This window comes from Laccaria bicolor, genomic scaffold (assembly GCF_000143565.1).
Source record: "Laccaria bicolor S238N-H82 LACBIscaffold_52 genomic scaffold, whole genome shotgun sequence".
In the NCBI taxonomy this organism is placed as follows: Eukaryota; Fungi; Basidiomycota; class Agaricomycetes; order Agaricales; family Hydnangiaceae; genus Laccaria; species Laccaria bicolor.
In genome coordinates, this window is record NW_001889923.1 from 1 (window position 1) to 132,505 (window position 132,505).

The 132,505-nt window shown below is 47.7% G+C and overlaps 36 protein-coding genes across 36 annotated transcripts; 23 read left to right on the plus strand and 13 right to left on the minus strand.

Annotated features, from left to right (window-relative positions):
- Nucleotides 1-5,892: 5,892 nt before the first annotated feature.
- On the plus strand, nucleotides 5,893-6,423 carry LACBIDRAFT_312405 (uncharacterized protein; the record flags this gene model as incomplete). The annotated part of the gene is made up of 1 exon (XM_001888115.1): nucleotides 5,893-6,423. One exon carries the CDS (start codon nucleotides 5,893-5,895, stop codon nucleotides 6,421-6,423), a length of 531 nt encoding a protein of 176 aa, XP_001888150.1.
- Nucleotides 6,424-7,864: 1,441 nt separating this feature from the next.
- LACBIDRAFT_333492 (uncharacterized protein) lies at nucleotides 7,865-9,813 on the plus strand (the record flags this gene model as incomplete). The annotated part of the gene is made up of 7 exons (XM_001888116.1): nucleotides 7,865-8,026; nucleotides 8,110-8,194; nucleotides 8,262-8,280; nucleotides 8,340-8,465; nucleotides 8,526-8,736; nucleotides 8,789-9,442; nucleotides 9,523-9,813. 7 exons carry the CDS (start codon nucleotides 7,865-7,867, stop codon nucleotides 9,811-9,813), a joined length of 1,548 nt encoding a protein of 515 aa, XP_001888151.1.
- Nucleotides 9,814-10,108: 295 nt separating this feature from the next.
- Nucleotides 10,109-11,320, minus strand: LACBIDRAFT_333493 (uncharacterized protein; the record flags this gene model as incomplete). Its single annotated transcript, XM_001888172.1, has 7 exons — nucleotides 10,109-10,143; nucleotides 10,169-10,175; nucleotides 10,202-10,444; nucleotides 10,749-10,793; nucleotides 10,865-11,066; nucleotides 11,127-11,249; nucleotides 11,316-11,320. The coding sequence occupies 7 exons, from the start codon at nucleotides 11,318-11,320 to the stop codon at nucleotides 10,109-10,111; spliced, it is 660 nt and encodes a 219-aa protein (XP_001888207.1).
- Nucleotides 11,321-12,603: 1,283 nt separating this feature from the next.
- LACBIDRAFT_333494 (uncharacterized protein) lies at nucleotides 12,604-14,553 on the minus strand (the record flags this gene model as incomplete). Its single annotated transcript, XM_001888173.1, has 8 exons — nucleotides 12,604-12,798; nucleotides 12,942-13,163; nucleotides 13,222-13,590; nucleotides 13,715-13,847; nucleotides 13,900-14,015; nucleotides 14,068-14,317; nucleotides 14,374-14,483; nucleotides 14,530-14,553. 8 exons carry the CDS (start codon nucleotides 14,551-14,553, stop codon nucleotides 12,604-12,606), a joined length of 1,419 nt encoding a protein of 472 aa, XP_001888208.1.
- A 5,704-nt stretch (nucleotides 14,554-20,257) lies between these two features.
- Nucleotides 20,258-21,342, minus strand: LACBIDRAFT_312412 (uncharacterized protein; the record flags this gene model as incomplete). Its single annotated transcript, XM_001888174.1, has 5 exons — nucleotides 20,258-20,323; nucleotides 20,383-20,474; nucleotides 20,525-20,649; nucleotides 20,712-21,066; nucleotides 21,117-21,342. The coding sequence occupies 5 exons, from the start codon at nucleotides 21,340-21,342 to the stop codon at nucleotides 20,258-20,260; spliced, it is 864 nt and encodes a 287-aa protein (XP_001888209.1).
- A 2,524-nt stretch (nucleotides 21,343-23,866) lies between these two features.
- On the plus strand, nucleotides 23,867-26,760 carry LACBIDRAFT_333496 (uncharacterized protein; the record flags this gene model as incomplete). The annotated part of the gene is made up of 5 exons (XM_001888117.1): nucleotides 23,867-24,326; nucleotides 24,551-24,764; nucleotides 24,843-24,931; nucleotides 24,980-26,118; nucleotides 26,251-26,760. 5 exons carry the CDS (start codon nucleotides 23,867-23,869, stop codon nucleotides 26,758-26,760), a joined length of 2,412 nt encoding a protein of 803 aa, XP_001888152.1.
- A 2,423-nt stretch (nucleotides 26,761-29,183) lies between these two features.
- On the minus strand, nucleotides 29,184-31,067 carry LACBIDRAFT_333497 (uncharacterized protein; the record flags this gene model as incomplete). The annotated part of the gene is made up of 8 exons (XM_001888175.1): nucleotides 29,184-29,187; nucleotides 29,330-29,352; nucleotides 29,487-29,573; nucleotides 30,158-30,326; nucleotides 30,348-30,411; nucleotides 30,666-30,749; nucleotides 30,796-30,862; nucleotides 31,002-31,067. The coding sequence occupies 8 exons, from the start codon at nucleotides 31,065-31,067 to the stop codon at nucleotides 29,184-29,186; spliced, it is 564 nt and encodes a 187-aa protein (XP_001888210.1).
- A 269-nt stretch (nucleotides 31,068-31,336) lies between these two features.
- LACBIDRAFT_312416 (uncharacterized protein) lies at nucleotides 31,337-32,937 on the minus strand (the record flags this gene model as incomplete). Its single annotated transcript, XM_001888176.1, has 5 exons — nucleotides 31,337-32,135; nucleotides 32,186-32,247; nucleotides 32,302-32,533; nucleotides 32,596-32,748; nucleotides 32,804-32,937. The coding sequence occupies 5 exons, from the start codon at nucleotides 32,935-32,937 to the stop codon at nucleotides 31,337-31,339; spliced, it is 1,380 nt and encodes a 459-aa protein (XP_001888211.1).
- Nucleotides 32,938-33,019: 82 nt separating this feature from the next.
- On the plus strand, nucleotides 33,020-35,177 carry LACBIDRAFT_186248 (uncharacterized protein). Its single transcript, XM_001888118.1, has 11 exons — nucleotides 33,020-33,310; nucleotides 33,358-33,367; nucleotides 33,420-33,498; nucleotides 33,549-33,648; nucleotides 33,701-33,814; nucleotides 33,870-34,261; nucleotides 34,321-34,530; nucleotides 34,587-34,675; nucleotides 34,736-34,818; nucleotides 34,937-34,978; nucleotides 35,110-35,177. The coding sequence occupies exons 1-11, from the start codon at nucleotides 33,067-33,069 to the stop codon at nucleotides 35,124-35,126; spliced, it is 1,380 nt and encodes a 459-aa protein (XP_001888153.1). The 5' UTR covers nucleotides 33,020-33,066; the 3' UTR covers nucleotides 35,127-35,177.
- Nucleotides 35,178-38,023: 2,846 nt separating this feature from the next.
- LACBIDRAFT_333500 (uncharacterized protein) lies at nucleotides 38,024-39,315 on the plus strand (the record flags this gene model as incomplete). Its single annotated transcript, XM_001888119.1, has 8 exons — nucleotides 38,024-38,041; nucleotides 38,159-38,174; nucleotides 38,229-38,280; nucleotides 38,335-38,717; nucleotides 38,814-38,947; nucleotides 39,005-39,050; nucleotides 39,101-39,204; nucleotides 39,280-39,315. The coding sequence occupies 8 exons, from the start codon at nucleotides 38,024-38,026 to the stop codon at nucleotides 39,313-39,315; spliced, it is 789 nt and encodes a 262-aa protein (XP_001888154.1).
- Nucleotides 39,316-43,112: 3,797 nt separating this feature from the next.
- LACBIDRAFT_312419 (uncharacterized protein) lies at nucleotides 43,113-45,425 on the plus strand (the record flags this gene model as incomplete). Its single annotated transcript, XM_001888120.1, has 4 exons — nucleotides 43,113-43,748; nucleotides 43,826-44,076; nucleotides 44,131-44,833; nucleotides 44,925-45,425. The coding sequence occupies 4 exons, from the start codon at nucleotides 43,113-43,115 to the stop codon at nucleotides 45,423-45,425; spliced, it is 2,091 nt and encodes a 696-aa protein (XP_001888155.1).
- Nucleotides 45,426-46,923: 1,498 nt separating this feature from the next.
- LACBIDRAFT_312420 (uncharacterized protein) lies at nucleotides 46,924-47,190 on the plus strand (the record flags this gene model as incomplete). Its single annotated transcript, XM_001888121.1, has 1 exon — nucleotides 46,924-47,190. Exon 1 carries the CDS (start codon nucleotides 46,993-46,995, stop codon nucleotides 47,188-47,190), a length of 198 nt encoding a protein of 65 aa, XP_001888156.1. The 5' UTR covers nucleotides 46,924-46,992.
- Nucleotides 47,191-47,864: 674 nt separating this feature from the next.
- On the plus strand, nucleotides 47,865-49,222 carry ECH-1 (enoyl-CoA hydratase; the record flags this gene model as incomplete). The annotated part of the gene is made up of 8 exons (XM_001888122.1): nucleotides 47,865-48,034; nucleotides 48,088-48,165; nucleotides 48,228-48,466; nucleotides 48,533-48,567; nucleotides 48,626-48,693; nucleotides 48,826-49,027; nucleotides 49,100-49,123; nucleotides 49,184-49,222. The coding sequence occupies 8 exons, from the start codon at nucleotides 47,865-47,867 to the stop codon at nucleotides 49,220-49,222; spliced, it is 855 nt and encodes a 284-aa protein (XP_001888157.1).
- Nucleotides 49,223-53,860: 4,638 nt separating this feature from the next.
- LACBIDRAFT_147820 (uncharacterized protein) lies at nucleotides 53,861-54,676 on the plus strand (the record flags this gene model as incomplete). The annotated part of the gene is made up of 4 exons (XM_001888123.1): nucleotides 53,861-54,026; nucleotides 54,086-54,345; nucleotides 54,404-54,487; nucleotides 54,542-54,676. Coding segments are annotated over 4 exons (645 nt in total), but the record flags the coding sequence as incomplete, so codon positions are not given.
- Nucleotides 54,677-55,001: 325 nt separating this feature from the next.
- On the plus strand, nucleotides 55,002-56,257 carry LACBIDRAFT_312424 (uncharacterized protein). The gene is made up of 5 exons (XM_001888124.1): nucleotides 55,002-55,071; nucleotides 55,145-55,255; nucleotides 55,308-55,424; nucleotides 55,483-55,647; nucleotides 55,703-56,257. The coding sequence occupies exons 1-5, from the start codon at nucleotides 55,055-55,057 to the stop codon at nucleotides 55,893-55,895; spliced, it is 603 nt and encodes a 200-aa protein (XP_001888159.1). The 5' UTR covers nucleotides 55,002-55,054; the 3' UTR covers nucleotides 55,896-56,257.
- A 5,118-nt stretch (nucleotides 56,258-61,375) lies between these two features.
- Nucleotides 61,376-64,464, plus strand: LbGrx1 (glutaredoxin; the record flags this gene model as incomplete). The annotated part of the gene is made up of 4 exons (XM_001888125.1): nucleotides 61,376-61,491; nucleotides 64,179-64,264; nucleotides 64,330-64,347; nucleotides 64,397-64,464. Coding segments are annotated over 4 exons (288 nt in total), but the record flags the coding sequence as incomplete, so codon positions are not given.
- A 294-nt stretch (nucleotides 64,465-64,758) lies between these two features.
- On the plus strand, nucleotides 64,759-65,768 carry LACBIDRAFT_175162 (uncharacterized protein). Its single transcript, XM_001888126.1, has 3 exons — nucleotides 64,759-64,922; nucleotides 65,059-65,166; nucleotides 65,618-65,768. Exons 1-3 carry the CDS (start codon nucleotides 64,797-64,799, stop codon nucleotides 65,669-65,671), a joined length of 288 nt encoding a protein of 95 aa, XP_001888161.1. The 5' UTR covers nucleotides 64,759-64,796; the 3' UTR covers nucleotides 65,672-65,768.
- Nucleotides 65,769-67,547: 1,779 nt separating this feature from the next.
- Nucleotides 67,548-68,447, minus strand: LACBIDRAFT_191920 (uncharacterized protein; the record flags this gene model as incomplete). The annotated part of the gene is made up of 5 exons (XM_001888177.1): nucleotides 67,548-67,769; nucleotides 67,818-68,022; nucleotides 68,075-68,224; nucleotides 68,282-68,367; nucleotides 68,420-68,447. The coding sequence occupies 5 exons, from the start codon at nucleotides 68,445-68,447 to the stop codon at nucleotides 67,633-67,635; spliced, it is 606 nt and encodes a 201-aa protein (XP_001888212.1). The 3' UTR covers nucleotides 67,548-67,632.
- A 342-nt stretch (nucleotides 68,448-68,789) lies between these two features.
- On the plus strand, nucleotides 68,790-69,606 carry LACBIDRAFT_312429 (uncharacterized protein; the record flags this gene model as incomplete). The annotated part of the gene is made up of 2 exons (XM_001888127.1): nucleotides 68,790-69,339; nucleotides 69,455-69,606. The coding sequence occupies 2 exons, from the start codon at nucleotides 68,790-68,792 to the stop codon at nucleotides 69,604-69,606; spliced, it is 702 nt and encodes a 233-aa protein (XP_001888162.1).
- A 527-nt stretch (nucleotides 69,607-70,133) lies between these two features.
- Nucleotides 70,134-72,021, minus strand: LACBIDRAFT_333509 (uncharacterized protein; the record flags this gene model as incomplete). Its single annotated transcript, XM_001888178.1, has 5 exons — nucleotides 70,134-70,339; nucleotides 70,433-70,883; nucleotides 70,926-71,587; nucleotides 71,633-71,794; nucleotides 71,928-72,021. 5 exons carry the CDS (start codon nucleotides 72,019-72,021, stop codon nucleotides 70,134-70,136), a joined length of 1,575 nt encoding a protein of 524 aa, XP_001888213.1.
- Nucleotides 72,022-72,472: 451 nt separating this feature from the next.
- Nucleotides 72,473-72,827, plus strand: LACBIDRAFT_312430 (uncharacterized protein; the record flags this gene model as incomplete). Its single annotated transcript, XM_001888128.1, has 2 exons — nucleotides 72,473-72,537; nucleotides 72,599-72,827. The coding sequence occupies 2 exons, from the start codon at nucleotides 72,473-72,475 to the stop codon at nucleotides 72,825-72,827; spliced, it is 294 nt and encodes a 97-aa protein (XP_001888163.1).
- A 2,167-nt stretch (nucleotides 72,828-74,994) lies between these two features.
- Nucleotides 74,995-77,962, plus strand: LACBIDRAFT_312431 (uncharacterized protein; the record flags this gene model as incomplete). The annotated part of the gene is made up of 12 exons (XM_001888129.1): nucleotides 74,995-75,073; nucleotides 75,136-75,257; nucleotides 75,311-75,529; nucleotides 75,578-75,657; nucleotides 75,708-75,781; nucleotides 75,836-76,026; nucleotides 76,078-76,166; nucleotides 76,214-76,326; nucleotides 76,379-77,130; nucleotides 77,185-77,396; nucleotides 77,452-77,624; nucleotides 77,700-77,962. 12 exons carry the CDS (start codon nucleotides 74,995-74,997, stop codon nucleotides 77,960-77,962), a joined length of 2,367 nt encoding a protein of 788 aa, XP_001888164.1.
- A 523-nt stretch (nucleotides 77,963-78,485) lies between these two features.
- LACBIDRAFT_312432 (uncharacterized protein) lies at nucleotides 78,486-79,959 on the plus strand (the record flags this gene model as incomplete). The annotated part of the gene is made up of 5 exons (XM_001888130.1): nucleotides 78,486-78,553; nucleotides 78,613-78,733; nucleotides 78,782-79,226; nucleotides 79,277-79,668; nucleotides 79,729-79,959. The coding sequence occupies 5 exons, from the start codon at nucleotides 78,486-78,488 to the stop codon at nucleotides 79,957-79,959; spliced, it is 1,257 nt and encodes a 418-aa protein (XP_001888165.1).
- Nucleotides 79,960-81,608: 1,649 nt separating this feature from the next.
- LACBIDRAFT_312433 (uncharacterized protein) lies at nucleotides 81,609-84,113 on the minus strand (the record flags this gene model as incomplete). The annotated part of the gene is made up of 8 exons (XM_001888179.1): nucleotides 81,609-82,519; nucleotides 82,825-82,987; nucleotides 83,049-83,054; nucleotides 83,129-83,201; nucleotides 83,266-83,304; nucleotides 83,371-83,898; nucleotides 83,953-83,999; nucleotides 84,057-84,113. The coding sequence occupies 8 exons, from the start codon at nucleotides 84,111-84,113 to the stop codon at nucleotides 81,609-81,611; spliced, it is 1,824 nt and encodes a 607-aa protein (XP_001888214.1).
- A 483-nt stretch (nucleotides 84,114-84,596) lies between these two features.
- On the plus strand, nucleotides 84,597-85,742 carry LACBIDRAFT_333512 (uncharacterized protein; the record flags this gene model as incomplete). Its single annotated transcript, XM_001888131.1, has 6 exons — nucleotides 84,597-84,662; nucleotides 84,701-84,937; nucleotides 84,993-85,026; nucleotides 85,113-85,178; nucleotides 85,484-85,551; nucleotides 85,644-85,742. 6 exons carry the CDS (start codon nucleotides 84,597-84,599, stop codon nucleotides 85,740-85,742), a joined length of 570 nt encoding a protein of 189 aa, XP_001888166.1.
- A 3,300-nt stretch (nucleotides 85,743-89,042) lies between these two features.
- LACBIDRAFT_333513 (uncharacterized protein) lies at nucleotides 89,043-91,080 on the plus strand (the record flags this gene model as incomplete). The annotated part of the gene is made up of 2 exons (XM_001888132.1): nucleotides 89,043-89,149; nucleotides 89,205-91,080. 2 exons carry the CDS (start codon nucleotides 89,043-89,045, stop codon nucleotides 91,078-91,080), a joined length of 1,983 nt encoding a protein of 660 aa, XP_001888167.1.
- A 1,865-nt stretch (nucleotides 91,081-92,945) lies between these two features.
- Nucleotides 92,946-94,945, plus strand: LACBIDRAFT_333514 (uncharacterized protein; the record flags this gene model as incomplete). The annotated part of the gene is made up of 2 exons (XM_001888133.1): nucleotides 92,946-93,040; nucleotides 93,100-94,945. 2 exons carry the CDS (start codon nucleotides 92,946-92,948, stop codon nucleotides 94,943-94,945), a joined length of 1,941 nt encoding a protein of 646 aa, XP_001888168.1.
- LACBIDRAFT_312435 (uncharacterized protein) lies at nucleotides 94,943-95,520 on the minus strand (the record flags this gene model as incomplete). Its single annotated transcript, XM_001888180.1, has 3 exons — nucleotides 94,943-95,135; nucleotides 95,190-95,231; nucleotides 95,281-95,520. The coding sequence occupies one exon, from the start codon at nucleotides 95,518-95,520 to the stop codon at nucleotides 95,323-95,325; it is 198 nt and encodes a 65-aa protein (XP_001888215.1). The 3' UTR covers nucleotides 94,943-95,135; nucleotides 95,190-95,231; nucleotides 95,281-95,322.
- Nucleotides 95,521-111,670: 16,150 nt separating this feature from the next.
- LACBIDRAFT_312439 (uncharacterized protein) lies at nucleotides 111,671-114,520 on the minus strand (the record flags this gene model as incomplete). Its single annotated transcript, XM_001888181.1, has 11 exons — nucleotides 111,671-111,782; nucleotides 111,837-112,016; nucleotides 112,102-112,310; nucleotides 112,372-113,132; nucleotides 113,187-113,302; nucleotides 113,363-113,451; nucleotides 113,506-113,672; nucleotides 113,726-113,799; nucleotides 113,851-113,924; nucleotides 113,981-114,178; nucleotides 114,239-114,520. 11 exons carry the CDS (start codon nucleotides 114,518-114,520, stop codon nucleotides 111,671-111,673), a joined length of 2,262 nt encoding a protein of 753 aa, XP_001888216.1.
- Nucleotides 114,521-115,166: 646 nt separating this feature from the next.
- Nucleotides 115,167-117,320, minus strand: LACBIDRAFT_333518 (uncharacterized protein; the record flags this gene model as incomplete). The annotated part of the gene is made up of 7 exons (XM_001888182.1): nucleotides 115,167-115,234; nucleotides 115,371-115,436; nucleotides 115,528-115,534; nucleotides 115,556-115,945; nucleotides 116,267-116,554; nucleotides 116,589-116,659; nucleotides 116,849-117,320. The coding sequence occupies 7 exons, from the start codon at nucleotides 117,318-117,320 to the stop codon at nucleotides 115,167-115,169; spliced, it is 1,362 nt and encodes a 453-aa protein (XP_001888217.1).
- Nucleotides 117,321-122,433: 5,113 nt separating this feature from the next.
- LACBIDRAFT_333519 (uncharacterized protein) lies at nucleotides 122,434-124,464 on the minus strand (the record flags this gene model as incomplete). Its single annotated transcript, XM_001888183.1, has 3 exons — nucleotides 122,434-123,437; nucleotides 123,500-124,293; nucleotides 124,352-124,464. 3 exons carry the CDS (start codon nucleotides 124,462-124,464, stop codon nucleotides 122,434-122,436), a joined length of 1,911 nt encoding a protein of 636 aa, XP_001888218.1.
- Nucleotides 124,465-125,602: 1,138 nt separating this feature from the next.
- On the plus strand, nucleotides 125,603-126,184 carry LACBIDRAFT_312441 (uncharacterized protein). Its single transcript, XM_001888134.1, has 2 exons — nucleotides 125,603-125,857; nucleotides 125,920-126,184. The coding sequence occupies exons 1-2, from the start codon at nucleotides 125,627-125,629 to the stop codon at nucleotides 126,088-126,090; spliced, it is 402 nt and encodes a 133-aa protein (XP_001888169.1). The 5' UTR covers nucleotides 125,603-125,626; the 3' UTR covers nucleotides 126,091-126,184.
- Nucleotides 126,185-127,386: 1,202 nt separating this feature from the next.
- On the plus strand, nucleotides 127,387-127,899 carry LACBIDRAFT_312443 (uncharacterized protein; the record flags this gene model as incomplete). The annotated part of the gene is made up of 3 exons (XM_001888135.1): nucleotides 127,387-127,491; nucleotides 127,548-127,693; nucleotides 127,746-127,899. The coding sequence occupies 3 exons, from the start codon at nucleotides 127,387-127,389 to the stop codon at nucleotides 127,897-127,899; spliced, it is 405 nt and encodes a 134-aa protein (XP_001888170.1).
- Nucleotides 127,900-128,257: 358 nt separating this feature from the next.
- Nucleotides 128,258-129,321, plus strand: LACBIDRAFT_312444 (uncharacterized protein; the record flags this gene model as incomplete). The annotated part of the gene is made up of 4 exons (XM_001888136.1): nucleotides 128,258-128,410; nucleotides 128,459-128,630; nucleotides 128,676-128,951; nucleotides 129,089-129,321. The coding sequence occupies 4 exons, from the start codon at nucleotides 128,258-128,260 to the stop codon at nucleotides 129,319-129,321; spliced, it is 834 nt and encodes a 277-aa protein (XP_001888171.1).
- Nucleotides 129,322-129,385: 64 nt separating this feature from the next.
- On the minus strand, nucleotides 129,386-130,822 carry LACBIDRAFT_333521 (uncharacterized protein; the record flags this gene model as incomplete). Its single annotated transcript, XM_001888184.1, has 5 exons — nucleotides 129,386-129,746; nucleotides 129,798-129,980; nucleotides 130,029-130,349; nucleotides 130,482-130,695; nucleotides 130,720-130,822. The coding sequence occupies 5 exons, from the start codon at nucleotides 130,820-130,822 to the stop codon at nucleotides 129,386-129,388; spliced, it is 1,182 nt and encodes a 393-aa protein (XP_001888219.1).
- Nucleotides 130,823-131,477: 655 nt separating this feature from the next.
- Nucleotides 131,478-131,896, plus strand: LACBIDRAFT_333522 (uncharacterized protein; the record flags this gene model as incomplete). The annotated part of the gene is made up of 3 exons (XM_001888137.1): nucleotides 131,478-131,520; nucleotides 131,574-131,664; nucleotides 131,716-131,896. The coding sequence occupies 3 exons, from the start codon at nucleotides 131,478-131,480 to the stop codon at nucleotides 131,894-131,896; spliced, it is 315 nt and encodes a 104-aa protein (XP_001888172.1).
- Between the last annotated feature and the right edge of the window lie 609 nt (nucleotides 131,897-132,505).

The window sequence follows — 132,505 nt, forward strand, 5'->3', positions numbered from 1 at the left end:
CAAGAGGGCTTTGCACTTATGGTTCTTGATTTTTCCTGAGACTGAGGAGGGAATTCGCATTCAGCCCGGTTTTCTGGACAACCCTGACTACGAGGAACACATCATGACTGCACGTCGCAAGGTGAGTCGTCGACTACTAGTTTCTGCCTGTTGCTTATTCGTCGCTTCCAGCTCTTCAAGGGGAGGTTGTGTTGGTCGGCTTCCCTCTTTCCGAGGCACGAACAAGAAGATATCCCCTTTGAAGCATTGTATGGACCTGGAAGGGAAGTGACATGGGTGAGGGAGATGAATCTCGCCATTCAGAAGATTATGAGCACTATGCCTACGCCGACATGGGCCGACGAGACTTTCCAAAAGATTGAGAGGTTGGTTGCTGGTCTGGAGGTTGAGAGGTTGGGTGCTGGTCTGTCCTAAGCCCCTTGTGCTGTAGTAATTCATCATGTACTTTCTTGTTCTTCTCATTTTGAAATTGTAAACGACTTCGCCCTTGTCTAATCTTAGATGTCTTCCTACTCTGAGGGAAAATCACGTGCATGTGCATTCTTTCGTTGGTGATCAGTAGTCGTGGGAGAAGGTAGTCTCCTGTCCTACCTATCGTCGTCAATGGCCAGAGGCAAGGGCAAACCGAAAAACTATGCTGTGGTCCGCCATCGCCAGGCCGACTTATCTCTTGGCCACTCACGCATCACTCATATCTCTGACAACGGCCTTCGGATCCTTCAAACCCCTTTATCCCCTCAGAAGAGGTCGTCGTCATCCACTCACCGCCTCCCAGAACCCGACTTCAGTGAAGCTTCGAGTACGAGGGGTTCGAGGAACAGGTGGTCATAGATCCCAAGGTACTGACTGTTGCAGCCAAGGTTGCGGCAAAACAGTATCCAACTTCAGTAAGTGACTTAGAAAACTGTGATCGCAATCTTACAAATGCTGCGATAGGATGCCCCTTTACAAGAGTGGGCTGGGAGGAATAGAGATGACCCTGGCTACCGAGAGGAGTATCTTCGGGAGTTTATCAGGCTCGAAGGACAGGGGGGACCTCGGTGCCATTCGTGCATGTCGTGTTCCTCTGACCAGGGTCTCTATCGGTGTGAGGACTGTCTGGGCCCTCTAGCTGAATGCATGACTTGCTGCCTCAAATGGCATCGTCATCTTCCACTGCATATAATCAAGGTTCGTCTATTTGTTCCAATTCAATCTAGTTGTCTGACTTTTCCTAGAAATGGAACGGCGCCTGTTATGACAAGACGTCGCTCAAAGACCTTGGCCTCCGGGTTCAGCTGGGCCATCCAGTGAACATGCCCTGCGTACTTCCTCAACCTGGCCACAAGGATTTCACGGTCATTCATACAAATGGTCTCCACTGGGTCGCAGTCGACTTCTGTGGGTGCGAACACCGTGTCAGCAACCGCCTGCAACTACTTCGGAGTGAATGGTTTCCCGCGACAGTTCACCAACCGCAGACCTGTGCCACATTCCGCGTGCTGGAGGTCTTCCACACGATCACTTTGGCAGGTAAACTCTCTGCGCACGAGTTTTACAAAGGCTTGGAGTACATGACGGACAACACGGAGTTGAACATCCCCAAGGTTTGTCTCCCTTCTTTGTCTCTTCACTCATCTGATCCTCTTTTATGAAGACATGATATAAATCGCTAATGCGGATAGTCCGAATGTTCCGCCATCTCAAATTGATGAAACGTGCAGGGCGGGGGAACATCGCTGGAGGACTCCTCTTGACGGGCGCCAGTGATCTTGCACTCGGTTGTCCGGCTTGTCCCTTACCTGGCGTAAACCTGCCGGATAACTGGCAAGAAGTTGACGTGGAATGGAAGTGAGTATTATGACTTTGGGGTACTTTACGGAATCTTAAGGTGTATAGGTTTTTGTATCTACTGATCATTGTGATGGACGCAAACTTTCGCTTAAAAATCTTCCTATTTCCCCGCAGATCAACCATACTGCGAACATATCCTCAAGTATGCAAGTCAGAAGGATGTAAGTCTTTGTTGCACCTCTGAAGAATGTTTAACCTAGAAAATTTGTAGATCAGCACATGCAGCGGGTTCAAGACCTTGGCACATGCCGAAACCAAATTCTCTGCTGGATTGCGCTCCACCGGAGTCAGCATGGCTCTCTGCGCTCGTCATGAGATCATTCGGGGAGGTGGGGTGGCCGATCTCCAAAAAGGCGAGAGGTAAGTTGTTCAACTGCAACGGAGACCAACATTTAACTAACCCACCTTGAAAAGGTATTGCAATATGGATTATATATTGCTTTCGGCACTGGCACTGCTCCTCGTCGCCTCCGTCTTCATTTCGTACGACATCGCATGTCAGTTTAAGCTCAAATTTGAAGAATGGGCGGCAAAGCTTCCCTCGGAAATCCAGCTTCCTCCCAATGTCGACTGCGATTGGGACATTCCTAAATGCCATTGTCCGATGCACAAGGTGTCGTGTCAGGCTCCTCACTCGTTGAACTTCAAGATGGGCGTTGGTCGGACAGACGGCGAGGGAATTGAGAGGAGCTGGTCAGAATTGAATCGCGTGGCTAACAGTACCAAAGAGATGGGCCTGGGTTTGCGTCACGACACCCTCGATGATCACATAGGTCATCATAATTTTAGAAAGTATGTCGGACTTGGTGAGTCACGCCTCCTCTTCGCTGGTTGCTCAATTGAACTGAACCTCGTTCAGGACGGTCTCTCCATTCACAGCTTATCCTGGCGATGGCGGAGCAAAAGCGGCAAAAGCAAATTTTCGATGACTTCACGGCTTCACTCACCTCCGAGGTCGAGGAATTGTGGACGACCAGGATATTGGAGTGGGAAAAGGATCCAAAGAAACCGAACCCTTACGTGGCTATTGTGAGCCGTGAGTGCATTTTGTTCATCGATGCCATAACACCTGCTTAATTTTCGTACTTAGATGCTTCTCAGGATGAAGTGAAGAAGTGGCTCCTTCAAGAGGAAATTGCTGCGGTGAAAGCAGGCATCCCTCAGCTACACGTCACAGGTCCAACGGCATTCATCTCACTTGGGTTGTTGGTGGAAGAAAATCAGTAAGCAATGATTTACTTGTTTGTGATGCTCGTTACTGACAGGTAGTATCTAGGCGGAGAATCCGCTGGGACTCACGGCACCCAAATTCCCTTACAACAAGTCAAGATAACGAAATTCAACACCGACGGTTGCTTCTACTTCGCCAGTTAAAACATTTCCATAACCTACAAGCTGTTTACATGCCGGCGGCATCTTTAATGCTGTCACAGCAGGAGGAAGGCCAACGGGAGGCAGAGTCCAGTGAGGCAGAGGTCAATGATATGCATTCTGGGACTGATGTCGAGCATGAGCCGTTGTGGCTCCCGTCCTCCCTTCCCGAAAACCATCAAAAACACAACTGCGACAAAAATCTCATCATGATCGAGTCGAGTCTCCGTCGAGCCCAGTGCGAGGATACCTTGGACAAGATCCGCAGCCTTCAACGTGGCCGTCTCTCCTTTATCAGCTTCCGCAACCGCAACATCTGGCATCAGAACCCAAATACACGGGCTCAAGACACTCTCAACCGTTTGGAAGAAAAGTCGAAGGCCCTCGCCGTAAAATATAGGATGGCCCGAGCGGCATTATTTGAACTTGTGGGCCCTGGCGATTGGGAAAATCAGCTCCGAGAGTTAAACCACGGAGACCTGACGACACCTGATGGGCATGAGATCAACATTGACGATCCAGATCATCTGTTCAGAGCAGACGGGCGAGCACTTTCAAAGAAGAAACGGGCGAATATCAAGAAGGGCCTGGGTCAAGGCAAAAAGGTCGTGTCGTGGATATGGACCATGGCACAGTCCATTGTGAGCGGCAGTGAGGATGATTTGCATGAGGGTAAGTCTTTTGCCCTTACCTGTGATCAAACTGAGATACATGTACAACCGTCATGGTCGAATGGGCAAAAGCGCGTGCAAGGCATCTACGATGGTGGGAGGAGGTGTGTTTGTTGAAGGAGGAGATGAGACGTGTGTGGCAGAGCCTGGAGTGGAAGGCGGCGTGGTGGGAGGAGCGACAGCTGGGGTGGGAGGGGCTGGATGATGCTGGACAGGAGGGCATCCAGGCGTATGCAGTCAGGCAGGCCAATATGCAGCGTGCACTTCATGCTCGATTTTGCCGTTTGTGGGACAAGCCCATGATGCCGTTGGTTAGCCAGGATGATAGTGGGGAGGTGCCCTCATTTATCTTAGACCCTGTACTTGAGGAGCTGGTGGAGGAGGACGAGGGGTAGCAATATACCACTTTTTGCTGCATCGGGAATCTTGGGTGAGAGCGTATTTGCACGTATTTACCAGCAGCGGCAATTTGTGAATGTCATCCAAATTGAACATGTTCAATCCATCCTCTTGTGACATATTGACATGGAGGAAAGTGTCAGATTCATTGGAAATATATTGTGAGATTTGTTTAAAATGTTCTCCCCTGCTTCATTCTACGTGAAACATAGTCAGGATGGTGAAACATGGTTGCCCATCAGAAATACATGATTTATTATTTGGTTCTGTTAGGATCAGAGATCACAAAACCAGAATATGAAACAGGAATGACGGAGTGCTGTCAATATCACACATATATAGTATATCAATAAATATGTACCCATATAACATCAACAATACCTCTTCCCACCCACCCTACAGCAAGCTGTGCATTAATCCACATCCAGACCAAGTGGTCAGATGCGCTCCCTATGGAAATGAATAAAGTGCATCCTTCCAGTTTATAAGGCATAGGACTACAGCCAAGGGTGGGTGGGCGTCGTTCATGGGCGGTGGACATCGTTTTCGTGGGCAGGGACGTCGTTTGCAGTCGCTGGACGTCCGTGGGTGGTCGTTTTCGTGGGCACTGGTCGTCATTGGTGTGGGGTCGTTGACGTTGGTGGGCGCTCGTTTTCGTCGGTGGATGACCGATGTCGTCGTTCGCCGTCTGGTTGCCACGTCGCGACGTGGCACCTGTGGTTTGTGTTAAAAAGGAGAGTGGGTGGGGTGGTTGTTCCCACTTACCTGGGCTGGGCCCTCGTCACGCATCGTCAGCGTCGTCGTCGTCATCGTTGTCGATGTCGCAGGCGGTCATGGTTTGAAACGGTGGTGGTGGTTGGTGATGGTGGTGGTAGGAAGGAAGGAACGACGTGGCAATGCTTCAGCCACAGCTGTCACGTTTGACGCGGCACGTGCCTAAAAGCGGTATATACATACCTTTAGTTTCTCATATAATAATGCCTTCATGGCTCAGTTGGCTTGAGCGCTGCTTACATTCATGAGGTCAAGAGTTCAATTCCTCAAGATGTAAAAAAATTATTTTACTTAAATATAGTAAGGACACTGTATTCTAATGGTATAATAGTCATTAATTCCTTCCATGGAATCCATATGGACTGCTCCATGGAATACATGTGGATATGCCTGCATTCCATATGGAATCTGATGGAATCCATATGGAATGGTGTTGGAGTCCATATGGAATTAATCATTCCATGACCATTCCAGCATCATTCCATATGGAATCCATGATGTCCAGGGAATCAGAAACTGGCTGTGTCCTCAACCAACATTGATTCCATGGATTCCATATGGAATTCTTCATGGATTCCACATGGATTCCATATGGATTATACCGGGGAAGGTAAAGACCTCCAAATCCCCACAATTACTATGATACCAAGCAGTTCAATTCTCTGATTCTTTTGATCATACCAGAACTTTACCTCAATCCATTATCTGATGCTGCTTCTTTTATTGGATACTTCACCTCTTTATTGTGACAGACACACCCTTCCGTTTTCGATCCAAGGAGGAAATTGCAGTCAGGACCACCATTCCTCCTGCACCTGTTGTCCCACAGCCACCTTGCATATTGATGATGATGACCCCAACCACCATTGCTAAGGGCCCACTCAAATCCATGTCTCCTCCAACCAGTGGCCTGGGATCAACGACCACACTAACCACTGTTATTAAGGGGCCACTAACCACTTTGACAACCACCCCAGGGCCACTAACCGCTTTGACAGCCACCCCATCCACTTCTACAGCCACCCCATCCGCTTCTACAGCCACCCCATCTGCTTCTACAGCCACCCCATCCACTTCAACAGCCACCCCATCACCTCCAACAGTGACATTGGTGACTGCCACCCCAGCCATTGTGAAGGGGCTGTCTGAACCTGCAACTGATGCATCTACTCTTCCACCACCCATCATCCCACCTCTAACTGCTTCGGAAACCACCACCCCAGCAAACATTATGAGGAGGCCATCCAATACAACACAAGGAACAGTTGAGGGACCATCTGATTCACGACAAAAAACCATTTCAGATGCTCTACAGAAGAGTGTGCAGGAAAATGAAAGCCAAAACACGTGCAAAGAAATCAGACACACTTTCTGAGCCATGGACTAGCAGCCGGAAACGCAAGCAACCAGAACCAGAACCAGACCTGAAAAAGCCAGAAGAGCCACTCACGATGAAGAAGAGGAAGACGAAGTAAGCATCTCACTTACATTTGCATTGTCCCTTTCAATAATTCCCTATCCAGGGGTAGTTGGTTTTGGCACAACCCAACTACCAACAGCTATTTTGACCAGGACAACAATCCTGTTGACAAGAATGGTCATCATCTCAACGGTAATTAAATAGATACCTCTGACCACTTTAAACAGCAGTTAACGCTTTTAGTATTGATTTAAATTCTCTTCCAATATCTATGCACTTAAACACAGATCACCTTGCTTGTCAAGGTCTCCCAAGGTCATAAATACCAAATAGGTACAAACAAACTACCCAGCGGCCATGGGGGTCTTTTCTTGCATATCGCACACACAAGTGGGCAAGCATGAACAAACAAACTTCCTACACACGAGCGAGCAAACCAGTGCAAACAACTGGTCTTTTCAAAACATAATATTGTTGTCTCTTTCTTAGTGCCAGCTCCAATGTTTACATACATCTTTCCAGTTAACCAGCTCTTGAACACTGTTTCCTTTGTTATGAAAAAAGTCACATTGTATTGGTGCAAAGCAGTGTATTTGTCAGCAAGCAAGGTGCCTGCTGCTAAGTGTCAGCCTCTAGTTAAATAGACCTCTCATGTATCTAAAACTTCATGACAATTTAAATAGCTCTCTTGGGTTTCGGTTATGTACTCAAAGCTTTGACCACCATTTAATTAGACTGTTTAGATAGTGCCTACTGATAGTGAGTTTTCATTTAAATTGTTATTTAAATCAAATAGCCCTAAGCATACCCATGGTCCATTATTTAATTGGAAACCATGACGATTTTTTACTCCTAACCATTGATGCACTCAGAGGCATAGACAGGATTAACCTTTTAACAGTTGTCGCATGTCCATGCAAATTCACTGATACCACAGTGGTGGTTGTGCAGGTGGACAGGGGAGGTTGAGGGGAGGAGAGTCGACATGACGGTGCCAAGGAACATTGGTTTTTGAGAAAGTATTGCATTGTGTGGTGTTCAAAAAAACATAAGGAGGATGAGATGGCCAAGCAACAGAAAAAAGGCATAGGGGTGGTTGACACAACATGGATTCAAGGTTGGAGGGGTTTATATAGAGTATATAATAGAAAGAATTACCAGAGTGGCAATAGTAATGTAACCAATGGAAAATGCCAGGCAACACCAGGTCAAAAAGGAAAAGGAGAATGGTGTGGACAATAGAAGATTTGAAAAGGTTGAAGCATGCTTCTCTCAAGAGAAAGACATTCCAGTCACACCATCATGACCCTGGACTGTCCCTTTCCCATCTTTCCTGCGCCCTGGATCGTCTCCCTGCACACAGCCTTGTCCCTCTTTCGGTTCACGATTGCTGATCATGCCGTTTCACATTTCACCACTTAGTGCCCTCTTCCTCCCTGGCCTCCACCACTGCATTTACGAGTTTGCCGCTCAGCTGGTGCATGTGGCTACTCGTCATGTTGCGAACATGTTCCTTCCTGTCCTCGTGCTTGTCTTTGAGCTTGGGAAGGTCTCCCAAGTCCTGCTCTGCCTCTATCTCTGCCTCTTGATCATCCCCGATCTCCAGCTCCTCCTCTGCATCATGATCGCCAATGTGATCAGGATGGTCTTGGACATGATGGAGGTGTCTTAGCAAGAGTCTTGTGCCCCTCTCCTTCCCCTCCGCGTCGCTCAGATCCACCAGCAGGTGAGCGCAATGAACAAAGAACAACAGCTTCCCTTTCCTGGATCGTTGGGCCCTGACGGAACTTGAGACATATGGTATCTAACACTGTAAGTACATGCAGTGCATTCGCACTGCAAAGAAACAAAATGTCTGATTTAAACTGCAGGGACGGCCAACCCAAGTCCACTCTCAAGGAGTGGTGCCACAAGTTCAAACTCCCTGTATCCAGAAATGTCCCACAATTGATCGACAGGCTTCATGAATACAGCAGGGATGATGAGAAATGGAAAAGGTGAGCTCAATGGGATGTCCCTCACTTAGCTGTCTCTAACCTTTGCTCCACATCTTTCAGCCTCAGCCCAGTCAAGATGCACTCCCACAAAGGCCCCAGGCCCAATGCAAAATCTCAGTGGTACCAGAAGCAGTCCCAAATTCGACAGGCAGCATTGTTCAAGAGTGATCCAGCTGTCCCTCCCTCTCAGGCTCTCATCATACATGCCTTGCCTATAGAGCAGTCAAGGGATCTTCAGATGGCTCAACAAGTGGCAATGGTAATCCCTTGGGTAAGTCCCCACCATTTCAACACCACAATGTAGCTTGACAATGAAACTTCAGGCCAAAAATTATGTTAAGCACCTTCCATACAAACCATGCCAGCCAGATGTGGTTCCTCCTTCCTCCTGCCCACGATTGAGTATGTCTGGGGGGAGCAGTATGTCTGTCCAATCCCCTTCTTCCCCAGGCATCTCTGCCCCTGCCACATCTGTCAGTGTGTATCCATCCCTGGCCCTCCCTTCCACATCATTCAGCAGCTTTGACATGCGCACTCCCTCAAGTGATGTTTGGGAGCCCTCTGATACCGACATGCAGCCCCCCTCTAACCTGCTCACTCAAGACATGAGTGTCACAGCTGCACCCAGTGGAGGGAACCTCATGGAAGCGGGTTCTTTCACAATATTCCCGCTGTTGCTTGCCCTTTCCTTGGTAGTATCTGGTGCCCGATCTGTTGAAACTCAATCCTTGACCCTCACTAGTGGCACGGTGCTCATATTCACTGCAGACGACATTCCAGAGCTGGCCTACATCAGAATCAACAAGGACATCCCTCTTCTGGCTTCAATGTGGGATGACTCCTCGTCTGCTTGGAGCGGAGTCTCTGTCACCACCATCCAAGGTCATTATGTCGCACTCAAATTCTGGCCCAAGCTCTACCGGTACTGGAAGCCTGCAGCTTGGAAGGCGAAGAAGGGCGAATGGTTTAAGTGGAAGGTAAGCTGAACTTTTGTGTTGGGCTTTCATATACCAAGCTTACACAACACTTGAAGACAGTTGCTCAGTGATACCTTCAGGGAACCCGTGAGGAGTTCAAATTGGCCTTTACAGTCAACGGCAAACTGCAGTCATACATGGCCATTGAAAAGGCAATCACTCAAGCTCGTGTTGCTGACGATCAGGCAGTTGCTGCAAAAGCACGTATGGAGTATGGGGTGGACTTTAACCAAGTTTTTTTGTATTGGCGAACCCATGATGGTGCCAAGATCATCATGAGCAAGGACTCGACTATCACTCATCACTACCGTCACCTCTGGGGAGAGCTCCAGCAGGATGAAGAGGGGGATTTCGATGAGGATCTTGAATAACTTGTTGATATTTAATTTACATTTACATACTCTTGTTCCTTCCACAACCTTTAATACAAGTTTTGATCTAGGCTTAACCATTGGGTTGAAGAAGTCTTCCTGTCCCTCTGTGGGGACATCATTCCATGACATCAAATATTTGACGATTGTCATGTGTGTGAAGTCGGTGCTCCACCCACCCCATTCACAAATGCAACGGATTGTCCAGTGCCTCTCTGATGAAAGGTATTGACAGCCTCCTTGCTGGAATGAGTGAGTACCATATGGAGAGGGATCAACACCAATGTTGATTAAATTATTCCTGAAGCATTCCAGGAATTTCTCTGTGCTCTGCAACAAGGCCAAAATGACTAACTATGGAGCTATAAAAAGTATATGTTGCACATACCATGGAGATGCACTGATTTTGGAGGATTTGCTCGTGTTTATTCATTTTAGGGAAAAGAGGGCCTCGCTTAATCTTGGAGTATGCAAGCCACTCTGCAAGTGCTGTTACTGGACACAAGTGCCACTCTGCTTCGGAGAGTTGGTGCCAAAAAAATGGCTTGATGTCTGTATATGATGATTCGATTATTAGTTCAGCTAGACATTGAATGAAATAATTTCCTTGCCTCCATTCTGAGCAATTTTTCTAAATGGCAGTGTAAGTTTGATACACGTATTGGACTTGAACTCAATATCATGCACTTGAATTTTTAACACCTCATCAAATCGGAGAAGACAGAGGAATGAGATTGTGTATGCAAATTGCAACAGTCATCGGGTTTGACCACCACACCAATCCTCAGTTGCCTCCGATTTTTTGTGGGAAGCCGTCTTGCGGATTTTCCAATTTTCCTTGCGGTGATTGAAGTGGTGCAGATCATAAAGCATTTTCTGGCAGTGCAAATCATGAGTACCAATGCAGGTAATGACTCAGTCTCCAGTGAACACACAGATGCGATTGCCTGTGCACTTGTTGCTGTTTCTCCTGCTTGGACCTGATAAAATGGATTAGAATTTCTAATAGTTCTGGAAGTTCATACATCACTTTTCTTCTGTGAAGGCTAACCATATAACTTGAAATGGCAACAGACACAGAGGGGTTCCCAACCATTTTTCCTGTGGAATCCTTATGCCAAGGAAGTGTACCAAGTCCATGGATACGCCCAAAGACATAGGTCATTGCTGCCCACATCTTCTGGGCATGTGCATATGTTGATCGCTCTTGATTTACATCTTTCTCTGAGCCATCCAGGTTGACTGAATCACATCTGGTATCCATTGTCAAGTTGGTAACTCAATATATAAAAGTGCCAATCAATATTGCTTACTGATGCATAATCCAGGTGGTTATATAAAGCGGTGCATTCTCATGTGGCATTGCACTGAAGAATGGATCGCTAGCTTCAATGAGTCCCTTGCCCACCAAGAAGGCATGGCACTGGACTTTTAGCCTAGTGACAGAACAAAAAATGGTATCTACACCTTGAGACACATAGCTGAGCTAGAACTATACTCACCTCATGTATTCATTGTCAGTAGTGTTCGCAGGTCCAGTTCAGTCTGGTTTTTTGCCCCGAAAACGCGCAACCGTGGACCGCAACCGGTCCAGGACTGACCCAGATATTGAGGGAACCGAACCGGACCACCTAGGACCGGTCTTTTGCGGTCCATGGACCGTGTTCAAACCGATTCAGACCGGTCTTTTTGCGTAAAATTTGTCATACCAATATAAACCATTTGTATCTCAATTATTATTACTCTAAAAAATAAACTGGTTATATATCATAGTAAAACATATAAATACCCATCATTCCACCAATTCTTAAGAAATTTAATGAAGGTTTGACATAGCTATGACTGAAACCGAATTACATCTCCTAAAGACTTGGGCAAAATGTAATGTGGCAACTGTAAATTATTTGATGCATACCATATATTGATAGATGGTGAGTATATTTTCATAGTTAAAATGTCAATATCCAAAATTTTAATCAAGCAAAATGATGAAAGTTTGAGTGAGTTAGAATTAAAGTCATTCTGGTACAAGTTGCACAAACAAGTATTTGTGCCAAAATGGATTTGGTTATATCTTTCTCAGTTCTTAACCATTTTTGATGAACCAAAAACCCAATTAAAGGTAAAAAAACGTGGTTACAAGGCTATGTAACGCACGTGACCGTTTAACCGGTTGCAACCGATTTAAACCGGTCTTTGAACGGTTTTAACAGATTTTTGAAATGAGGCAACCAGCAACCGGACCAACCCCAAATTTGGGCAACTGCAACCGAAAAAAAGACCGGACCATGGTCTGGTTCAGTTCGGTCCACCGGTTTTTTTCGGTCCCATGGACTGGACCTTTAAACACTAATTGTCAGTGCCCTCTGTAACCCCCTTTGAGGCTTGTAAAACCATCTCCTGTAGCTTTGCAAATGATGGACTTGGTTTGCTTGATGAACTGAGATTTTTGTCTTCGCCTGGCATGTCTAGATGTGTGGTTGGAAAGATTAAGTCTTTCTCTCCCTCCAGATCATCCTGAGCTTCCTGCTCCTCGACGCTGTCAGACTCTGGAGGGGCGACAAAGCGCTGCACCCCAGCAAATGCAGGGAGTGTGATCTTAAAAGACATGATAGAGAAATGGGTTAGACAGACTTGCCTGTGTATATATATCTGTGATGGAATAGGAGGGATTTGAGATGGAGGCCCACAAACAATTTTAAATAGAGTACACAAAGGGACTAATGCATACGATGAGTTACATAGATGGCGGTTGTACAGGCAGAAACGGGAAAGAAAGATCTGTATCAATTAATCTAAAGTAAGATCAATGACTTCACCATCGAAGAGGTGGCGACAATTAGGAACACCAGATGGTGCATCATCATCCACTGTGAGGTCGAGATAATCAAGGATAACTGGCTGAGGCTGGGGAGAGCTGAATCCCCCTGCAAAATCCTCCTCTTCAACTTTAAGAAGAGGCTCTGGCTCTACGTACTTCGGGATCTGGAGTTGAGGTTCAATACAAAAGAAGAGATTGTTATAGAGAGAAAACATACATTGTTTGACTTATTATGTTCAGTGGATGATAGCTTTTCCTGGCAGAGAGAAGGGAGCACAAGCTTGATGATGGCAGCAGGAATTCACACCATCATCTTTTTGGCCCTTATATCAGCATGGTTCAGAAGTTTCGACCTAGCTTCGTTAACAAGACCTTGCTCTAAAAACTTGATATCAAAGAAAGGAACTGGCAATGCAAGAGTGCCTTGGCTGGCGCAGTTGATGCGGAGGAAAGAGGAAAGGCATGGGAGGTCATCCACAACCACTCCATGAACCACATGATCAACAAGTTCAAGGAGGGGACTCTTTACCTGCAGGCAGAGAAATTCTGAGTAAAAGCAGTGGAGAAACAAAAAGAGAGACACAAACTTTTAGAAGGCGACAAAGGCAAAGGCCCAGCCACATGTGTGTCTGAAATTTCTCCATGATCTCATCAGGAGACCAAGAGAATGAGCGCTCCGCAAGTGATGCCATTTCGGCAAGGTCAGGCTCACGGTGGACCCATGCTGAGAACAGAGGGAGTGGCCGACCACCGGCCCATGATGTGATGGGCTGGGTGTACTTGAGAATGACAGATGGCTGTGGAAAGTCAGAGTGAACCACATTGGCGAGAGTGGGGCACTGGCACTTTAAAAAGCCTTGCACATTCGAAGACAACTCATCCCGAAGTTGTTGGCGCCATGGGACTAAAAAAGTTGCCAAATCTTCCTCAGAAGAATCCTTGGTGGCCCCCAGAAGCTAGTCACCCAGGGTAGTTCGTGCAAGGCCATGTGCTACAGCTTTGCCGCAGCCTGCTAGCCCAATCTGTAAATGGCATATTCAATGTGGTTGCTAGAATAGGGTATCTCAAAATAAAACCAACCTTATCATAATCCCCTCCACAAAGGATAGCAATTAAGAGCATCCCACCCTGTGTTAAACGAACACTGGCTATGGTTTGAATGCCTTCTGATGTGTAAAGCTTCACATCATCCTTATTTTTCTTGATGTTCCAACTAAAATGGGACCATGAGCGAGCAATCGGATAGGCAGAGGATTAGAACTCACTTGCGCATCACACAAGTAGCGCCAAAAATCAAGGCATCACTATCATCAGTGACGACAATGTCGATGATGCCCAACTTGTTGAGCAAGGCCAGCTCTGCCTTGGCTTTGCCGGGAGCCTATTTGCCCATGGTTAGTCTTCTGAGGACAGAGAAGGCACTATTTACTTACAATATGAGTGCTGAATCCAAACGCTTTGGCAAATTCTCTGAACCACTTTGCAAGCCAATGTTCTCTCGGTCTAACATGCTTTCTGTGCTTCATTGAAGGCCATTCACTACCATCGAAAACAAAGACAACGCTGACGGATTGATTGAGGAAGCGATTGAGCTTGTGGAAAAGAGTCCAGAGCTCTGGGTTTTTGCCTGTTTGGGAATGGCGAGGATGGTGGAAGACAGCTTGAGTTTGGTGTAACCAGATGCTACCAAGCCACATCAGTTTTATAGCAGGGCCATGCAGAGTGGGCAGCAGACAGACCTTGCATCAACCCCAAGCATGATAGTACGATGACCATTCCCATTCTTCTTGAATCCCTCACTTAGGGTCAGCTGCGAGAGGGATCGTACTTGATGAGCTGGCTGCACAATCTAGGATCAGGTCAGCCAACATTCCCCATTTTTACACATGACACACCTCCCAAAGATGAGAAATGCCCATAACTTTCAATGGCTCAAATATTGAGGGAGAGGGTAGTTCAGAAGAAAAACACAGTGAGACACTGGTCTACCATGCAGCGCCATCCTCAAAAGCAGAGTCTGCGAAAGGGGCAAATAAGTGGGGATACTGGAAATAACACTGCTCAGTGGCGTTGTTGGAGTGTTTGGAGTATTGCCACAAGAAAGAGGTACATGGCATTGGGGAGCGTGGTTGGCAGAAGGAGAGGACGTTGAGGGGGCATCAGAAGGAGGAGCCGAGCCGGCAAGAGCGAGTGAGGGGGTAAAGAGATAATTTGTGTTTGGTTGTTGGAGGGTTTGGCGCACTGGGTTTGCTGATATTGTACCAGTGGCTTACCCGATAGGCAGGAATCTGTCTAGAAGGACACAATCAAAGTGCATTGCAAAAGGTTTGGTGATTGTCAGCTGGCTGCAGCTGATAGCCCCCCACAATACTGTGACGTATATTGTGGGGGGATACACTGTCCACCAAATAAGGGGGATGTGCAGCATGAAGCAACGATGTTAGGATAAGACCGTTAGTGGTAGCTCAGACGGTTACACGTAGTGGTAAACGACTGTATTGTCAATCTCTACCTGTTAGGATAAGACCGTTAGTGGTAGCTAAGGTAGAGATAGTAAGTAAAGTATCGGAAGATATATAAGTAAAAGAATACACACCTCAGACGGTTACACGTAGTGGTAAACGACTGAGGTGCGAGGTACGGAAGTAGCGAGAAAATTGTAAGTACGGAAGTAAATGAAGGAGTTGGTAAATAGAGATAAAGAGCGTACGTAGCGTAGGGTTCTAATCCTCAACACTCCCCCTGAAACCGTAGCTCCTAAATATCGATGTATTCCATTCCCATAAGTTTGATGAGGTATTCCAGCGTTGGTCGAGAAAGTGATTTTGTAAAGATATCAGCGACGTTTTGAGTTGTATCAATCGGGACAACGATGATGTCTTCAAGGTTGACGGCCTCACGGATCCAGTGGGTCTTGACATCGACGTGCTTTATTTTGGTATGACCTCCAAAGTTTTTGGTGAGAGCGACGGCGGCGTCGTTATCGCAGTAGACGGTGATGGGGAGATCGAAGAATTGGTCAACTTCGAAGAACCAAGCACTTATCCATTTTGCTTGTTTCCCAGCCTCGAAAATGCCCACATATTCAGCTTCTCCAGTCGAGGTGCTGACACACCTTTGAGTTTTTGCTTTCCAGCTAACTGGGCCTCCAGAGGATATAAAAACGAACCCAGCAGATGATTTTCGGCTGTCGGATTCATCCGCATAGGAAGAGTCGGAATAGCCGAAGGGTTTGATAACCCCGTCCTTTCGGTATGTGATAACGAGGTTGCTGGTTGTTTTCAGGTAAGCGAGGAGGTGTTGAACAAGCTTCCAATGCATAGGGCGAGGATCAGATGCGTAGCGCATCAGTACCATGACAGAGAATGCGATGTCGGGCTGTGTACCATTCGCAACGTGGTTTAGCATCCCTAATGCGCTTCTATAATCCTTATCGCGCATGAATTCGGAGTCGTGAGGAGGGATGGGCATAGGCTGAGATTCGACGAGGGTAACGCCCGGAGGGAGAGGGGTATACTTTGGATTAGCGTTCTCCATTCCGAATGTAACTAAAGCCTTCGTGATAAGCGGTTTTTGATGGATAGATATGTCGCCAGAGGCATGGTTTACGATCGACATGCCAAGTACTTTGTTAGGAGTGCCTAAATCGGTGATTTCGAATTTTGCCGCGAGTTCTCATTTTGCTCGATCCATTGCGTCAACTGAAGAAGATCCTGCAGATACGTCATCGGTGTAAGTCGACGAGATGGTATACCCTTCAGTAGTATGTTGAATGCGTATGCAAGGGTCTGCTCGAGACTGGCGGTGACCGAGTTCGGTGAATGTTTTGTTGAGTAGACGAAACCAGTTGTTGGCGCCGTCCATGGTGCCGTATATAGTAAAGTTCATGATAAGAACAGTGTCGATATTGGGGATTTTGTAATGATTTTCGAAGCCCTGGGGAATTTCGAGGTAATTGGTTCCCTGGGGTTTGGAGTTAAGGTACGCCCCAACGAAGTCGATAAGCCAAAAATGGAGCTTCAAACTCGCAATGAGCGCAAACAACATTCGGACTGATTCGTACCTGGCCACTGCGGCAAAGGACTCATAGTAATTCTCCCCAAGCCTCTGAGAAAAACCTTTTACTACCCCACGGGCACGACGTCTAATGAGGCTCCCTAGGCCATCGACCTTCAAGTCATAGACCCACTTTCCTTTGATGGTTTTTACACCAGGGGGATGAGGAACTGCCGTTACGACGCCACGCTCATCCCATTGAGCAATTTCTCTCTCCATGGCTGGGAACCATAGATGACGTCGGGACAAATTGAACGCGTCGTCAAATGTCACCGGGACGAATCGATTTTGTGGTTCCGGGGGGAATTCGGCATTTAGCGCGGTGTGTGTGGAGTCGTCATCTTCATCAGGATCTTCCAAAATTGGAATTGAAGCGTCATCGTCAGTTTCAGCTGGTGGAGGGTTATTTTTCGCAGCAATTCTTGCTGATTGACGTGATGCAGGGGGATAGACAATTCTGGGACGTGTTTGAGGATGGTTGAGAGTATCCGGAATGATTGGGTTGCCAGGAACAGCGGGGACTGTGATAGGTTTTTCAGTGACTATGGGTTCTACAAGGAAGTCGTAGTCAGTATCGCCGTTGTCCTGGTGGAAGTACTCCCGCTCAGTCGTGAGGGTACGGTGTCCAAGACCTTCCTCAAATTTGACGTTTCGGGAACGGATGATTTGGCCGGTCTCCGGGATCAAGATCCTGTAAACGCCTCAGCCCTCAATTCCGATCAATCTGCCCTTTTGCCCCCGTGCGGCTAATTTGCTTCCGCCCTTCTCAAAGGGGATGTGCACATATGCGATACAACCCCAGACCCTTATGTGTCCCACATCTTGTCTCTTTCCTGTCCATCCCTCTTCAGGGATCACACCTGGGTGTCGACTGGACGGCAACCTATTCTCCACATAATCCGCGAATGCCCATGCCTCGGCCCACCATTTTGCCGACAATCCAGCGTCCAAGAGCATGATTCGTACGGCGCCAGTCGTCACTCCAATAGAGCGTTCCGCAGTACCATTCGAGGAGGAGGAATAGGGGGGGGTTGGTAGCATGATGAGTCCAGTCTCACGAAAGTATTCGGCCCATAGCTTGCCTTTGAATTCCGGTGCGTTATCGACTCTGATGAAAACCATTAGCTTTTCAGTGACCTTTTCACTTTCGCTTCGATAGGTTTTCAAGGCAGTTAAGGTTGTCTCGTCTTGGCGGTTGGCGAGGAAGAATGTTTTACGGTGAGCGGATCCACTATCATGGAATTTCATTCCGTATAACGATCCACCATGAGATTTGACACGAGATGGCCCCCAGATGTCGATGTTGGTGAGTCTTAAGATCCTATTTTTGATTTGGACATCGTCGTCATATGGTCGACGTTTCTGATTCCCCAAGATACAGTCTTCACATTGTCCAATAGCGTCCTCAGAAGTAACTTCGAGGCCGTCAACAAGCTTTAATGCTTGTTTCACACGAGTGACTCCGAAATGAGCGAATCGGCGATGCCAGGTAGCGAGGTCAGTAGGACTCCGAAGGGATTGGGCTGTGAGGGCAGTCGGTATAGCCAGTGAGAAGGATCCATTGACAAGGTACAGTCCATTCTTCAGGATTCCATCAAAGATCTCTGATTTCCCTTTGTAGAAACGAACTCTCTGGTCTCCGAACACAGCATGCCACCCAGCAATGTCCATTTTGCTAATTGACAAGAGATTGGCGGTGATGTCAGGTGCATGAAGAGCATCGCGAAAGGTTAAGGTATGTTCCACATTATTGAACACCACCTTGATCTCAATGTCGCCTCCCCCCAGTATCGAGAAACTCGCGCCTTCCTTAGAGGACTGTCCGGCCATCCTCTCCAAAGGTTTATACATTGAGAATACGTCTCGACTTTTGAAGAAGTGTGTAGTATACCCTGAATCCGCAAATGAACATGAGGAAATGGAAGGTAAGACTTGGCTAGCGGCTAAGGCGACCTTCTGAAGGACTGATTCATTTTCCTCCAGGAGTTTAGCGACATCGTCATTGAACGTAGCCGATAAGGCGAAGTGTCCACCAGTATTAATTGTACCATCAATTGTCGAGGACGAGGATGCTAAGTTTGCGATAGGAGAAATGGTTCGCTTCCCTTTCCACCATGGGGGGTATTGTCCTTGCTTCCCGCCTCCCATTTGGAAACAGTCGGGGATCAAGTGTCCAGTCTTTCCACATGAAGGGTTGGTGCATACGAGGTGAGACTTATTTGGGTTCGATGATCCTCCGGGCCTCGTTCGGAGGGTTTTCACCTCAGCCTGGAGTGCATGAACAGTTGCTTCCAGGGCTTTGACGGAATCGAACGTGTTGTTAGTTGTTTTGGTGGTTTCGGATGCGCGATTGGCGAGACGTTCCCCGTGTGAGGTGAGTTTCATGATGACTTCACTCAAATCCTCTTTATCGTAAAGATTCGATATGATAGGGTCCCAAGACTTGGGGAAGGAGTCGAGGAGTTTCGTGATGAAGCGTATGTTGGTGATTTCAGCACTGGCGTCATTAGCGGCCTTGCGTAGTGCGCGCATTTTCTCGATATGTCCGTTCTCTCCTGCAACTTTCATTCCCTCTTCAAACTTGCAGTTTGCTAACGCTCTCTCCTGCATATTCCTAGCCCTATCGCTTGCGCCACCATACTGCTTGGCTAGTAGGGTCCAGGCCTCATGCAACTTCCCGTTTGAGTCAACGCCGGATCCAGCAATATCTACCAGATTGATCAAGATCGACGACATCGAGGCACTCTCGCAGAGTTCGTATTCGAGTTCTGATGGAGTTATGGAGTGGGCTGGAGTAGGACCTGGTGGTTTATCGGTTGTAGAGCCGGAGGGTGATGTCTTTGGATCAGTAGACGTATTTTCTGCGTCCAGTATCTCCTGGGGGACGACGATTTTGTTCTCCCAGTATTTTAGGTATCCTCGGGGTTTCCCATGAGCGATCATAAGTGTTTTCCAGCTCGCGAAGTTTTCATATCCACGGCAGCGCTGATCCTCGGGCAAGGAGAAAGGAATCGAAATATTGTGACTTCCAGACATGGTAATAAGCCTTTTTTATTGAGTCGAGGGGATATGTGTGTAACCGATAATCTTCTGATAATTTAGGAGCGTGCGGGGCCCATAACCTGTTAGGATAAGACCGTTAGTGGTAGCTCAGACGGTTACACGTAGTGGTAAACGACTGTATTGTCAATCTCTACCTGTTAGGATAAGACCGTTAGTGGTAGCTAAGGTAGAGATAGTAAGTAAAGTATCGGAAGATATATAAGTAAAAGAATACACACCTCAGACGGTTACACGTAGTGGTAAACGACTGAGGTGTGAGGTATGGAAGTAGCGAGAAAATTGTAAGTACGGAAGTAAACGAAGGAGTTGGTAAATAGAGATAAAGAGCGTACATAGCGTAGGGTTCTAATCCTCAACAAACGACAAGGATGTGCTGGGTTCAAGTAGGCCCATCATTGATAGGCGCTACGTAGTGTTTATCCCCATCACGTTGATGTGTGTGAGTCACGCAACATGAAAAGCTACATATGTAGGTGGTGGAATATGGAGAACTACAAGTAGTCATTACAACTGGCAAACTACTAATATGTAGGTACACTCAAAAATTCTCCAGTGTGTTCTGATGGGCATCTAGTGCAGGAAAAGCATTAGACAATATGAATGTATGAAGGCGTAAAAAGTTATGTCACTTGCACTGTGCACAGTTGAAAAGGTGGGCATCCTTGGAGGCAGAGTTCCAACTGCTCTTTGGTGGTCTCAAGATACCTAATGTGTCCAGGTGCTGTAGGACTGTCAGCAAGTGAAGGTGAAGGAGAAAAAAGATAAATGAACCTTGGTCAAGCAAAGATACCTTGCTGGATTTCTGGTTGGACACAGGAGGGGTATCCTTGTGGTGCACATAGCTGTCCCTGAGCTCATCTCTTCCCCTTTGTTCCAATGCACTGCTTACGAATGGTCTCATGGCACCTATGAAGATGAAGGGTAAGATAAAGTGGTATCAAAGGAAATTTGAACTTACAAATCGGCAGAGAGGTTGGCTGGCTGGAAGTTGTTGTCCTCTTCATCACTGTCGTCGTTGCTCCTGCTTGATCTCCACCAGTGTGCCCTAATGCTGGCCTGAGTCGTGGGTGCGACAATTGGGTTGAAGTGATGCGACCTGGGAACGATCACGGGATAGGGAATGGTGGAGGGGGGTGAATGTGATCCGCTCCCATGGCTATGTCTGCCAGAGGCCATGCAATCGGAGGACAGCTCACCAGCACTCAAGGGGTAAGTGAGCAATGGCAGGGAAATGGCAGCACCATTGTGTGGGGTGTATAGATGGCCAGGGGATGAGGCACTGAAAGCCTGAGCCTCAGCCTTCTTGGCATGTACTACGCCAAGGCATCAGCAACTAACATCTAGAGGAAATGAGCTTGCATACATTGCAGATACGCAATTCCTGCACACTTGTGGTGCCTTCCGACCTGCGCCACTTGGTAGACAAGAACCCAACAGGTAGACTCCAAGGCCGCACCAATGTAAGTAAATCTGCATTGTGATTTGCCAGTGGTCGAATGAAAATTTGTGGAGATGCAAGCTGGCGCCCAGGAGTTGTTGTAGTCAGCGAAAGTGGGAAGAACACCAGGACAGCGAGAGGATGCTGTCATGCATGTGATAAGTGGATGGTTGGGTCTGGCATATCATAAAAACTCGGGATGTTGTGCAGTCGATAAATTGGTTGTGGGAGTTGTTCTGAGTATCGCCACGTGAAAGTCGTGGGACGGCAGGATGGAGGTATCTCATTTCGTTGATAAGTGGGTTGTTGGGGCATTCTTGCCCTCAGTTAGTCATGTGTATTCCCGAGGCTTCAAGTATTTGCATGCCAGTGAAGGGCAAGAGGCGGGTGGAGGGGATGCAGAACGACCAAGGAAAATGGGGCTGCAACAACATTAGTGAGGCACAAAATCAAATGCAAAAGTATCATACACACCTCTTCGAAACGGAGGCGACACATTGGGAACAAAAGGCAGCCTGTCAGCCATTTGGTATTGAGGGTGGGAGGGAGCAGACAGCTGGAGAAGGTAGGCATAGGCAGTTGAGAGCTACACCCTTGCAGAGGCCTGGCAAAACCAAGGTGCCTGACAAGCCGTGTAGTTTCTCAACTGCTGGAGAAACAAGCAGGTCGGCATTGATGTGTTGACATTGAAACATTGATGGTTCACATTGATGCTGTGGCTTTGTTTAGGTGTGTTGATAACTGCCACCATCCAAACATGTCAGTTGCATCGTTGCGTCTGTCCAACACGGATGTGTCATTCCAAGTTCAACGTTCCTCATTGACATGTTTATATATTACTGTAAATTTCAAATACTTTTCAGAAGAGTATGGACAAATAAAACCACAGTAGTGATAAGTAACATGTGCTGCTACATACCTGTAATCGTTTAGCCTTTAATTCTGGAAGATTGGCTACATATCAAAAAAGCAGGGACAGGTCTGAACTGTCTCTTGGATGGGACTGGATCGTCTTTTTTCAGGTTCACCAATGTTTCTGTATGGTTTTCGCTGGCAACTCACGCATTTCTACGCTAAAATTGACCACCCAGTGGGGACCTTCTCAAGGCAAAAAAGACAATTCAAAGCTCCCACAGGACAGTTCAGTCCAGGGCACTGCAGGGTCTTTGTCACAATTACAGTCGTGGACAAGCAAAGCCCACTAATAAAAATGGAAATGTATTAATGGCTACCAAAGTGCCCAGAAAACGTGCAGATACGTTGAGGGAAGCTTCTGGCCAAATTTCAGCCAAGTCTCACAAGCTGTTTTGGAGAAAATGGCCATATACAGAAATAGACCCTAAAATTTTGGCCAGACACCAAAAAGTGCCAAGAAAAATATGAAAAATAGTGGAATCGCTTCCTTTCATGGAGAACAATCTGCCCATCAAATTTCGAAACAATTTATCAAGTGGTTCTTCTGGAACAAATTGCCAAACATTGACCCAAATTGGGCACTTAGTCACTTTTGATGTGACATCTATCACAGGACTAAGAAATTCCATCACACTAGGCTTTCTCAATGCAGGGAAACAACAGGGAAATCCCTTTCTGATAGAATCTTTGCCCTTTCTGAGTAGCTTCCAGCCGAAGCCCAGCACAGGTGACAACTTTCAATAATTTCTGGCCAGTTTCAACCTGTTTTTCTCCTTAAATGTTGCAGTTTTTTGGTCGAAATTTTTGGCCTGTGACGCCCCACTTCAGATCATCTTTTTCGCTGTTCGCAGCTTTACTTCCCAACCAAAACAAAAAAAAGTTGTTGTTCAGGATTTGTCGGAGTTTTCTAATTAGGCATCACAACTGGTTCTAACTTGTTGTGGATGTTCCTATCAAAATGGCCGTTATAAACAGAAACAACCAAAGAGTTTTTAGTCACAATTTTGGTCCCATCCAGGGTGACAACTGGTTGCAACAGAGCTTGTGACATGATTGTTGCATGATTGTAGCCAATTTTGGGCTAAAAAATAGAAAAATAGGCAACTTTCAACAGTTAGCACTGTTTAGAACGCCGATTCAATGCCGTCCCAATGTCAGGCTTGTCAGCTGGTTGTGACGAGAGAATTAAATCTCCGACAGGATTGGTTCAGGATGCCTACTAGAATTTGAATTGTGAGATCGGACTTCAATTTTTAGCAGGTTTGAAGCGGAACCACTTCCATGACATCGCACTAAAAGTCTGCTGGAGTCTGACATTTATTCTCCAGAGTCCAAGTTGAAGTTGAGTTGAAGCTTGGTTGAAGCGCCCCAAGTGAAGGTGGCGTTTGTCGATGAAGTGGTTGTTTACTTTGTCATATGAAGACAAACTTGCAACAATAGTAAACAATACTCCTTTCGTTCACTCCGCTGTTCAATGCTTGCGTGGAGGGCCGCCACAAGGCCAACAAGCTCTCTTAGCCGCAATTTCCAAGCCCCAAGGCGACGGATAATACACAACGCGTCCTTCAGCGCCAGGCCAGCCGGTTTAGCTTCAAAATTTTTCTTCAGGAAGGATGGAACTCCGAGGTCTAAAGTAAAAGGTCTGGTCATCGGTACGTGCATCGCATTGCTACTCGGCGGTTACTTAGAAGTTTCAAATTTGGGGGTAACTCGTGAATTTAGGTGCCGCAGCCTTTTCAACGCTCACGTTGATGTACGCCATGCTGGACTTGATCCACGAGTACGACCAAACGAACTACCTCTTAACGTGCCTCATCCACATCCAACGAGCCGACGGCGATTTTGGCGCTGTAGATCTTCTAGAGCCGTCCGCTGCCTTGTCATACTTCCGAGAACTCTGCTCTTCATTCACGGACGTTCCCCCAGACGTGATTGACAACTTTTTCCAGGATGTGACGCGTCTCGTTCGGTCTCAAGGGGAGCCTGCTGTCAAGGCGCATACAGTGCTGAGGGAGGTGTCGGAGAAGGTGCATGAGATTTTAGTGAAGAGCAAGGGTGCGGAGGCTTGGGATACTGCGGTTGATGTGATTCGGACTTTGGATGGGGCTATTATTGATTTGGCGGATTTGGTGGAGGAGGCGGTTGGAGAGGACGATGATGGAAAGTTTGTTATGTATCAGCGGATAAAGGAGCAGAAGGCAAAGGACCCGGGATCGAGGAGTAACGATTATGATATCATTGGATGAACGGTATGTTTGCTGTCATTGACGAAGGGCCGACGGTGCTAACTTGGAGGTTAGCTCTTTGCAACCTGTACAAAATTATATCTATCATAGATCCTAATCATTATTCTTGCATGTCGGACTAACATCTTGGTCGTCCCATCAAGACATCCAGCGGCGAACATACTGACTTACCTTTAACCCTGCCTATCCCTAGAGCAGCTCTATTTGCAACAAGGCGAGGGTTCACGAACACATTTCCGACACTGGGGCCAAGGCCAGTTCTTCTTCACACCGCGCCCGCCACCCAGTTCCACATCGAGGCGCTCGTCCATCAACACAGGAGACTGACTCCAACCGAAGTGTGCCTGCGCCCAATGATTACCGTAGTCAAGCCTGCACAACAAAGTTGGCAAGACGAGGGGGAATCCGCGATGTCGGTGTCGAACGTTGACGATGTGCCCAACACCGTTTTTGGATGGGAACCAAACAGAACAAAAATTCCCTTTTTTAGGTGTTGCGCCTCTCGTGTCGTGAAACTTTCTGAAGCATACTGGTTTTTCGAACATTCCAACGCCTATCCATCAACCATGGAATCTACAAGTGAGCCCCCAGGTATATCTGTCGTCGTCACTGACTTTCCCCTCTTAGACCCTCCCTTGATTATCGATGACGTCTCCCAATCCTTTCTTGAAGTTTGCGACCCCGTTTTTGATGTTTATAGCGAGGAGCTATATAATTCACCCATCTTCCCAACGGACTCCCTTGAAACGGACACCTTTGCCTCGCTCACCACCTCCGGCTTTGACAAAGATGACCGAGCCCGCCTCACCGATAACTACCCCAATGCATATTCCGACACCTATGGTTTGCGCAGCGGCCGAGGCTTCATCTTCAAAACTGGTCCAGCCTGGCCTAAGGGCGAAATACCCTATGGCCGCCCCGTGCCGCACGAGTTGCGCCCCGTCAACGCTCACCCAATCACGCCTGTCTGGGACGACATCCTCACACGTATAGAGACACGCCTTAAAGATGATAAGCTGCCATTTACCGCCGTCATGCCACTGACATTCGCCACAGTAGGAGAGGGAGAGCCCCTTTGCCCTCTTGTGGTGGCGATCGGTGTCGAGCCCAAAAAGGTGGCGTTCAAGGATGCAAAGGCTGTTGCAGAGTCCGTCGAACTCATCCTCGTCGAGGCTGGCTTCGACAACGTCGACGTCGCTATCTGGGAATTTGAGACCTTCCTCTCCGGCGTCAATCTCCCAGCTCTCGACCCCGTGTTTGACGGCAGTCTCACAAAATTTCATCACCCATTCACATCCACCCTCTGCATCCCCGTGGCCCCCCTCAAGCATCCCAAATGTGAGGGCACGCTTGGCCTGTTCCTTACGCGCGGTGATGGCACTGAACTCTTGGTTTTAACCGCTGCCCACGTTGCGCGTCCCCCCACAATGTTTCCTGATAACAAGGGCATGTCATTGAAGGCAGCCAAAAGGTGCTGGGAGGAAATAATTGTGCTTGGGGATGACGCCTACGCCCGTGCAATCACGGACATTCAACACAAGGTCAGAAGCCTCAAGAATAGAATTCCAACAGGATCGATGAGGGTCCCTTCGCTCCAAACTCGTCTAGATAACGGCGAGGCTGATGCTGACGGGAGAATCCGCACTGCTATGAGAACTGCCCAGAGGCAAGAGTCAATTTGCAAGCTGACCATCAGGCAACTCTACAAGCTCTACAGCTGGGTCACGCTGACTATGTCCATCCCCAGTAATCGCAGCATTGGACGGGTGGTGTTCGCTGACCCCATCAGAACTTCATCCAAAATGCATGCACTTTGGATTGGGCTCTCATTGCAATGAGGAAGGACGCATTCAGTGCTAATTTCCTGGGTAACATCATGTATGTTGGTATGCGCACAGAACAAACTCGAAGAGCAAACCTTCCTGGACCTGATGTTTCCCAACCCCAACGACCAAGAGGGCTACGAATACCCAGAGTGGGGCCTCCTCCACATCAGCGGCGTCGTTCCCATGGATGAGATTCGCTACCCCAAGCAGCTCAACGAGATGGGCGAACCTGCGATGGCGGTCATCAAGAATGGGAGGTCTACAGGCACCACCGTTGGTTATGTGAGCGGCTTGAAGTCCCTTGTGCGCTACTACTGCAAGGATACCGATATTCAGTTCACATCCCGCGACCTCACCATTGTTCCTTATGACGGTGATCCTTTGCGCAGTGCCGGCTATTCTGGTGACGGTGACTCAGGTTCTGTCATCGTTGAGCGGAGTGGCCGTGTTGTTGGCTTGCTCACTGCTGGCGGCGGCCGCAGCGGCGTCGCCGACTCCACCGACGTTTCCTTTGCTACTGTATACTGTGAGCTCGAGAAGCGCATCAAGGAGGTCTTCCCCGGCATCCGCCTCCTCGACTAGGTTTGTGTACTCCCTTTTCCTTTATTTTCTTGCACTCCATAGATCACGCTGTTCTCTGCTAAGTACCTCCGTCCAATCAATTTTTATTCTCTCGTACGCACAGTGATTTTATTTAAGTCATAGCGCGACCTTTTTATGAAAACACACATTCCACATGTGTCACAAAATTCTTCCACGATCCCCCCCCCTCAATATTTTTGAACTAACCCCCTGCGCTAAGTTCCCTTCCCATCTCTAATGAATGAAATATCTAAGTCACAAATGTGCCCATCAAGTTCTCAAACGTTCTCAAGAACTTGAAGCTAAAATTCCATATTGACGCACTTCTTCAAGTTGAAGAATGGCGTCCAGATCTAGTATAAGCAAGTAATTTTCCCTTGAAAATGATATCTACAAATCTCATATATTGCTAGCATATCGGTACTTAAATAGCAAGGCTTGGTACATGAGGAGATGTCCCCTTCAACTGCTGCAGCATTTACATAATTCTATCCCCAAGGAACTTGACCAAAAGGATTTACAAGAGTGGTTTTTTAGTCCTCTCCGCTGCACTAATAATCCTCTTTCAAGAACCCGAGCATTGCAGAAAAATTAGGTTCCACCGAAAGTATGTCCGCTCTGGATATTTAAAACTCTGGCTCGACTATATGTAATATCAAATCCGAAGTCGACTTGCATTACGAGATCTTTTTTATTGAGTCTATGGAGTGTTCTAGGTTACATCATTTGACTTCAAGATGGGAGGAAGTTGTTGGCATCGACACGTCGGGCACCTTAAGCATTCCTGTCTTCAATCCACTTCATGATAAATTACCGCCAACACGCAGGGGTGAGAAGGAGCAAGCCCTTATATTTTGTAAGCGCATCGACTGGTCTAGAATTGTGAGTAGGTTGAAACTTGAGCTTGGCGGGATCAAGCTCAAGGACCAAGGTCCATTGACGATTTCAAGTAACCAGATCCGCTCGCGTGGAATCATGGCGTTAAGGCAGGCTGAGGCACCAAATAAAATCACCGGCTCAGTTTGCCGTGAAGTTGAAGGCCAAATTCGAAACACGAAACAAGTGGCAGCTCAGCAGCCCACTGAACCCACCCAGTGAAGCCTCCCACTGAGCCCACCTGACCACCCGACTCTGATCCTTCATGTGGAGATATCAGGATTTTACCACATATCCCCGTTTTTCTTTCCTATTGTCTGTTTCGGTTTTCCGGTTCGCTGATTTGAAATACCGCGCCGTGAAGCGCCAGCTACAGGTATGCGTGCTTCCCTGGTCCATCTTAACTTTGTGAGCTTCCTGGAAATGTTCGGGACCCGGACCGCACAAAAAGCGTCATCTCCAGTTACCACATAGCCTACAAGCTTCACATTATCGGAGCATCAGGTAAGTCATCAAGGGTTGCTGGCGATGGATGCCGCAGCTATTCCAAGATAAATATTTCTTGACGCCCACGGAGCTACTAGGGCGCTACTACTGAACCACCAAAATAGACGGCGTCTAACTTTGACGTCGCGAAGGGTTTCCGAGGGCGAAATGAAGGTGGGAGTATCCTAGTCAGTCGCGTTACAGAGGCAATACGGAGGTGTAAGCCATCGTCGCAATCGGAAATCGGCCCGAAGAAGTGATTTTGTGCCAACAGGCAGCACAACTCGGTCAATAATATTCATGGCGTCATAGAAGAAGACACCAAAGGGACCGGACCATGGAAAGTTGTCGCCGTTCCGAACTATCAGGGTGAGTCTGTGGAGTTCAGGTTATACAACGTGTTCGAAACAGGAACATGATTCACGAACTCGCCGTCTCCACAGCGAAGAGAACCGTATGGGGGAAATTTGCAAAATGAGAAGGTGCCTTGCAGTCCTGATGAAGTTGGTGAAGATGTCATTGATGAGAGTAGGGTGACATGTACAACCGCTGGCAGAGCGGCCCCGGTTTGAATCAAAGTTCCGAAGTTGACGACGTGCAAATTATTTATCTCAACGAATTGAAAGGGCAGTGAGAACCTCGACCTTAGGATCCGAACAGGGTTCATTTGGGATGCAATATTCGCGGTCATGGTGATGACTTGAATCGGACCGCGGATATAAGATTCTGAGTTTGAGTTGTGATTGTAGGAACGGTACCCTGCCCATGGAACGAGGCACAAGTCAAATTGAGAACTGAACTCCCGGTTTACGCTGAACTTCGTCCAAGTTATTGCGTCCAGCTAAAATTTATTGAACGGTCGTAGGAGCAAAGTCGGCTTCTCGAGTACAACTCTTTGATCCTCCTAGTTGCGCTGCTTATCGCAGCTTTAGTAAAGCATTCCCAGTTCAAAAACCCTCGTTATTATTTGCTTACGCACTCAAAAGTTCAGACCCAGTGGTTGGTCTCCGCTGTAGGTTGAAAATGAATTTATTAGCACAACAACAGACTTCAACCGATGATTACCTGTTCAAAATATAAAAAAGATATTTCGCCTGATTCTTAGTGGCATGTTCATGCAAGGAAGTCTAAAATCACGTCGCCTTTCTATAGCTAAGTGATGTAACTCGGTTTTTTAGAACGGAAAAAAATTATGATAGTCACTGACCTCTTGTTCCCAGAATCACATGTCTACATAACACAAAAAAAATAAGCGCCTGGAGCGGCCGCTCCTGTAAAATTTTCCCATAAATTGCTATGGGTTTCAGAACCTAAGCAGCCTAGTATTTGATGAATCAATCGACTTCGGAATCCGCCCAGCTCACCTTGAACGTGAAAAAACAAAAAAACAAGTCCGAACTCCGGAAGTTGATAATAGTCGATAATGTAGCCGTAATGATCAAGTCGAGCGTCTACAGAACGCTAAGATCAGAAAAGACTCAGATGTGTCAGTGGGTGGCAGTGTGGAGACCGGTAGGCACCTGAATTTCAACTTGTAACGGCCATCTCCGCTGCCACTCCCTCGATCAACTGCGATGAACCAGAGCTGTCAATGTGCGCCATGCTCTACGCAACTTTTTTCCATCTTTGAAAGGGCAGAAAGGGGCGGGATGTCAAGCGACGGAGCCTCCCGGAGGTACGCCCAGTGGGCTAAAGGTTTTATCCTTTGGATGGTAGGAGCCTTGAGGAGGTTCAAGGCCCAAGTCAAGCTACTGCGCTTTGCTCGGACTCCAAAATACGTTAGCACAGGACACGGGAGACGAGATGACGGTTGTAACGGACTGGGCATCACAACGGCACGGAATCGAGCGAAGTCGAAGGGGGAGTTCCCGAGCCCAGACTTCGCATTGTGCCAGAAAAGGCGAAAAAGAGCCACGCCAAACTCCAGCCAGTGAAAAGTGGTGAAATTGAAGTCAATGGAGCGTTTTCAGCGAGTCGCAAGTCTCCGTCCATCAGGAACTCCCGAGCGTTGCCCGAGCCCGAGGGTACCTATTACAGTCGAAACCCTCGTAACCCATGCATCAGATAACCCATAACCCCTGAAATCCCATGCCATTTTGGATCCACCAAGTTGGTGGGCGGGGATTTGCATACCATAACCCATAAGTCCGTGATAATCCATAACCCATAGCCCTTCGTGGGCAAAACCCATAGGTTTTTGGACCCTAAGTTAGGGTCATACCTACCAAAAATGGTCATAGAACCCCGCATTTTTCACTGTTTTTTCATGACACTCAATAAAATTTTTATCTACATTAATAAAATCCACCACAACACCAAATTTATTGACCTGCTGATCACCAAATTCTCTGAAATCAACTTGCAATGCCCCTCCTCCCCAGATCAAGCTTCACTCGATCACGAAGTCAACACTGTTGAATAGAAATACATCAATGATGACTTGCCCCAATGGTGCTGATTGTTTTACTTCCAGTCCAGCAAACAAAGAAAATTAGATTTTCTCGAGATTTCCATGATTTTTTGAGCGCTTATTTTTTTCCCACCCCCTCCAACCCATAACCTCTGAAAACCCATAGGCTGGACTGTCCACGGAAGGGTATGGGTTACGAGGGTTTCGACTGTACAACCTACATAGACCTGGTCTATGTAGATTGCTTAGGTTAGGCTAGGTACCTTTCAACTTCCGAGTCCTGATGTCCGAGTTGTGGTGGATTTGAAGACTGAACCAAGTGTGAACGACCTGAAAGGCTGAATAAATATGGAGCGACCCACCTGTCAGTTGTTACTGGTTCGAACATGGCTTGGGCGCAAGGGAGAAATCGGAGAGTTCCGCTGTCAACATGACATTGAAAGCTCAGGTCATTCCAGATTGTACTTACTTGGGCCTGAAGCTGTGCTGTCAAGGGCTTGCAATGGTAAAATCGACCCCGCGTTTTTTCGGTCATTTCTTTCTTGTGTTCAGAGGCGCGGGGTTTGCCAACTCGGCATCAACGGTGAAGCTTTGAAGGTGCATAGTTGTTCGAAAACAGAGGTTATTTTTAGCTCGAACCCCCAATCGCACGTGAACATAATTGTACCAGGCCGAAAGTGAAGCATGTAATTTAGAAAATACAAAGCGGGTTAACGCTGATAACGTCCAAAGATATGTACACTACTCGAGAAGAAACCCATGTGGTATAATTACCCCATAACACCCAGCGAACAACCCTTTTTACTACAGCCTTGTCATTTCACCGCCTCCCAGATCTCTGCCACGCAGCACCGCCATGCTCGAGTTCGAAGCACTGGGGCTGCCGGCGGCAGTGTCATCTTCCGACGGTACAGGCTTGACAAAGTCCATTTCCTGCCCAACATCAGCCTCGTCGCCCTCTTGGTCATCCCCAAGCATGAACTGACGCTCCTCCCCCGTCGTCGGCCCTGGCCTCACAGCAGCTCTCGGTGTCGTTGAGGACGATGATGCAGATGATGGGAGAGGTTGTTGTTGTCTTGGAGGTGGAGGTGATTTAGGTGGAGGCGACTTGGATGCTGTATACGACAGTGACTGGGCTGCAATAGCGGCGTTCACCTGTGTTTGGTGTGATACAGGGTTGGTTTCTGGTTTTCGTGAGAAGCTGCTGCCGCGCGTCTGCAATTGAGGTCGGATGAAACCACCTGCGCCTGCTGCACCTCCCAGCCCACGTCCTATGGGAGCAGGTCCAATAACATCCTCTGGGTCGATGTTTGTCACTTGTGCTTGTGCGTGATGGCTAACGGGGTTTGGCGTTATAACGCTGTTTGCCGAGAATGGGAGCCCCGATGATGAAGAAGCAGAGTTGGGGCCAGGACGATTGTGTCCTCCACCACCGATGTCTAGATCAGCGATGATGTCGCTGATCCAGATCCATGCTTCGCTCCCGTGGTACTTCATGCTCTCCACAGAAAATTGTGGTATTTGATCGAAGCCGCGGAGCTGGAGGACGTAGCGATTGTAAAGGGTGCCCAGGACGGTATACGTCATAAGGAGGACGAGGAAACTGTGCCTGTTGTAAGTCACTTGGTATTGATATGAGGTAGATATACAAACATGACTGCTGTGATTGCGATGAAACCCCAGAACCCACTGCTTTCGCTGGTTGGGCAAGCTAACTGTGAGGAGAGCTTGTTAGCTTTAACAGGATTGAGAAAGTCGAGTCGGCTTACATGGGTTCTCCATTCAATCATGTACCCGCAACCGATGTCATCATTACCAGGAGGCAGCTGCGCTACGAGGAGGGGTTCCCCTGAACCAAAGACGGACAAGTCGCATATGAAGTCAATGACTGCTGAGGCCCGAACGTCCGTAGGTTTTTCGTCTTTCGTTGTGCAATGCGAGCCTTCTGAGATAGTGATGCGGGGTTTGGAGTCGAATACACTGAGTGTGGTGTTAACCTTTCTGTGGGATTGACAGCATACATTAGTTTCTGTGTTCAATGTCAATAAAAGACTGTGACTGACCCGAGAGCAAAGTCGCCATGGCCTCTCCGTATGAAAGCAGCGACGTCCGCTTGAGCTATCTCATCCTTCAAACCAAATGTTTCTGTCTTTACAGCCTGGCAGACATTTATCGCAAATGTTCTTCCCCCCGGCCACTTGACCTCATAATCTTTGCTAGACAGAACCTCGATGAATACGAAAACTACGAGACATGACTGCGCCTGCGTACCTCGCCTTTAAAGTATTCAAGTCATAGAATTTCCCGTCATCATGAATTGTGCACGGTTTGTCGGCGTCGGCTATGGCGATGGTAATCAGACCTAGAATGACGAGGTTTGCCTTAAAGCATGTTCTTGACAACATTATTTTGAATTGCCACTGGATGTCGACACGTTTAGGCAGGGACACAAGTTGTTGTCACGCTCTGTCACACCTTCCCGCCCAACTCCGACGAGGAATCGACATCGTTGACGTTGCCTTGAACAGCGACCAATGTCTTCCGTGCTATTGCGCTCGTTGGCCCGAACAACGACGAGGACAACACCCGCGTCGAGGCTTTTGCGCAGGAATATATGTGCAACCCCCGTTGCTCGGCGGGCTGCTGAACCGTCTCTTGAGGAGGGGGCAAAAACTGCTTTCGACTATCATACCGTGGAGGATTTGCAGCATTTGGACGCTTCGGAGATCTTGCCAACGCCAGGAAGTAAAGAGGATGCGAAAATGAGGCATTTCACAGGTAAGTATTGGGTTTATTGCTCAAGACGTTACTGAGGTTTGCTACAGTTAACTTCGGGTAAGCAAACCATCTTGCGAAAAGGAGGTTGAGGACTGAACGCCGCGGATAGTCCTCAGCATCCAGCTGCTCACGGTGTGCTGCGTATGATTTTGGAACTCAATGGAGAAGAGATTCTGCGCGCGGACCCAGTACGTACAACTTCTCTACCTCGGCATCCCTAGGCTTACTTCATTTTCAGCACATCGGTCTGCTTCATCGTGGCACGGAGAAACTAATTGAATACAAGACGTACATCCAAGCCCTACCCTACTTTGACCGTCTTGACTACGTTTCAATGAGTATGCTATCACCTCTTCTCTTCTTTCACCAACTTACCTGTACCCACAACAGTGACGAACGAGCTCTGCTACTCTCTAGCGGTAGAAAAGCTTCTGAACATCGAGGTGCCCGCCCGTGCTCAATGGATCCGAGTTCTCTTCGGCGAAATAACGCGTATTCTTAACCGTAAGCCATCACCTACCCTTGCCTCACCTCAAACCAACCTTACCCCACCTAAAAGATCTCATGGCCATCCTCACACACGTCATGGACGTCGGTGGTCTCACCCCCTTCCTCTGGGGCTTCGAAGAGCGCGAAAAGCTCATGGAGTTCTACGAACGCGTTTCCGGCGCGCGTTTGCACGCCGCCTACGTCCGTCCGGGAGGTGTAGCCTTCGACCTCCCCCACGGACTCCTTGACGACATCTTCAAATGGGGAACCCAATTCAGCAGTAGGGTTGACGAGATTGAGGAGGTCGTTACGGGTAACCGTATTTGGAAAGAGCGGACGATTGGGATTGGACCTGTCACTGCCAAGCAGGCTTTGGATTATAGTTTCAGTGGGGTTATGCTGCGTGGCAGTGGGATTGCGTGGGATTTGAGGAAGGTGGCCCCATATGATAAGTACGATGAGGTGTGTGGCCTGTTTCTTTGCTCTCATCGCATGAGAGGAGGCTAAAGGAGATTCGATAGGTTGAGTTCGACATTCCTGTAGGCAAGAACGGTGACTGCTATGACCGCTACTTGTGCCGTGTCCAGGAGATGCGAGAGAGCTTGCGGATTATTAGCCAGGCGCTCAACAAGATTACCCCTGGTGCTGTGAAGGTCGACGACCACAAGCTTGTGCCTCCACCCCGTGCTATGATGAAAGAAAGCATGGAGTCACTCATCCACCATTTCAAAGTAAAGTTCTCGTCTTTGTCCCATACGAAACCTTTGATAATCTATATCGGTTCTAGATCTTCAGTGAAGGGTACTCTGTCCCCCCAGGCGAGACTTACAGCGCTATCGAGGCTCCCAAGGGAGAGATGGGCGTCTACCTCGTTTCGTGAGTGACCCTCTCCCTTTATCCGTTTCTTCTATGACTTGACGTGTTAACCCAATCCAGCGACGGCTCCAACCGCCCATACAGGTGTAGTATACGCGCCCCTGGGTTCGCTCATCTTGCTGGTTCAGATTTCATGATGAGACGTATGTGTTACCCCTTGTCCCCTCTTCAACTACATGCTGACGTAATCACAGACGTCAGCCATTTGTTCTTCCAACTATCTCTGCCCCTTGGTTAATGAATTCTTCCTTCCTTCTTTCTAGCACATGCTCGCGGACGCCGTTGCTATCATTGGTACTATGGTCAGTCATCTCTCCCATGTTTTTCCGAAAGTGGTTTGACTAAAGAACGTTCCTTTCCTTGTAGGATCTGGTGTTTGGGTACGTTCAGCCTTCCCTATCTATGGAGTTTGAGCTGACCACGCGTTTCTTTCAGAGAGGTTGATAGATAGATTTCTTGGAACTAGAAAAAAACCTGCGAAATCTACTTTTGTTTGCTTTCTACTCTTGTTTGCTTCACTTAAGATGTTCGTTCAAGCTTCGACTTGACGCCAAAGGATGATCCTTTCATCTCAGTGCCGACATTGGCTACTCCATGGCGTTGCTGTTCACCAGCTACTCAAATATCAAGCCACCAACGAAGGAAAGGTCTTCCTGCCAGCGTCCTCGGTGCTAATCTTCTCATAGTTGTTCCCTCCTTCCCTCCCTCTCTCAGGCGGATACGGGACCGTTAGATGTCAGCTCTTTCTTCTTTTGCCAATATTTAGGCTTCTGAGTTCCGATATCCCTCCGTTACCTTCATTGCATCACATGCTCGCGAACGCTGTCAGTATCATCGGCATGTTGGTCAGTCATCTCCCCCCGTCGAAGCTTTGACTTACACCCACCCCCTGTAGGATCTTGAGTTTGGATGTGTTCGGCTGCTGAGCCTTTCATGTGCCACGGGACCTCAGGAGGAGTTAGAGCTGCGGGTTATCGGTTCTCTTCCTACGGAGCCCCGTTCGTCGCTCTCCTTATCACCGTTGTCAACGATCATTTAGATGGACGCTAATCGCAGATAAATTTGCTTTCCAACTCTATTTTCAAGGTATTCTAACGTCATGTACAGCCATCCGCGACTTTACGCTATTCCTGCAGGCTGGCCGCAGGTCTTCAAGCTTCAATCTTCACGAGTTGGTTTTATGACAGGGCGTTTCTGTGACATCACTTTGCCTGGCTGAGTCTTGGTCTTTCGTGCCTTTTGCAAGTAGCTTGCGAGTGTCTTGCCTCTCTTGCCTTGAATTTCACGATCTGATTCTTGATGTCGAGACATTGATTCTTGAAATCAAGCTACTGAGAGTTTTCAAAGTGCTTTCCCATCTCTTCATCAGAAGGGATCATCATCTACGAAACCGCACAGTACAATCACCACCGACCGTTGACGCCAAAGAGTGGCCCCACATGATATTTCATGCAACCGATAGCCAGGAAACCAGTCCCGCAACGAGCTGATTCCTCCAATGGACATCAAAGTGAGACGGTTTCTCCTTTTGAGTTGCATGCGTTCACCTCAGCTTCCTTAGCTGTTGATAACCCTGTGACAAAACCACCTAGTCCAAATGTCGGACATGATCGCGACCGCGATTGGAAGCATCCGTGTCGTTCCGAATGTTCAACGCTCAGCCTCGAGGTGATGTCAGACTTAAGAATTGTGAACATTCACACGCCTCTCGGAGATTCTTTCTAAGTGGATAAGAATAGGTGGGATGACAGCTACGCATGCCTTGATGGAAAGTGCCTAGTCAAAACTTCGGGGATGACGCCGATCAAGTTGTCAATCGCTGCTGTCTCCGCATCTCCTTCCATTGGAATCGCTTCACCATACTCCACCGTATGGTGCCTCACACAAACCGCCGCAATCGCATGTCAAAATTCACCTCCCATGTATGTTTGTAATTGATCTCTTTCGACGGGAGAAGAACCTGAAAGTGATGGTAGACGTCATCTGGATTTGGTCTTTGTGATCCCCAACCCTGGTATTCAATGTCAGACTCGTCGGAATCGTGCAAAGACCTTTCGACATTGCTCCAAATCTTGCCTCCACGGATGTTGACCTTCAGACTAGTGTCATTACCCCACTCCGTCGTGCCTTTTGTCGCAATTGCCACTCCTCGGCATTCCCTCTACGGATGCGAATATGGCGCCTGCTCGTGTGAGCAAGCTCAGCGTAGCCCGATTGGAGGGGGGGTCATGCGAGAGCGATAGGAAGGACACCCATCTATAGTTGCAACATGATGGATCTTCTTCCTTCCCGAGGTGGCGGTCATTGAACGCGCCTCGTTTCAAAACAGGCGTCTAAACCAGAGCTTGTTCGATGTGACGCCTGGAGCAACAGATATACTTTCTCTATGTTTGGCTGGTCATTGGTCACCGGTGGTCCTCATGCTTTTAATCCCCTCCTCCGCCGGCGCTGTTGGTATGTGGTGATTGGATTAGCAGTGTGCCATGTTGCGCTGATAGGGCCAGAGCTTCTATGGCACAACCTCGACATTGCGGGGCGAGAACGGGGTTGGATTTCGCCTCGCATTTACAAATGATCCAGAGCACTTGGGAACATAGAGACGACTTAGGCGCTTCCTTCTTGTGCCTGCAGGACGAGGATACCTTTATAGAAGAAGCTTCTCGTCAAATTCAGACACATATGTGGGGTTGCCCTGACTTTCTCCGCATAAGGAGCACTTAGGTCGAACCGTGGTTTCACCACTTCTCGAACCAGGGGTTCGAGTTACCTATCTGTCTCATCTGCTCAGGCCCCATGCTCATCCCAAAACTTACCTCCTTATCTCATGCCAGGTCAGACTTGCGCCTGCCTGTGCACTTATCGGCCCATGAAAAAGAAAGATGTAAATGTCAAGGAACCCGAAGCAATAATCGATATTCATCGCTAGTTTGATACATCCGCCGGTTTGACCAACCTACTGGTTAATGAAGCTTCCCAGGCGGCGGGATTCGCAGCTCGACACCTGTCTTCCAATGTCCAGTCAGGGGCGGGATTCAGCGTCTTCCGGCGAACATTCACGCCTGACGGCGGTGGAGAAAACCTCTATGGCACACCATGAGTTCGCGCCATATCTTGACCCGGGGCTTGGCGTAGACGGTGGGAGTATATGGTTGAAACTTGAGACTCTACTCGTCGTAGATGTGCTGGTGCACTGTATCCCTGTTGTGCTTCCGGTTTCTCGTATTTCTTGTAGATATTTTTGTATTTATTTTTTGATCACGTTCATGGGCGTCTAATTGCAGTCACGGTCCTCATCGCGTCCAACAACGTCGAGAACAACTGTCTCGACGCCTAAAGGACAACCCGACAATGTCGATACTGCAATCGGTATGCAAGGCTATGGAGAGAATCGCTCCTCTTCGATTGGCAGAAAAGTGGGACAATGTCAGCGCAGAGCTTTCCAACGTTGAACGTCCATCATGATTGCTCACAACTGCTTGGCAGGTTGGATTGTTGCTGGGTACGTGGACCGCAATCGTTCTACCTGATAACATTGAACTCAAGCTTGCTTTAGAATCACCCAATCAACGCGCAGGCGGGGAGAATCGTGTTCTGCTGACCATCGAGTACGTACAGTCCTTGCACAAATATTGAACACCATGACTTCCTCATATCTTTAGTCTTACTACGAAAGTAGTTTCCGAAGCGTTGGCAAAGGATACGTCGGTTATTGTTGCCTATCATCCGCCTATCTTTAGTGGATTGAAGTCCTTGACGCTATCGAACCCACTTCAATCTTCGCTTCTTCAATGTGCGGCTAAAGGAATATCAATTTATTCTCCACATACGGCATTGGATTCGGTGTGGGGAGGCATTAATGATTGGCTCGCAGAGGGATTGTTGAGCAAAAAGCAAGACGATGTTATCAGTGCGCTCGTTGCAGAGAAGATAGGTGCCAATGGAGTGAGCGAAGGCGCGGAAGGTAGATTGGTCACGCTAAAGGAAGCGATTCCCATGGCCGTGCTGGCACACAGAGTAAAGTCGCATCTGCGTCTAACCCACCGTGCGTTTCTTGTTCCTGATCTCTTTCCCACATGACCTGACCTTGACTTTACCTCCTGCTTCTCCCTCACCCACCTGGCTTCATGCGCACAATCAGTCCAAGTAGGAATCAATTCACTGGATGAATCCCGGTCTTCGTCCGTCCGGACAATCGCCATTTCCGCAGGATCCGGAGGATCCATGCTGGCTGGCAAGAAGGCTGACGTCTATCTTACGGGAGAAATGTCACATGTATGTACCTCCCCTCGCAACCCCTACTCAGACTCAAGCATACCGTCGTGACCACAGCACGAAGTTCTAGCTGCTCTCGCCGCAGGCACCAACGTTATTCTGTGTAAGTCCTGAGCTAATTTTGACCTCATGACGAACTCAACCTTGCCCCAGGCGGACACACAAATACCGAACGCGGATACTTACCCCTTCTTGCTGCAAAACTGCTCCAGGAACTCCGAACCGCTGGTGAAGGTGCAGAAGACGTGGAGGTGGTAGTGAGCCAAAAGGATCAACATCCGCTCGATATTGTGTAACAACTTCCGAATATCTTATCGATGGTTCATCGATAGCGCTCTACGCCACCAAAGATTGATGATTTTTCGTGAATTCGTTATGAAGCTCGTCGCGGTGTTGAAATAACAAGAGGGTCGCACAGAATATTTCCAACTTCAAGCAACCCTCGGTTACACGCCTGCGATTAAATTTGATTAAACCATCGATAGCACGCAACACTATCTAAAAGGTGCGATTCCTCTCATCTAATACCTATCCCTGGTCGTCGCGGTGTTGGAATTCGGAGAGGGCCGTTCACATTCATTCCAACTCATACACGACTATGCGTCTTGTTCTTATAATAAATCTTTTTTTGGTGATTCTATCGCTGTTCCATCGTGTCCGCAATACGCCAGACGTATAGATGTGGGTGGATATGGGCGACTCCATTTTTTTCAAGATCCGTGCCGGCGCTGATTTGGACGGAGTTGAAAAACAGAAGGCTATCAGGGCGCGGCAAAAATAAAGAAGAGACGATATGCTATATGATAATATTCCTTGGCGGCGGGAAAGGGAGTGGGAGTGGGATGCCGACAAACCAGAACGAATCAGTTTAGCTGAACCGTCGGAACTGAGGCTCCATATTCCACTCCTTCGGCCGAAGGGGTCCTTGAAATGATGCTCCAAGCCTCCACTTGAATATTGTATACCAGAGGGAGACGTGTAACTATATTGTTTGGAGTACATGCATATACTCCAGCCCCTCTTGCCGATCAAGAAAAATTTTGGTTAATCTCCTAGATGATGAATGGACGACCTGAACCCAGGAGTGAAAACGAGATGAAACCCACACGAGCGCCATGCGCACAGCCGAAACGCGTGGTCATGACCATGGCGACGATGCAAGGACCGCAAGTAGGAAGGAACAAGATCAAAGCCAGAATAAGAGATCGAGGAGGGTCATGTGCGCCGCGGGAAGCGGAACGCTTCTCCCTATTCCAAATTGTGCGGCGTAGGGGAACCTAGGGAAACGACTTAAAGGATATAAAGGTCAAAGCTCTAGCGCTTGAAATATCTTTTTTGAGGAAATTTTGGTAGACCGGCCAGGGCGCCTTGATAATTGAACACAAGGTGGCGCAGGCCGGTGTACGAAATTTGACCGGAGCGGCGGGATCTAGAGGCCGATTCAGCACAACGCGCTTAGATTTCCTATCACGAAGGAGGACTTCTCGGAGAGATAGGAAGAGGCGTATTAGAGAGTCAAGCTGTTCCAAAGGAAAAGAGAATTATCCGTTTTCCACGTGTCTGATAACAAAAGGAAATCTGCCTTCCGAGGGCCAACTGATGTAAAGTGCGTCATTGGACGCTTAGAATCAAAGCTAGAACAGCGGCATCACCTAGAAGGCGCGCTCGCCAAGCTGGTGGGCGATCATAACAATTATTGAACAAGTTTCGGGAGGGGGTCGCGACTCATATGGGGCTCTAAAAAAAATTATTTCAAAGGTAAAACGGCGTTCGAGCTCGCCAAACTGGCGGTCCTAATAATTATTGAGGCGCTCCGAGGGCGAGACGCGAAGTTCTGGAGGATGGTGGCCGTCGATAAGGCCAGAACAGTGGTGCCCGCCAAATTGGTGGGCGATCCTGATGGCGCAGTCCAGTTCTAGTAGGTCACTTGCTCTAATAAGTCGATTTATAAGCGTCATACGCGAGGATTTGATTTGAGGGTCGTCAGGCCTCAACGTGAGGGTCCTTCTGCTGCCTTCCGTCGATTGTAAAAGAGGAAATGAGACCTCCGACGGAGCCACCTGGGTGAGATTTTTTGATTAAAGAGTGTGGCGGTCAGAGCTTGTCATGACTGGACCAACTTGTTCTTCCTGGCCAAACCGATGAAACAATGAAACCCCGAAGCGGGCAGGTGTCGGACTGATCAACATTTTGCCGCTTCAAAAAAGAAGGAAGCGAAGGGAGTTCATTGAAAAGATTACTGATGATGTAGGAAGAGCCAGAAATTGAACCGAGAGTGGTGCGCTGAGCGAATTCAGGCTATGAAGTCGCCCGCGGGTATGACAGATAGCATCGACGAAACCGATTTCACTGGAATGGACTTCTATGCGCTGAAACGCGTTGAGTTGATCCTCAACTTTATTGGGGGATACCTGAGGTCGAGATTGTTTGCTTGCTGAATGTGCGGCGTGCGCCAAGAATAAAAATTGAGGGTCGTCAAAGATGAGGCGTTGAATCCTTCTGCCGACGTAAAAGCATGTAGAACAAATACGAGAGTTTACCGTCTCGAACGTCCCTCGAAATTTTAGAGAATTGAAGAATGATGGATGGAAGTGCATCTGCTTGGCTATCGGGCATGAACGCAGGAAGATACGAGAGTTTACCGTCTCGAATGTCCCTAGAAATTTTTAGAGAATTGAAGAATGATGGATTGGAGTGAATCTGCTTGGCTATCGGACATGAATACAACAACTGTGGTTCTGACCGAACCAACTTGCCTTTCCCGACCGTCTCGGCTTCGTGGCGTACTGAAAATTTGAGAACATGACGTGCAGTGTCCTACGAATTCCTGTTGAGCTGATCGAAAAATTGCGTCAGATGAGGTAAGAAGGACCATGGAAGGAGAATTCAATCAGAGAAGGAGGAACTTACCAATGAAGAGCCAGAACCTGAGTGTTCCGACCGAACTCGAAGTCATGAAGAGCTTCCGCGAGTATCTCGGCTTCATAATTAATAATGCGTGAGTCCGGGAACACAGCACATTCCCGTTAACATCTAGTTATTGCATTGGTTTAATTCATTAGTGGAGACTGTTGAAGGTCGTGGTACCGTTTTCAGGGTCTTGGAGTTCTTCTGCGCTCATCCTGGTTAACTCATCCCACGTATTCCAGCATGTGAGGGGTTTGTTTTTGGAAGAATCCAGAACCAATGGTCTAGAATAGTATTGCTCCTGGCCTGCTGACAGCAGTGCATTCGACTGGCCGTGATGATATGAAAGCATGTTTGATTGATCCTCAAAAATTGCGACTTGGAAGAGGAAGGCCAGGCTCAAGATCCTGATTTGAGAATTCCATCAAAGAAGAAAAACTTGAGGGTGTCGTCGCGGATGGCCCGGATATCGACAACTCGACCCAGAGGTAGTGGCTCGGAACGCCCGGGTTGTCCTACTCGAACTGAACTTCAGCGACCCTCTTCTGAGGACGACACAGCTAAGTTTCCTGTGATGATCTTGACAGCGTGACTGATCGATTTTTACAACACTTGCAACTGGAGGAAAGAAGTGCGTACCAGGCTCAATGAAAGACAAAAGAATTCCACTTAAGAGACGGCGGAGGGGCGCAACGTCTTGTTTACTCGAATTGAGGATGAAAACGAGTGAAAGCGAAATTTACTACCTGTAGCGGCACGGGGCCAAAAAGTATAGGTCACTGAGATGCCGGCCATCGGAACAGGCGGAGAAGGTGATAGTGAGGCGCATACGTAGTGAGCCCGGGGATCACGCGTAAATCAAATCAGCAGACTCGGATGAATGGGGCTTTGCTGTGGTTTGTTGAGCTCACCGATGATTATCAGGACTTGCGAGGACTCTGGAGGACTTGGGTTGTAAAATTTGAAATTGGGGAGGTGTGGGGTATTCCGTTGCCGGTAAACAATATGAGTCTAGGTACCAGGTGAGTTGTGGTCAAATGCATTTGCACGAGTCCTGATTCAAGCTGAGTTTGAATTCAGCTATCAACGCCGCACGCGACCTCGATCACGTGGCGAGACGCGTCTTCAAGTTGTTCCTTCCGAACTCATCGTTGTTCTCAACATCGGACTCTCAAAGTAAGTATTTTCTTCAACACAATGCGGTTAAAGCTCACAAGTATTCCAAAGCTACAGCAGGAACTCGGTGGAATAACTGACAATGCCGCTATCGGGAGGACAGGAATTGAGTTTGAGGCATTTGCCAGATGTGTCGGACATCGATGCATCTTTCTCCTTCCAAATCCCCGTTCCAGCTCGGGAAGATTACCTTCTAGCGGACGACGGTGATGACGACTTCTTCAAGGGTGTTAACGACGTTCTTGCCACCCCCGTCGCCCTGTCTAGACCTACCCAACACGAACCACTTACCCTCAGCCAACTCACGCCTAGACCATCAGAAACTCACCGCTCAATTCATCTCCGTTCACCGCTTCCTTCATTACCATCTCTGTCACGGAATTTATCCCATAAACCCAGATTGAACGAGGAGACCCAGGACCTTCCCATGCTGGTCAAGGGGGTGACATCAGCGCGGCCAAAGGCGATCAAGAAGCCAGCACTTCGCCTCCTTCCTAACGAAGGGTCGCCCGCTGGTGCACGTCTAGACAGCCTCAGGGCCGAGGTAGATTTGCTGGCTGAAGGCTTAGGAACGGGCACATCAACCTCAAAATTGGCGCCACCCCTTCAATCGCGTCTGCGAAGTCCGAAAGGATCGAAGCGTCAATCAATCGACAAAGGGGAACCGCAGTCGCTGCGAAAGAGACGTAGAAAGGAAGTGGCCGTGCCAGGCAAGCAGGTATGTCTCTTTTTTCCTTATCGCCCTGGCCCGTGATTTTGATCTGTCGATGATTGACTGACGTGCGACTTGCTTAGACTGTGATCTCAGGAGCAATAACGAAGGCCCGAAAGCACAAATCTATCTTACCGCCATCAGTAATAACTTCTACTCAAAGTGCCTTCGTTTCTACTTCACCATCAGATTCATCGGCCCAGCCAACGCACATCCCAGAACCAAATGGAGATCTAGGCGATGTAACTGCCGACACCAGCATGGACTCCGTCGCTCTAGGCGGGGTTGCGGAGCGACTATTGATGTACAGCCAGAAACTTATCAGCTCCTTTGGGTATGTTCATTCACCTCTATGAGCGATCTAAAACAGAGTTGCTTGACCATCCAGACTCTCCAATGCGAACCAATTTTCGGGGCCAGGACACGATCCAGAGCCGCCGATGCCTAGCCACGCTCCCACAGAGGAGATCTCGAGTGCCATCACCGGCGCAGGGAACGAATTCAGCGAAGACCACAACAAATCATTGACGGTATCGCAGCTTTCCCCTCAAAAACCTACATCTTTACAAGAGCCCAAATTCCCTTCGGCCGCTGCCCCGATGTCACCACTTCGGCCGTCAAGCAAGAGACCGGCATCAGCACAGGCGCACTTAGATCAAGGCCGGAAAAAAGTTAGAAGTGTGTCATCGCGAGCTGGTAATACATCAAACTCGACTGTTAAGGAGCCCTTGGCATCGTTGCGCGCGCGGCCATCGCACCAAGAGCTGCGGCCTGAGGCCTCAGGTTCTGGTTCTAGGTTCAAAGGGACAAGGGCCCGCGAAGAGACAATCACAAAGGCCAGGCCGATCAGGGCGAAACGAAAGCGCTTACCACCGGTCACCAAACCTGGCGATAAGATAGAGGCAAAGACGAGATCAAATCCAAAAACCTCGACAGACGCAGTTCCAACTGATTCGCGAAAATTGCGTCAGGGCACCACGGTGGTGGGCAATTCCGTTGAGGTGCAGGGTAAGAGCAGTACAGGGCCTTCATTACACTCAGAAGGGAGTCAGATCCGTTTCTCAGCGACAACCTCTTTGTCCGGCGAACATGTAAGTCAATCACCTTTCTTCTTTTCACGGCACGTTCTTGGTCGTACGACATTCAATCTTTCCTTATGTAACTCATAATTTCTTTGTGAAGGTTGCGAGTCGCCCTGCAAACGCCACCAGGCCCACGGCCTTCACGTTTCACTCTGATGCGAGGCTAGAAGCGCGTTGGAGTAAACTCGATAATGAAGATTCAAAGAAACTTTCATCGTCGTCACAAAAAGAACGCACGCAACAACTCGATAATGATAAGCAACATCGGCAGGGCGTATCTATCCCCGATTTTAGAACTATACACGCTGCTCAAGAAGCAGAGTTTGCCCTGCGGAAGGAGAATATTTGCCCGACCGTGCCGCTGCCCATGAGGTTTGAGACGGATTTCAGGGTGAAGGAGCGGCAAAAGTTTGATGAGAGGGTGAGAGAGAAGGAGAGGGAGAGGGAGGTGGAAAGGGAGCAGCGGCGGAGGGAACGTGAAGAGCAGGAGGAGAAAGAAGTTCGAGAGTTACGGAAGAGAGCTGTGCCGAAGGCGCATGAGGTGCCGGAGTGGTACAAAGAAGCACCCAGGAGACGGGAAAGGGAAGAAAGGGAAACATGAGATTGCCCAGGGATACGAAGTGATTTAGTTCTGGGGTGTTGGAGCTCTCGACAGAACATGGGCCACGGGGTGTGAGTTGTGTATAACTGTTGTACCATGACATTATTTCTGAATGGTATACAGGCGCTGAAGACGCGTCTTGGCCATCTGTAAGCCTGAGCGCTTCAGCCTTCGATTTCTTGCCATGTGTCAGCATGTGTCCTCGGGAAGTAAATACGGTGTTTCGTTATTTCCCCCAGAGACTTTTCGATCGATCAGGAAGAAGTCCCTTCTCTCCCTGCTAAATGATATTTCCGCAAAGACCGCGTATATGGGGATGTTCTCCAGCCTGATGTGGGCAACAGAGGCAGGCAGGCCAACGGCGGCGTCGACGGGAGAAGGACTGACGCGTTGCTTCCGAGCACACCGGAAGTCGATGATCTCAATAGAATACACAACCTGAAGGATACCCATCTGGATGTCAATGGTGTATATTTTACATTGTTATATCGAAGACGATGAAAGGTATAGTGCACTTTTTTTTTTCAGGATTCTTCTCTTGGACATGGCAATTCCCTTTCAATTTATCTTTATTCTCCTAAATTCCTCCCTGAAGCGTTACTTGCCGCGCGCCCTTGGAATTTTAAATAACAAATGGGTGCGACCGGGATCCCTGAAGTCAGTAAATATATTGAGAAATGAGGCGCGCCACTCCAATCCATGGAGCTGGTTATGCGCTCTAGTCGCAAAGAGGATAGTAAGAATATGTTGTGTTTCTGGATACAATTTCACGCGTTTGACTGCCCTCTTGTTTGTGGATTTTGATGGAACCTTAGCACTGCTTTTCTTTCTTTTCTTTCACGATCGGATACAACGCGTCACCGTATGACATATCGGTTTTGGCCTTTGAGCCGTATATGATAGGTACCTTCACACCTCATGTGCCTGGCGGCTTTCCATGTGGAAGTGGAGAGAGAGGGAAACAATAACCAAAGGGCTCCCTTTCGTGCGCGCTATGTTGTCATCCGGGTCAAGGATGCATTTGCCAGTCGATACCCAGAGGATGCGCCAACTCATGGCATCAACGTGTGTGTTCCTATGACCTAGAAGTTGGCAGGATACTTTTCAATTCTTCTGCACGGATGGGCAAGGCCGGGATCAAAAACGATGTAATCAGGGCTAGCTGGATAAGGATATTGGTTTGGTTGTGCCCCGACTAGACGGCTCGATTGTGAGTTGAGTTGGCTCGAATCCCGATATGGCTTAGTGAAGTAGCCAACCCTTTTTTGGGACCGCATCGCAACTCATTCAGATTTATTCACTTGTTCTTACGATTCCAGCGAGTTTCAAGATGGCCATCCCAATTTGTTTGTCAGAAATCAACGGCTCGAACGGAACCACGGGGCCTGAAAGACAAGGACGCCACAACAAATCCTTTCCTGGCTTTCGGGACAATCCTGGCCAATGCCGATGTCCTCTCCACATTATAAAAGGCCCAACACTTTTTCTCTCTTCTCTCATCCAAACACCCCCGCATTCAATCTAAAGCATTCGCTGAATACCCACCCACATACCCAATCAACCAACCATGCACTCTACCAACGCAGCCACCTCTACTTCGTTCACCACCGCCACCATCGTGTGCGCGTCGCTCGAACACTCGTCCCCGACGGGAACCACCACCCACAACGAGTCAGACTCGAACACTTGCGTCAACCATAGTTCTCCCCAGTGCTGCCATTGCGGCTGGCGCGGTTCCCATGCCGCAGACTGCCCATTCAGGTGATCGCGCTATATGTTACTTGTGAGTCGTATTCCCTCTTTATTCTTCGAGTCACGCATGTCTAATAAACTTTCTGCTCAGTCGTCATCGTCGAGCATATCATCGCATTGTTTTCATGTTCATATCGCATTCGACCTCGTGCAATTGCAAGCTACTATATCCCTTGCCCCGCCTATCCACGGACGCGGGCCTACTAGTCATCATATATATCTATTCGACAGAGCGAAACAAGGCGTCGTCGGTCCACACACCGGCCGTTGGTTGTAAGAATGGAGAGGAAAGGACGATGAAATCATACCATTTGTACACTATGTAATCCGCCCGTTGCAACAATCGATCACATCTTGATATTTTTCTCTCCATTCTTCCACGCGGGATTTCGTTCCGTCCTCCATTTGTGCACAAGCGGGCCCAGGTGTGATTTCAAGATAAGAAGCCTCAACAGGAACCCGAATGGTATGACATCCCCGCTTCCGGGCTTTGTTCTCCACACCCCTTCTTCTCGTATGGTCTGGGGAAATAGGTCATCACTAGGGAGCAACAGACGTCATCACAATCGATTTCAAATAGTTAGTTGTGCAGGGAATCTGATGCCGGCTATTTCGCCTACCTTTTGCCGGTGGAGTCCATCGCTCCAAACATTCGATTGCACTTTCGAAAGTCACTGACAAGAACCCATGTCCTCAGGGCCCCCGCAACATTCCAACGAGCTGCTCGTATCCTTCCCTTCTAATCATGTCCTTCAACTCACTCTTAATCGACCGAAATCACTCAACGCTATGACTCCTCAAATGAGTGACGATTTGAAAAAGGTTCTCGACTGGTTCGAAGACGAGCCTTCGTTGTGGTGCGCCCATCATTTCATTTCTATCTATTTCCGTTGCCTTCAACCTAACTCAGCCTAACTCTTGGGATATCTAGGGTCGTCATAGTGACTGGAGCCGGACGCGCCTTCTGTGCAGGTGCCGACCTGAAAGCGTAATGCCGCCCCTTCCTTCTTCAAAACAATGGCAGTTGATTTTCAAACATTACATATGCAGGTGGAACAAAGACCAACAAAGCGGGTCCAACAACGAACAGGAAGGCGTCGCCGCGAACGTGCATGGCTTTGGCTCCATCTCACGGCGGCAGTCTAACAAGCCGATCATAGCAGCTGTGATTGGAGGCGCGTACGGAGGAGGGATGGAGATGATCCTGAATTGCGATATCGTCATCGCGGCCCATGATGCCAAGTTTGCTTTGCCCGAGGTCAAGCGTGGAGTCGTTGCCGTGCAAGGGGGTATGTAATATCTAATTCACCCTGACCGCAGCTGTGGAGTATTTTTCTTGCTTATTTCAATTTCAGGTATACCACGCTTGGCTCAGATTGCAGGTCACCATGTACGTCATTTTGGACCAGGCTCTTCTAATTTTCTGGTTGTTGACGCGCCTTGCTTAGGTGGCTTCTGAATTGCTACTCACAGGAAGGACAATCAGTGCCACAGAGGCGCAGAACCGATTTAGATTGTGAGTACTCTATTGACATCGCCCTGTCACCTCGACTATTATTTTTGGACAAAAACCTTTCTATTCCTTTGTTATTGATCGTCTACCCGTGCTCCCTGACGCATAGAGATGTTGGCTCATCTATCCTTATAGCGTTAACACGGTCGTTCCATCTTCAGAGGTCATCTCTACGGCCGTTGCAATCGCACAGGAGATCATCCAAAACTCCCCGGAAGCGGTCCAGTCTACAAAGAAGGGCCTCTTGCTTTCCCAGAGACATAACTTTCAAGAGATGCTACACACCCATGTGTGGAGTCCAGAGAGTAAGCGTGTTTACAAAGGTGACAATATCAAAGTAAGCATTTATTCAGCCCTGCCTGATTAAGTTTACTGTTTTCACTGATTGATGTTTTCGTATTTCGATCAGGAGGGCCTGAAGGCTTTTGCGGAGGTGCGCACTAGTTGACATAATGTACTGAACTCGTTTACTGACCCTGTTGTTTACACATAGAAACGCTCTCCAGTTTGGAAGAACCCTTCAAAGCTCTAGCTCCTGGCGTTTAATATATTTCCTTATCTATGTTCAAGGCTTCAAATGCACCCCGAAGCTAGTCCAATAGCGTATCTGGCCTATACCGCGCATGTCGCACCCAAGAAGAATTGACCCGTTGCCAACCGCAGTCGTTATTTCATAGAAGATTTATCGACCTAGCCTCTCTGGCGTCGGTCATTTAATGGCAATATCTACAGCCGTTATTATATGTCAACAGGCTCGCTCTGACTTAACATAAGGTCCGGCCTATGATGAAACTGTCGCGGGAGTATCTATGTTTCGCCTAGGTATGCCCTGCCAGCTAAAGAATCGCGACCACGACAAAGCGCCCACCAAGATCCGGACCCCCATCGCATTTCCTTGAAATTCGGCCTCGTTTTTAGTGTTTTAGGAACTCTCTAAGCGACCGACAAAAATGCCTCTTGTCGAACCTGCAGGGCGCGCTGGGGCATTTTAGCGGAGATAGTGTCCACCTTTGGGCGCCGGGAAGGCGGTAAGAACGCGCGAACTTGGACCGCCAGGCGCCACAGTCCTCTTGGGGGTGTCCCTGTTTTTTTTTGCGCGAGGCGCGCGTTTAATGCGTTGCACGCCGGAGTTCTGAGCGAAGCGTATGGAAGTGGGTCGGTCGACCCCCCCAATTTTTGTACCCCACGCGGCGCACCAGCGTCCCGACTAATCGAGGCTACATCATTGCGGCGTCATCGCATGTCACTGAAGTGAGATTTTTGCCACCTGTTCGTAGGCGATGTCACGCTCAGAGGCGCAGATATTTTAGCTGACTGGAAGTTGTAATTTTCTCCTTGCAAGCTCAACGGATGGTCCGTCGAACCGAGGAGCCACCATTGCTTTCGAATTAACCAGACCGATAACTTGGCGTTGATCCCACCCTAATAGTATGTATCTATTTCTCCTGGCTTTAAATACTCTCTATGGCCTTCTTGCAATTTTTAGGGAAGTTGGCAATGATAGAAATCTGGCTACACGAATGGCTAGAAGAAACACTTCCTAAGTATTCTCTGATTGGCTGCTCCATGCTTATGAGGTTACGAGACAACTTCGGGAGTTGGAATCAATCCAGCTGCTCAAGTGCTCTATCCCATGCACTTATTGCCCTTGCCTTCTATAGCGATTCGCGCTGGCTTTCCGGCGATGTTCGCATGATGATCATCATGCGGCACTCAATCGCGGCCATTTTGTGGGGATAGATACGGTGGTGCAGATAGACAGGTCCTGCTCACGCATGGTTCTTCTTGGCAATTGCGCTGAGTTTGAGGGTTCGGGATATATTAGCTCTTTACCGCGAGCTTCGCATTCAAGATCATGATTACCGCAATAGATAATTTCGATCTATCGAGACTGAATGGGTATTTGGGTTTGAGTGATATCGGTACCCCAATTTCTAATAGGGAGTGATGGTGACAACAAGCCAGTATTCTTGAATTGCACAATCGCAGTTGTTGTGGTACCGACCTACCGACGGTGTGTTCTTTATAATCATGATGGCAGCGCGGCCTTGCGCCATCTATCATCACTTCTCTGACTCGTTTCCTGAGAGAGTCGGCGAGATGTCGGTACCGTATCATGCCTTATAACCTCTTTTAACTCGGAACCCTGTCTAGAATGCCGACTAGTATGAGCAGCTGGGATATCTTTCGAAAAAGGTCACCTGAGAGCAACGAATCAAACTGCGACTACAAATATCGGGCCCCGCGGCCAGCCTGGGCTGTGGGGCATTTTCCCCTTGAAGAAAAAAAAATGCTTCCGCTAAAGTTGAAGCTTAAGGATGGCGAGGAGCTCAGTTCCTGACGCGTGAATGACCCGGGAGCATAAGTTGCCGGTTGACCCCAGTGTTCCTCGAAGCCCCAGGCCTCATGACTTGAAGACGTATAGGTGTCCGGGAAAACCCAGAACATACTTCTACATGGTTTATTCGAAATGACGTTGAAGATCGTCATAGACGTTCAGCGGCGTCCGGTCGCCTAACCCAATGACCTCTAGTCTTGACGCGATGACGCGTACGTCTTCTTTCGGCTTTGAGCCAACCAGTTCGTATTCTTCGACATTTGCATAATCTGCAATCATTCGGATTCTGGCACTGTGTGATGATTTCTTCTAACAACTCGGATGAATATGCAGGATATGACAAGATCCTCCCACCAGTTTTGGTGGAATTTGTTTGACTAGGCTAAATCTAAACTGATGGAGAGATAAGTCTTCTAGAGATTTAGCACGTAAGGTGGGGAGAGAGGAGTTGGATTCGTCCTGAAATGTGAAATTCAGCTGACCCACACTGACCAGCACGCAGGCAGCTAACGCTAATCGCATACCTTAATCACTCACATACGAGTATGCATAAGATCAATCAAGTGGTTGACGAAAGGTCGTCCTCGTGATGAGTTGCCGTTTATGCAGCGAGTACTGCTCCAGTAACTTGACCTCCTTCTGAAGTTCCCGTCGTTTGACCTTGACCTGTCGACACTTTACGAAAGCTCTGTCAGAAATATTCTCTTCGCCAATCTCATGGCCGTGGTTCTCAATAAGCGATTGTAACGGGATGTGCAATTTTGGGGTAAAGGGTTTGCGATCGGAAAAACCAACTCACTGAGAGATTATTCCATAAATTTATCCTCAAATCACGTTCTTGTCACTACCTGTCCGATTTTCTGCTTGCCGCTATAATTTAACCTAGAATATAAATCAGTCAAGTGCCCAAAAGCTGTTAGGAAACCGGTCCAAATCCTACGCTGAATTTTTTGTTCTTCCTTGATACAGATATCCACCCGAGTTGCTAAGTGGCCCATTAGATATGCAACTTCACCTCGTAATACATGAGTATCTGCGTTCGCCTAGGGCCTTGATCACGTCCCTGCAGGGTAGCTACTTGGACGTCAACGAATCAAGGCTAATCTCAGATGAGGAAGCATAACAGACAGATGCAGCGGGAGCTTTCTACGCGGCAAAGCATGACAGCCAGCGCGAGTGAAGCTGCTGACGAGCTGTCCCGCTATCTCTGACCGCCAAGAAGGAATTTAATGGAAAAGAGACGTAAAGGACCCCGTCGTGGGACGTACCGCAGTTTTTGACAGATCGCCTGAACGTTCGGGGCGCTTCTACTTGGAGAAGGGTTAGAGAAATCTGTGGACTCGCTTGTTGCTCCACTTGGTGAAAACGATACGTAGATTGAGTAAGTGCACGGGTTACCACGATATCAGCTAAGGCATTGGGTGGATATAGAGGCGATATTCACGGAAGCATTACATTGACCAACCAAGAACGAGGATGAAAGGCTTCCAAGTACCATATCTTCTTGTGGCGGGCAATTTCTTTTGTGCAATGCGACCACTACGGATGCGATGAATGAGCAAGGGTCGGTGATTGGTGTAAAATACACGGGCCTCTGACAAACCTCTGATTCTTGAATGCTGGAAGAACAACACTGCGGTATGTACTTCCAGATGAATCTAGATTCCACATCGAGGAAAAGGAAACTTGAACCGCCGTTACGAATCCAGGGCGAGGACCTGAACCAAACCCCCGATACAAGTTTCCGAAGCGGATTCCGAGGCGTCTCCCACCCAAATCGGAGAAATTTCCCAGAGCTGTCATCTGACAATCTGTGATTGAACGCTCTATAGAGGACTTAGCGGAAAACAAAGAAGCGCTATGAAGCTCGCGACCGATGTAGACCTGGATCGGCAGGCTAGGAACTTGAAGGTGAAAGTCGTTATGAGGACTAGATCGCTCAGGTCCTAGCGAGCTCCAGGTCTAGAACGGAGGTGAAAGTATGCCGTTCTGTAGAAGGTATAGGTGAGTTGGACCTTGTAATACATACGCTGAGTAACGAGGGATCCCAAGCGCCCAATGCACAGTTGCCTTAGACCAGATTGCTGTCAAGAACATATTTCTGGTCAAGGCTGGATAACTCGTTGTGGAAGTTTGGTTACAGTAACGAAAGAACGCCGTTACGTCGGTTAGGTGCTTTAGGTCAAGGATAGACCTCAAACCTGGAGGGGATCAAGAACCAACACTTTTGCTGGGTGAGTTTGACCAAATGGCGTTTGTTTCAACTGACTTGGAAGTAATCTTTGATAAGTAGACCTAGTAGGGCACACCAAGGGTTGTAAAGGCATCCCCAATTTGAGCGCCTTCTGAGCTCTCGGTTCTGATAGGGAGGTGGCCGTCATTGATCATCACATCCATTTGCTCCCACTTGAAAGCAGGTCTCCGAGTCGGTCAAGCCTCGGTAGACCCTGAGACAAAGTTCTACGTGCCGACGGCGATTTCTGGGGCAAGCCCAATTCCAGCAACTTGTGGGCCCTTAGTTCTGATAGGTGAGGAGGTAAGTAGGCCGCCGTTGATCATCATGATCATGACGTGCACAACACAGGTCAACGTCAACGCGGCTCGGACGTGAGTTTCCAGCCTAAGAAACAGGAAGGAGTTTTGCGTGCCAAAATTTACTGTAAAGGGTCCCCAACTGAGCCCCTTCTGTTATGCACATCGAAGGAGGTTAGTATGTAGGTTGGTGGCTGCCGTTGATCATTACGCGTGCTGCCTATCGTGTGAAAGTGTCAAACACGGCAAAATTCAGGTTCGGAGAAATTTGCGATGACCAACTCTACGTCGCCCAACGATTCGTCACCTTCCCCCCCTCCTCAAAACCCTACCGCCTTTGAACAATGGCGCAGAAAGGCTATGCTGGTCACTGGCCTTGGCGTCACGGAAGATGAACGAATGGGGGCTCTTCGCGCTCATCAGACGCGGCAGTGTGAAAAGCAGAAGGAGTACTTCATGAACTACAGTGAGTCATGGTGTTTTCCCAGTTGAGGTTGTAGTCCTGAAGGATATCGTTTGGAATAGGTCCTATCGTTGTTTTTATGCTGAAGCATCTGAAGCTCTCAGGGTGTGAAGTACCTCCGTCAAACATATTGTGTGCTCCTTGCGATCAAACGAAGTCTGGAGGCTTCACGCCAGACCCGGGTGCGGTCGTCCTCTGCTCAGGCCACTTTTTCAGTCAGAAACACATGGAGTATACGCTGGCGCACGAGCTGATACACATGTACGACCATTGCAAATTCAAGGTTGACTGGGGTAATTTGCGGCATCATGCCTGCAGTGAAGTAAGCTGTTACCTTGGCACTTCGTAGTTCATTCCTTTAATTATGCATTTCTTGGCAGATCCGGGCAAATAATTTGAGCGGCGATTGCAGGTTCTCACAAGAGGTACGACGGGGTTTTATCGCCTTCTCGAAACAACATCAAGTGAGTCCTGTTCTCGGCTTACTTTGACCATGAAAATTTAACTCCTTTATCGAGGCTTGCGTACGGAGACGATCAGTGGATTCCGTTGCTGCCAACCCAGCGTGTCCGAATGAGGCAGCTGCTGAACGTGCGGTGAATGAGGTGTGGGACAGCTGTTTCAACGATACACGTCCATTCGATGAGGTACACGCGTCTTGCACGCTCTCTTACGTGCTATGACGCTGATTCGTTTCTATGATTAGATTTACTGAAGGATGCTACTATTCTTTTCTATTGGAAGTTCTTGGCATCGGTGACCAACATCCGAGGTCGGCTATGGTGCGCTAGAGGAGCACAAACTTGTAGAGGAGAACTGTGAATAGGTGGTCGGAATGGAAGCTTTCTTTCTGAGTCGGAGAAAAGGAGATCGCAAAAAAATGATCCGTAGCAGTGTTTTTGTGATTGCTCCTGTTTGTTCCAATTTCCATATAAATTTTACAAACAAGTCCCTTCGTTACCCTCATCATTCCCTACCCACAACGCACAATTTCTTCATTTTCTCCTCTTTTGACTTTACGACCGCACAACATGTTCGCAAAACTCAGGTAAGAGCCGCTGCAGTCTTTAGAAGGACATCTCGCCACATAGTCGAACTTGACGTTAACCACTTCTTTTCAGCCTCCTTGCTTTCGTCGCTCCATTGGTTTCCGCCCTCACGGTTTCTAATCCGACCAACCCCACCTCAGGCGGTCAAATGACTATCAGCTGGACCACAGCTGCAGGCGATCCGTATGTGCACGTTGCTCGTCGTTTTACCTGTGGCGGCTGACTTGAAGTCTAGTGATTCCTTCTCCATTGAACTGATCAACACATCGTTCAATAATGCCTTTGCTATTGCCAACAACGTCGATCCGAGCACAGGATCTATCACTCTCACCCTTCCTGTTGTTCCCGTAGGGTACGATACCCCTTTCGTCCTGGCACCCGCGTGAACTGACGAGGATTTTGTAATTCAGCGCCGGGTATACCATTGAGTTTGTAGATATTGGCGACATCAACAAGGTCTACACTACTTCTGGATCCTTCTCCATTGGAGCAAACAGTGCTTCGTCGACGTCCGCCTCAACCGCAGCATCATCAAGCGGCACGTCCAAAGCCAGCACAGCCACCACATCCTCAGGGTACAAATCTCCTTTCTTTTATTTAGTTGACCTATTAACATGAAAGCTTTCTCAGCTCCTCGTCCGCCCATTCTACCTCCACCTCTGGCAGCGTTTCTAGCACCAGCACCAGCATCTCCTCTACCTCAGCCGGCTCCTCTTCCGCTCCTGCCGCAACTCAGTTCTCTGCTGCTTCAAGACTCTTTAGCTACAACTCCGCCGCTGTCGTCCTCTCCATGATCGCAGGTGCCGTTGGCGTCACCCTTTGAACGGCTTGAAGAAGATATCCTCTCGTTCATGCTTGCAGCGTCGTTTTTAATCATTGGATCCTAGAACATTATCATTGCATTGGACTCCTTTTTTTTTTACCAACCCCCTTTTCTTTTTAGATATTGTAGTTTGCGACAACCCTCTCACAGGAATTATATCCGCCCAATCCCCCTCGAACATTCTTCCACTTTCCAATAGTTTACAGCAAACGCCTTTCTGACCCGCGCTTTGCTTGTCCAATCCTTATCCATCGTTGTTGTATATTTCCCCCTTACACCTACATAACGCTGCCGCCTCGTAGATTTACAGTGCCTGTACTTCTACACGCGGATTTCTTGAAAATAATCCTATGTTACTGCTATGTCGTTGGTACCCATACGTCACGGTTAAAAATAGATTGGTGAAGTCCATGAAAAATACGACTCGTACATTCAGGAGTTCAGCTTTTCGGATGTTTGATATGTTCAACACTTGTCTCCTTTAATGGGCTTGGAGACCTCCGAAAGCTTCAATTTAGCACAAAGGCCCTGTGCCCAAATCTTGCGTGCCACGACAAGGTAAGGCGCATGCATTCTCGCACAAAAATACTCTCGATGAGGTCATTTCAATTCAACCTCGGGCTAACGGGGCCACTTACTATTTATCATCGTTGCGGGAGAGTCAAGTTATTTTGGGCTCACATGTAAAAATAGACACCATTCAAAATGTCGCTTTACCGACGATCCATGTAAAAGGTAATAAATACGAAGACGCGTGTAGGTACCCTGGGTATACTGCTAACGGGTGTCAATTGATAGACCAGTTTCTGCTCAGTGAATTTTATTTGCTCAAGTTGGAGTTGGCGACCCTTCCTGCTCATTGCGTATATAGCCATGAATTCCTAGTAAGGTTGTTTGCATATACCCTGATGCTCCACAACTAAATAAAACCACAAAGCGGAGCGTTCTGATATCTGTTCTATCGATACCTCGTTAGCTGTAAGGGGAACCAAAAAATGCGTGACATTGTGCCACTATGATGCATACGTGAACGCTAGCGCTCTTTTTTATCCTTTGAGTAATCAAGGTGACCACTAGCAGCTTCGCCCTAGCTCGCGCAGTCCGGGACATGGTCAGATTTTTCAAGAGCTGCGGCTGCGAGTGATGCGGCGGTCGGCAAAATTAGAACACGGCTTCTTGAGCCCTTCAGTCAGCCCTACCTGATTCTTGAACATCGACTGAACATCAAGTCCGGGCTCATATCCCCATACCATTGACTTGGGTCAGATGCCCCGAAACAACTCGTTCCCTTCCGTGGACTGGCACAGCTAATGACAAGAATATTCACCGAGGTCAGATAACTTTCGGTGATGTCGCGACCCCAGTAGGTCAGAAAGCGATAGAATTTAAATTTTGCAATTTCCTACTCCATCGGCCAATGTCATAGTAATCGCTGCGAATGGTAACGCTGAAATAGAATGGTAATGCTGAAATAGACAAGGCACACAATATCATGGCGCTAAGCTATCAGTCATACCGGTGTCTTGATAAGAGGATTGTATTATGCTTCTGCCATGGCGGTCCGCGGAGATTGATAGAGTGGAGCACCTAGCTGCCCAGACATAGAAACCAGATGATGCAACGTTTTGCTGACTGACCAGGCCCAAGGGGGTCGTCTTTACAACTCCTTTAGCTAGCTGGGTTTGGCATGATAAGACGAATCTGTACCGGCCCAGTTTCCTGCGACACAGCCAAGAATCCTACACAGGGAGACTGCTATGGGCCCGCCGCCACAGCGGGAAGAGACAGTTGGTTCCCAGTGCTCAAGTGAATTGAATGACCTCGAGAGTAAGCTGTACTGCGAATGGACTGAGATGATCAGGTTGTTGATCGAGGCTTAACGTAGAAATAGAAGATCCGTAGACTGGTAACCCAGTTGTTGCAAGTATCTCTGAGATCTAGACATATCGGTTGGAGATGTGCACTGTGAGATATAGAAGTGGAGTTAATCCATGCTTCAAATGCGTGACCCCGAGAAAGTCCGCATTGCTCTGAATGGATAACTTGAGCGCAGAAGGCGTCGACCAAGCATTGACCAAGAGTTTGGCAGGAAAGGGTAGAGCTTTCAATGGTCATCTGAATATTTGATCCATCTTTGAGTGGGGAGGAGGCTGGAGAAGGTCTATAATAAGTAAGCGCAGTGCGCCAACTGCAGCAAACTTGGATACCAAACTAGGCTGCCGCGCTGCGCGCTTGTCATCCAAAACTACAACTTGCCGGCTCGTGTTGCTGGAATGGGTTATAAAAAGCCGGCTCGTTGATCTTTCGATTGCCGAAGAAAACGGAAAATAGAGTCCTTGAGAGTTTCCCTTCGACACAATTCTAGATGCAGGTTGTTCTTCTTGTTTTGACAGGCGAGCAAGGGTAGGCGTCCAGGCATGATATGCGCTCCCCTACGTTAATCATTGTGAATTCGGGTAAATTAAGAACTTGATTGGACAAGCCTTACGTCGGTTTTCTGTGGCTGCTGACGGTGTTCGTCGGGCAGGGTACAATGTTTGGTTCATCTCGTTCCAGGTCAACGAATGTCAACAAGGACTAACGCGCTCCTCCTAAGTCGCAAACAAAACCTGGAAAGATAAGGTCAATTGCACCCAGTCTCAAAAAATCAAACCTAAATGAATAAACTCCATTTGACGTTCAAGCCACTCACCCTCGGTGATTGGAGCTCAGCAGCTGTCATAGTCTGGGTTCAACTTGAAGAGACGCTCGAGAAACCACTTACCTCCTGAAGATTTGGGGTGAGCGACGCATACGAACGCTCTGTTAAGTCGCACTCAGAATATTCCGCATCGAATCAACCTCCTACTGGCAGCAAGTTAGTGGTAGACCGTTAAGGCCGAGCGAAACACAGTTACTCAGGAAACGGCGAGAACGTGCCAGCATTCCCTTGAGGGGGCTAATTGGCTCGACAAGCACGTTCCCTTGGATATAGGCTTAGTCAAACATTAATATTCCCAGCCTGCCTGCAGGCAGGAGTTTGTAGGTGTTAAGGAGGTCGCGATCCAGGGTGTGGGACGCAGTGACTCTGTGAAGATGTCAGAAGTCATTGAATCAATGGCTTTGCTGCGAAAACCTGTCAAAGAAGCGTCAGGGAAAAGTGCGAGTAAGCGACTAGATTAACATGGGTAAAACTCAAGTGAAGAAGATGGGCGCCTCCGGTCTAGCCGCACTTTTTTGCATCCATACGCTGGATTAAGATTTAGTCAATCCGCTCTCGACGGTAGATCATCTCCATAAGTAAAACGCACCTGGTATGATAGTCACCCTAATAATAAGCACTTGCATGATGTCAATATTACGGGATACACGACCCGCGCCTTGACATGAGAGAACCCCGAGATCAACCGTAGAACGCATTAGGACGGATGGTTGGAAGCCCAAGCGCTGGTCGTATCGTATAATACTGCCAATCCTTTGGACGAATATTGGTTTCTTGGCAACACGATTACTGCTCGGATGACGAACGACGCCGAACAGTATCCCGATTCATATGCCTGCAGTGGAAGTAGACCCTGACGCGCCTGGGGAACGTCAGATGAATGGACACACCGCTTCGATCAAATGTGAGGACTCACAAACTCTTCACGACGTATTTAGGCAAAACGTCTGATAAGAAAACGGGGGTCCTGATTGTTCATAACCGAAGCCTTGAGAGGGCGCGCGCAAAGCGACTAAATATAATGAGGGTTGTGTGATGTGTGTAGATCTATCATTGGATAGGTTCTGCTACATAGTGATTATTGATTGGATTGATCGCCTGTTTTGACACTTGAACTCAAAGTTGATTTTGAACGGTTGAACATGGAAAAACCCTTGATGAACCAAAGGTCCGGTGGATACTGGATGACGTCTGTACGTATAAAATTTGAGTGGGCGTGCGTACCTGCCTAAGCAGAATCAATTTAAACATGCCGGCATCAAGCGCGACGTGAGTGCCAGTAATATATCTCGCTTGTCAACGTCTCGCGAAACGGTCGAAACAGCCCATGAGCTTGTTGCTTTTGTGATAACACTGCTGTGAGCCCTAGAGGCTGGCGAGAAGACAATTTAAATGGACCCACAACTATACACAGAAAACTGGACGTGTAACCATAGAATTAAATCACAGCTTGAGATATTGAGCGAGGTGCGTAAGTTTTTTTTGAGATCCGGTCTATCCTTAATTTATCCGCGATTGGAGAGGTTGTGGAGCCAATGAGAGTCTTCATCCAAACCACGCTTTCTAACCTGAGGTCCAAGTGTTCAAGTTCGATCGAATCTGGATTCTGCAGCAAGCCAATACGGTCGGTCGTCTATGAGTCTGGCCGAGGTTTTTCCGGGGCACCCAAGCTTTCCGAGATTAGGTTCAAGCACTATCATTGGCCAAAAGGGTGAGTGTGGATTGGTGGTACTAGAGGGTAACCGATGGAGTAGTTCAGTGCGCGGCACACGCCACTTGCACATCAAGGATTCTGAATCTTGAGTGGGTCATTCAATCAAAGGGACAATTTTGACAGCGCTCACAAAACGTTGACACTTGAATTCCTTATGGTAAGCGCAGCTAGGTGGGGTTGAAAGCTGAATTGAGATCCTCCGATATCATACACCAACGAATGGGTCTCGCCTTGAACCCGGGACTCAACAACAGCCATGATACTTTGCCGAGTGGTGATGCTGAAAGGGAAGCCATGATTGCCAACCTGCGACACTCGAAATGGAATATGCGCCGGTACAATGAAAGCCGCTTACCGTATATGTTTGTACTTCACTTCTGCCAGCACTTGGCCTGCCCTTCCACTACAAGATTTTGGACTTGTAACGAGGGGGTTGGTAAATCATCGCGGCGTAGTTTCAAGTTTGCATGGGCGTACACTTTCGCCGACTAGCTTCCAAGTGAGCTTGGATCTAATCCCTTGACAGGTAAGCTAAATCCGAGGGGGTTCAAAGTTCGGACCTGATAGCACAAATCATTCACGATGAGAAGTAAGTTTCCCCAATGGCGCAATTCAAGAGTTCACATTATCCATTTATCGCCGGTTTTATTGGGCGATTTTGTATTTTTAAACCTGTGATAGCATAAGGTGCTACGCCTCTTCAATAAGCTCAAGTCAAATCAAATGCGAACGCCCCCACCTAGTCAAGATGAATCATAGGCTGAAGTTGGGGTGAAGCAAGGGTGAAGCTGACAAGAATTTCGTGACCCCACGTGATTCTGATGATTTTTCATCACTTGCTGACCAAATGCTCCGAAATTCGAATCTCATTCATATGCTTCCTCGTCTTTATACCGCCATCACCTCTCGTTTGCCATCTTCAGCAGCCTTGTTTTCCTCAACAGCTACCGCCTCCTCCTCTGAACCCTCCGCCTTTCAACGTAGAACCATGGCTGCTCAGGAATTTGTAGATGTACGTGTTGGTGGTTTGGGTTTTGGTTGGACCACCTACTGATAATATGGTAGTCTACCGTCTCAGGCAACAAGGTCGCCATATTTTCGAAGAGTTACTGCCCTTATTGTGCCAATGCCAAGGCACTTTTTGCCAAGGAGTTCCCGGGTATCACGCCGACGGTCGTTGAGTGCGTTAGAATCGCCTGTGGCCCAGCCGCATGAAACTCACGACAATCATGATAGACTCGACGAGAGAGCGGATGGTTCTGATATCCAAGACTACCTGTACAAGAAGACGGGGCAACGGACCGTTCCCAATATATTTGTTGGTACGTGACGCAGGTAATGGCGAAAGAAGACTTCTAATTGCGTGCTTTTCCTTGTATAGGTAGCAAGCATATAGGAGGTGTGTCGTTGTTCTCACCGATTCGGATTCAACTGACATTGTCATGCAGGGAGTGATGATACCCAGGCATCTTTCAAGGCGGGAAAGCTCGCGGAGCTACTCCGAGCGTGAGGTTCATGCTCCTGTTAGGTGTTACGTCATAACTTCAAACTCATCCCTCGTCCAGTGTGCCTTCTCGTTTGTGACTCGACGCGTTCAAGGAGTCGGACATATGACCGATACCCTTTGGAATGGAAGTGCCGTTAGACCGTATCACGTTATAGAAAGGAAAGTTGCATGTGAAATATAAATTGTATGAAAATGATTCTTTCATTGTCTTTTCTGCAGTCCGCAGATGCGAAACATCTGGGAGTAGCTGCTAGCCCTAACATTAAGCCAAGGATATTGAGCAGTCTCTTAAACAGGACTCAGTTCTAACTTTGCTAACCATATGCACAAGCGGTTTCTTCAAGCCCATAATCCGAGCGTTTGGATGGAAGAAAGTGTTATGGTGACACAAATTCCGCCTCACATTCAGTCGAGAAATTCAGTTTGTCAAGGTGAGCTTTTGAGACAAGTCTGAAACTATTCATCCGTCTCCACCAGCCTCCAGCATTCTCTTCTTGCTGCGGGAAACTATACCGTGTGACTTAATGATTGATAAAATCCGTTGGTATCACGGTAATAATATTCATCTATCACTGGAGAGGTTTACTTAATATTTGCAAGGGTCTCAAGTCAAGTTGAATACCTGCATCATGGGCTCTTGTAACGTTGGTCAAGTGCAAGGCGGATTCACGGCGAGCCGCCCAAGAGCTCCGTCGGGAGAAGCTGAAGGGGTTACTGCTTTTGCGGTGATTCTTTTCGTTCCTGCAGAGCTTTTCTCCGCGCGGTGATTCTCTTGAACAATAGAAATCCAACACCCCATGTCAGATTAGGAAAGGAATGTGGGGGAGGAAATCAGGGTCGATTATCGCAATTATGCGAGGAGAGATCAGGACCTATGGCAAATGGGAACGTCGGTTTCCCCGCTCTGCAAACGTCGATTTCCCCGCTGGGTTGTTGGGGGTCAGATACCCCCGCCATTGAAACCTGGAAATGAAGATCTCAATCGAAGGAACCACCAAGCAATGCCTCGTCTTGCAAGAGCGACATCCTCTTACGAGGGGTATACTAGAAGGTTTTGGGCGTATCACGTGGCCTTGACCGCCGACGCCATATCTTCGGAACCGCACTTCAAAATCAATTTGACCGCCATTCTGATTGAAGCCTAAGTAATGCAAGCGGCCATTCATATTGCGCCTAATTTTAGGATTCAGCGGGTCGCTACTCCAGAAAACTACTCCCGGAAGAAGCCTTCTCTTGTTCCCCTCCAGGATATGTTTCTAGGTGATGACAAGTCGGCGGTCAAGATGAAATCCGACAATGAGGTGCACGACGCCACGTAACGAACAATAAAAAGGGGATTGCGGGGACCACGAGGTTCAGCGGGCGCAGCGCGAGGACTCGGGCGTTATTGATCCTCCTCGGTGCGCAAATGTTGTTCCTTGGCGGTCGGAGAAACTCCCACATGCAAGTCCAAACTGGTGAAGATTTTTTCACTGGAGACCCTTCCTATTGGGCTGGAATTCGTCATAAATTGCTATACAGGGTTATTCTGGCTTGCGGGCGATGTGCCCTGTCTTCCTACTCTGCCATGACAATCGCTACATTAGGCGAAAGGTGGTCAACTGAGCCGACGGATATTGAAGGGTAGGTGAGAGTCCAACCTCACCCATGTACCGCGGCTGACCTCGTGCGCCGACCTTCTCGGGGTTGCCCATTTACAGACGGGACCAAATGCAATCTTGTGGACCCTTCGATTGATAGAATTCTCCAACCGCTTCACTACAGTAGCTTCTGAACATGAGACCCTTCACGACGGTTTCCCGTACGTTCCTTGTTTCCGCACCCGCCTTGGCAAAGAATACTATGGGCAAATGATTGGTTGTGCTTTCATTCAAATAGACAAGCCATGCCCAACAGGAAGAACAATACGCAGCCCTATCACTCACTGCACACTGACAGAAGATACCGCCATGTTTCCTCGTCTTTCTACGACCATCTTGTCCTCTCGGTGCCGACTCTTACCATTGCCAACCTTATCTTACCTGGCCGCTACCACCGTCCCATCTCGACTCTTCTCACCCTCTGCCCGCTGGTATTCTTCCCGGGACAGCGGTTCCTGCTCGGACGTTCAGGAATTGGTAGATGTAGGTCTCCATATCTTGTCTTGCGGGTCAGCAAAAGAAGTAATTAACTGGGCTGGATTGTAGTCCATCGTCGCGGTCAACGAGGTTGTTATATTCTCAAAAACCTGCTGCCCGCACAGCTCAAAGACGAAAGCCCTTTTCAATCAAGAATTCCCGAAAGTCAAACCTATGGTTGTTGAGTACGCACTGCTCACTCCAAAACCTGCAAGGACCGATTTATTTACGATTGGCGCTCTAGGCTAAATCTGCGAAAGGACGGGCCCGAGATTCAATCATACTTATTGGAGAAAACTGGGCAGCGAACAGTTCCCAATGTGTTCGTCGGTATGTGATCCACATTTTTAGTGATGAAGAAGCGAGTGCTTATCGCTGTGCCCGCCCAAATTTAGCCCACAAGCACATAGGAGGTATGTTGAATTTGTTTTTTCAGGAGAGTGTAGAACTCAAATTCTGCAGGAAATGACGATACGCAGGCGTTGTTCAGAGCGGGAAAGCTCGCCCAACTACTTCGAGTCCGATCGTGAGGCCCATGAAAGCTTCATTCAATGTGCCGCACGCTCCATTTTTCTACGATCCTCCCATTTAAAGTAGTAGTTGCTTTGTTATTCGACGTGTATGTATGGAGGGGGCTGGATACCCTTCGTAGCGGAAATTTCTGTATAGTATATCAAAATATATATGTATCATTACCGGTTCCTCATTGGAAATGTAGCCCTATCCGGCCCCTTTACATGTTTTGGAGATCTAATCTTATCTAAGTGTTTGGGTTCTTGATGTGAGCGTGACACGTTGCCTGAACAAAGTTTGCATACCTCTCACCACCACCACCGACGACGTCAACGTCAACGACAGCAGCATGGCTCGTGCACACCGTGTAGCGGCGATCTCGACGTTTTGCTTGGTTCTCTATCTCCTTGCATACTTCCGAGTCGTCAGCGTCCCATTCATGGAGGAGAGAATAGCGGATGAGATCCTGCCCGTCGTGAGTAGCGCTTACAACTATCTCCCCTTGTAATTTCACTGATCTCAATCCCCAATCACTCTCACGTACTCTTTTCTTCTGGTCTGAAACAAATGTACTCGCCTGCTCTTTCGTTGCCGACTTTTTTGTTCGTTAGATCCCATGGTGGCTGTTGGTTTCATTCGGGTCTTACTCTCTCTGGTCACTAGGCTGGGGGCTATTCACCTTCAGAGACTGCCCTGAAGCGTATACGGAGCTGTTGCGGGTGAGCTTTTGTTTTATTCTTCTTGATTTCTCTGGTTTTTCGTTTCCTTGTTTATCTTTCCGTTGGTTACTTGTAAACGATTTTTCGTTCCTCCTGAAAAGTGCGATGCCGCGCGTTAGAAGCAATCGGTTGATAAGTCGCCTGCTGCCTATTCTTTAGAGAAGCAAAGAATATCGCGACTTGCCGTTGTTTTCGGCTTCCCGCTGCAAGACATACGCCCGATACACGCCTGATAGGCAGGTGTGAATGTCGGAACTAGCCAGATCATCCTTCTATCGGCTTGTTCCACTGCTTAGGCCATCTGCGGGCTTCTCTGAAGTACATTGGCTTTCCTCTAGTCTTCTATTCTATCCCTTACTCTCGACATTTTTTTGCGGCGTCCCTTTCCCCATTCACTCTTTCCTCCTGACAATGTCCTCCATGCCTTCGCTGACGTTACACTTAAATATAGGAGATAGGCGAAGCCAAGAACGACTTGAGAACGCGTGGAGTAACAGTGGACTGAGTTGATAAGCAAGCGAACTGCTGTATTCTATCGTTCATCCAAGTATCTTAGCCTTCTGATAATCTGATTACTGCTTGCACCACCCAATTGGGCCATCTCCTCGTGCGCAGCGCTTCGCCGACTTTTGCAGCGGAATAATTCACCGATGCTGATGCGAAGCGCATTCGACGGCGTCAGGTGTGCCCGACCTATCGGACTTTCAGCGAAAGACTTGACAGGGCACAATTCTCCGCATGTCGGTTTGTTGCGAGGAACGCACGCCTGCCAGCAAGTCCAGCCTGATACGATTCTGGGATTCGCAGTTGTGGCCGTACGTGCTCGTTGGAGGCCAGGCCATGATGCTAAATTTCCGCCGCTCTGTAATCGCGCCTGGGACGTCTTGAATCAGGAGGCAGAAGCTGATGCGCTTGCCACGTCGCATACTGAAGTCAACTACTCTGGAGTCTCTAAGGTACATACCTCTCATCACGTTCTTTCACCCTCCTTGCGCAACTCCTAAGTATGCAGATAAGTCTACATGATCTCAGATACACCAGATGAGCTGAACTTCAACTCAACTCACCAATGCCATGCTCATCTCGCCGCAGCTCTGCGGCTCATGGTATATTTATCTTCTGTGATCTCAGATACGCTGCTGCAGCTTTCTCGACACTCCAGGACTCCGAGGGCCGTCCTGCTTTATGGCTTGAATGCTTGCTGATCGTATCCCATGGAATCAATTTCGCACCTAAGATCCGGGGGCAAGCTTCCGTAAACTTCACAACATATTTGTGACCTGCACTCCAAAGTCTCGGATTTGATGGTGTGTACAGGCCCTTTCACTATAAACATATCTTGCTCAAATGTCACTATTTCTCTATTCCTAAAACTGGCTCCTTTTAAGGTTCGAATTCTTGGGTTATTCAGGACGATAAATTGACCCTTTCCCGGTGAGCTCGGAGACGCTCACATTAAATTAGACATTCAATCCGCACCCCCAATATAGAAATAGTGCCCACGCAGCCCGTAGCCCGTATTGTGTGAAACCGCAACCCTTCAACGCAGGGCGCCGCGGGAGACCTAACCCCTATTAATATATGGGTCCTCAAACTAATTTTTTGCAACTAGCTCCTGATGTTATGGCGCACGCAATCAGACTTGACTTCCTTTTCTTTCGTTTCTCCGGAGTATATTTCCCCGGTGATGATGGTTCAGATAACATATCAAAGTGTATGTTTATCTCTGGGGAAAACAAGCATACTTATAATGAAAGCGTATGTCCCTCGGCCGGTCGCAGGCGATAGATACCTAAGGTATCGATCGATACAGTAAACCTGCAGGGTTTCTATGTTTTTTGTTCTATGAACTGGTTCGCAGTCCTTGCGAGTCTTCGCAAACGGCATATTTCCTTGCTGAGCTTCTGCTGAGCTGCGTTGGGAGCTGATTCTAGAATCAAACGTAGAACCAGCCCAGAATGGGGCAATCTGACCGTATTACCAATGGAGACGTACTAGTCTATGGGATAGGGTCATCCAGGCAGTGGTCGGAACGATTCCTCTTGCAAACAGAGCATTGTAACGTTAACATCACTCAAATCCAACCGCCTCGTGAGCAATTCGCGCCGACAATTTAAGTGCCTCTTGCACGCTTACCACCGCCATCTTCACCGGCTGACTTCAATCGCCACCAGCTACTCGAGCTATACATTGGACCATTCTGAAGCCTCAGTTTGGCGGGACGCGATCCACGGGGAGGCTCCGTTCGTGGTAACCAACAGAACCTGCGATACCACAACTAGCAGGTAAGTGAAAACAGCCCGCATACTACGCGTCAATCAACCTCAACGTACATGTTTTCGTCAGGATCTCACGGCAAGGGATATTTGAGAAAACGCAATGGCCAGAAAACATAGCAATCTATGTCCAACAGATGTCTGGTAAAGGTATACATGTAGTGTCGCTCCAGGCGTGATCAGAAAGTAATCACGTCGAAAGGTATCCCTTGGAAGCAAGATAATCGGCAATAATGCGAACCGCGTCGAGGACCTCAGTTTCATGGGTCTTGATATGAATTTCTGGAGCTTCTGGGGCCTCATATGGTGCGGATATTCCAGTAAATTCTTTTGGTTCGTAAGTTTTTCAGTCCACAACATAACCGACAATCTAACCTTCGATTTCTCCAGCCCTTGCTTTTTTGTACAATCCTTTGGGATCCCGTTTTTCAACTACCTCCAGTGGGGCATCGACGTATACCTCGACAAATGGCAAGGAGGCCTTCTGATGTAGTTCCCTGGCTATCGCCCTGTCTGCCAGATAAGGAGATATGAAGGCGGTGATGGATACGCATCCTGCGTCCGCAAATAATTTGGACACCTGCCAGGACAGATGTCAGCAGCCAATAGGCCAGTAGGGACGTCTTACTTACCTCGCCTATCCGTCGTATATTTTCATTTCTGGACTTTTCGTCGAAGCCAAGGTCTTTATTAAGACCAAATCTGACATTGTCACCGTCGAGACGGTAGGTAAACTTGTGCAGGTTCAGTAGATGCTGTTCAAGGGCACAGGCAATGGTTGACTGCGAAAGAATGAGAAAATCTGAGCCATGATGGATTTTTTTTAAAAAAGACCTTACTTTTCCGCTGCCGCTTAGCCCCGTAAGCCACACAGTAACGCCTGTCTGGCCAAGTAATTGCGTCCGCTCCAAGTTTGTCACGGAGCCTTCCAACCCAACAAAATGAGAAGAGAGGTGACTAGAGAAGAGCGAGTATACCTGGGTGTAAGGTAATATTGGTGGCCATTACAACTATGCAGATGACGGGAGAGCGTAAATTCCACGATTGATCGATATAAGTGAAAGTGGGTTATGTCGGAGCGGACGGGTAAACTTGGCCTTCCGTCTTCTCAACCAATAGTGACCGGCGTTTTTTTCCAGCTAATCCTCATATGCTTGTGCACATGACAGTCTTCATGACGTTTTGATCTTGATAAGATCGTTTGTACTAATTGTAGTCGTGGGAAATGATTTTATCTTATCGGTCCTCACGCGCACGTCTTGAAAGTTCCTTCCCCGCTACACTCTGAAAAGGTAAACGATTTTGGCATATCTAAACTCCTTACTTCACTAATGACTGGTTCAAGAAATGCCTTGGCCCGAGTTCGTTGTTCGACAATTCAAACTCGTCAATCAGTTCACCACTGACGAGAGCGAGTATTACGGGCCGTTCAACACCCTCCTCACAACAGTTTTCCCTCCCCACGACAACTACCAGGTTTCTCCTAAGAATAAGCGCATTACTGGTTCCATTGATTCTAGTGTGATTTACATTGTTATGAAGCGAAAAGTGCCCATTCTCTTCGTTGAAATCAAGACCTACCAAGCATTTGATCGCGCGTCCTTACGCAAAGAGGCAGATGAACAAATACGCGACAGGTTTCTGGATTTTACAGGAAATGTTGCGATTCCGACATTGTACGGCATCAGCGCCTTCGGTACTCGGTTCTCCGTCTATGAATACACGTCTGAAACCCGGTCGCTGACCCCGTACCGTATTCCTCCACATCCTCTCATCCTCACCGACACCGCGCCCCAGGAGAGATGGAACTATGATGTCATGGAATCAGAAGGAGAGGCGAGGTTTATGGAAATTGTTACCGAAATTAAGAAGATGGCAGCTGATCTTAACCCCAATTGTAAGTGTATCTCTCTCCCCTCGTGCACTTCTGACATTACAACCACAGAAAATTTCTCGCTAAGGATTCAATTTGCTCTTCGGCTACCTGCTTTTGTGTGAATACTGTAATGAAGGTTGTACTTTCTCGTTTAATGGCTATGACCGTCATTGCGTATTACTACCATTGGCCGGAGCGATGGCTGCAGCCGGATTAAGGCGAGGGGGCAGTATCGGAAGATATTGCGCCAGTACGTACTCATCACCCAGCTTCTGTGCGTCGCCGTAACTGCTTTCTACCGTCTCATGGATGACTGCACCCGCTGTGTTTGTATTTGGTAAGTAAGTTATGAATCATGAATGCTGCAAACTGACTATGAATCATTCTTTCAGCATTCAAGTTCTGTGAAAACAATCTAAACAAGGCTTTGTATGAGGAACATACGAAATTGAAGTATTGCATTTATATATCACAGTATCGTATTTCATTGATTTATTCTGCAGAATTTTCGTTCTGGTGGACGGAATGTGGCGCGAGTTTCTTCGAAATTGAAACTACGTGGCCATAGATTTTTTACAGTGGTCTTCGTGGGGACGTCGCCGATCTCATTTTAAGTACTTGTGTGTCCACAGGGCCCCGGTCATCTCTTACCACGTCACCGCTGACTTTTTACTTTTCAATACTTGATTCGAGCATTACAATAGGTACTTGACCGAGTTACGTTCTCTTCCCTGGCATGACTCTCGCTGAGCAACAAGTCCCTAATCCAGACTAGGATCTCACTGTCAACCCCGTTCCTCCCGTTATCTCGTCCATCAAGGGGTCCATGGCGTCCTATGCTGCACAGGTAGCGAATCAAATTTGTGCCGTAATAAACCACTTTCCCTCTTAACCTGCACAGAGCGTTGACCAGCTTCGTCAAGCTCCAGTATAAGCATTCCATCGTCGCGAATCTCTGTTCCGGGCTGCCATGGGTCCGAGACGAGGCGACCATCTGACTTGGTAAAAACTGCCCTTGTGTCTAGCCAAAAAATGGCCATAGTTGTATCATCGACCCACGGGTGATCACAACGGCTTTGAAAGGATAAGAAAAAAATGCCTAGCGCCAACACACAAAGGTGCAGCAACACCCAGAGGTCTACTCTCCAACGAATAATCGTGGCGCGCAATGTGGGCAAGGCGATCTTAACAGTCGTATTATCCCACTCCGGTGCATACACGTCTGCAAATGCTGCCCAGGCGGCTTGGTACCCCCGCGAAGTCATTTCAATGGCCAGGTTTTTGCGCGTCCCGTAGTTCAACGGAATAGAGTAATTAGAAAAGAAGAGATTGGTCCCAAGCGCTGGTGCCAATCCCAGTGCCATCGAAGTCAAGGAATCCCCAATGAGTGAAAAGGGGGGCTGCGCTTCCAGGACAGTCGGGGAAATGAGTTTACAGTTATGGCACATGGTCGCACCTGCGCGATATGTTATATTTGCAATCGCGAAACAGTCCGTGTAATTATCAAGCGCACGGAACGACACGCTGAGTAACTTGACTTGCGACCCAGGATCGATCGTATAATTCTGTGAACATGATTTTGGTGTGGCCGAGTAATTTCGGCTTACCCGGAAAGAGAGAAGTCGTGTTTCTGATACGGTGTGAGGTTCTCCCAGGACTGGTGTATGTGGTGGTCCCCACGGCGCGCGATCAGGTAACGGCCCACCAATTCCCAGAAATGAGAAATATGGACTGGATTGATTGTAATCACTGAACAGGAGCATCTGCTGTTTCGTCAAGACCTTGAGAGGCTCCGGAACCCACTCGAAAGCGTCCAGGGCAAAGTACGGCATTGTGACATTGGCCAAGGTAGAATTAGTAGAGAGGTATTGCGCTCCTTTCATTACACGCCGGTAACGCGTGGCGGGCTCTGTCATATCCGAGTTTGTGTTTGATTGGAGTGCTCCCCAGGCAACGTTGGCAGAAGCAGTACCTGCTGCCATGACCCAATCCTGGCTGAAGGTGTATAAGAAATACCCTGATATGTCCTTTCCACCGATTCCTCTCGTGATATTAGTGAGAGGAACCGTCCCAGGTATCAACCTATCCCCTGTTTCCCAAACAATCGAACCAGTTAAAGCTGCGGAGAAGTAGTCGATGGAAAATGTGGCAAAAAGGGTGAGGTATATGACGACCACGTCGCTTTTTCGAGTAAAGTGGCGAGGCGAAGGCGGCCAACTTGAGATGGCCTGAGATAGACCTTTCGGCGAAATACCCCCACGTTCCATGGCTACAAAAATGCAGCGCCAGATGTAGCCGGCCGCCCACCACCCACCGGCAACACGTGTCACCGTAGCTGCCAGCGAGACAGCGGTTGCGATGTCGGATTGTAGAGGGGCGTAGGAAGTCATTTGGGAAACGGTACCATCGACTTCTTGGTATTGAGGTCGACGGGAGTTGACGTTGAAATCGCGGCCATCAAGAAAGCGTAGACAGGCTACGGATACGAGAGCTGTGAGAGCGAAGTGCACGGCGAAGGGCAAGTACTTGTTAAATTTGATGCTGGAACATGGTTAGGGCGGGATTACAGTGAAATTTTGAGAGACCCCACCGTCTTGTTGATTGCGTACTAGGAGAGGGGTCACCACTTTTTTCGATATCCGTCTCGACAAGGGGGAGATAATTGGTGTTGACACGAGACTGTAGGCTGTGTGTATCATTCATTCTGGGTTCTGACCCCGTTCAACGTGTGGCTTATTCTTTTAAATGACCCTAGTAATCCCTAAGCGCCTGATAGCGCTTAGAGTGCACTGCCAGTCTCATGAAACATACCTGCTCTGCAATGTCACTCAATTAATTGCACGATCAGGGACGAGCCGGAGTTGATAGATGTGAAGAGACTGGTGTCAAACTGCAAAGGGCCGTTGGCGCATGCCACTGGTTGGCCACTGGAGGTGAGGCGTTGACTCCTCGAGGAATAGGTAGCAGCCTATGCCAAAACACAAAGGTAGCGATAGAAATGTAGTTGATATCATGAACTTGAGAAGACTTTCGTTGGACTTTCGGTTTGCTTGATCTTGGGAGAATGAGCACAAGCTGGTACTTAGTGCAAACAAGTTTCCACGAAAGACAAGCACAAACAAATTTTCCTCGACTCTACGTCGTGCACGGAACGATGCGTTACGCCTCCAGCCTCAGCTTTTTTATCTTGTCTATGTCACATACTTATGGCTGGTTAAGGTGCGTTTTTGGTGTGCCTGTTTGTGTGTCTGTTCTTCCAGTGTTGGTCTAACTCAGGCAGTCAGATCACCGAAGATTCGGATTCTCTCTTGAGCTCGTTTACCGCCTTCCTGCACAGTGTCTCGATACCTGTATTTTGTATTGTGACAAAGCTTACAAGGCGCGGTACAAATCTGGCCCGTACCCGTGGTCATATTCATTCCCTGCTGGTCGTAGGAGTTTGCGAAGGGGATGGAGAGTGTAACGTGGGAGATCACTGCGGAGGGGAAGGCTGGGGCAGAGGATGCTGACTCAGATAGAAGACCACTCGGAGAAGAGGCTTGCCAAGATGTGCACCGATGTACTTAAGGGACCAAAACGAACCTGAAGGTTGTAAAGGTTCGTTTTCTTGCTTTCTTACTTTCTTTATCTTTTCGTTAACTCACAGATGGTAGTACACAGGGCAACGCAACGCGTTTACATAGGCAGTCTCCTACAAACAGCGGAATCATTGAGAGCATGGCCTAAATCACGGACTTGGAGCAAGTCTGGCTCATCGCAGAGATCCTCTAAAAATGACGATGTACGGCTCACCGGCAGGAGCAAAGACGTCCTGTAGTAGCTCTTGAATCACTTGCACGTAGTGTAAGTCCGACTTACAGCTCAATTGCGTCGCTAACGGTACCGTTCCGTTGAATTTTCATCCCTTGATTTTTTTTGTTGACCACAAAGCCCCGATTTTATTCTACAGCTGACCATCTGCGGAGATTGTGGGTCCCTCCCGCCAGGACTATTAGCACTCGCGGGATTTCTCTTTGCCTGAGGCGTTTACATAAATTTCTATAGGAGAGACGAAGTCACATCATTCTTGTCAGAGTTACATGCGGAAAGGTATCGGCTGAGCGCTGAGGCGCTCGCGTTGCGATGACAGGCATAGACTGTACCAACTACATTTACATGCACGATGGGGAATGTGGAACCCTACAACGCATACGGGGGGATTGCGCGATTGGGGTGGATTTCAAAAGAGTAGTGTCCCAGGGAGGATTCGAACTTCCGGCTTCTCGGAGTAATATTTGTTTCTGCCACCACAACGAGATGATTTAACCACTAATCGACAAGGACGTGCAGCCTCCTACCCATTCGTTGCGCCGTGGTTGAGATATCTGAGAGTGGGCGCGGTGTCTTATCCTAGATTTGGTAGATTAATAATGTTGATTACAATGATCCGAGAATTTACCGACAACTTTAATCTGCTCAACCACAGTGCAACGCCTGGCACAAAACATTTGTAAACAAATGGTGCCACAGCGCGGAGTCTCAAAACACGTCGCGCTCAACTTATGTCAGCACGCTTGGGCAGCGCGTAGTATCCAAGCGCTATACTCACCACCACCACAAAATGCCCTCGAAAACACTTCTAACATAGATAATAAATTATATTGTGAATAAGAAGTTTTTACTTTGAATTTTAACCGATGTCCATATCATTGTAGTACATCTAAAACTGACTTGATGACTCAAGACAATTTATGTAGCAGGAAAGACAATAAACTCAACTTCTGGGGTCATGTTTCTTTATACTGACTTGAAAGAATTTATTTTACTAAGAGCTGACTGCAGACAAGATTCACAAATACATCTGGCCACCCATTTGCCACCCATCCAATTTCAAGTATATGCACGAAGTTCTTCATCGACCCAAAATATTTCAACCTGCAGAGTTTTTCAAATTGTCAAATGAAATTTATTAGGTATGCTTGGAGTGTTCACGAGGGAGCTTTGTGGTGGTGGTGAGTAAGCGCTTGGATAGCGCACTGCCCAAGCGTGCTGACATAAGTTGAACGCGACGTGTTTTGAGACTCCGCGCTGTGGCACCATTTGTTTACAGATGTTTTGTGCCAGGCGTTGCACAGTGGTTGAGCAGATTAAAGTTGTCGGTGTTATGTCGGATCATTCTTATCAGTATTACTAATCTACCTAAATCACTAGGATAAGACACCGCGCCCACACCTCAGATGACTCAACCACGGCGCAACGAATGGGTAGGAGGCTGAAGGACGTGTAAACATAAGAGTTCAAAATCAGAGTGTCTTATTTTCTACCACGAAAAAATAATGATTAAGTACTACGGGTTGTATGAGAACTAAGCCTTTTCTTTTCATACACTCTTAACAGAGGACTCTGAGTGCTTAGTGAAGGATGGTTGGGCATTGACGTTTATTTATACAAGTATAGTTTTTCGTCACAGTCAACTCACGCTTCACTCGTCCACGCTCGCCCTTGTCAATGCCAATAACGCTGCCTTTTCAAGAACTTTTTGCCGGGAGGGCTCACTGACAAGATGTTGACAAGGAGATGTCAATGTTGCCATGATTAAAAACTCCGACCCGAATGCCGTGAATAGCGCCCGCAAAGTACCATTTCCGCTCTCGACCACAGGCACGCTACGCGACGGTCAAATCACCTCAGAACACGATGGAGGCGGAGGATTGTCTACTGCCGAGTGAACTTATCTATGACCTTGTGGTACGGGCGGTGGATCGACATGACACGAGTACGTTGGCCATGACTTGCATTGTGTCCGGATCGTTCATCTCACTGATAGTGATTCTCTAGCTAACCATTTGGCTACCTACGTCTTGCGTCGATGGAGACGTTCAATCCCGAAAGGTGCTTTTCGGCCACCTGATGGATACCTAGAGCCGATAAGCTCCATGCACGTCGACATCCTCTATGAGGTTTGTCTTCCAATTCGACCGAGGGCTCTTCTAATGAGCCAGTGGCGATTTAGATTTTTGAACACCTGCACCCCATTGATCTCCACCACATCAGCCAAACCAATCGGGCTTTCCAAGCACTTCTCAGCCATCCAAATTCGAGCTCTGCGTGGAACCTCGCCTTTGAAAACGATCCAACCCTTCCAAAATGTCCGCCAGTGACGCCGGATTTTCCAACAAAGATGTCTTGGTTGGAGTGGGCTGGGATGTTATTCGGAAGGCTTGTTTGTCAGGCAAGTACGCTTCGGCTGTCTCTTTGGTGGAATTGACATACTGTCCAGGATTGCGGAGAGGGGGGTGCCCCTCCAAATATACCTTTCCGCCGATTCCAATGTAATGACTGCATGTTTGTGAACGATCGGTACATTGTTCCATGCATCGTATAACGTTTTTGGCTTAATTTATCTCTAGCCTCGTGGATGAATTGCAGGCGATCGATGGGCATTCAATTGCGTATAATTTAGTAAGGAAGAGTCAGTTGTTGCGTGCGCCTTTGTTTTGTTTTCTGCATGATCTGAGCTGACACAACGGCCTTCTAGACTTGTCAGAAGAGGGAGATCTCGTAAATACAATCGATGAGTGGTGTCTATACAGTGAGGCAGAACTGAAAGCTGTCCATGGGACCATTACTGGCTACGAGGACGCGATTACGAGGGAAGAACCAGGAGCCAAGGAAGCGTTTGATGCCTACAAAGCAAAGCGTAAAGCCTCAGTGGATCCAATTAATGAGGTATTTTCCTTTGATGCTTCCCATGCTTCTGGTTCTGATGTCATTCATCAGCATGCCGCGACTTGTCTACGCTGGGCCGAAGAGTTGACGGAATGCTACGTCGGTGATTTGGAAAGGAGACAATCAAACATCATCAAGAGGTATTTTCCAACTGTATCTTCCTTTTCTGCTTGAACCATGTCTTCAGAGTACAGAGCCGTTTCAAGCGACTAGGATATCATCCCGAGGACGTTAGGAACGCGACTTCGGAAATTGCACCTCATGTCGACAGTCTCAATAGGCCGAGGTTGTCCAATAAACGTGAGCCCTGTTCCAGTCGACAACCATCGCCCTTTTCTCAACTAGCAAACAGAATGGGAAGCTCTCAAAACGTATTTTGAGCCTACGGTCATCAGAGTTCAAGAAGAACGTTGGGCGCGGGAACGCGGGATCCTCATCAATAAACGGAAAGAGTTTGTCCACGAGCTGTATAGGGAATACAAGAAGTCAGTGCCGCCGTTGACGTGGGCATACCTTCCTCCGCACTATGCCGTCTATCAATTCAAGCCCTTCGAGGACTTGATCAACGCACCACATAGCGATGAATTGGATAGGGCATCTTGCGAGGAAGCGCTGTGGTGTTTACCGAAGGAAATCCGGGATTGGACATTGACGAAGAAGAGGCAGCTCGTGTCGCTTTTACCTGGGCGCGGTAGCGGTGGCACCACCACTTCACAGCACGCTGGCCCCAGCTCGGAGCGTTCTGGCCCATCACAGGAAATGGAGGACAATTTCGAGGCTCTCCAACTCGCCACCTCCGTGTTTTGCTGCCTCGGCTCCAACGTGAGCCCCCAACGTAAGGCGGGGCTATGCCTCATAGGCTGGGAGGCAGCCGGTCCTCATCTGCGTTGCACCTCTCTGGAGACCTACTGGGAGAAGAGGTTACATTTCAGTCAGCGGGGGCACGATGCTGCTACGGTTCTTGTGAACCTTGCGTGTTTGGATCCGAGGACGACGACTGCAGCTGATATGGATCGATTGGATTATAGGTATATATGCACTTCCTGTCCTATTGCTACGTATACTGGATTTAAGGGAAGGCATGCGTATAACTGGCGAGATGCTGTGCGTTCCAAGTTGCTCTCTTTTCTTGAACAATGTATAATCTGACCTGTTTAGGTTCTACACTACATCAAGATGCCGCACGACGGACAAGGAACACATACATCCCCGACGTGGAGTCTTCTCACAATAGAGGCCGAGTACGACGTTAAACGTCGAGAGGAGTACGATCCCTATACCACCGAGTCTTCTTGGTCGTGCGTCCATTGCCCTGAGCACTTCAAGAATATGGTACCAAGAACGGAAGCCATAAGACACGTTAAGGTCAAGTACGTAAACTTCCACCTCATTCGTTTTCTCGAAGCTAACAACCAATAAATGAAGACACAACATCTCTACCCCAGTTGAAAACGACGATTTCTTCTACCTCATAACAAGAACCGATCGCACCCCACGCCGACAAGCCGGCTTCCCACAAGATCCTTCCGCAGAGTATAGGTGTACATACTGTGTTTCGCACCTGCACAATATGAAGGGTATACGTCGCCATTTACGCCGTTGGTGGGTGTTCCTTGCTTTCGGTGACGTTTGGGCTGAGATGTAGGCTTCTACCTCCCCTTTTGACGATGTAGGCACGACATTGGGGTGCCAATGGCAAAGACGGATTACGCGCATGTGGAGACTATTTTGCGTTCTGTACCTGCGCTGGAACCTGAAGCCACGTCACATTAACCCTTATGGTGTCCATAGGATTGAGGTCCGCTGTTATGAATGTTACAAGTGGGGGGATAGTCAACGTAGTATCCTTCATTCTTGCGCACCGACGTCTATGGTGCCAAATGAGGATACGTCAAGCCTAGCTGTTGAAAAACTAGCGTTATCTATCGTGATGTAAAGAACATAGAAACAACATAGATCTAAGCCCATGGAGTAGTTGAATATAGTGGGCTTACAATACGGATTTGTTCGATCGTTTTCACGCTCTGATACAAGGTGAAGTTGTTCATGTTAACCACGATGGACCACAAGCCCTTTTCACCCTCACCCTGCCCTCACCCAGGTTCAATGACTTATGCAAACGGCTGCCATAGGACTCCTGCCTTCCGAATCACTTCAGAACGCAACGGAAACGGAAGGACTTTAGTTTCTTGATGTGCTAGTTTATGAGCCTGTGAAGTTGCAGACACCGGTGGATCGCTATGCTGCAGAGACAGTGGGAGATTGGATTGCAAGTGACTCGGACCGAAGAATGACGAAATTCTGTCTTCGCTCCGAGAGCACTGGCACTTGTACCTCCGTTACCTACGTCTAACTGGCCTAATAATGGACACCACGCGATCTACGGGCCGTCGGGTTGCTGACACGAATCGTCGAGCGCTTGTCACAGGTTGCTGCTTCCACACTCTCAACAATTATCGATGGATAAGCTCGATTCCGCATTACTCAAATCAAGGGACCCCCGAACGACCTTTATCTTTGATAAACGGTAAGAACCTTCCATGCCAACTTTAGGAAACGATCCACTGAGTACTATTCTTGTGTTAGCTGTCCACTCGAGGAGCTAATGCATCTTAACCCTCATTGTCCCCTTCGGAAGGGCATCATTTATTATTGTCGGAAGAACACCATCTTTGAGCACAATATACGTTCTTCTAGTAAACGCGAGGTTCATTCACCACAAAATGCCATAACCGATTACTGACCCACATTCTAGCCACGAATCGTCGCGAGAAACCAATTTAAAGCGACATCTTTTCAGGATTTGACCACTGTCAATGACACTGAGCATCTCAGCGATGCTGTATTGTCACTGGGCGTCCGGGGGTCGCGGTATTTCGAGTTCATTCCAATCAACGGCAATCGGATGCTCCTCTTTGCCAGGAACTCTTTCTCTGGCATAACCGGGGATTTTAAAGCTCAGTACTGTCTGCATCTCTCAATTCATGAAATCTGCTCCTACCGTTTTGGTCCCGCTTTGTGGACTTACCACGGCGACGGCCATTCAAGTATCCCGGGATTGCACTGGATGAAGTCGAACACAAACACTTTGGGAATCACATTTGGACTGAGTTCTAGAGACCATATGGAGTTGTTTGACATAGATATTGAGGGAGACTATCCTCTAATTGAGGTTGGGCGAATGAATTATGCTGATGGTGGTTCGTTTCATATTTTTTCATAAAATACCGACCTGCTCTAACATCTTCAGCCATGTTCGTTACACAATCACCCGACAGGAATATTCTTCTCAGCGTCGCGGGCCAGTTGGGTGCCGAAAAGATTAACATCTTCTACTCCGACTCTGGTGATGCGAACAATAAGGACTTCTCTTTTGTTACTAATGTGTCGATTCCCAAACTCGCCAACGCCTATGGTCAACTTCCGCCGATGGGGCCGCCCGTAGTAGTCCTTGAATTTTCCGCTGATGGGTCTAAATTTGCTATGGCTACATCTGACGGCGTCATGTCCGTTTATGATGTTCGAAGTCAAATTCCCTTACTGGTGTTGGCAGTGGAAAAGCAGAGATTTGTGAATGAACCCATAACCTTTCTCAAATTTAGCAAAGGAATCTTAGGAAGAGAGGTTTTGGTGTTCATGGAGGTAAGTTAACTTTGCACTCTAGTCTTTGTGCCTCTTGAATATTTGAATACTGACTTTCAGAACGCACTTCTCCATAAAATTATTCACGTCATCGATGCGACGTCATTTGCAACCGTGACGACGGAAATTTTCGTCTTACCCATCGACTACAGTTACAGCAGGCGCCAAGAAGAATCAGCGGCGTTGTTTCTGGATCCCAGAGGAGAAAGTCTGTATGTTTTACTGGACGGAATACTCTATGAATGGGAAATGCGAAAGAACGACGATTCAGAATGGTGGATTGGGGAGTGAGTAGCTGGTCGTCTACGTAATTGCCAAAAATATTTAGTAGCATTACTCCGATTTGAATTCACAGTACCAGTATGTTACGGCGTTGAGTTTCGTTATTTGAGCTGATGTGCCATTTTCTCGAATTATAGGCACTTTATTCGCCAAATGCCTCAGCCGATCAAAGCATTGTAATATTATTATTGAGTGCAGTGGATATCTTGTAAAAGAAATACATGAGACATATCAGATGGATTGGTGGGTGGGTATGCTGGCAGCTGCATGCATTATGCTCAGTAAAAACGATTCGTCATGTCTCGGTCGTATGGTAGTCACGCTACTACACAAAATTGCACGACATGACTAAAAGCAGTCTTTTTTACAAAATTTTGACTTCGAGTTGACTTCACCAAGTCGTGTAAAGTCGTGTGGTCTCCTCTCGTGATGCCAAATATATACAGTCATTCGGTAGTCATGTAGTTCTCTCCTCCTAGTCCTTTCATAGTCAAATGAAAGTCGGAACACAGTTACGCTGCCGTCGTATGATAGTCTCATTCCGGTCATGCTCAGGTCATTTGATTGATGTATGTTAGTCATGTATTTCTCATCTCAGCACCATGTCGGGTCATGTAAATGTAAAATCATCATTTCCCCAAATATACTGACTATACTGTATATAGCTCAATCAACCACTTGAAGTCCAAGCTCTCATCTCCTAATTGTAAACCTCGAGCGTCGAGAGGGGGCCGTTTGTTGAAGAAGGGAGGAGAACGTGAAGTTGGCCCGGGGAGGCCGAGGAGACCATTCATCAAGGTAGGGGGGAGCCCCATTCATCAAGGGAGGAGACAGTCCAACGGGAGAGGAGACAGTCCAACGAGAGAGGAGACAGGCATCGAGGGAGGAGACAGTTTGTTGAAGGGATTCTATCCAGTGAGGGAGGAGACAGTTCATCCAGGAAATACCCTTCAGAAGACAGTTCGTTGATGGCAAGACCGTTCATCAAGAGAATAAGCCATTCGTCGAGGGAGGGAGGAGGCCATTCGCAGGGGGGAGGAGGCTGTTCGCAGGAGTGAGGAGGCCGTCTGTCGACTTATAGATTGGACTTCTTGTTGATGTGGTGGGAAGGAAAGAACTTGGGAAGAACAGGGAGTTTTCGTAACATGATCACCTGATGTCGTCGGAGTTCCAACGGACTCCGACAAATTGGGACTTGCATTTGTTGAGAAGAGGACGAAGGTCAAACAGAGGATACTAGTGATTCGGTTGACGAGGACTAGACTACAACAAAGCATGTAATTGACTATCCCTCGACTTCAGTCAGGCCGTGAACACATAGCGAATACATTCTTGAGCGCCACATGACTTTGAACTCACCAACGTGACTTCACATGACCTTCTTGCGAGAAATCGACGACTTTACTTGACTTTCGTTTTTACTGAGCATTATGGATGATGATGGGTCCAAATAACGGTCTGGGGAATATGGGGTCTGAGTGGGGGAATATACATCAGAAAGACAAATGAGGAAGAAAGAGTAAAAAGCCCAACTGAGGGCGGTGGATTATACCACCAATGATTAGTCCAAAACTTGAAAGAGGAAAGCGAAAGAAAGGATGTTCGAAGCGAAAGCGAAAGAAGCTCGAAACTGAAACTTTGAGGGGCAACCGAACGCATCACCTCCTTCCCCGTCCAGCACCCACAGCCCTCCCCCAACTTCCCCCTTTCTCCTTCTCCCTCTCCCCACCGTTCTCAGCCGCACCAGCGGTCAAGAACTGGCCCGTGGTATACGCCCTCGTCATCCCCATCCCAGCACCCAACCCCATCTGCCCAAACTCACCCGCAAGATCATATGGCCCAGAGCCTGACCGCTTGTGGTGGCTTCCACCCGGAGACATGGGAACAACAGGCATGAGTGGGCTCCCAGTCATCATGGGGCTCAGCGTCGGGCTGAGCATAGGCATGGGGACCATTCCCATGTTCATTCCCATCCCCATACCGTTCATAGCCATGCCGTTCATCCCATTCATCGCGACCATCCCGTTCATCGGAACCATCCCGTTCATACCCATCCCATTAACATACATCCCCGGGGTATTCCCTAGCTGCTGCTGCTGCTGTTGTTGTTGACCAGCACCTGGCCTCCCAACCCTCCCCTTCTTCACACTCGGCACCCTCGTCCCAGCAGGTTCCAACAACTTTTGCAGCGCAAAAAGACAAAGCATGGCATCATTCCCAGCGTTGTGCATAGTACACTGAGGGAGGACGATGGGGAGCTGTGCCAGCTGCGGTGTTTGCTGCATTTGTTGAGTTTGTATTTGAGGCGGACCGTCTGGAGGCGTCGACGTCGTCGTCTGTGGTGTTTGTTCCTCCGTGCCCGTACCCGTGGAAGGCAACGAAGGCGCGGGCGATGAAGCTCGCAGCGTGGGTATCGTAAACGACACTAGCAGATTCTCAAGCGAAAGCGTCATCCCTTGATCCCGAGGTTTCCCAGTTTTAGGATCGGCCATGAGCCCTCTGTGTCCCATTTTGTAGAGAACGCGTTCGTAGACGGATGTGTCAATTATGAGCACGTTGTTTGGAATTTCTAGGGGGGTAGGGATCAGTGTTGGTTCGGCGTCGGTTTGGTGTTAGTGAAAGAGGAAAGATAGAAGGAAAATAGAATGGGAAGAGCAAAGGAATAAGGGGAAGAGGGGATAAAAAAGCGAAGCAAATGGAGAAAACGAGGAATAAGAGAAAAGAAAGACAGTAAAAAAGAGAGGGGGGGAACGAAGGGGGGAGGGGAAAGGAAGGGGGATGTAAAGAAGTGAAAGTGAAAGCGACAGGAAGGAGAAAACGAAACCGAAACGAAAACGAAAACGAATCAAACAAAGAAAACACCATCCAACTCACTAATCTTCATCTCCTCCAACCTCCTCAAATCCCCCGAAATCCCATGAGCGACCAACACAAGCGTATTAGGCGTCATCTCCGATTCGGGGCTTGCAAGGCTGCTAATAACGGCTTGTATGATTTGCGGAAGTTTGGCTTTTGAGGCAACTTGACTTTCCGCGAACTTGAGAAAAGTATCAATGAGTTAATGAGTTTGAAGGGGTGAGAGAGGGGAGAAAGCGTACCGCGTACTGCATGGACAGGGAAGAGAGTGAGGTTAGTTGAAGGTTTTGGTATGGGAGGGAGGGAAAGAGGAAAAACGGACCTGCCATGGATGGTTCGGACAATGTTTGTTCGTCACTTTATCCAAGTATTCAGCAACGATATAATGTCCTTTCCTAATGTCCAAAAAACTTCACATCAGCATCTTTCCGTCCAAGAAAACACACAACACAAACGCACCGATAATTGGTATCCGGATTCGGCGGCCAATGCCCAACCCTATCCAACCCCCAATCAGCTCCCCAATTCTCATTGAAAAAAAGAGAGAAAGAGAAAGAAACGCACGCCTCCAAATGCCCACACCTAACAGCCGCATACCCCCACTCCAAACAACTCTTCTGATTCCTCTCACTCCACTCAAAATCAATCGCCAAAAACGTCTTGTCCCGCCTATCCCAAAGCTCCTGAATAGCCTTGGGTTCCCCCGTGCGTACCCGTGTTTTCAACGCGGCAAGCACAGCAGCCGGGAGCGTCGAGTGTAGCTTTTTGTAGGAGGGATAGTCGGAGACGTTGCGCAGGTGCCGGTTTGTGTTTTCGAAGGGGGTGACTTGGAGGATGTTGGGTGCTTGTGGGAGGGTTTCGCCGAATCTGGAAGGAAGCAAGCGTGTGAGTTTGGTGGAGGGAGAGGCAGGGGAAGGGGTGGAGGAAGGAAAATACCTTGTTTTTATCATCTTGAGAAAAGCACCAATGGAATTTAACCGCGTGACGATGTGTGCGCGACCTGTCCATGCGTCGGTGACGATGATGACTGGCCAGGAGAACGCGAGGAACTCTTCGAAGGATTGGAAGTGGTGTCCCCATGATCGTTCGTACCTACCCTTCCCTTGTCAAACACATTGAGAAGCGGGAGAGAGGTGGGCGACGTACCAGGGTACATTGTAGATCTGGAAATATCCCATGTACGCGGAGTATACCTACAACCACGAAACGGTTACTCCGGTGAGGATACTCAAAGCCAGTGGAGGACATACCGAATGCAAATCATACTCCCATCCCTTGGGGTCGACCAGCGTGAAATCGCTCGCCATTACTGATACTTATGTCGTGTTCGTCACGTAACTCGTGGGGTGGTCTTCAAGTAGTAGGGTCTTGGTGGGGTCGTAAGAGAAGAATAAACAAGACTAGAGTGTCAAGTCCGAATCATGAAAGGCCAAGGAAGCGGACAAGCAGCCTTTTCGACCGATTTTCGACGCCAAGCGACGTTCGAGGTAGTTCCAGCTGTCAAGAATCTAGTCAAAGTGGCAGATGAGCGCCTTTTCCACGCTTCGCGGCTTCCGATCGGCGTCGTTCGCCACCCCTGAGAGAGAGATACACCGGCGACGCGATGAGGAGGTTGTGGTGGTCAAGAGGAAGTGGTCGAAGTTGTTGACATACGGTGCACATAAATAAAAGATCATCAGAATTGAACTTGCCACTGCTTGATCCGAATCATCACCGTCAAGAATGAACGTGCGCTCTCCTGACGGCCTGTTCTTCCATACCAAGCAAGGATGACACCCTTCATACCAAAGATGACCGTAACAGTGAACTCAGAAGTCTTCAAGACACCTGCTGACATCCCCTATGACCCCAGGGGAGTGAAAGTCTTTCCTTGATGCCTACTCATTTTACCCAGACCATCGCAAACCTTACCAAGAAGTGTATACACCTTACTCAGACGCGCGTTAGAGCCCAATTCGGTCCGAAAGCGGGGAAGAGAAGCTTTACCAGTGACAGGATCGTCATCTTTGCCTCTAGTTGCCTCTTCCTACGAATCGAACTAACTCGAAAAGCCAAGTCGTCGAACAAGGTTTCGTGCTCTACACAGCTCGAGGATGTCCTGGTCGTTTTTCAATGTGTGATTCAGATCAATGTAGGTTTTCTGAACCCTCAACGATCATACAGAAAGATTGACCTCTCGTCCTCAGATGGTTCACACTGAGCGTCCCGACAACTCTGCAGGTTAATTGTTCTGCGACTTTCACATTCCCCCGGCAGATTTCAGAATTCATCTGACCGCCCCTTTACGTCTCCTAGACAAAGGTAAGCACATCCGACCCTTGATTTCACCGAAACTCGTCTTCTGAGTTTGCCCTTTGACGAGAAGGTACAACGTAAGTTGGTGGGATATCTTGCGGATTTCCGATGGCGCGCGCACCACCCCCTGGCCAATGGAAAGGTAACCCTTGAAACTTACTTTCTGGCGCTCCAAATACACACATAGCACGAAGGTGGATAATCACAGGGGGAGGTAGCTCAGCTGGCAGAGTAACAGACTGAAGTTAGATAGCAATGCCGATTGATTTCACGTTCGATCCGTGGTGCCCCCATGCGAAGAGCCGATCCTATTTTTCATGCTCACTTATTACAGTGAAAAAAAAAATTCGGGGCGGGTTTGAATTTTTATGAATCCTTACAGATTGTACACATTACAGTGCTTTGCATTGCCGTTTGCACACCGAAATCGCAAAAATTATGTTTGGTTTTGTATGTTCGTCACAGATTGTCACGCATCAGGACGAGATCTGAGCACTTTGGGAATTTTGTATTTCTTAAACCCAACTTTTGTTGCGCCTCAGGTATCGGATGAGATGCGCGCGCGAATCATTGTTTGCCATGATGAGCAACATCTTTCACCGCAGGAGATTGCAGGCCTTGTTGGACGTTGCGTCTGGTAAGCGGTCTCTTACTTCCCGATTTGAGAGTCACGGTACAACACACACAAACACGATTTCCAAAACTCGTTGTGCAAACGGCAGTGCAAAGCACTGTAGGGTAGTTCACAGTAGCGTTTTTTGGCTTGTTTTTCGTCTTGTTTTTCAATCAAAAAACAACATCAAAAACGACTCAAAAAGAGCTCAAAAACAAGATGAAACTGAAAAACACCTCAGAGAGGTGTTTTTCAGAAACTTTCCGTTTTTCCTTCGTTTTTTCAACTTGTTTTTCGTCGAGGAATTCAGTCTCCGATATGTGCGACGTCACACGTCACCTATCCCTCTTTCATCATCACCACCATCATCCGTTGGTTGCCCATCCCCGCGACCGACCACAACGACGAACCCCATATCCACGACGGCCACCAATGACCACCCGAACTCGAGCGCAAACACAAGCACAAATGTTAAACGCGGACACCAACTCAAATGCGACGTGAACCAAACGCAAACGCCAGCCTGAACGCGAGTACCCCCACCAAGTCCACGTCCATGAAGCGAGCCACGACGCATGCGCTAACGGCTCGCTCGCAGTGCGGAGATGTCGAGGACTGAGTATTGGGCAGAGGGCATTCAGCTTGGGGTGCGGGGATCCCAAACTTTTGACTAGTAAGGGGTTATTGAAGGGGAGGTGTTTCTACCTCGCTCCTCCCTTTCCACTTCTATGTAGTTAGATAAGGAATACAGACTGTAGTACAATGCCATTTACAACAATACAGAAGGACTTGCAAAAAAAATAAAAGTGTGTTGTCAACTTAGTGCGTAGATACGCAGGATCTGGCGGAGTTGAACAGAAGCCGTCATGCCAAACTCATGTAAGACTTGTTTTTCAGTTGTTTTCAAGCTGTTTTTCCAAAATCCCGGGGGCGGAAGTTCACGGTAGCTGTTTTTCGTCTATTTTTCATTTTGTTTTTCGTCTGTTTTTACCGCGAAGATATTTGATTTGGCAGTAAAAACAGCTGAAAAACAAACTGAAAAACAACCGAAAAACAGCTGAAAAACGTTACCGTGAGCACCCCTATTGTTTATTTGAGGAAGCAAGCCGCCCATTCTGAACACCTCAACCACAGGACAGCTGACAAGGATGCACTATTAGCATCTGAGATTACACATCTTGGCCCCTACCTGCTACAATCCATTGTAACAACATTTCCTAGTCTACACCTGAGCCCATACAAAGGTCCAACATCAACCTACCCTCACCCGCAAAGAAGCCCACTCTCAAACAACCAAATACTCATCCGCAACCACAAGCTTATCCACACTCCACTTCACCTCCTCCCCTCCCCAATCCTCTGCACACTCCCAACCCCAACACCCGCCAAACACCCCTGCCCAACAAAACTAACTTCAACTGGGAAGAACGCCGCCACGTCGTCACCTCCTCCCACCGCGCTTGAAGTTTGAACTGGTCAAATCACTGGCAAATACAACTTACCTTGTTCATCAGATCCTGATAAAATGCGCGACTTGAATTGTCAAATTAGCTTTTCTCTATTCTCACTACAGTCGTGGACAAGCAAAGCCCACTAATTTGGTATCTCAGTAAATAATGTATCTAGAGCTGAGATTTTTCCAGATTCTGGCTCGGATTTGCGAAATACATCGAAAAACACACCTCCGAAGTTTTTCCCACGAGGAATTGGGTGTGGCCAAAATTTTCGACCAAAAAACTGCAACATTTAAGGAGAAAAACAGGTCAAACCTGCCCAGAAATTATCAAAAGTTGGTACCTGTGCTGGGCTTCGGCTGGAAGCTACTCAGAAAGGGCAAAGAATCCATCAGAAAGGGATTTCCCTGCGTTTCGAAAGCCTAGTGTGATGGAATTTCTTAGTCCCGTGATAGATGTCACATCAAAAGTGATTAAGTGCCCAATTTGGGTCAATGTTTGGCAATTTTTTCCAGAAGAACCGCTCGATAAATTGTTTCGAAACTTGATGGGCAGATTGTTCTCTGTGAAAGGAAGTGATTCCGCTATTTTTCATATTTTTCCTGGCAGTTTTTGGTGTCCCGGCCAAAATTTTAGGGTCTATTTCTGTATATGGCCATTTTCTCCAAAACGGCTCATGAGACCTGGCTGAAATTTGGCCAGAAGCTTCCCTCAACATTTCTGCACGTTTTCCGGGCACTTTGGTAGCCATCAAAACATTTCCATTTTTATTAGTGGGCTTTGCTTGTCCACGACTGTATACCCGTGATGCCATATCTGCTTGGGGCCCACTTGCTTTCCAGACTCCGGAGCCATTCCTATCTTCTGGGAAGGCTGTTCATACGACACGTCTTTACTCAAGGGTGAACGGCCCCTACCAAGCCTTGCCTCATACAAGACCACTTCTTGACTGCTTCGTCACTTGAGTGTGTATCAGAAATGACCCTACCGTAAACGTATTGTGGCCCTAATCACGATTTGTGGACCACACACATTGAATAAAAAGAGAGGTGAAGAAAGAAAGTAAGAAAGCGAACCTGCAGCATGCACGGGCCTTCCCTCGGGATCACCGGTACCATGCAATTCTCTCTTCTCCCCCCAAAAGGCTCGGCATCCTTGCCTTCCCCTCCGGAATGTATATGACTCTCTGCGAGTCCCACGTCAACTTGAAACTCTTTACCTCGCACCTTCACCGGACATCAAATCTCAGAGCGCCCAGAGGCCTTAAACAGACATAACTAGTTTACTAGATGTCTCCAGTGCGGCAAGTTGGTCAACGACTCGGAGCAACTCCAAAGCAACTCTCTAGATCTGACTCTGAGTTGTTGACATAGACAGAACAATAGAGCCTGTGACCGAAAATTTAGGAGTACAGGGCGTAGGCGCTGTGCTACATACATAGGAACACTTTTCGTGCACGAGGCAAGAGTTGACTGAGATCTACGGCCCGGGAGATGTCGTCGCGAGCGCTTAAAGTTAGCGTGTTTGCACGTGTATATCTTGGATTGCTTTACAAATTATTTATTTTACTCCTTCCATTCCGCTTCCACAAGTCTTTCACTTGTACGAGCTGCATCTGCCAGCAGTCGCAGTGAAGACTGCCAACTATTTACCAAGAAATCCAAGTCTCCTCTCCACCAGATTTGTCATTCTCTTCACGCTATCGCCATAGCTTCCGAGTGCCTGAAAAGAACCAAACCTTGAATGACAGCGCCGGTCACAACGGCAAGGCCTTGAGGCGCAACCTGAGTGCTATGTCAGCGTTAACCATGGATTAGAGCTATTTAAATGGCAAGACATGCTGACGGAGGGCAAGACCCAAACACAGGCCCAGAATGGACGATGAACACAGCCCAAAGTCTCATGTTGACACCAATTATCTCCCTCTCCTCGAGCCGGGCAATGAAAAGACTCCTCCTCAGTCAACGAAACCAACATGGCGGTATAACCCCAGTCAAAATCTTGATTGCAATATCACACTAATCACCCTTACATAGCATCAAACTTTCCAAGTATTGGGCTTTTGTGGCGCACCTTGCTCTAATCCCCCTCGTATCCATGGTCTGTCTATGCTTTATTGACGGGCGTACATTTAACGTCAACTCCCGTCGACCTCAATACCGAGACATTGATGGCCTTCTTTCCAATGCGACATCTTACGCTCTCCTCCAATCCGACATCACAACTGCTGTCTCGTTGGCAGCTACATTTACACGTGTTGTGAGTGGATGGTGGGCGACAGGCTACATTTGGCGCTGCATCTTTGTGGCCATGGAGCGAGGGGGAATTTCCGCAAAAGGGGTATCACAGGCGATCTCAAGCTGGCATCCTGTACTTTGCCACTCTACTCGGAAAAGTAACATGGTCATCATATACATTGCCCTTTTTGCCACCTTCGCCATCGATTATTTCTCCGCAGTTTTAACCGGCTCATTCATTTGGGAGGCTGCGGACATGCAAATACTTGGAAGGATACCACTCAGAATCTCAAACGGAACCGCAGGTTATCCCATGAATATTTTGTTGAGTGATAATTGGCAGTCTCCGGTTCTGTCAATGGCTTCGGCTTCTGCAGGCATCGTATGGATACCCCGGTTAAACTCCCCTTTAGACAAACCATTCCCCAATACAACGTTTCGGCGTGTTATCCAAGAAGCGCCCTACATCCCCACCAATTCCACCCTAGCCGAAGTTACGATGCCTTATTTTGCCGTCGATGCTTTCGAGTGGGTGCAAGACCCCCAGGTCTTGACAGACACACAAATCTCCCTACTTAGTGAGACGAGCGAGTATAATCCTTTTGCGACACTTGAAGATATCACCGCGATGGTTGGTGGGTTCTTACCCAACGTCCAGTGGGGAGAAGGACCACAGCCTCCAGTGCCGAGTGATCAGGATCCCAACATTGGCATGCCTATATCAGAAACACGACTATTCGCCCAGAGGGTCCAATACATTCATGATCCGGAGTGCCCACAGAATTACACGATCGACCGTGGGGGCTCGCCAATCAACTTGTTTGGCGCACCCTTAGTGGGCGGCGGTGACGGTTTGGAACCCTCCTTGATCTGCTTTGCTATTGCAAATGTGTCGTACCGGGCTGGAGTATTCAAATGCCGAAACTGTAAAATCATTTCTCCGAATGTCGTGGAAGCAGAGGCCGCCTCCTTTTCACTCATCGGAAATCCATTTACTTCGTATGCACTGGGACTATCACCAGTCCTTGGAACCAATCTTATGTTATCTACGTATGCTACTCCCGTCAACTTTAGGACAGTCGAAGACTTCGCCATCCAGTTAACTTCGCGGGCATATCAGGCCGTATGGGCAGCATTGTCGGACTTGCACTCGACGAACTATCGAGCTACTTCTGTGCAGATTGCCTTGCCGACGTTGCGCGCCAAAATCATTCACTGGAGAGTATACCTTTGGGTAGTGCTGCATCTTTGGGTGTTAGCGCTAGGATTGCTTTTTGTATACATTCAAAGTCGTTGCGATCACCCGTGGGTGGAGGACCCGACCATGGCTGTCTTCTGGCTGGACACAAGAGCAGTCCTTCCCGACCCAGGCGGACAGCGTGTTTCAGACCCATGGCAGCCTGGAACAGTAATTCGCGAAGATGAATATGGAAGGCTTGTACTCGACCACATCGAAGCCGGTCAGCGCTCAGTGCAAGTCATGATCAGGAAGGATAGTGGTTCGCGTCAGCACAGATATTCGGATTCAATACCGTTACGGCGTAGGATGGGTCCTTCAAGTTTCGCGACACCAAGGGAGGAGGGCAGAGAAAGTGTTGAGACACTCATCGGGACTTCCGTTTTGAAGACTAGCCCATTGGATTCCACAAAGACCCGCGAAAGTTCTGCAGAATAAATTATGTACCTTGTGACTTTTGTACGATACTTCAATTATCTCGTATTTGCTGGTATCTCTCTAGGAATTCAATGAGTCCGGAGTAGTAGAAACGATGCCAGGTATGACATCAATCTCGACTTACACGGGCCCGTTCTCTTACGTTTGCTTCACTTCAGTTGGTCAACCATTTGGCTATATCTCTTTCAAAGACCCGCGTTTGGGTATGACTCGGATATGTGCAATGCGGGCTTCATTCGTTACCGCCTGATCGAGATCTCTAGGCTCTATCACCTCAGTCACACCAACCGCAGTTTTTAGGACAGAAACCCCGGTTCCAAATTCAATCCGGCGGGCAGCCGACTACAATTTCGTTATTGGGAGATTTAGAGTACAATGGTTTGCGCAATTCCTACGTCATTCCCTCCATTCACGGTTGACGAACATTAGTTTTCTTAATGAGCTCGCCTCCTTTCGCCATTGCTCTGACGACTGGGTAGCTTTTTCGGCCTTTCGAGAGCCAGGATGAGGTAGCCAAATGTCCTCGGATGCTTGGTCGGCTATTTTGTAACGGATTGGCATCCATCCAAGTTAAAGCAATGCAGAAGCGGGTATGTCCCGACCCTACCTTCCGCCTTCGCTTGTGCCGGATGTGTTTTTGGTGTGCAGTCATGTCAGGCAACAGAATCTTGTCTTCCCAACCTCAATATGGGCTCTAGTTCGTTAGAGTCATGTTATCAGTCTGTCCCCTTCCAACGTTCATCCCCAACACCACAGACACGTGTCCAGGTGGCTCTTTCTCAGTTCATCGTTGGAGTGTCGAGAGTACCAACCAGAAGGACAGCATAGAGTTGGTGAGGAGTTAAGGTACCCGTGGCATAGCGCCTTGAAATACTGTACTAATACGAATACGACCACGTCTTCACGTCACGCATCACAAAGGGTTGTGAAGTAGGCGTGATGTCACGCATCACACCAAGTTTTGAAGAGTTTTTTTTTTGAATTGAAAATAGTCATTTTTTTCCGGACCTGTGGTGCCTTGTTTTAAACATTACATTTGGCATATTTAGAACCATGTTATACTTGAGGAATGCATGCTTACCTTCCAGCCAAAAAATTGACAGGTTGCTGGGCCAAACCGTCTGAGAAATATGTGGTGGACGAAGAGCAAAAACTCTTCGTCACGCATCACGCAGGACAATGAAGCGACGAAGAGATGGTCAAAAGGTGTCACACCGCAAGGCCTGAGCAGTTGGTCGTATTAGTACAGTATTTCCAACGCCTATTTTTAGATTAGCAGCGTGAGAGGCACGAGGCGCTGCGCCTTCGCCTCATGAACGAGGGCTTGAAGGCCGATCACCACTCAGTGTCATCGCTTAGGTGCACTTGAACGGGCCCTTCCATCTGGCATCGCAGTGAAGACTGCATTAATCTGCCACCTCATTTTCAAGGAATTCAAGTCCCCTCTCTTCACGCTACTGTAGCATTTCATTCAATTCGACGGTCACGCGTCACGGTGCCCTTCAAATTGCTGAAATGTCACGGTGGTCACGCAGATTTTTGTAAGGTGTCGAAATCATCTGGCGCTCATGTGATAAATGTCAAAATTTTTCGTGGCCTGCGGCGCTAAGTGGTCGAAAATTTGCCCAAATTTTCGGCTTGTCACGGCAAATTTGTGTGGTTGTCGAAACCAAAATTTCGACAGGCCTGTCACGCGTCACGGGCCCTGTCGAATTGAACGAAATGCTACAGTATCACCATCGATCACAAGTCCCTGAACAGCCTTGAGGTGCAATCTACGGGCTCTGTCAACGTCAATCGTAGATTAGAGCTATTTAAAGGGTAAGGCATGTCGACGAAGGTCAAGCCCCAAACACAGGCCCAGAATGAATGATGAACACAACCCACAGTCCTATGTCAATTATCTTCCCATCGAGACGGATATTGAAATGCCTCCTCCTTCCAAAACATCAAGACGGCGGTATACTCCCAATCTTGAATATTTTAACTGCAATATCACACTAATAATTCCTTACACAGCGTCAAACTTTCCAAGTACTGGCCCTTTGCAGCGCATCTCGCTCTAATCGCCTTCGTATCCTTGGCCTGTCTCCGCTGTCTAGACGGTCGCGATTTCTACGTCAACTCCCGTCGACCACGATATCGAGAAGTAGATGGTTCTGTTGCGTATGCGACATCTTACGCTCCCCTCCAATCTGACATCACAACTGCCGTCTCGTTGGCAGCTTCAGTAACACGTGTTGCGGGTGGATGGTGGGCGACAGGCTTCATGTGGCGCTGCATTTTCGTGGCCATGGAGCGAGGGGGAATCTCCGCAAAAGGACTATCGCAGGCGATTTCGAGTAGGCCCCCTGCACCTCGCCACTTTACTCGAAAAAGTAACATGGTCATCATATACATCACCCTTCTCGCCACTTTCGCTATCGATTATTTTTCCGCAGCTTTAACAGGCTCATTTATTTGGGAGGCTGCGGACAGGCGAATACCCGGAAGGATACCACTCGCCATCTCAAACGGAACCGCAGATTATGTTGGCGAACCTTACTTGGGTGACAGTTGGAAGCCTCCGGTTCTGTCAATGGCCTCGGCTTCTGCAAGCATCGCATGGATGCTCCCCTCAGACTCCGTTTCGAACATCACGGAACCCTCCACAACTTTTCGCCGTGTTATCCGAGGAGCACAGTACATCTCCACCAACTCTACCCTGTCTGAAGTTATGATCCCTTACTTTGCCGTAGATGCCTTCGAGTGGGTGCAAGACCCCCACCAGGTCTTGACGGCCACACAGATATCCCTACTGGAACAGACGTCGGCGGGCGAGTTTAACCCTTTTACGACTACGGCAAATGACTCGGGTGGGTTCTTACCCGACGTACAATGGGGAGAAGGACCACAGACTCCTATATCGGGACGTCAGGACATGCCTATATCAGAAACACGACTATTCGCCCTTGTGATTTATTTTATTCCTCCGCCCGACCTTCCTCACTCCGACGTTCAAGTGTGCCCACAGAATTATACGATCGATCCGGGCATCCAAATCAACTTGTTTGGCAGCGTGAACAATTCCTTCAGCATCTTGCCCTGTTTTGGCATTGCAAATGTGTCGTACCGGGCTGGAGTATTCAGCGGTCGAAACTGTAAAATCATTTCTCCGAATGTCGTGGAAGCACAGCCACCCTTTACGCTCATCGGAAATCCATTCACTTCGGGGGCACTGGGACTGACACCGGCACTGGTAACCAACCTTGTGTTATCTACGTATGCTATTCCCCTGAACTATGGGACACGCAGAAACTTGGCCATCGAGCTAACTTCACGAGCGTATCAGGCCGCATGGGCATCATCGACGGACCTTGGCCGGGTTGTTTTCGATATTGCAACTGTTCAGATTGCCTTGCCGACGTTGCGTGCCGAAATTATTCGCTGGAGAGTATACCTTTGGGTGGCGCTGCATCTTTGGGTGTTAGCGCTAGGCTTGCTTTTCATCTACATTCAAAGTCATTGTGATCACCCGTGGGTTGAGGACCCAACCATGGCTGTCTTCTGGCTGGACACGAGAGCGGTTCTTACCAAGTCGGATCGCCAGCTCGTTTGGGATCCATGGCGGCCCGGAACAGAGATTCCCGAAGATGGAATACTCATACTCGAGCAAAACGAAGCTGGTCAGCACTCAGTGGAAGTCAAGAGGAGTAGTGGTTCGCGTCAGCGCAGATATTCGGATTCAATACCGTTACGGTATAGGATGCCTCCTTCAAATTCCACGACACTAGGAGCCGAAGGCAGAGAAAGTGTCGATACGCTCATCGTTCCGAACACCAGCTTGTTGGATTCCACCACAATCCCCGAAAATTCTCCAGAATAATTAAGTATGCTTTGTGACATTAGGACACCATGATATCGTGTTTTCCCTTACAATTCCAGCAGTGACATAGTTCAGATATCAGAATGGACAGAACGTAGGGAATAAATCGCCAAATTTCTACATTTATCTTCATCTCTTGCGCACAGAAGGTCTGCCTGAACAGTAGATATGCGATTAACGCGATGCATGTCTGACATCCACGCAATGAGTCATGCGTGGCTATAAGTTTTGATTATTTACCCACCAACACAAAGGGGACGCCTCTGAGGTATACGACTGCATCTGTCTTCCGAGTTGGAGGTCAGAAACGAGACTCAAAATACAAGTCAACAAACCTTCGTATTGTGGCTCAGATGCCGTTCATGTTGGCGAGGAATTCAGTAAGCTGTCTCGTCCTGACCCTTGCCGACCCCAAGGTCGCCCCTCAGTAGGGAGCAACTTAGTTGTTGAGGGATGACCCTGTGGATGACCTGCGTTTTCCCTGAACACCCTCCGTGAGCGACATGAAAAGGGAAGACAGAAAGGGGAAGAAAGCCAATCTGCATGTCCACTTTCGCTCTTCTTGATCCTCGCATCCCTCTTCTCAAATCACCTTGCCTCTTTTCTGCGCGATGAAAAGAGCGAAGGCTGCGAGGGAAGGTGATTAACGTAATTGTTGATGCTGAGGAAGAACGGTACGTTAGTAAATCCTATGTCCGATTCCACGGCGACAACTCACAAAGTAAGTATCCCAGGCAACTCTCGCTCGGAGTCCAGGATACAAAACGACGCGTAACAACTGACCACGAACACCTGTCTCGTCGTTACGCATTGACGTCCCACATCCGCGTTGCTAATCTGCAAGACGGAACTAAGGGATCGGATGGCGTCGTCCAGGTTCGCTGACGGGGTGGAACGGGGTTCTTCGTCACAAATATGCGAGCTGAGTTGTTCAATGTGAATTTATCCTCCCTTCCTCCACAAACTTGAAGCCGGGATGCTGACCTTGAGCTCATGGCCAACATACGCCCGCCAAACTTCTGCTTCCGAGCCGAGGGATCAATTGCTTGAAGATCATCCGGATTGTCGGATCGTCCACATCCACATCAAGGGCAAAACACCGGAGTTGAGCGCCTTGGGGTATGTATGGGTTCTGGGAACAAAAAATATACATCAACTCTGCTTGTCGTGTATGCGAAAATACCAGATTATGTACCTTCTTATATCCTTGATCTCATGTCACCGTCAACGAACGCGCCCGCGGATCGAGTGCTACCACTTGTCGTTCACTACCCAACGGTGACTTGCTCAACTCCAACGTTGTGGGCGACGTTTAGGCGCCATGGCTGAGGGGCTGGTTCTCCTGAAAAGAGGTACATTAACGTGTATATGAGCACTCTCAACTTAATTACCTGTCCTTCAGCTCGGTTCCGTTGACAAAGACTCTCTTCCTGCGGATCGCGTTGGCCTCGAGAATGACGAAAGGCCTGCCAGGATCGTACGGAACACGCGTTGCGCATGAGGGTTGATAGTTGGAGGTGAAGGTTCAGATGAAACAAGGTACGTTGAGGTCGATTGACGCGTCCTGTGCGGTAGATATTGGCTTACATGTCATCGTATCCCTCGCCATCCTCTTGGCCAATTGTTGACCTCCTCGCCTACCGGTCATTCTTGTAACCCAAATCCCTCGTCGTCGCTCGTGCCCAATGATTCCGCTCGCGTCGATGTTGCCCGTCTCCCTGTCGAACGGCTCAAGAGGCGTCCGTAGAAAACGTAAGGTAAGGCCACATGCACGACCAAGGTTTAACGTGTCGGATCCTCCGTGGTAGAATACGTATTGAAATCGAATGCCTATGATAGAAGTGAGGACCGTCGGTGATATCCTTGGAACCGAGGCTTCCGTTGCTTGAATTGTTCGAGGTGCCGTTTGGAACTTTTGAAATGAGCGGTCAACTGGTGCAAACACCCAGCCTACATTGATGCTCATCATAACGCATTTTATCTCTCACTCGCCAGAGGTGCGCGAACCACCACTGGATGCCATGGCACACGACGATACAGAGGCGCCCGAGGAGGAGCTCGCTGCGTTCAGCTGCATGAGGAATTCTGGAGGCAGATACGATGGTAGTATGTCCGGAATTTTGACTACACGGGCCCGTTCTCTTACGTTTGCTTCACCTCAGTTGGTCAACCATCTGGCTATGTGGATCTATGGACAATTGAGAGGCCTTTGTTCGACCTTTCAGTCACACCAACCGCAGTTTACAGGACATCCTCCGCAGCCCCGGTTCCAACTCAATCCAGCGGGCAGCCGACTACAACATTATTGAAAGCAAATGGAACCCAGTGGGAGAATATGTGCGATGATTCAGGTACGTTTGCGCAATTCATACGCCATTTCCTTCATTAACGGTCGAAGAACATTAGTTTTCTTAACGACCTCGCATTCTTTCGCCATCACTCTGGCGACTAGCTAACCTTTTCGGCCATCCGAGAGCCAGGATGAGATACCCAAATGTCCTCGGATATGTCGGAAAGAGTTGGTGGATTCGTTGTTTGGGAAGCGGATGTGTCAGGTGGGTTTGGTCGGCTACTTTGAAATGAGGAACGCTGACCATCCATCCTTAAAGCAACGTGGAAGTCGATATGGGCTCTAATTCGTCAAAAGTCAAGTTATCAGTCTGTCCCGCTTCCACCGTTCTTTCTTACGATGATCAACACCACTGCAAACATGTCCCGTCGGCTCTTTCGACGACAACTGGCCCTTATGCCTCAATTGAACAGTTTTCATCGTGAACTCCGCGGACGTCAAGAAAGTCGTTGGAGAATACAACACAAAGAGAAAGACATTGGTTCTGTACATTCCGTACGTATCTATCTACCATGCCCTGTGATGTTGACTGACGTGCTGGGAACAGCACATACTCATTCTTATTCTGAGGTCAAAGTTCTTCCAGACCCAACGAGAGATGAGGTACAGAAGAACCCTGCGAGCCTCCGTGGAATCCTGTTAAACAACATGGAGTCAGTGGCCGCGCTCGTCTCGTCCGATCAGGCCACACCTTAATCGACGTCCAAAAGGCCGAATACGACGAAGACATGCCGGATGAGATAAAAAAGCGTACTTCCAACCCCGCTCTCCCTTCTCCTCTCCTTGCAACTTGCAAAGCCTTGAACCATCCATCTACCAAATAGCTCATGTGCGCCCGGACTTATTCACGTCTTCCCTACATACCCGCAAAATTAGTTTGACAAACGACAGGAGTTCCAGGTTCGCGCTCGTCTCGTCCGATCAGGCCACATCTTAATCGATGTCCAAAAGGTCAAATATGACTGGAAGACAACTAGATGTCCGTACCCACAGCTCACTCTGTTTCCTTCTCTGAAGTACCAACATCCCTTTCTTAGTATGAGATCGCCTCAAATCATGCTCGGACCCGCCATCTACCTCGCCTGCCTCTGAAGGCACATGACATCCTTCGAAATTGGTTGCTAAACCCAACAGGTAAGGCAAATGCCTTCGCGGAAATCGATCTGGGGCAGGAACATATCAAGTTCTGGATCAAGCCTGAGGTAAGTTTGATATCACCCAGCATGTGCCATTCCCTCAGAAGATCTACAAAGGTTTTTGTGTGGATGTTGTACGGGTATGGGACGGGAGGATGAAGGCGTTGACGTAGCGAGAATGTATGTTTCCATGTCCTTTCTTTTCCTGAAGAGTGCGGAATGAGTCACAGGTTTCGCATTACTACATTGAAAAGGAAACCGATCCTGAAAAGCAATTGCAACCATCATGGAGGTTATTGAAGAACGAAGCAAAGGCGGGTGCATTTCAAGCGCATTGTTCGTCCATTATTTGGCGCCGTTGGTTAAGAAGGATGCCGTTGACAATTGTAGAGCGAAGTGCGCAGTTTCTCCGGTGTGGCTCCTCCATGGTCTTTGACTTCTTCTCATCTTCTGTTCACATATTTCAATTCCACTGCTGATGTCTTTCGCTTATCACCCAGGCTTGGCATCCACCGCCCGGTCTCCCTCGACTACCTCCGCGTAATCACAACAGCACGTACCAGCACCGGTCAGCTCTATGAGGAAAACTTTTCGGCCGCCTCTGATAAACAGTGCAATACACATGCCTTCTCGAATGCATCATCGTGCAGTGCGTTGATCTAGTCTGCGAACTATGCTAAAGAAACAGACTTCTTAATACTCGCGGTACAGCTCGTGCGCGAAGTTTCTCCGTCTATTGATAAGGATCACGCATACGTATGCCCATCTTTGGCTCTGATGACGGCAGGCTCAAGGAGAGGTCTAATAGTTTCCAATCGTCGGGGAAAGTTATAGGGAGGTCAAGTACTTACCTTTATTGGGTAGTCTTAAAGCGCTAATAGACAATGCGATTTCGAAAGCCTCCTTGTCAAGGTCCTCAGGATGGTGTCTTAGTCTCGTCAAACGGATCCATACTCTGAAGACTCTTCCCGGATTTCCCATTGGAATGACGTCCTCGAAAATTTTGGATCAAACATTTGGTTTAGTGTCGGGGGTCCTGATTTGAAGTACAGCGTCTGATGTTGAGCACAGCCAGCATTACGCGATAAGGACCGAATCGGACTGCTTAAAGGAAAAGTCTCTTAACAAAGGCCGCTTAAGATTCAGAATGAAGGATGACCAACAATCCTCGATGTCTCATGTCAACGCCAATCATCCCTCCATGCCTGTAGGCAGCATCAGCTTGGAGCTGGACATTGAAAAAAGTAGTGACCCCTCTCCCCCGCATGCAAAATGGCGGTAAGATAGACCCCTATATAAATATTCACTGGAATATCGCACTAACCATGATACACAGCATCAAAATTTACAAGTACAGGCCTTTTGCCGTGCACTTCGTTATGACAGTTGTTGTAGCCACAGTCTGTTTGGGTTATCTTGACGGGCGTACTTTCAACGCCAACTCCCGTCGACCTCAATATCAAGAAGCCGATGGCTCCCTTTCCTATTCAACATCTTACACTCCCCTCCAATCCGACATCACAACTGCTGTCTCGTTGGCAGCCTCAGCAACACGTGTTGCAGGTGGATGGTGGGCGACAGGCTACATTTGGCGCTGCATTTTTGTGGCCATGGAGCGAGGGGGAATCTCCGCAAAAGGTGTATCGCAGGCAATCTCAAGTTCGCTGCCTGTACTTCACCACTCTACTCGGAAAAGTAACATGGTCATCATATACATCACCCTTTTCGCCACTTTCGCTTTCGATTATTTCTCCGCAGCTCTAACAGGCTCATTCATTTGGGAGGCTGCAGACACGAAAATACCCGGAAGGATACCACTCACAATCTCAAGCGAAGCCGCATTTTATTTTCTTTTGTCTAGTGACGATTGGTAGTCTTACGTTTCGTCATGGGCTTCAGCTCATGCAAGCTTCGCATGGGGAACACCTCAGTCCAACTCCATCTTGAATATCACAGAACCCTCCACAACCTTCCGGCGTGCTATCCAAGGAGCGCGATACATCTCTACCAACTCCACCCTGGCTCAAGTTACAATACCTTACTTTTCCATGGACGCTTTCGAGTGGGTGCGGGACCCCCACCAGGTCTTGACGGACGAACAACTATCCTTACTAAATCAGAATACATCTGAGGATAACTTTGCACACAATCCTTTTCTCATTATTGCAAACGGAACCGGTGGGCTGTTACCCAACACGGGGTGGGGAACTGGCCCACTGTCTGGACCTCAGGCCATGCCTACATCAGGAACGCGACTGTTCACCTTCCGAATTTGGATTCCCTGGTCCTCGCCGAACTATACGACTCCACCGCCACCGCCATGCCCACAGAATTATATGATAGACCCAGGCTATGAAATCAACTTCGTCTCAAACTCGCCGGACTATCTGAGCGGCAGAGACTGTTTCGCGATTGCAAACGTGTCCTATCGGGCTGGAGTCATCAGCTGTCAAAACTGTAAAATCATTTCTCCAAATACCGTGGAAGCACAGGCCCCGTTTTCACCCCTCGAGGATTTTTGGACTGCACGTGCACTGGAATTTACACCACACATTGCAACCACTTTATTCTTATCTAAATATGCTATTCCCTTGAACTATGCGACACGCAGAAACTTCGCCATCGAGTTAACTTCACGGGCATATCAGGTCGCATGGGCAGCATTGACCGACTTTAATCCGATGGCTCTCGAAAGTACAACTGTGCAGATTGCCTTGCCGACGTTGCGTGTCAAAATCACGCGGTGGAGGGTATACCTTTGGGTAGCAATGCATCTTTGGGTGTTAGTGCTAGGATTGCTTTTCCCATATATTCAAAGTCATTGTGACCACCCATGGGTTGAGAACCCGACCATGGCCATCTTCTGGCTGGACACAAGAGCGGGCCTTACCGACTCAGAGGGACGGTGTGTCTCAGACCCATGGCAGCCCGGACCGGAGGTTCGGGAAAATGGAAGGCTTATACTCGAGCAAAATGAAGCCGGTCAGCGCTCAGTGCAAGTCAAGAGGGGTAGCTGTTCGCGTCAGCGCAGATATTCGGATTTGATACCGTTACGGCGGAGGAGGCCTCCTTCAAGTTCTATGATATTAGAGGAGAAAGTGGCGTTGAGATGCTCATCGCAACTTCCACTCCGACAAGTCTGCAGACCAGCTCGTTGGATTCTACCAGGAGTTCCAGAACCCACAAAAATTCTACAGAGTAAATTTTTGTAAAGATAACTTGAAGCTGGTATATGTGGTTTGTGGCATATAATTTCGTGTCTCTCTTATGACTGACTGAGGTACAGCCCGGTATGCAATTCAAGCAAGGACAGGGTTCAGTAATCAGGATGGCCAAAACGCAAAACTCCATCACCGATTTTCCACAATTTGCCTTTATCCCTTCTACACAGAGGTCCACCTGCACTGTAGATATGTGATTCACCCGACGACATGTAAGGGGATGCTTTTGTGAGCCATACGATTAAATATGTCAGCCGAGTTTCGCCCGTGATGAGGCCCGGGAACACATCGAGTGACTCGGATGTTGAGGGATGACCCGATAGATGAGCTGCGGTTTCCTTCATGAGCCACATAAAAAAGGAAAGATAAAGAAAGGAAGAAAGGAAGGAAATCTGCACGATCACTTTCGCTCTCCTTAATCTTCGCATGCCTCTTCTCGAAATACCTTCCCTCCAACCCAGACAACTGTCGCTCGAAATCCAGTACCCAACAAAACGAGACCCAAGAACCGTCCACGAACACCTGTCTCGTCGTTACAACTCGATGTCCTACATTCGCATTGCCCATCTGCAAGACAAGCTAAGAGATCGCATGCGTTGTCTAGTTGCACCGACGGTAGTGCTGACGGGTTGAAGGAGTTTCACCGATGAGCTAAGCACATACCCTCAATCGTTCATTCGCAAAGTCGAGGCACTGGCCTACACCTATACCTCCCTCCACAGTCCTGCATCCAAACCGAAGGGTCAACCATCGTTGATTGAGGCTCGGAGATCGGCCTGATCGCCCAGGTCAACGGCAAAGCGGCCTGGCACGATGACCGGGTGAGTTTCCTCGTGAGGGATCGAATCTGATCTAACGACTTACTTGGCAGTACATGGCGGTGAAGGAAGTGAGGGCATACATGAAGGTTGCGAGGGAGCGGTGGTTGACGACGATTCGGCTTAGTCGTTGATGCTGAGAAAGGAAGGAAGGAATGTTAACGGTGCCACGTTCCACCCCCAAAGCGATGACTTACTTTCTTTTTGTCACAGGAAACTCCTCAAAGTATTTCGAAGGAGCGGTGGATTCCACTAGAGAAGGTACGTTAACGCTGATTGACGTCAATACAAGCCGTTCCAACTCACATTCTCCTGTCCTTCAGCTCTAGATCTCGACATTGATTCTGTTTTGAACGAACGCACCATCCCACCTCCCACCTCCATGGATCGTGTCGGCCTTAGAACTAGTCCGCAATCAGTTGCTGGACCCAATATCGTTCGGTGTATGCATTGCATGGGGTAATTGATAGTCGCGGGCGGAGGTCCTGATGGAAACGTGTACGTTGAGGATGATTGGCGCGTATGCGGGCAGTTTTGACCTCCTGATTGTTGTATCCAAGGTTTCACTGGTCACCACGAATGGACCATCCCTAGGTGACCGTGGTTGGCAGTGTATAAATAAGCCTATAAGGCGTGTGTCACATGTGTCTGTCGGAGTTGCCTTTGTGCACAGCCACACCCAAACAAGTGGCCTTTGCCACAGGCACCCTGACCACGCATCTTCCTCTTAACTTCCATCTCGTCGTCTACAATGTGTACTCAACCCAGTGACCCTTTTGTTGAACCGTTTTACAGTCTGAAGAAGGCATTCACGAGACTTCACACTCCAATACTTGAATCTGTGGATGGCACTAGCATAAATATAGCTTGCCCCAGCTTTGCTCTGCCGATCTTGTCAATTCCATCTTCGACCATCCGTGCAGCAGACATAGCCATTCCAGTTGCCAGTAAGATAGTTTTTAATCTTCTTGCCCCAAAGTGAGCATTGATCATTCATTGAATCAAATTTGCAGGTGATCAGGTGAAAGTCCCTGTGGAAGGAATGGTTGAGCACTCACAACAAGTATCATCTATCTCCACTGGTCTGCATTAACCCCAACCTCTGTTGTTCATCATCAGTGACACTGATATAGATCTCCTGAGTTCTTGCCCACCTTTCTCTCCACCAATTGCTCCTGTTCCAAATGTAGGCCTAGTGTTGGTTAGTACTGAAATGACTGTTGACTGTGAGATACCCCTCAATCTGTTTCCTATAAAGTTGATGTTGACCTTCATTCTTCTAATTTTACAGCTGATCAGGTTGGATGTTCCATGCAAGGAGCTGTTGATTTCTTGCAACACTCTTCTATCTTGACTGGTTTGTGCCTGCTTTAAATCTCTATATTTTATATTTCTAACAACTCTGTGTAGATCTGCCAAGTTCTGACTTCCCTACCTCTCTACTTAGTCATCCTGTTCTAAATGCAGAAGTGATGCCTCCCAGTCAGTACTCTTCCAAATATAGTTCAGGTTTGCTTGAATTAGAACATGCAGAGTTCTCAACAAACCTTCAAGCTGATGTTGTAAATAACATTTCAGCTCAAAATGTGAACACAGCCCCTAACTTTGGTTTGTTGAATTTGGATCACCACATTTTATTACTTTCACTTATATTTCACTAGGTACCATCAATCAAGGTAAGTACTAGGAAAGCCTGATATTTGTTTTAATGTTATCTGTTATTGGTAGGTGTGGACCCAAATATTCAAATCACACTTGAGATGATTAGAGATGAACAACTGGGTATCACAGCAGATTCTTATTTCAGATGTATGATTGACTTTGCTTTTCATTACAGTGGAGAAGATTTATAAGTGGCTTTCTCCACCCAAGGAGTCAATTAACTACAATGCTGCATTTGCAATTCTGAAAAGTCAATCAGACACCTGTCTATGGTTTCTGAATGGAACTACATTTTCTGAGTGGCTGAATGAGCCTGGCTTTCTCTGGATCAAGGGAAAATGCAAGTTTCTGTCACATTTTGTAAATTTACATGTTATTGATAGTCTATCCAGCTGGCTCTGGGAAAACCATTTTAAGGTTGAGAATTTCAACATTTTTTATGATGTCCAATTGAACTGAACTTTCACAGCTCAGCAATAATTCACAATCTTCTTCAAAGATTCACTTCTGCTACTGCATATTTCTTTTTTGATGGAAGAGACTCACAGAATGATTTCCAGCTGCATGATAAACTGATACGATCACTCATCTGGCAATTCTCTCTCAAATGTGAGGGTAGGGTGCCTAAAGTCTTGGTGAATCTGTATGCTCGCTGTGGCAATGGCCATCAGGAGCCAACTTTGGATGATCTGCTGAATACTCTTGAAAGAATTCTTGATGGCTTTAGCTCAACATTCATCATTCTGGATGCTCTTGATGAATGTGCTGAAAGAGAAAAGCTTCTCAACTGGATTCAAACTTCTATGTTAGAGAAATGTATAAGTCTTGGGCTTCACTTGATGGTTACTAGTCGCCCAGAACAGGAAATTGAGGACAGGTTCAAGTCTTATCATTATCTTGACTTAGTTGAGGAATCTGAGAATCATGATCTCGAAGCCTATCTTGACTATCAGCTTCAGAATGACTCAGACTTGCAAAAATGGGGTTTTGACACTCAAGAGAAGATAAAGTCCATATTGATAAAAAAAGCAGATGGAATGTGTGTTTATTTCTGAATATTGAACTAATAAAATCAAAACTAACTACAACTTTAGGTTTCGTTGGGTTGCTTTGCAGCTCAATGAGCTCAAGGAGTGCCGGACTAAGACTGATCTGGGAAAGGAGCTAGTGAATTTACCTCAGGGTTTGGATAAAACATATGATCGAATCTTGCTAGGAATCAAAGATAAAGATCATGGTTATGCTAAAACATTTCTACAGTGGCTGTGTTTTGCTGTCCGTCCACTGACACTGGAAGAGCTTGCCACAACTGCTGCTGTTGATCTTTTGGCTGAGAACGGGCCAGAGTATAAATCTGACAATGAACTCTGGGATGTTAAGGATGTCTTGAAAATGTGTTCTAGTTTTGTTATGAAATCAGCTGGTATGGTTTAGAATAACACCAGATTGATTTATGTGCTGACTATTGAACAGGTGTCATCAAGCTTTCCCACTTTTCTGTCAAAGAATATCTGATATCCCCGTATGTTCAAAATCATGATGTAAAGCAAGTGAGAGACTTCAGCTTCAATGAGAAGCTGTCACACTCTGTCATATCTCAAGTCTGTCTGGCCTATCTTCTGCAATTCAATACATCTGAGCCACTTGATAAAACTGTGAATGTATCATCCCCACTTGCAAAGTATGCTGCAAAAAACTGGATTATACATGCACATTCTAGTGGCAAAATAGAATCTCAGTCATCTTCAGTATTTGTATTGATGATGAAGCTTCTGACAGAAGAAAAATTTGCTTTTCTGAACTGGGTTCGACTTTGTGATATTGATAGCTATTACTCTGTAGATCTACGAAAACAGAGAATTCAGATAGCCAAACCACTATACTATGCATCCCTGGCTGGACTGACTGAAGTATCATATGCTTTGCTGGAAAGGAGGGCAGATATAAATGCACAGGGAGGCAAATATGGAAATGCACTTCAGGCAGCATTATATGGAGGCCATAATGAAATTGTAAAGCTGCTGATAGCAAAGGGAGCAGATGTAAATGCAGAGGGAGGGAAGTATGGAAATGCACTCCAGGCAGCATCATATGGAAGCCATAAAGCCATGGCAACACTGCTGATAGACAGAGGTGCAGATGTAAATGCAAATGGAGGAATCTATGGAACTGCACTCCAGGCAGCATCAATGAAGGGCCATGAGGCAATTGCAAAGCTGCTGATACAGAATGGGGCAGATGTAAATGCACAGGGAGGACATTACAGAAATGCACTCCAGGCAGCATCAATTGGTGGGCATGAGGCAATTGCAAAGCTGCTGATAGAGAATGGGGCAGATGTAAATGCACAGGGGGGAGACTATGGAAATGCACTCCAAGCAGCATCATATGAAGGTCATGATGCAATTGTAAAGCTGCTGCTGAAAAAGGGGGCAGATGTAAATGTACAGGGAGGAGACTATGGAAATGCACTCCAGGCAGCATCATATGAAGGCCATGAGGCAATTGCAAAGCTGCTGATAGAGAATGGGGCAGATATAAATGCACAGGGAGGAGATCATGGAAATGCACTTCAGGCAGCATCATATAAAGGTAATGAGGCAATTGCAAAGCTGCTGATAGAGAAGGGGGCAGATGTAAATGCACAGGGAGGATATTATGGAAATGCACTTTATGCAGCATCATATGAAGGCTATGAGGCAATTGCAAAGCTGCTGATAGAGAAGGGGGCAAATGTAAATGCACAGGGAGGGTACTATGGAAATGCACTTCAGGCAGCATCATATGAAGGCCATGAGGCAATTGCAAAGCTGCTGATAGAGAAGGGGGCAGATGTAAATGCACAGGGAGGAGAATATGGAAATGCACTTCAGGCAGCATCATATAAAGGTCATGAGGCAATTGCAAAGCTGCTGATAGAGAAGGGGGCAGATGTGAATGCACAGGGAGGATACTATGGAAATGCACTTTAAGCAGCATCATATGAAGGCCATGAGGCAATTGCAAAGCTGCTGATAGAGAAGGGGGCAAATGTAAATGCACAGGGAGGGTACTTCAGAAATGCACTTCAGGCAGCATCACAGAAAGGCCATGAGGGAATTGCAAAGCTGCTCATAGAGAAGGGGGCAGATGTGAATGCACAAGGAGGATACTATGGAAATGCACTTTATGCAGCATCATATGCAGGACATGAGGCAATTGCAAAGCTGCTGATAGAGAAGGGGGCAGGTGTGAATGCACAGGGAGGAGACTATGGAAATGCACTCCAAGCAGCATCATATGAAGGTCATGAAGCAATTGTAAAGCTGCTGATAGAGAAGGGGGCAGATGTAAATGTACAGGGGGGAAAATATGGAAATGCACTTCAGGCAGCATCATATGAAGGCCATGAGGCAATTGTAAAGCTGCTGTTAGAAAAAGGAGCAGATGTCAATGCAGAAGGAGGATACTATACAACTGCACTTCAGGCAGCATTATACAAAGACAATGAAACAATTGCAAAGCTGTTGATAGACAATGGTGCCAATGTAAATGCAGAGGGAGGAGAATATGGGAATCCACTTCAGGCAGTATCACATCAAGGCTATGAGGCAATTGCAGAGCAGCTGATAGAGAAAGGGGCAAATGTAAATGCGCAGGGAGGGTACTATGGAAATGCACTTCAGGCAGCATCACGAAGAGGCCATGAGCCAATTGTAAAGGTGCTGATAGAGAAGGGGGCAGATGTAAATATGCAGGGAGGAGAATATGGAAATGCACTTCAGGCAGCCTCATACAAAGGCAATGAAGGAATTTCAAAGCTGCTGATAGAGATGGGGGCAGATGTAAATGCACAGGGAGGATACTATGGAAATGCACTTTATGCAGCATCATATGAAGGCCATGAGACAATTGCAAAAGTACTGATATACAAGGGGGCAAACATAAATGCACAGGGTGGATACTATGGAAATGCACTTCAGGCAGCATCATGCAAAGGCAATGAGGCAATTACAAAGCTGCTAATAGAGAAGGGAGCAGATGTAAATGTACAGGGAGGATACTATGCAAATGCACTTTTGGCAGCATCACAGAAAGGCCATGAGGCACTGGTAAAGCTGCTGATAGGGAAGAAGGCAGACATAAATGCTCAGGGGGGAAAATATGACAATGCACTCCAAGCAGCAGCACATGAAGGCCATGAGGCCATTGCAAAGCTGCTGATATACAAGGGGGCAGATGTAAATGCACAGGGAGGCTACCATGGAAATGCACTTCAGGCAGCATCATATAAAGGCAATGAGGCCATTGTAAAGCTGCTGACTGGGAAGGGGGCAGATGTAAATGCACAGGGAGGATACTTTGGAAGTGCACTTCAGGCAGTATCACAGAAAGGCAATGAGGCCCTTGCAAAGCTGCTGATAGACATGGGAGCAGATGTAAATGCACAAGGAGGATACTATGGAAATGCTCTTTACACAGCCATATATGCAGGCCATAAGGGAATTGCAAAGCTGCTGATAGAGAAGGGGGCAAATCCAAATGCACAGGGAGGATATTATGGAAATGCACTTCAAGCAGCATTATTGAAAGACAATGAGGGAATTACAAAGCTGCTAATAGAGAAGGGAGCAGATGTAAATGTACAGGGAGGATACTATGCAAATGCACTTCAGGCAGCATCACAGAAAGGCCATAGGGTACTGGCAAAGCTGCTGATAGGGAAGAAGGCAGACATAAATTCACAGGGGGGAAAATATGGAAATGCACTTTAAGCAGCAGCATTTAAGGCCATGAGGCATTGCAAAGCTGCTGATATACAAGGGGGCAGATGTAAATGCACAGGGAGGATACTATGGAAATGCACTTCAGGCAGCATCATATAAAGGCTACTATGCAATTGCAAAGCTGCTGATAGAGAAGGGGGCAGATGTTAATGCACAGGGAGGATACTATGGAAATGTGCTTCAGGCTGCATCTCACAAAGGTCATCAAGAAATTGCACAGCTGCTGATAGAGAAGGGAGCAGATGTAAATGCACATGGAGGATACTATGGAAATGCTCTCTATGCAGCATCATTCTCAGGCCATGAGGGAATTGCAAAGCTGTTGATAGAGAGTGGGGCAGATGTAAATGCACAGGGAGGATATTATGGAAATGCACTCCAGGCAGCATCATGTAAAGGCCATGGGGCAATTGCAAAGCTGCTGATACAGAAGAGGGCACTTGCATTCCCATTTACTGCTAAATCTTAGTCATGGAGACTTCATGCATGTTACATGGCTATAAATCTATTACTTATATTGAACAAATATGTTTGGCTCCTCTTTATTTGAAATTTCTGAGTCCACTGTGAATTGTCTGTGCATGTTTTGCTCTTCACTTTCTTTGCACATATTTGGCCCTTTCATTTTGCAATCTTCACCTCTCTTATATCCAGTTCCCAATTTTTTTGATTTTGATCTATTGGCTGGTCTCAACTTGTACTACTTGCAGGCCATGTGCTTGCTGCTGACCTTGTGCATCTACAGCCTAATCAATGACATCATACATCCAAACCACACTTTTGTTTTTGTTGTTGCAAAGGCTCATGTCAATGACACCACTTTCCTGGTGACCAATCCAGTGACAACTATGAGGAATCTCTTCCAGACTGTCCCTACCTGTGGATCTTTGGTGTTGGTCATATTCCATCAAAGGCCATCACCTTAGCCAATTTCAACATGAAGATTTCCCCCATCTCTCACACTGGATACTTCTGTGAATCATTCAGAAATTAATATATTATGTGCATTCTTTCATTCTTCTTTTTCTCTTGACTAATACACTTTTACTTAGCCACACCTACAATGGTGATGCTCCTTGTTAGGCCAGCACATCCCCTTCTTCAGACATGTCTGTCCTTCCCAATAGCAATCTTCATGGCAATGTAAAACTGATGATCTTCAGCCTTGTTGCTCTCTCAAGCCCAGATCAGCCTACAACTCTGACCTTGACAAAGAAAAGACAGTTCCAGGCCATTGCATCCCCATGAACAACCAGGAAAAATTCCATGTATGCTTTTTGGCTGTCTTTCAATACACAGACTGAACTTTTTGTCAGAGGTTCTATTCCACCCCTTATTGCTTCATCATCATATGTTCTTTCTTGCTCAATTATCAATACCTCAATTCACATGAACTTTGAGTATATAATACCATCACACATATTTCTCCTATTGTTTCATACTATGCACAAGTCTCTCAGGATTGTCAAAGCAATTTGAAATATATTAAAATTTATGCAAAAAAGTTGGGTACTGGGGGAGAAAGGAAAGGAAAGTTTTTGGTGGTGCAAACACCTCAAAACTTTGTGGTTTCCTGGAAAGGTGGCTTGGCCAGCTATTTTTCAAATAACAATAATGTGGCTTGCATCCAGTGAAGACATATCTCATTTCTTACCATTCTTTTGTTGGGTTGTCACCATCATCATGGAAGCAAAAAGAAATGTGACAGTGGCCATGGTGGTGGGGGCCTTATGATGCAGAGACAGTAACATGATTGTTAGAGTTCATTGATTCTAACATTGGTGTATTGTATCCAAGGGGGTGGCAGAATGTGGAAAAGAGACCAACACTTGTTATTTTTTTTTCAGGGTTCCGCCTGACACCCCCCCACCATTACCTTCCTAATAAAGTATGTTTTCCCCATACTCATGTTTTTTTTTCTCTTTGAATTCAAAAATTTCCGTGTAACAAGTAAGCTACGCACAGGCAGTTGACCGTAAACTAAGCCTAGGCATCGTAAGGATGCATATAGCATGCTGTTGAAACAACGGCTATAGGGTACTCGTGAGGGATCCACCACGGCCAGCCGTGTCGCAAGAATCCGAGGCATCGAGAGTGGTGTAACTGGTTGCAAGTACGTCATGATCAGTGTAAAGATAGTCATGAGGAGACCAGCATGAGAAAATTTGAAATTGACGGTGTCAACAATTTTTTTTTCGGCCTTCAGCCGGACACCCCCCCCTCCTACCCTTGGTTCGGGATCCACGTCCCGCTACCCCCTTGATTGTATCCCACTATCACAACACAATCCCACTCTTTCCTTCAAGTTCCCAGTCACACTTTCCCCTTTTCAATCCCACTATCATTATTTCAATCCCACCCTTTGCACATCAATCCCACTCTTTCAAGTGTATATTTAGTATCCCACTACTGCTATTCTTGTATATACTCCGAGGGCATTTACCTGTCGGAGTTGATTCACTAAGGAAAGTTGTCACGTGGTGAAAAAAAGTGTAGCGTTGCGGCCGCGACGTCAACTCTGCACATCATTAGACTTGAGTACAGTTTAAACTCGATCATTCTCATGAGAATATTCTCCCGGACATTCGGATTTCTCACAACTCAATTGAGTCCTCGCGGCCAGCAGGGTTTTCGTCTTTCAACGTAATGGAAAACCAGCATATTTTGTTGCAAGAGAAAAAAATATCTATTGATACACAAGTTACAATCCAGATCAATAGTCGACAGCAGGAAAAAATAGCGGGAGAGTGAGGCATCAGCAAAACTCGCGTATCATCGAAGGGGGCCCTCAGCACGCTGCAGCTGCGGCAAGTCCATAGTAGACCGCAAGATCGTCCGCACCTGTACCCAATCCCGGCAGACCAACGGTGCCTCCACCTGGTGTCTACGCACATCAAAAATCAGCACCAAACACAACATACGAAACGACACAACTCACGCATCACGTAAATGGGGCACCAAAGCCCCAAGCGTCCGCAATCGGGTAACACCCGTTTCAGGACAACGCAAACACAAGCAGTCCGCAATCTCGCGGAATACAGCTGGTCTGCGGGGAGTTCGTTCCGTCGTGATGACGTAGAGGTAGTCGAGGTTTTCAATTGGGCGTCGGATTTCGTGCCTTTGTAGAGCAAAGAAGAACGTCAGCGCGAGAACAAGGACAAGGATAAGGGAGTAAGGCGGCTGGGGAAAAAAAAAGCACGTACGCAGATTTACAATGATCAATCGCCCCCTTCCTATCCACCGGCGCCAAATAATGCACCGAACAATGCGCACACGTCCACGATTTATCCTTGATATACGGATCGAACTCTTCCCTTCTCACCACGTCCGCCTTTGCTTCGTCCGTCAAGAGGCTCCAAGAGGGGCGGGAGTGCCTTGCGAGGTCGGATTCTTTTTCCATGTAATGAAGTACCTGTATTTCCATCAGCATCGCCCTTTGGAAAAGAAGAGAAAAGAAGGGAAGGGAAACGTACACACTCCCGCCACGTCAACGCCTTCCTCCCCCCCTCCCCCGCACTCGCACTAGTACACCCCCCACAAACAAACCGTCCATCAAATCCATCCATCTCACCCACCGTCGCCGTCCCCTTATCCCACCCAACAAGCTCAACCAATGCCCCCGCAGCCTCATACCCCCTCCTACTAAAATGCAACCTCTTATCCCAATGCGTCTGCAGCGCCCCACAACGCAGATGCGGGCCTGCGCCGTCCCACCCTATCAAACACCTCCCCGCGCGTATGGAGCTTATCGTCGAGCCGAGGCAGGTGAATACGGACGTGGCGAGGTTTAGGAGGTGGAGATCCGGTTCGTCGGGTTCTCGTGGTGGGGAGTCGATGGACATGGCGTCGCCGGTGAGGTCGTCGCATGCATCAGCGCCAACGCGCCTCGAACCAGGCAACAGCCCCGCCAACTGCCTCATCTTCTCCCTCGTCCACTCTTCCACGGCCCCAGGCAACGTCCTCATCGCATCCTTAACACCCTCGTCGTCAGCACTCAACAGCTCGTCTCCCTCCCTCTCAATCAACCTCCTCAGCATATCAAATTCGCAGACTGTGTATAGAGGTGGGTGGTACGACCACGTTGAAGGGTGCGTTTCGTCTTTCTTGTATTGGTTGTATTGGTCTTTAATGAATGAGATGCGGGCGCGGATGAGTTGCTTGCGAGCTTTTTCGAGTCGGGTGAGGCGGGCCAGGTGGATGGCGGGTTCGAGTTGGGGTTTTAGGTAGTCCCAGACTGTAGTGGTTGGTACTCAACGGATGGAAGGGAGGAGGAAAAGGGGGTACGTACTCCTAGTTGGTAAAGACGATTTCAGATCCTTGATCTCATCCAGTACGTCTTCATCGAATTGAGCTTTTTGGACGTCGATTAGGGTGTGCCCTGATCTGACGAGACGAGCGTGCACCCTAATTCCATGTTGTTTATCAAAATTAATTTGGATGGAAAAGGGGATGGGCTGAACGTACCGTCGCATGTTTCGCTCGTACCTCACCTCTCGTTGGGTTTGGTAAGCCTGCGCGGTGCGTTGAGCCCAGCGAAACGTTTTCAGTACGTGCTATGTCCCGTATATCAGTGATCATCATATATGGCCAAGGAGATACAGACATACCGAACGTATTGAATCAATGTCCAGATTTCTCTTCTTGTTGTGTTCCTCGACGACTTTCTTGATGTCCGCAAAGTCCACGGTAAGAGACAACCGTAGATCAATACGCTTGGATTCGTCTTTGAGGTATAGAGGCCAGTCGTCATCAAAAGTGCCATCGGGACACATGTCTGTAGCAATTTCAGTTGTTGTTGCGAAGATCAGGAAAGGAACTATCGCCCACTGATAACCTGACTTCGACGAACTAGACTCCAAATTGACGAGCTTGGAAAAACGAGATCCCTTTGCTTGACTAGACTGGGGGGTACGTGAGTGATTATTTGACGTCGTCACGGAAAGCCCGCCCACCAAAGACGCGCACACTTCCTGCACAAGCGATGGCGGAAGGTGAGGTTGGGAGGGGCACCCCCGTTTCCGCATTGCTTCAAGCATGGATGATCAGCATTCGTCGTTGTCGTCGTTACTAAACCAAACTCACCTGACAGATCCGCTTCCCAAACAACAAATCCGCCCACTCAAGCTCCGAGATATCCTCCGGACATCTGGGGATCTCGTCCTCCTTCTCGTAGGCCGCCCGCCAAATTGAGCTGGAGCTAGGGCTGCGCAGGATGTCCTGGAAACTGCGGTTGGTGCGGCTGATGTGGTAGAGGTCTATTGGGTGTAGATGCTCGAAAATCTGAACGGGTGAGATGGGTTAGTGACAGATAGAGGTAGATATTGGGGTGAGAAGGCGAACCTCGTACAAGATATCCAATGGCATTGTACATATCATACGCAAATCACAGTGGGATACCCTGGTTTTTGGAAGAGATCGTCTCCATTGTCCGTAGATCCACATAGCCAGATGGTTGATCACTAAACGAAAGGTAAGCTTAGAACTGGTCCCATACAAATTCAAGTTGAACTCGGATTCAAGCTCACCATCGTTCCTGTCCCTACGCTCATCCAATTCCTCATGTAGCTGAAAAGCAGCAAGCTCCTGCTCCCCTACCCTTTTCTCTGTTTCGTCGTGTGTCATGGTGTCCGGTGGTGGCTCGTTTCTTCAAAAAAGCAAGTGCTGTGAGGTGCGGGGGACCTGTCACTGACTGTCAGAATTTGAAAGAGCGGTTCCGATATGGAGACTTTAAGCCGCATTTTGAGGGGACGAGCGCCTACTTTTTATCGCGGCTTGTGGGTATTGTAATGGCTTTCTGGAGTCTGGCGACATCGTAGTAAGAGACAAGATGCAAGCTTGGCCCTCGATCTCGCAGACAGGTGCCTCTTGCATGGTTGGTTACCAACACCATCGTCACCAACATTTCAGTGGCCACCTTCACTACAACCACCATCCCGCGATGGCTTTCTTCCGTCGTATTCATTCGATTTCAACGCACTACGTCGGACGTGCAAGCCTAATGACGTTTCCCATGTTTCATAGCTTATCGGGATATAGGCAAATATTGACGCGAGCACACTCATCGAACACGAGCGACGATGACCTGCGTAATGAATCATGATAATGGCCAGCAACGTGGATGGCACAATTGGCGGGCAAGGTAGACTGATACGTAAGTCAGTCATCCTCGCGTAGGCGATCTGTCTTCACCAGAACCTCCACCTGCACAACGGCCAAGTCTCTCCCCTCCTGCCGCATTCATACGATCCTAGGGCCCACCGATCGCCTGTTAGCCAGTCTTGAGGGCGACACGACCTGCAGGAAGAGAGCCCACGTCAACAGAACCGAGCATGATAGCTGGAGGACAGGTAATTGAGTTGGGAGTGCTCCTATACATCTCAATCAATGTTGACGTCCCTCTTTCCAGCAGAACCAGCCCCTGCCTAAACCCCACCCTTCCATGTGCACACAACGATGGAGTCGAGAAACTTACCGTTGGCTAGTCGACGACAAGTGGCAGCACTCGGTTCGCGGGCGCGTTCGTTGACGGTGACGAGGGCTTCAAAGGATACAAAAAGGTAATTTACATTCCCTTGCGTACATGACAAGGGATGTTGATGTATTTTCTTTAGAACCCTAACATACCCCACCTCCCGCCTGTGCCTTTCAATAACGCACAGTCGTAGTGGTTGGGTCAACATAAAGGTTCGAGGTCTCGAAGTCCGACAATGCTGCCCATGCAGCCTGATATGCCCGCGAAGTTAACTTGATGAAGAAGTTTCTGCGTGTCCCATAGTTTGAGGGAATCGCATATGTAGATAACATAAGATTGGTTCCAAGGATTGGTGATAGTCCCAGTGCATCGGAAGTCAATGGATTTCCGATGAGTGAAAAGGGGGCGTCCTCTGCTCCCACGACATTCGGGGAAATTGTTTTACAGTTTCGACTTCTGGATGCTCCAGCCCGGTACGACACATTTGCAATAGCAAAACAGGGCAAGATATCGGCCATAGACCCGTTCACACCACCAAACAAGTTGATTTGGAAGCCTGGGTTGATCGTATAATTCTGTGGGCACACATGGATCCCGTGCGGAGGAAAATCATAAATCATGACGGCGAATAGTCGTGTTTCTGATATAGGCATGTCCTGACGTCCCGGTCCTTCTCCCCACCGTCCGTCGGGTAAGAACCCACCAGTTACATTTGCAGTAAAAGGCAAGGGGGTGGCGGAATGTGGAAAAGAGACCAACACTCGTTATTTTTTTTTCAGGGTTCCGCCTGACACCCCCCCACCATTACCTTCCTAATAAAGTATGTTTTCCCCATACTCATGTTTTTTTTTTCTCTTTGAATTCAAAAATTTTCGTGTAACAATTAAGCTACGCACAGGCGGTTGACCGTAAACTAAGCCTAGGCATCGTAAGGATGCATATAGCATGCTGTTGAAACAACGGCTATAGGGTACTCGTGAGGGATCCACCACGGCCAGCCGCGTCGCAAGAATCCGAGGCGTCGAGAGTGGTGTAACTGGTTGCAAGTAGGTCATGATCAGTGTAAAGATAGTTATGAGGAGACCAGCATGAGAAAATTTGAAATTGACGGCGTCAACAATTTTTTTTTCGGCCTTCAGCTGGACACCCCCCCCTCCTACCCTTGGTTCGGGATCCACGTCCCGCTACCCCCTTGGTAAAAGGACTATACTCGCTCACTGTCTGATTAAGTAAGGGTATTTGTGTGTCCGTTAAGACCTGTTGGGGGTCTTGCACCCACTCGAAAGCATCTACGGCAAATTAAGGCATCACAACTTCAGCCAGGGTGGAATTGGTGGAAATGTATTGGGCTCCTTGGATAACACGCCGAAAAGTTGTGGAGGGATCAACTTCTGTGTTATTCAAAAGGGAGTCTGACTGGGGTATCCATGCGACGCTTGCAGAAGCTGAAGCCATTGACAAAACCGAAGACTGCCAACCGTCACCCCCAAATGCATTATTATAATTTAGAGTTCCGTTAGAGATTGTGAGTGGTATCCTTCCGGGTGTGCGTGAATCTGCAGCCTCCCAAATGAATGAGCCAGTTAAAACGGCAGAGAAATAATCGATGACGAAAGTGGCGAAAAGGGTGAGGTATATGATCAGCATACTACTTTTCCGAGTGAAGTGGCGAGGTGCAGGCGGCCAGCTTGAAATTGCCTGTGATAGACCTTTTGCTGAGATTCCCCCTCGCTCCATGGCCACGAAAATGCAGCGCCAAATGTAGCCTGTCGCCCACCATCCACCCGCAACACGTGTTGCTGTAGCTGCCAACGAGACAGCGGTTGTGATGTCGGATTGTAGAGGGGTATAGTATGTCATCTGCGAAATAGAGCCATCGACTTCTCGATATTGAGGTCGACGGGAGTTGACGTTGAAATGGCGGCCATCTAGATGGCGGAGACAGGTCATGGATATGAAAGCGATTAGAGCGAAGTGCAATGCGAAGGGCCAATACTTGGAAAGTTTGATGCTACAGTGTAAGGGTGGTCAGCGTGATATTGCAGTCAGAATATTGACTGGAATTATACCACCAAGTTGGTGTCGTTGACTGAGGAGAGGGAGGGTCGCTACTTTGTTCAGTGTCTGTCTCGACGGGGAAATAATTGGTGCTAAGATGGGACTGTAGGTTGTGTTCATCATCCATTCTAATTTCTGGGCCGGTGTTTGGGGCTTGCCCTCCGTCCAGATGCCTTACCCTTTAAATAGCTCTAATCCATGGTTAACGCTGTGCTTGAAACACGCTGTGCACCACTGTCATCAAGGTTTGGCTCTCCTTGGCATCGATGGCGATAGTGCTAAGTGGAGGGGATGACAAATGTGGTGGAGACGAGACTTGGATTCCTTGACAAATAGGCGGCAGTCTTTACGGCAATGCCAGATGCAAGGAGCCCATTCAGACGAAATATTTGTGAAAGAATAATTCAGAAAGCGATCCAAAAAACACGCACAAAATTGTTGGAAAAACCCGGGGGCCTTAAAAATATAATGCACTACTATCACGTGCCTAGTTTTGCAAGTCACCTAGTTTTGCAAATCAGTCTCTAACTTTACATCACATACGATCTACACTCTGAAAATATTTGAGGGGGTGTATATCTATGTATCAAGTGCGAATATATTTTTTTATTTGAAGAAATTGGATGGAAAAATGCCACAGGCTGCAATATATACCAAAATCCTGCACTTCCCCACCATGTTGCCTGCATAAAATATTATAATTCCAACAGAGCGCTCTCATTATTTTAAGGGATTGAGCTAAATACATATAGTAGACATTCCATAACTTTTTGAGAGCATCTGTGCTGTCCACAGATGAACAAGGCATCCCGACAGTCGAGCGTGACAAGTTAAAGCAGGCACTTCAAACTCCGACGTGTGTTCGACAAGAATTCGCGCCACATGAGGTTCACATTCAATCTCCGAATGATGCAAAGAGGTGCACGACTAGTGTTGCCGTCGAAGCGAAGTGACTTCGAGGTGACTTCGATTCGGTTCGAAAATCACACCACTTCGTGTCACTTCGAGGTATCGAAGTGAGTCGAGGTGAATTTGTGATGGCCATCAATAATGGCTAGAAAAGGAAGATTGGCGCACGTGAAACAGCGCGTCGAGGCACGTTTAGTGATCTTTACAGTCGCGATTCGACGCTCTCCCTCTTTCTCCTCCCTCCCTTCCCCAATACAATCTTAAATCACACCAGTTTTATGTGGCTGAATGTATAGTACCAGTTTCTTTCAATTTATGAGTGTCGTATGATAAAATTTGCTTAGGAAGGAGGGGTGAACATCGCGACTATAAAGTCTCAAAAGAAATTTGTTCTCTGCGACGCGACAAGATTTGCACAGAGAATATCGAGGCTTTGCGAGTGCTGAAGTTCTCATATGAGAAAACCATCTCAGTTTCGTCACTGATCTCGTAGCTGAATGACATGGACAACGCCAATATAAGATCCAGTAGCGCAACAGTAGCGGCACATGTGCCAGTACCCGACTCATGCTCAGCTTGTATTTCACTCCCCCGCCCCACCATTTTCAGCATGAAGGCAGACCTGCAGATGAGAGCCCTGCTCTTCATCCTCCTTCTCTCTTTTCTTTGTTTGCGAAGCGTGCAAGAAGGATTACACTATCTCAATGGAGGCTGCTTTTGACGGGGATTTATTTCAGAACTCGAAAGATATTGATACTAAAGTACCTGTGTGATACTAAGTAAATACTACATCATGTATTCAAGTACACGACAAGTTACTACAACGTTCAGCACCAAGAATGCGAATGATATTATTGGCTGATCAATTTACGGGGATCACCGAATTCGCTTCGATTCACTTCGAAAGACCGAAGTGGATCAAAGTGCACACATTTCCCCACTTCGATTCGCTTCGGTTTACCTTGTGGCAACACTATGCACGACTGACGCTTCTTGTGTGACACAAGTGTGACGAAATTTGCAAAACTAGGTGACTTTCTCTTTTGCATCGGCACCTCACTTAACCACCTCAGTTAAATACGAAAAAACCACTGTCTTGAAACCAGAGATCAGGCCTTTCCATTGGTCAAAGAATTGAGAAGAACGGCTCACTTCTTAGAGCGCTGTGAAGGTTTGATCTAAATATTTGCAAAACAGGGTCAGTGATAGTAGAATGGTGGACTCTGGAGAAACATTTTAAATTGTAATGCATTACAAGAGGGAAGAAATGGCCTTATAAGGCGGGTATAATGGCCAAATTGCTATTATAAACCCAATTTCTGGCCATAAAAGGCTAGGATAAAATCAGCTAATGTAATCATAATATCAGTCCTGTAACCGATCGATCTTGTAAGGCACATGTTTTTCCAGGGTTTTTCTGACAAAACAGCAATCAATCTCAGCACCAAGACTCTTGCCTCGTGTGTGGAAAGTGTGCCTTTGTCAGCTATTGAGGTATTGATAGCAAGAGGCATCAGATCCTCCGATCCCGCCCGTTGTTCCCACAGCATGAGGGTACCACCAGGACCTGGGAAATTCACGTCAAATGCCTGATCCCAAAATCCCAAAATTGGGCCATTTTTGTCCGCACAGATTCTTCCAAATTCTGTCCGCACTGTGGATCAGGCCTCATTTTTGTACAAAATTTGTCCGCACATTGGATCAGGCATTTGGTAGGCAGTATGCAGATTTTTTCGCTGTTCGCCTACTCCAGACATCTGTTGAGGCTAATGTAAATGATATTTTCAAGTATCTACCTATCCTTGCCATCTGTATCCATCCCGTCATCCTCTACACCTTTTTTCTTCTTCCTGGTCAATACAGTAACTACCTTTTTAATATTGGAGTGACAAGTAATCAATACCTTGAAGATGTCGTGATCTTCTTGTGTTAATGTGAGCATTGAACCATCATCCATGGTTCTTGGTATATGGGATGAATTGAGACAAAGTGAGAAGAGCGAATCTTGAAGTGTGAAGAGCTAGTCCTTGGGATTTGGCACGGAATTGACAGCCGTACATGTGCTCGAAGATCTGCACTGGCAGGTTTGAGATTGCAGTGATACTTGAAGTATCACTCGCCCAGGCGTGAGTTGTCCCTGATCAGCGGATGTGGCCAGAAAATATACCCCTGTAACGTATGATTTTCCAAAATATTTTGACCATTTTTTGTCCGCAATCGGATCAGGCCTTCTAGATTCGAGCCAATTTTGTCCGCACATCCACATCAGGCATTTCCAAAAAATTTCCCAAATTTTGTCCGGACAGTCCTCAGGCATTTCCGGATTTTTGTCAAATTTTTGTCCACACACGGATCAGGCATTTGACGTGAATTTCCCAGGTCCTGTACCACCCTCATACCATATTAGGGAATCTCGCATGATGCGGCTTGAGACGGCTTATTCTATGAAATCAAAATGGTATCAGTACTGCATTCACCCTCGTCCGAATCTCCAGACGCGTCCTTGCTTCGGAAAATGGTTGAATAAGTTTGTGAAACCACATTCTCTCTCTTCGGACAATTCTACTCTACCTCCTCGTTCAATCAAATTGATTAAAATACTCCTACTGACAACATTGCTCCCCTTCATGATCTCTCGTTCTTCACAACTCCAAGAGTTCCGCGAAAAAATCACTCTAGGTGAAGGGGAAGGAACAAGACTAGGCATTCCAGATGATAGACAAGGGCTAGCACCATGACCGATGTGTGCTATGCAAACCCGTTGTAAGCTGTAAGTTGTATCTTCTATCTTACTTCCCAGAATCCCAATGAGCGAGGTAGAGGCCGAGGGAGAAAAATACCAATCCTTTGTCATTTTATCATTAAATTCTAATCCCACCTATTCAACTACCAACGCCGTCGATTCACTACCCACCATCTTTTTTTCGCAGTGTTACTACTACTGACTCAAATGTCTTTCTTTGAAATTGTCTTCCCATATATTATCCTTGCTTCTTCTTCAAGAATTAGCACAATTTACATTACCTCTGATTTGATGTAGTTTCGTGAATACTATGAATAGGTGATATCCTGTGGTACACGAGCCTTGGACTCAAAATCGACACTCAAACACTTGTGCAGCGGAGTTGATGGGAATGCTAGATGCTGCTGACATGCCGTCCTTCGGATATCACCGCTTGTGCTTTGTCATAAATGGATCTGACGGCCAGAATCGGTGGATCTGACACCTCTTGATCGATAGACCAGTTTCCACAACGCTCCGTTTAGTAATTTTGTTTAGTTTTGGAGCTGGCCAAACAACTTCCTACAGCCAATGGGCGGGCATTGCCTTCCCGCCCCTTCCCGCTTGTTGCGTATATAGTCATAAATTCCTAGTTTGGTTGTTTGCGCATACCCTGAAGCTCCACAAGTAAATGAAATCACTGAGTGGAGCGTTTTGAAATATGGTCTATCAATACCTCGATAGCTTGTCGATAGCTGGTATGTAGGACACCTTGCATTCCTGAATTTCTGGCCTCAGGTTCCTCGTTTTGTCTATGTCTACAACTCAGGAGTCAGATCTGGAGAGTTGCTCACTAACCAACTTTCTGCAGAGACATCCCGTATCTTGTATCAGGACAAACTGGTGACCTCGCCGTATGATTGAAATTGGCCATGTCCGTTCCAAGCATCTGGGCGCCCCGAGATTTGATACTCCGAGATTGAGGAAGATGCTGCGACAGAGACAAAGAGTTTCAAGTCTACATGGGACTGTGATCATATGCATTATGGAGGGGAAGGCAAGGATACCGACTTGGGGGGAGAGGAAGGAATCAAGTCACTCGATGCGCTCTGCTTCACAGACTTGACCTTGGGGTCGGCAAGGGTTAGGAAGGAAGTAAAGGCACGCTGTACGAAGGTGTGTTGGCATTTAGTTTTATCTTGCGGTTGGTCACGTTTCTGAACTTCAAATCGAATGACAGATGCAATGGTATGGCTTACAGAGGCATCCCCTTTGGTGTCGTTGGGTGAGTCAGGCTTTCCTGAACAGAGACACGAAATTATCGTAGTGTCCTATCTCACAAGGCATATATAATCAGGATATCTATACAAAAATTCACTCCGCAGAATTTTCGGGGGTTCTGGTGGAATCCAACGAGATAGTCTGCAGACTTGTCGGAACGGAAGTCCCGATGAGCGTCTCAACACTTTCTATGCCTTCCTTCCTCAATATCGTGGAACTTGAAGGAGGCGTCCTACGCCGTAATGGTATTGAATCCAAATATCTGCACTGACGCGAACCACTACTCCTCTTGACTTGCACTGAGTGCTGACTGGGTTTGTTTTGCTCAAGTATGAGCACTCCATCTTCACAAATCACTGTTCCGGGCTGCCATGGGTCCAAAACAAGCTGACCATCCGACTTGGTAAGGACCGCCCTCATATCCAGCCAGAAGACAGCCATAGTCGGGTCCTCAACCCACGGGTGATCGCAATGACTTTGAATGTAGACGAAAAGCAAGCCTAGCGCTAACACCCAAAGATGCAGTGCTACCCAAAGGTATACTCTCCAGCGAATTATTTTGGCACGCAACGTCGGCAAGGCAATCTGCACAGCTGTAGTATCGAAAACTATCGGGGCAAGGTCGGACGATGCTGCCCATGCAGCCTGATATGCCCGTGACGTTAACTCGATGGCCAAGTCTCTGTGTGTCCCATAGTTCAAGGGAATAGCATACATAGATAATACCAGATTGGTTACAAGAGCTGGTGTCAGTCCCAGTGCCCCTGAAGTGAATGGATTTCCGATGAGTGTAAAGGGGGGTTGTGCTTCCATGACATTCGAAGAAATAATTTTACAGTTTCTACCGCTGAACACTCCAGCACGGTACGACACATTTGCGATACCAAAACAGGGCAAGATCGCCACGGAACTGTTCATGCTGCCAAACAAGTTGATTTGGACGCCCGGGTCGATCATGTAATTCTGTGGGCACACTTGAATGGTGGAGTGAGGAAGGTTGGGCGGAGGAGGAAATAAATCACGATGGCGAAGAGTCGTGTTTCTGATATGGGCAGGTCCTGATGTCCCGATATAGGTGTTTGTGGTCCTTCTCCCCACTGTACGTCGGGTAAGAACCCACCAGAGTCATTTGCCATAATCGTGAAAGGGTTATACTCACCCGCCGTCTGATTGAGTAAGGATATTTGTGTGTCCGTCAAGACCTGGTGAGGGTCTTGCACCCACTCGAAAGCATCTACGGCAAAGTAAGGCATCATAACTTCAGCCAGGGTGGAATTGGTAGAGATGTATTGTGCTTTTTGTATAACACACCGAAAAGTGATGGAGGGTTGCATGATGTTCAAAATGAACTCTGACTGGACCATCCATGCGATGCTTGCAGAAGCCGAAGCCATTGACAGAACCGGAGACTTCCAGCTGTCACCCAAGTAAGGTGCACCAACATAATCTGCGGTTCCATTTGAGATAGCGCGTGGTATCCTCCCAGGTATTTGAGCGTCCGCAGCCTCCCAAATGAATGATCCTGTCAAAGCTGCGGAGAAATAATCGATAGTGAAAGTGGTGAGGAGGGTGATGTATATGATGACCAAGTTACTTTTTTGAGTAAAGTGGCAAGGTGAAGGAGGCCTATTTGAAATCACCTGCAATAGACCTTTTGCCGAAATTCCCCCTTGCTCCATAGCCACGAAAATGCAGTGCCAGATGTAGCCTGTCGCCCACCATCCGCCTGCAACACGTGTTACTGAAGCTGCCAACGAGACGGCAGTTGTGATGTCAGATTGGAGGGGAGCATAAGATGTCACATACGCAAGAGAGCCATCGACTTCTCGATATCGAGGTAGACGTGAGTTGATGTTGAAATCGTGGCCATCTAGATAGCGGAGACAGGCCAAGGATACGAAGGCAATTAGAGCGAGGTGCGCCGCAAAGGGCCAGTACATGGAAAGTTTGACTCTGTGTAAGAATGGTCAGTGTGATATTGCAGTCAGATTAATCAAGATTGGGATTATACCGCCATGTTGATGTTTTTGTAGGAGGAGGAGGACCAGTACGGAATTCAATGTCCATCTCGATGGGGAGATAATTGGTGTTAACATAGGACTGTGGGTTGTGTTCATCATTCATTCTGGGCCTGTTTTTGGGGCTTACCTTTCGTCGACATGCCTTGTCCTTTAAATAGCTCTCCTTAATCCATGATTAAGGTTGACAAAGCCCTCAAATTGCGCCTCAAGGCTGTTCAGGGACTTGGAATCGACGGTGATAGCATGAAGAGAAGCCTTTAGGAGACTGACAAATGTGGTGGAGAGGAGACTTGGATTCCTTGAAAATGAGGTGGCAGTCTTTGCCGCGATGCCAGATGTAAGGACCCGTTGAGGTGCACCTAAGGCATGACACTGATAACTGATCGGGGCCTCCAACTTCAAGCTTGCTTCAAGCCCTCGTTCATGAGGCGAAGGCGGATTCGCCTCATGGTTCCCATGCTGCAGCCCTGATACCTTTCAAGGATGATCGTCACGGTGATGGCGCTATTTCTCACACTATTCCTTCCTCCTTCATCAATCTTTCATCGTAGGTTTTTCCTTTCCTGTCTCAGCCATCTACGTCTACGGTGTGCCTTGCGTATCAGCCAGGATTTCAATATTTGCAATTGATCAAAGGCATCTCCTTGGAGTCGGACTTCAAACACAAGGGACCCGATGCTCTTTGCCAGTTATGCCCTGGTTCCAACTGTTCGTTCAAGTACCATTCTATGTTTTCTCTTCACTTATGTTTTTCGCCTTTTATGTTTTCACCTTATGTTTGAACTTTTTCTGATTTAATTGTTGACACATATGCTTTGTATATACACCTAATGAAACACCATTCTTTGTTCTTTCTACAGGACGGGTCCCTCCAGCACTCTACAACGAGCATTGTTGCGTGAATCAGAACAAGACCCAATAACAAGTCACGTGATTCATACCAGCGTTGCAAACTTCCCTTGCTGCATTTATCTTTCTCCAGAGCTCTCTCTCTGAGGGCAGCACCAAGGCATGTTGCTACTCCTGGTTTTTGGGTAGATGGTCTGCCGCGCGCCGCTTGTGTTACTCTGGTCTTACCGTGCGACCTCGAGGGTGTGGCCACTGTCTTCACCTCCCAGCTGCAAATTGATGGCCACTGCTCCTCTCCTTGCAAGTTATGAAGCCTTTTAATTGGTGCGTTTCCAGTCTGTCTACTCTCTTTCAAATCTTCTTTAGAGTCTTGTACTGAAATTATGCTTGCTTTCAGTCGCTCTCCCTCCTTCAACATGTTGTCTGCAAACTCAGAACACACCCTTTCAAATACCGGCTCGAGGACCTCTGCATGTCGGTCTCCGCCGTTGACGTGGGCGCCACTTCGCCCGTGTTCCTCTCGATTTCCACCTCTAAAGCCGCCTGGGGGAAAACACTCTGCCTCTGCCGTGCCTCGGCTTTTCCGTCGTTATCACCCTGTTTGGCGGGCATCCCCACTTCCTCTGCGCTGTCTGTTTCTTATAGACGTGAGTGGATCCTCTTTTGATCCTTTTCCAACTTTCTCACCTCCCACTCCGTTTTTTTGAAGATTTCGCGGGCACCTTTGTTACTCGTCCCTTTGGCTTCCCTGACTTCTCCTAGGCCTGCGCGCGCCTTCCTCACCCGTACCTGGTCTGTTGGCCCTTACTGGCATTATCTCAGCACCCCCCAGTCCTCTGGTGGGAGGACCTGTTTGCAATCCGCGAGTTCATACTTGTGAAATTTGCTGGACTGCGTCCTGCTCGACTCGCCTGACGCTTTGGTTTAGCCGAGTGCCAGCGAGCGAGTCATTGCCAACTTTCCAGCAGGCTCTGGCAGGCTTCAACTGGGTTTGTGAATACATTGATTCACGCCAATCCGCGAGCTCGCTGACTGCCGCAACAACTCCTCCATTTGGCTCCACCAATTATATCTTGAGAGGTCAGTTGCTTTTTTGCTTATTGTTTGTTTAGTGTATAATAACTTCAGCCTATTCTTAGATCGAAACAACCACGCAAAGACGACATTTTGCAATTTCTTAGGCATCTTTTCACATTAATTAGGCCTGTTTTACTTGTTTGAAATGGTAGACGATTTCTTTTTTCATTCTTCGAGCTGCTTGAGCTGACCTCTCTACTTCGCAGTACTCTTGCGGCGGTTGCGGCTATGAGCAAAGCATGGTCGCCTATAGGATCCCCTCGCACATGCTCATACAAGGATATAGGAATCATTGACCTCAGGTCGGTATTAGGTGTTATTTTGGGGCCACCCGAGATCACAAGGAATTAGTAAGTCTCAGTCTCTCTATCCCAGAAGAGAGTGTACCAACTCGCATTTTAGGAAAGCGAAGAAGTTCATGAGAGTGCCACTTAGGAGCGGCATTATGCATGTTCGAGGTTCCAGGCTCTGGAATGCGTCAGTTTGGCGCCTAGCTCGTAAGTTTGGTACTGTATGTGGTGTAGATCTTTAGCGTGTATGATGTCAACGTTTGTGGATTTCTGCCTGATACGAAAAGTTGGATGAACTGTCTAGTTGATCGGATAAAGTTTGTTGAGTCTACTATACTCACAATTTTGTGTTCTCTTCTCCAGATCTTTGCTCAGCAGTCATGGGTATGTGCATAGGTTGCAGGCTCGACTTTCCATATTTCTATGGAGACACTTGCCAAAAGTGTGTCAAGCGTGCTGCTGCGAAGTCCGAAGTTGAACGTGGGGATGTCGAGGTAAGAAAGTGTACTATTCAACCCAGGATCTTACTGACACCAACTACAGTGCCAGCCACAATGCTTAGGCTGCTCTGTTATTTACCTTTTCATGAAACATGAGCGGTGTGGTGCCTGCATCCAGAAAGAGCTGGATGCCAACAGTGAGGAACCTCTATATCTTCTTCGGTGTCTATCTGTAATCATTTCACCTTTTTTTCAAGAAGATTTGAGAACAGGTCTTATTGGGCATGCTGCAGAATATCAAAAAACAGCATCCAACCATCACCTCAACCAAGCTGCAAGCAAAATCCTCAGCTCCAACAAGCAACTCGGATGAAGGAGCAACTAGCGATGGTTCGCAAGGCTTCAAAAGTCGACACATATACAACTGAAATCTCGTTATGGATCTATCCGCTGGGTGGAAAGGCTGCCAAACGGGTAAACCACTCTCACCTTCAATATATATTACTTTCTGACATTCTATGTATTCCTAGGTGCAGACATTACCTCTTCATCGGATCTGGAAGGGAAGTGAATTGGCGAAAGATGTTCTTGAGTTTGCCAAGGCCGAGTTGAAGAAGGCTCACAACAATGTAATCTTGGCACAGCAGTCAACTCCCATTCCGTTGAATTTTGCAGAGTAGGCTTTTTTTTGCGATGAATCCTTACTCTCTGAACAGTGTTTATCATAGTGTACAATTCGGACTCTCGGCGAACAAAACTGTTCACCACTTTGAACCCACTGAAACTCACTTAGTCGGAACAGTGGATGCGATGTTCGAAAGCTTGAAGCTTGACTCAAAACTCAGTGCGAGCGATGTGAAGGAGAGACAAATGCCTCTTTGAGTCTACGTTTTTGAAGTAGATACAGTAAGTTTATCCTGAACATATCACCAGGCGACTATATGATCTGAGAAACATTACTAGAAGTGGTCTGATGAAGATGATGATGTGCCATTCACTGCCAGCACTCGGGTATCGCAATCTACCAGACGATCAAGCCATGCCAGCACCAAATGAAAAGCGTCAAGCGCAGGTAGTTTGATTCTTATCAGTTAACGTGCCCTGACATCTGAAGTGCTTGTTAGGTTTCGCATCAACATATACCAGCTCGTTTCAGCCTCGGAAAAAAGCTATCTCTAGCTTTGATGTTGATGATGTGGCCCCAATTGATATTCCTTTCGACAGCTATGAGTACACACGAATGACGGTGACCACAGATAAAGAAGGACATGTTCAAGATCACATCTGTCTTGAGCCCAAGACGATAAAAATTGCCAGGGATTGGAAGAAAAACATTGGTGATGGTCCAAAGGATGGGTATCTGGCAAAAGGTTTCATGAAATTCGCATTTTTGGTAGGTCGTGAGTGTGTCGATCTGTCCCACAACTGAATGCCATTCCAGGGCCGGACAAATAGTAAAACTTACACAATTTTTCAGTGCAAACCCCAACGTGTCACTGAAGCGCAGAACCGAATCAATCTGATTGCTGAGCTGCGACTTCTAGCTCTGGGTCAATATTTTGCCGAGTCCTTCGCCTTGCGACTTGCAGTGCATGAAGTAGACGCGAGTACAAGTGAGTTTCTTACTCTTTCTCATACCTGCTCTTACGCTATCGCAGGTATTCGCTGGAATTTCCAAGATGCTTTTATTGGCGATGTTAGCTCTGGTATGCTTCCGTGCCCCGACATTGGTGAGGAAGACCTTCAGAGCCTGAGCTTCCCGACTTTCTTGGCGGCGCCTCTGATCACTACGACTGGACTCTATACTGAGCGCAAGTTCAGTGGGAGTGACGCCACTGGAAACAACCTTGATGAAGTTGGTCGGATTGTTGATGCCTATGCTCACCACGTCTTGGTGGATAGTCAAGGCTCTTACCTTCTGACAGATTTGCAAGGTTTGATGTCTCGAATCCAAATCAAATTGGTTGTTGACCTCCTTGACATAAGGTGTTGTAGGGCCTGATAAAGAAGTTATTTTATTTGACCCACAGGCTCATTCATAAGTTCGTTGCATTTTTCTTGCAATTAAAAGTCAACTTTCTGTACAGGTGTGAGAGCGAAACAGGATTTTGGGATGGTGGACGCGAGCACATCAAGACATGGCAAAAGGAGCACAAGTGCCAGAGTATATGCAGAAAGCTTGGGTTGAAAGATGCCATCATTGATTTGGAAAGGCAAGACGTCACTCCTGTGCTGCAGGAACGAACAAGGCCACTTCGACTAGGATTTTCTCCAGTGAAGACTGGGAGGGAAGAGATTCCATAGATGGTCCTTGATGTTGCACCCTTACTTGTTGTATTTGACAACCACAATCAATTTTGAACAGACTTTACATATGTGGCAGCATAGCCTCGAAAACAGACCAAATGTTTGTAAGAGTGAGCTCACCAAGGCCAAGGCTGAAGTAAACAGCTTCGGCCTTTGCAGCATATGCTAGGGGAACAAACTCAACCAACTCCCCTCCTCCGATCTCCTTCATCAAACCTTCGACAATGCCTGTTTCAATGGACTGAAGACAATTTGTGGCTCCATATTTCTCAGGAAAAGAGTATGCTAGGTGTGGCGTGACACCTTTTGGAAGCGACTTCGACTTCCCTGGGGTTGTTCGTGGCTTGTGATCATTGCTACGCGACACGAAGCTATCCAACTCTTGCTGGATTAACCGCAGCCAAAGCCACTGAACAAGGTCACTAGAGATTTACGTGAGAATTAAAACGGTAGCGAGCTCAAACCTCACTTACTATTGCTTAGGAACTGTGGGATCATACAGCTCCACACCCTGCTCCCAAAAAATCTTCACGTTTGCACCCCACTGTTTGTGCAATTGGCCCCATCCTCGCTCAATAGTTATGTTGTGGACACTCTTGAGGAAGCGGTGTGCAGGGCCAATTTTGACAACACCCAGTTCTGGAGAAAACTGTTCTCTGCACAGGGATTAACAATCGGTGAAAACACTACAGAAAAAAACAGACCGAAGAGCATTTGCCAAGCCATACATCATGACGGTTTCAGAACCACAATCTGTTGTAGACTGCAGTGGCATTCCTGCTTTACTCATAAGCCCAAACTGGACACAAAGAGAGTGAGCTTGGATCTGACCTCCCAGCTTAGCAACCAGAGACAGGTACAGATACGCGACGGTCTGCATGTACCAGTTATTTGGTACAACCCACACACCTAGCCACCTTCCAGACCAGACATCACGAACAGCCCAAATAGGGAAACCAATCACTGATAATTTATCATGGCCATCACAGGACCACTCGTGGTGAGGCCCAAGACTGATGATAGTGCTGCGCGGGATTTTCTTCGCTGTTGGTTCACACGCAGTGGAAGCCTCAGGGTCAAGAAGGACAACCTCCTTTCAAATGAAGTCTCTGAAGACCAATTAGCAAATATTGCAGAGGACATTGTTGGCAACAAACCTTGTCAAATGGATCCCTGTTTCATGGGCAATGGCCTCCTTGATTAGTGAAGGCCCACGGCGGCCAGCTGGATCTTTCGCCATTTGATCAAGGATAAGCTGGTGCTTCTGGTCATCAGGCAATTCAGCTGTCATCGCTCCACTACCTTTAAGGCCCAGCAGTTTGAAGCGTCGACCAATGCTAGCCTCTCTGCAAGAGGTCGAGTCATTTGGCACTGCGAGTCACTGCAAGAACTTACGAAAGAGAGATGTTGTACTCCTTCTTGAGTAGGTCAGGAATTTGAGCCCGTCCAATCCCTCGTCGGTGATAGTCATGTAAGATGTTGGCGACATGAGAATCATTAGGTGCAGCTAGATGAGGTCCTGATAGAGGTCAACTGAGTAATTTTGAGAGTTTGTGAAAAATGTGTGTCAGTCCTTATACTGATTCTTGCCAGTAGGGTTGTTGTTTGGTAGCATAGTATTATTGATTCCAGTGTGAAATGGGAACAAAGCTGGTGGCGACAAGGGAAGCCGTTGTCGTTCTTAAGGGGAGGTGTCCATGTTCCAGATCCTGAATGTCATCAATAACCTAAATGATCATGTCGCTTTACCTTCCAGCTTGGGGTTCAATCAGAAGGGAAACTTGGAGCGAGAACTTGTTGTGGGTGCATACCCGCATATTTCCAAGCTATTCTTTATACCCACGCGCTTCTAGAGGAGCAGATAAGTACACCTGGACAAGCTGTTTGGTGTTCTAGTGTTCTAGCTAGCATACAGTGCTCGCTAAATGTACGATGAGTGGCCAATGAGTGGCCGATGTCCACTGTTAGAAGTCTTTTGTCACCGTCGAATGAGCAACTCAATGGAAATCACTATTGATAAATATATACGTACCTTCTAGAATGACAGAAAGTCTTCAAACACCCGAACTTCAAGGGGGTGAGAACTTTGAAGGAGAAAGTATATAAGTTGAGCTTGAGCCAGCAGTTTCGAAAGCATACCAGCAAGTTTGCATATGGCCGAGTCTCGAAATTGCCACTTATCTGGTCTCCAAGATTGTAAGTAGCACCTTTATTGTTGAAACACTGCAACAGAAAATGACTTTATGCAGATCCAGTCACGCTCACCTGTATAATCGATCCATTTACAGAAAATGTTGTTTTCGCCAAATGTTTCGCCAGCCTGACACAGAGCGATGTGAGGTTAGTACTTGTTGAGAGTGGAGAGTTTCGCTTGCTTAACGGTGTTTGCAGACAAATCATTCAACGAGTCAATGGGAGCTATTGTCCTCCATGCCTCAAATCAGACAACGGAGAGGAATGGAGCGACGACCAGCTGAGTGGTTCTGGCACTCAGCAGCAGAATGAGATCATCACGTCATCAGATCGGGGTAGGAAAGGGCATCACCTTCATCTGAGGGCATGGAGCACATAGGTTTGAGCTACCGTTTACCCACAGAGCGAGTTCTTTGTCATCGATTAGTTGTCCAGAACGTTGAGACACAAGAGATTTGTCACAGTCCTGTCACCTCCGAATAAAACAATCTCATGGCCCACGGTTTGTCTTTCACAAGACAACGCTTGTATATACACAAATATGGGCAAAGTATATGCGTCGACAATTGAACCAGAAAAAGTGAAAACATAAGGTGACTTGAAAAACATAAGTACATAAAGAGAAAACATAGAGGGTAAGTATGATACTTGAATAAATGTTTCATTGTTCAAGTTGTATATACAAAGCATATGTTGAACCAGAAAAGTAAAAACATAAGATGACTTGAAAAAATATAAGTAAAGAGAAAACATAGCGGGTAATTATAAGTGGGAATCAGTCAGGAAATAACCGGCAAAGAGCATTCGGAAACGTTCCTTGAGTTTCAAGTCCGACTCCGAGGAGATGCCTTTGATCAATTGCAAATATTGAAATCCTGATTCCTGGCTGATACGCAAGGCGCACCGTAACGTCCCTAAACTTCCTCTACAGTCGTTTGCATGTTTAATTGCCGCTGTCAAATGCGTGAAAACTTGTTTGTTTGTTGTT

Coding starts and splice junctions, on each gene's coding strand:
- LACBIDRAFT_312441 (XM_001888134.1), top strand. CDS start 125,627: ATGTTGTCTGCAAACTCAGAACACACCCTTTCAAATACCGGCTCGAGG. Junction 125,858..125,919: donor GCTGTCTGTTTCTTATAGAC/GTGAGTGGATCC, acceptor GTTTTTTTGAAG/ATTTCGCGGGCACCTTTGTT.
- LACBIDRAFT_312424 (XM_001888124.1), top strand. Junction 55,425..55,482: donor CTTCCTGTTGTTCCCGTAGG/GTACGATACCCC, acceptor TTTGTAATTCAG/CGCCGGGTATACCATTGAGT. Junction 55,648..55,702: donor ACAGCCACCACATCCTCAGG/GTACAAATCTCC, acceptor AAGCTTTCTCAG/CTCCTCGTCCGCCCATTCTA.
- LACBIDRAFT_186248 (XM_001888118.1), top strand. CDS start 33,067: ATGTCTTCCGTGCTATTGCGCTCGTTGGCCCGAACAACGACGAGGACA. Junction 33,649..33,700: donor TCTTGACTACGTTTCAATGA/GTATGCTATCAC, acceptor TACCCACAACAG/TGACGAACGAGCTCTGCTAC. Junction 34,262..34,320: donor CATATGATAAGTACGATGAG/GTGTGTGGCCTG, acceptor GAGATTCGATAG/GTTGAGTTCGACATTCCTGT.
- LACBIDRAFT_175162 (XM_001888126.1), top strand. CDS start 64,797: ATGGCTCGTGCACACCGTGTAGCGGCGATCTCGACGTTTTGCTTGGTT. Junction 64,923..65,058: donor CGGATGAGATCCTGCCCGTC/GTGAGTAGCGCT, acceptor TTTGTTCGTTAG/ATCCCATGGTGGCTGTTGGT. Junction 65,167..65,617: donor CGTATACGGAGCTGTTGCGG/GTGAGCTTTTGT, acceptor ACTTAAATATAG/GAGATAGGCGAAGCCAAGAA.